This window comes from Stegostoma tigrinum, chromosome 16 (genome assembly GCF_030684315.1).
Source record: "Stegostoma tigrinum isolate sSteTig4 chromosome 16, sSteTig4.hap1, whole genome shotgun sequence".
In the NCBI taxonomy this organism is placed as follows: Eukaryota; Metazoa; Chordata; class Chondrichthyes; order Orectolobiformes; family Stegostomatidae; genus Stegostoma; species Stegostoma tigrinum.
Genome location: NC_081369.1, coordinates 49,037,180 through 49,164,431, shown reverse-complemented (window position 1 = coordinate 49,164,431; position 127,252 = coordinate 49,037,180). Strand labels below are relative to the sequence as shown.

Genomic DNA, 127,252 nt, shown 5'->3' with positions numbered 1-127,252 from the left:
TTCTAGTTATGTGCCTTTTTTTTCTAACTTGATTTTCATCCAACAATGCAACTGGACAGCTGGGAGTTCTTTTGCATCGCACAATATTGATTTGTGAGTATTTTCAGGTTTAACGCACTGTAAGTTGTTGTTCAGTTTCATTAATAGTGTGATCTTTACATTTCGCCAGAGCGAATTTTTAAAGGAATTTTCAATGGCCCAACCTGTTTTGTTCCCCTAATGCAGGGGTTAACAATACCTTCATCAGTCGGCATGAAGAGACCAGGAGGGAAGATTTTTTTTGCACAGTGACCGATTTACATTATCTTATTGCTAATTCACAGCCCACTTTATCCCAAAGTGATATTTGAAGTGTGTATCATATTTTACAACAGCAAACGGATGGCCAACTTGAAGTTTTACTGTTTTCCTTTCCTTAAGATGCGAAGCTGTTTCTTTTTCAGACTTTCACATCTACATTTTTAATTCCATATCTATTTATCCATCATTAAAAATACCATTTTATAAATCTTCTGGTCTTTCTCCATTTAATCATTGATACTGAGATGAATAAAACGGAAAGTATTGATGTTTTATAGAAACAAGTTAAAACTGAAATAATCATCTGTTTCGTGATATGTTGGCTAAAATAGTTTTGCGTGGGTAAAGTTACATTTGGATCAAATATTGTCCAATCGGACAGACCATTTCGGTGGTTGGGTTGTTGCGAGTCCTTCAATAGTTTTGTTGAACTATCTGTGCAAATATCTATTGGGGTGCCCTCTAGCGATAACTCACACTTCAAACTGGAACTTTGAAAATAAGTCAGAGATTTTCTGGCTGTTGACTGACGTCGTTAGTGCAAACTCAGGCTCCGGGAATAAGTTTCGTGTGAAATAGTTGATCTGCTCTCCCTCTTACAGAACAATTTCCATGAAGCTCAGGAGGAATAGATTCTGAGACAGTGGAACAAAAATTGTTTTAACTGGGTTCAAACGGATTTTAACTGTGCAGTGTGTTTGTATTGTAGTGCAAGTGAACACAAAAATTAGAAGTGCTACTCATTAGAATTAGAATTAGTTTTATTATCACGTATTCAAATGAGTACAGTAAAAAGTGTACAAGACACCACTTGTGGCGTCATCTTAGGTACAAAGGTCCCGAGGTAAAGCTTTCATGATTACAGTTCTTGGAAAAACAGAGAATTAAAAAAAAACTAGCATTGCAGATTTGGGAAAAAATTGTGAAATGGGGGAAAACTGTTCAGAACAACAGACTTCCAATCTAGTCCATGTTGACACCTAGCCTCCAGTCCACATTGGGTCCTGACTCCCGGCCACGACTAGCTTCATCTCAGGATACGCAAGTTCGGGAGATTACTTGCCAAACCTAGAGACTACCATGCACTGCCCAGAGACCACCACACTGGGCCACTGGGAGACCGTCACATTATTACACTGAGCTATGGGGAGCAAACAGGTGAGTTTGGTGAATTGTATACTTATTTTAAAGATGGCACAGATATGACAGGTCCAAAAAAGAATCATATCAGACTCAAGATAATAAAGTGTGAAGCTGGATGAACACAGCAGGCGAAGCAGCATCTCAAGTGCTCCTGAGATGATGCTTGGCCTGCTGCGTTCATCCAGTTTCACACTTCATTATCTTGGATTCTCCAGCATCTGCAGTTCACATTATATCAGACTCAAAATGTTAATTCTGTTTCTCTCCCCACATATGTTGCCAAACCTGCAGAGCTTCTGAAGTACTTTCTGTGTTTTTATTACAGGTCCACTTTTGTGTTGCAAGGCTCTATGAATCTCCGAGTAATTTTTCTGTTGTGCATATTATCTCAGTCCACTGCCCTAAGTGGTGTTACTTGTTTTGACTTTAACAAGATTTTACCCTCTGTTTATGTCTAATTATTACAGATTAAAATTTGTAACATCAAACTAGTATTGCACGTGAATTACGGGCAGGTGTAGGCCGTTTAGCCCTTCAAGCCTGTTTGCCCATTCTACAAGATCATTGTTGATCTTAATCTGGCCTCAAATCCACTTTTCTACCCCTGATGCAGAGAAAACAGGGGCAGGAGTTGGCCATTTGGCCCTTCAAGTCTGTTCCACTAGACAGTATGATCATAGCTGACTATTTAACTCAATACCCTGTTCCTTCTTTCACATCCTTTTGATCTCTTTAGCCCTAAGAACTATATCGAACTGCTTCTTGAAAATGTTCTGTGTTTTGACCTCAACTGCATTGTGTGTAGCTCAGAAGTCCACAGGCTCATCACACTCTGTGTGAAGACATTTCTCCAAATTTTAGTCATGAATGATCCACTATTTATAAATATGCTTATATAAGTACTAACAGTGAATAATTAGACAGGGAGTCTTAAAAGTCTTGAAACCTATTATAAAATTTGAGATATTTGACATTTTTAGACAAGGACTGTATTTGAAAAATTACACATATTAAGGTTCAGTGAAAAAATAGTATGACTATCCTCTATACGAGCAGTACCCCAGTTGCATAGTATCATATTCCTCTTTTTCCTTTCATCAATCATCTATCTAGGCTTTTCTCAATAGTAACATGGTCACTGTGTCATTCTCTAACATCAGTAATTCAATCAGCAGTGTCACAATTTTTTGCATAAACATTTTCCAATTACTTGTCCTATGTTTCTTGTATTAGGTTTAAGCCTATATATTAGACATTTCAATGATTGGAAAGCTTTTTTTTGTCTACTGTGTCTCATCCTTTCATATGTTTAAATATCTCTGACAGGCATAATTTTGCAAGAGTGATTCTTTGACTTATTTGCAAAGCCTAAATACATGCCAGTGATTAATTCAAAATACTTAACTATGCAACCAGTGTCCTGCACTGGGCATCAGCTTTGATGCATATCAGCTACAGACCTGACTGCTTGAGACTATGACTGTAAGATCTTACTGGCCCCACAAGGACGAGATCAAAATTAAGGCTCAAACTGTTGAACTATATATAACTTCCACACAATTCACTGTGCATGGACAATTGTAACTATTACAACGACATGCCAGCTGCAGCATAAATGTAAGCAGTTTTAACTATTGCAGAAATAAATAAAGTTCCATCAAACTCTTTAGTTCAGTCTTCAAACAGGTTATAACTTATATCTTCAAGCATATCTTCTATATCCTATTCCTGCACATTCATATCCAGCTATTTCTTTGTGAAGCACTTTTAAATGTTCTACTTTATTAAACATGCATTTTAGTAATGAGGACGGTCGCCATCACGTGGAGCTATTGGTGTTCAGCTGGGGTGGACAAAGTCAAAAGGGACGTGACAGGAGGTTATAGTCTAACAGGTTTATTTAAAATCACAGCCTTTTGGAGCACTGTTCCTTCATCAGGTGAAGGGACAAAGGAGCAGCGCTCCAAAAGCATGTGATTTTAAATAAACCTATTGGATTATAACCTCTTGTCATGTGACTTCTGACTAGGCAATGAAGAAGCAGTAAGATGTTGATATGAAACACCAAAGTGAGAGAAGGTATAAATACGATTATTTTGTATTTTGTTCTGTTCAAGACCTTGGTTCAGTGTTGACCTTGCCTACTAATTTACAAAATTCTAAGTTAAAAGTTGTAAACCCGTTGTGCTGAGGAAGGGTCACTCAGCCCAAAACGTTAACTCTGATTTCTCTCCACTGTTGCTGCCAAACCTGCTGAACTTTTCCAGCAATTTCTGTTTTGTATCCAAAAACACATGACACAGGACATATATTTGTACCTCATTCCTGTCCCACATGGTCCTCCATTATCTGGACATTTTCAGACTGCATGTCTGGCATCCAGCACAGAATGATCAGAAATTTCCTTCAATTAAATACTGCTGATAAAAGCTACTGGGCTGGATATTATATGCCCCATTGAGTATATTTTCAGCAGAAGAGCACAAAATATAGGCCACTGGCTGGCCCATAGCTTTGGGGTTTTTTCTGAGAAAAATTAGTCAAAAGAAGCATGAGTGAGTGGAGTCTTCCTCAGCACAACGGGTTTACAACTTTTAACTTAGAATTTTATAAATTAGTAGGCAAGGTCAACACTGAACCAAGGTCTTGAACAGAACAAAATACAAAATAATCGTATTTATACCTTCTCACTTTGGTGTTTCATATCAATATCTTACTGCTTCTTCATTGCCAAATCAGAAGTCACATGACAAGAGGTTATAATCCAATAGGTTTATTTAAAATCACATGCTTTTGGAGCGCTGCTCCTTTGTCCCTGAGTTCATCCCCAAAACAGAGGGTAGATGGGCTTGAAAATCAATATCGAACAAGTGCACATCAATAAGTAATCTTGTTAAAAGCTCAACTAACCCCAATATTATGCTGCCCACACAAAAATGCAGTTGGCATGGACAGTGGACATTTTGAAAGGTGCTTAAATGGCAGGAAAGAAATAGGGTACTATCACACCCCACACCCTTGCCCCAGAAGATGGCATCTTTCCTTCCTTCCCATTTGTGTGTTCTGCAACACCACTGAAACGAAATGTGCCTTTAAGAGGGATTGTTCTGTCCTGCTTCTCTTGAACAGGCATGTTATAAATGATATATGGAGGCATCTGCTCCATAACAAGCAGAGTAAATAGCTTTGGGTTTTTTTCTGAGAAAAATTAGTCAAAAGAAGCATGAGTGAGTGGAGTCAGGCTCACAAAGACCCAGGGTTTTAGTTTTCTTTCAGTTGTTGGAAGTTGGGGATTTGGTGTTGAAGCTGCCAGATACAGATCTCTCTGCTGCTGCTGCAAAAAGCTTGAGTTCACTCTCTACTGCTAGATGCATTCTGTTGGATTTCTTCCCCAGGAATGGAGATAGCACATGAGTGAATCTGATTTGCTGAATTTGCCTTTGCCATGGGTATGTTTATGGGATGCTGCTGTAGTGGAACAGTAGTTAAAATGTATGTTAATTTGTTAGGAGATAGAGTTAGTGTTAAGTAGAGTTAGTTTGCCATTTTTTGTATGCATTTCAACCGTGGTTGATGAAGAAAGTGTGTTTTGCTTAAAGCTTAGTAGTTTGATCAATTGAATCATACCTGGAATCCAGTGCTTTACACCTGCCTCTAAATAAGTTAAAAGTTAGGATCTAAGCTATCTCCTTGATGTATTTTGGACCTCCTCCTACGGCCTCAGGAATGCCCTCTATGGAACCCTAGCACTACCACTGGAACTGCTGGCCAAGAGCTGCAGGAGTTGGGACTTATTCCCAAGTGAGGGACAGAAGTCCCACTGTGAGCTCATTTATATTGCTCATCACACCAACGTTAGCTCATCTGCTGCTGAAACCCTCACCCATACCTTTGTTACCTCCAGACTTCACTCTTTCAAAACAATTGTAGCAGCTGCTAGGGTCGACCAGAACTCTGCTGCTCAATTTTCATTCAACCATCATCCAACCTGCAATGGTTTCCAGATAAGCAAGGCTCCATAATAAAATTCTCATCCTTGTTTCCAAATACGTCCATGGCATTCTCCTCCCTATCTCTGCAACCTCCTATAGCTGAACAAATCTTTCAGATACCTGCTGTACTCTAACTCAAGCTTTTTGGACACCCCTGATATTAATCACTTTTGCAGTCATACCTTCAAGTGTTAATGCTCCAAACTTCAGAAAATCCTGCCTAAACCTCTTCATCTCCCCAGACTGACCTATCCCCTCCCTACCTCCCCACCCATACTCTCCCCTCCACCAATCTTCTCCTCTATCCATCTTCAGTCTGTCTCCCCCTCTCTCCCTATTTATTTCAGAATCCTCTCCCCAAACCCCTTTTCTGATGAAGGGCCTTGGCCCGAAAGATCATTTTACGCTGTTTTCAATCTTCAATCTTCCTTCCAAAATACATCACTTTACTCTTCTGTGTTGTGTCTCCTCATAGATCACAGGGAATACCAGGGACAACTAGCCATTTGGATACAGAACTGCCTTGAAGGTAGAAGACAGAGGATGGTGGTGGAGGGTTGCGTTTCAGAATGGAGGCCTGTGACCAGTGGTGTGCCACATGGATCAATGCTTGGACTATTGCTTTTTGTTAGTTACATAAATGATTTGGATATGAACACAGGAGTTATGTTTAATAAGTTTGAAGATGACACCAAAATTGAAGGTGTAGTGAATAGCAAAGAAGATTATCTTGGAGTGTAATGGAATCTTGATCAGGTGGGCCAATGGGTCAAGGAGAGGCAGGTGGAGTTTAATTTAGATAAATGTGAGCTGCTGCATTGGAAAGGCAATTCAGGGCAGGACTTATACACTTATGTATTAAAGGTCCTAGGGAGTGTTGTTGACCTTGAAGTGCAGGATCATAAATCCTTGAAAGTGGAGTTATAAGGAGACAGGATAGTGAAGAAGGTGTTTGCCTTCATTAGTCAGTGCACTGAGAGTAGGAGTTGGGAGGTCATGTTGCGACTGTTCTGGATATTGGTTCAATCATTTTTGGAATATTGAGTTTAATTCTGGTCTTCCTGCTGTAGGAAGGATGTTGTAAAACTTGAAAGGGCTCAGAAAAGATTTACAAGGATGTTGCCACGTTTGGAGGGTTTGAGCTATAGGGAGAGGCTGAATGGGTTGTGGCAATTTTCCTTGGAGTGTTGGAGGCTGAGGGGCGACCTTATATCAATGTATAAAATCATAAGGGGCATGGACAGAGTGAATAGCCAAGGTCTTTTCCCAGGTGTGGGGGAGTCCAAAGCCAGCATTCATAGGTTTAAGATAAGAGGGGAAAGATTTAAAAGGGACACAAGGACCAATATTTTCACGCAGAGTGTAGTGCGTGTATGGAATGAGCTGCGAGAGGAAGTGGTGGAGGTGGTACAATTACAACATTTAAAAGGCGTCCAGATGGGTATATCAATAGGAAGGACTTAGGAGGATCTGTTTCCATGCTGTACAGCTCTGTGCCTAATCCATAAAATTGGATTGTATTTCCTGGAATTAAGAATGCTAAGAGGTGCATTGTAGTAGCAGTATGTATCATCAACAAGATTCAAAGCAGCGATTTATCAAGTCTCCTTCAAGAGTACCTTCCAGTCTACAACCTCGACCAGCTCAAAGGACTAGAGCAGCAGATACTTTGGAACGACAATGAAGTTCCCTCCCAAGTTGCATGCTTTTCTGATTTGGAACAATATTGTTCTTCCTTCACTATAATTCGGGCAAAATCCTAATACTCCCTGTCAGCACTGCGGGTTATGAACTTCAGTGGTTCAGAGAGCTGGCTTACCACCTCATCCCTCAGGGCATTTAAGAATGGGCAATTAATGCAGGCCCAACCAGCAACACCCAAAATCCATGAAAGAACATATTTTTACAAAAACAGTATTGTTGGATTAAGTATGGAATTTGATTTGTTACTGATGACAGAAGTGATGAATAGGTGTCATGAAAAGGCAGATAATTTGGGTTGCGATCAATGAAGCAGATGGGTTTGTTGGACCAAATAATACTTCTCTGTTACCAAAAGTACTTGTTTTTTTGTGAGCTGCTAGGTGCACATGACCTCATTTACTCATTAACTGCTGGTATTTGCCATCTGGAACTAGTCTTTCTTATTTACCAAAGCAGAAACTATTTACACAAAGATATCTTTCCAGTGCAGATGCACATCGCTCTGATTTAGTCCATAAGAGCATATGAAATAGGAACAGGGGAATGACATTTGGCCCCATGAGCCTGCACTGCCATTCAATAGAATTACGGCTGATTGAACATTCAAAATGTTCTGGACTTTCCAGCCCTTTCCCCAAAACTCGTGATCTCCTATTGATCAAGAGCCTATCTTGTCCTTAAAAGTACACAAGGACTCTATTCCCACAAATCTCTGTGGCAAGGAGTTCCAAAGAGTCACAATCCTCGAGGAGAAGCAGTTCTCCCCCATCTCAGTCTGAAATCGGTGCCCCTTAATTCTGAAACTATGCCCTCTGGTCTTAGATTCTCCCGTAAGGAGAAACATCCTTTCAGCATTCAGATGCTTTCTCAGTCGGCAACTGCGGTGATAAAGAACATCAAAATTCTGAGATGCTAGTGATTTGAAATAAAAATTGAAAAATACGAATGCTCACTGCATCAGGCAGAACTGATAAAATGTCCTTGATCTGAAATATTCAGTCTTTCTTTCTGCATAGATGGTGCCAGAACTGTTGAACATTTCCAAGAAATATAGACTACTTGAAGGAGCAATTTTCTGTTGTTATGGTCATTTGGCCAGGCCTGTTAGCAGTATCCAGTCAGGAATCAAAATATCTGTATTCCAGTAACAGAGCAGCTCAAATCATAAGCTGGATTCAGGCATGCAGAATGCAAGCCACCTGCAATGTATCATTTATATTATAACTGAACTCAGTATTCCTAGAAGTCTAACCAGATATATAATTTTATAGCAGTTTGCTAAGGACCAAATATTGCTTTAAATTTGAAAACCATTTCCAAACAGCATTTGAAGTTTCTCATATTGCAACATGGGTGAAGCACAGGCATAAAAAGAACAATTCATATTTTGTAAGGGCTAACACAATTTTCCATAAACATCCCAACACTGGGTGTAACATTACAGAATTGCTGCTACAACAAAATTAAAATAGTAGCACAGACGGTAAGCATAAAAAGAAATATCAGGACTCTCTTAATGGGTCAATTGTATCAGACACCTGTCAGAGCAAAATTGTTAGGTTTTATCCCATGTGGGGAGTTAAAAGCCTTCCCCAGCTCAGACAGAAGCTAAGCACATTCCAAGATAGACCAGAAAATAATTGGCAGATTCTGCTAATTGCTGCCCAGCAACTTCTACGGGAAAGAAATTACATACAGATTGTCCAGCTATACAATAAAACTTTTAAATTTGGGTGGAAACACAAAACAAGGCCTTTATGAGAGAAAGCAAAGTTTTGAAATTATTTATTTAAAAACTATGCTTTATCAGTGTTCAGATTCAAATAGCATTATAGGGAAAAGAAGTTTCAATTTGTCATTGCGGTGAGGGAAATCCTCTTCAGTTTGCTGTGTAGATAACTCTGGACACATATTTGGTCCTTTTCTTTCCACCATAGGGAAGTGATATTGCTCCATTGTTATATTGTTCAGAGGTTATATTTGCAGGTTTCCAACTATTTAAATCTCAGGATTAGTTAATTTCCATAAGCGGCAGAGTCTCTACCATTATATACTCTGAAGGAAACATCTGAAGATCTGCTGGAAATAAAAAAAATCTTGTTTTGTGCAAATACATTAGGCTGCTGCATCACCATGTGTTCCGGTCTGTGGGGTTTAATGGTAACCCATGGAAAGCAAACTATTATATCAAATCCACAGGCAACTGAATCTGTTGTTATCTGAAACAAATATTTTTAAAAGCTTTTTAAAAGCCTTTTCTGCCTTATCTCACTCTAGTTATAAAGATTCTGATCTATTACAGATCACACCCTCTACTAAAAGAGCCAAATCTATATGATTTTGCCTTCACACATTGAAACTTATATTTTTATCTGTTCCTCTCTGCCACAGTGCTGCTGTTTTGTAGAGTGACTAATGACCATATTCACCTAATCAGAGGTTTCCTGGCTTTTGACTTCCCTTTCACTATTTTTTGCCATGCTTCAGGGCTAGACAAAAGAAATAACATTTCCTTACTGTGAGATGTCAAAGTCTGAGAGAATGTATAGAATACCTCTGCCAACAGTGGAAGAACAATTCTGCAGTAGCTTGGAATTTGTGCTGTTTGTTCTTCATGTAATCACACAGCACAGGAAGCCATTTGGTCTGTGTTACCTGTAAATAATGTCAGCAGAGTCTGACCAGACCAAAGGAGGTATCTCTTATAGGAGAAAGATGACTGGTGGTGGTTTAACCTGAGGGTCACCATACCCCAGGCAAGAAGAGAGATTGAGAAGGAAGGTCCATCTTTCTCAAGAACCCTCACTTGATGAACCTACACTGGTGATGTCACTGTGCATTGAAAATTGGCTGTCCAGCAAACGGAGAAAATGTGATGCCCACTCCTACCTCTGAAACAGCTATCAGTCAGTACCACTCTCAGACTCTTTCTCCATAGTCCAGCAAAACTTTCATCTTGACTATACATCCAATTCCCTTTTGAAGGGGATAACTGATTATTTTCACATCATCAATTCAGACAACAAAGCCCATTTCATAACTTAATAAGAAAGAAGCACTTCCCTTGGCATCTTCTAGTTATGACTTCAATTTTATGTTCTCTGCTTGCACAGACTCATGCACCTCCCTAACTTCTCCGTTCAAACCCCACAATATCAAATCTTCATTTCTATTTTTGTTCTAAGGTGAACAATCCCAGCTTCTTCAATTTCTCCACACAACTAAAATTTCTTCATCCTGGCCACCTTTCAGTAAATAACCTCTGTATGTTGTCCAAAAACTTAACGTTTTTTCTAAAGTGTAGCACTAAAAGCCAGAGATAATACTACAGTTGAGGTCTAACCAATTATTAATAAAGATTCAGTCTAACCTCCTTGCTTTTGTGGAAGGTTTACAACAAGTGCCTCACAAGAAACCATTGTTATCAAAATAGCAGGAGCCAGGGCAGGTATCCTAATTGGCAGGATGTAATTAAAGGTGACCCACGGGGAATTGTATTGGGGCCTCATTGATTCAGTGTACTTGTTAGCAATTTAGATGACAGAATAGAGAGCTATGTGCCCAAGTTTACTGGTGACACAATGCAGAAAGGCAGGCAATATTGTAAACAGTGTCAGCAGAAGTTAAAATAAAGTTCAGGCTACACTTAAAGTGGCAAAATGCTAGAAGGCATGGATGTCCAAAGATGCACAACAGTCATGGACATAGATTAAAATATCACAGTCAAATACAAGGGAAAAATTAAAAAAAAGTAAATGGATGCTGAGATAACAAGTTGTAGAGCTGGATGAACACAGCTGGCCAAGCAGCTTCTTAGGAGAAGGAAAGCTGACATTTCGTGTCTGGACCCTTCTTCAGAAATGGGGGAGGGGAAGTGGATTCTGAAATAAATAGGGAGAGATGGGGAAGTGGGTAGAAGATGGATAGAGGAGAAGGTAGTTGGAGAGGAGACAGACAGGTTAAAGAGGTGGGGTTGGAGCCAGTAAAGGTGAGTGTAGGTGGGGAGGTAGGGAGGAGATAGGTCAGTCCAGGGAGGACAGACAGGTCAAGGGGGCGGGATGAGGTCAGTAGGTAGGAGATTCGGGTGGGGCCTGAGATGGGAGGAGAGTACAGGTGGGAGGAAGGACAGGTTAGGGAGGTGGGGACAAGCTTTTTGGAACGAGGGCATTCTCGACTACTGAGGGGGTCAAGTTGTGGTCTTGCAAAATGAGGACATCTGAGATGTACGGAGTGGAATGCCTCATCCTGGGAGCAGATGTGGCGGAGGTGAAGTAATCGGGAATAGGGGATAGCATTTTTGCAGGAAGGTGGTTGGGAGGATGCTGGTCTCATTATCTAGAGGGTTAGAATACAAGGAGTTAATAATCATGTAACAGTAATACAAAGCACTGATTAGACCAAAGGATATAGAAGCAGAATTAGGCCTTTAGCCCTTCAGCATGCTCCACCATTCAATCATGGCTGATGTATTTCTCAAACCCATTCTCCTGCCTTCTCCCTACAACCCTTGATCCCCTTACCCGTCAAGAATCTATTGCTGTCTTACATACACTCAATTGGGTGGCCTCCACAGCCCTCTGTGGCAATGAATTACACAGGTTCACCACCATTTATCTGAAAAAAATGCCTCCTCATCAGTCCTCCAACGGTTTGTCCCTTCACTCTGAGGTTGTGCCCTTGAGTCCTAGTCTCTCCTACTAGTGGAAACATCTTCTCCATGTCCACTGTATCCAGGTGTCTCCGTATTTTGTAGGCTTCAATCTCCCCTCAATCTTCTAAATTTTATTGAGTACAGACCCTGAGTCCTCAACCACTCCTCACATGACAAGCCCTTCATCACTGGAGTTGTTCTCATAAACCTCCTGTGGATCCCCTCCAACCTAAAACAGTTCACAATAATCCGAATATGTTCTGACCTGAGCCTTATCCACCCCCAGCAGTACATTTCTCCTCTTGTATTCTAGCCCTCTTGAAATGAATGCTAACATTGCATTAAAAACCAAAAGCACTGTGGATGCTATAAATCGGGAGCAAAAACAAAGTTTCTGGAAAAACTCAGCAGGTCTGGCAGCTTCTGGAGAGGAGAAAACAGAGTTAACGTTTCGGGTCCGGTGACCCCTCCTCAGCATTGCCTTCCTAACTGCTCACTGAACCTTCGTGTTAACCTTAGGAAATTCGCAACTGCTTTGTGCCTCAGATTTCCAAATTTTTCCCTATTTAGAAAATAGTGTTTGCCTCTATTCTTCCTACCAAAGTGTATAATTTGACACTTCCCCTTTGTATCCTATCTACCATTTCTTTGCCCACTATCCTAGGCTGTCCAAGTCCGTCTGCAGCCTCACTGCTTCCTCAACACTACCTGACCCCCACCAATCTTTGTGTCATCTGCAAACATCGCAACAATTTTCTCAGTTCCTTTGTCCAGATTGTTAATGTATAACATGAATAGTTGTGGTCCCAACACTGACCCTGGAAAACCCCACTAGTCACCGGCTGCCATTCTCTAAAAGACCCCTTAATCGCTACTCTCTGCGTTCTGCCAGTCAGCCAATCATCTGTCTATGCCAGTAGTTTTCCCCTAACACCGTGCACTTTTATTTAGCAGACTCCTGCGCAGCGCCATGTCAAAGGCCTTCTGGAAATCCAATTGGATCATGCCTACTAGCTCTCCTTTGCCTAATTTCTTGTTAGCTCCTTAAAGAATTCTGACAGATTTGTTAGACATGACCTCCCTTTGATAATGTCATACTGACTCAATCCTATTTTACCATGCACTTCAAGTATACTTATCCTTGCAAGCAATCTTATCTATAATAATGGACACTAAAATCTTACCAACAACTGTGGCCTGGCTAATTGTTTCCTGTCTTTTACATGCCTCCTTTCTTAAACAGGGGTGTACAACCTATCTTCCAGGTCTTCTGAGATCCTCCTTGACTCTAGTGATTCCTGGAAGATGACCACCAATGACTGTCCACATTCCTTACCCAGCTCCTTCAGAACTATGAGGTGTAGCCCATCTGGGTTTGGGTGAATTATCCACCTTCAGAACTTTCAGCTTCCCAGTACCTTCTCTTAATGGTGACCATTACACTCATCTCTGCCTCCTGAATCTCTTGAAATTCTGGTATGCTGCGTGTCTTCCATCTGATTCAGTCTTCTTCCTCTCAAACAGGGTGAATTCTATCATATTATGGTCCTGAGGGGTTCCCTCACCTTCAGCTCCCTCACCAAGTCTGCCTCATTACACATTGAGAAACCCAGAATTATCTGTTCCCTGGTGGGTTCGACCACAAGCTGCTCCAAAACAAACTATGTCATGGTCATTCCATGGTTTCCTTTTTCTGTGATCAGTTACCAACCTAATTTTCCCAGTCCACTTACACATTATTGTCCCCCATGATTATTGTAATAGTATTTTTCTTATATCCCTTTTCTATCTCCTGATTTATTTTCTATTTCGTATCCTGACTACTGCTCAGAGTTCTGTACATAGCTCCCATCAGGGTCTTTATTCCTTTGCAGTTCCTCAACTCTGCCCGCACAGATTATATGCCTTCTGACTCTATTTCACTTCTTGCAATTAACTGAATTTCATTTCTTACCAACAGTGCAACCCCACCTCCTCTGCCTATCTGCCTAGGCCTTTTACAGGACATGTATCCTTGGATATTTCACTCCCAGCTTTGATCGCCTTGAAGCCACAGCTCTGTGATACTCAACACATCGTGTCCACCAATTTCAATCTGTGCTACAAGCTCATTTTCTTTACTTCATGTACTGCTGCATTTAAGGACAACACTCTCAGTCATGCTTTGACTGCCCCCCCCCCCCTCAAATAGTTATCCCCTTATCTGCTGTGCCTGAAATTAGATTCCTTTCCTTTCTATACTCTCTCTCTTATTATTAGTTCTGGGAACCTTAACCTCCGCTTAGCCCTCCATGCCCACTCCAAATCCACCCCTTCTGACTTTTTCCACAATTTTCCAAGCAACTGAACCCACACACTCACTATTTAATTTAAAGCCCTATCCACATGCAATTCACAAAGACCCTGGTCCCTGCATCACTCAGGTGGAGTGCGTCCCATTGAAACAGGACCCTCCTTCCCCATCTGGAGTACTGTGACCAGTTCCAAGGTTGCGCAGCTCAGGAAAAATACACTGAACTTGGAAGGAGTTTGGTGGCACGGTGGCTCAGTGCTTAGCACTGCAGCCTCACAGTGCCAGGGACTCAGGCTCAATTCCAGCCTCAGGTGACTGTCTGTGTGGAGTTTGCACATTCTCCCTGTGTCTGCGTGGGTTTCCTCCAGGTGCTCCGGTTTCTTCCCACAGTCCAAAGATGTGCAGGCTAGGTGGATCAGCCATGCTAAATTGCCCGCAGTGTTCAAGGGTGTGTGAGTTATAGGGGGATGGGTCTGGGTGGGATGCTTCAAGAGGCGGTGTGGACTTGTTGGGCCGAAGGGCCTGTTTCCACACTGTAGGGAATCTAATCCAATATATTTACTGGAATGACAACAGACAGGCAATATATAGCAGAAGCTGGAAATCTGAAAGGAGAAAGAGAAAACACTGGAAATACTGAGCAGCGCACGCAGCATGTGTGGAGAACAGCAGATGTAAATAGCAGATTTTTCCCAGGTAGTAGCTGACATAGGCAATTGTGAGACATTTGAGAATATACAGTGAGAATGGAAAGGTGACGTAGCCAAACACTGAAGCAAAACATCTGATTTTTTGCAAAGGGTTTCTACATCTAGTTGAGAATTTACTAGTGAGTGGAGAGGACCTATTTGCATGCATTTGGAATTTATTATTACTTAATCTCTCCTTGGTTATATGCAGTTTGCTACTTTCATTCACAGCGGAGAGAAACTAGAGGCACCAATTCTCAAAATGACATTCAAAATGGTTAGAGATAACAAGGTGTAGAGCTGGATGAACACAGCAGGCCAAGCAGCATCAGAGGAGCAGGAAAGCTGACGTTTTGGGTCTAGACCCTTTTTCAGGGGTTTAGTCCCGAAACATCAGCTTTTGTGCTCCTGAGATGCTGCTTGGCCTGCTGTGTTCATCCAGCTCCACACCTTGTTATCTCAGATTCTCCAGTATCTGCAGCTCATACTACTTCATTTGAAGTTTTTACTTGCCTCTTTTTATTCATTCACAGAATGTGGGTCTCACTGGCATGGACAGCATTTATCACACATTCCTATTTGCCCTGGAGATGGCGGCAGTGAGCTGCCTTCTTGAAGTGCAGTATTTTGGTTAATGTAGGTAGATCCACAATGCCTTTAGGGAGGGAGTTCCAAGAATTTGACACAGTGACACCGAAGGAGCAGTATTATATTTCTGAGTGTAGATAAATAGTGGCTCAGAGGCGATTTTGTAGGTGTTGCTCTTTCCATGTATCTGCTGCCATCATCCAATATGGTGGTGCTCTTGAACTTAGAAGGTGCTGTTTAAGGAGGCACAGTGAATTTCTGCAGTGCAGCTTGTAAATAGTACTTACTGCTGCTGCTGAGCATTGGTGGTGGGGGAGCAGATGTTGCTGATGTGGTGCCAGCCAAGCAAGCTGCAAGCATTCCATCACAGTCCTCACGTGAGACTCGCAGATGGTGGACAAGCTTTGGAAGTTAGGAGTTATGCACTTAGAATTCCTCGTCTCTGAATTGCTCTTGTAGCCATTGCATTTATGTGGCTAGTGCGGCTCAGTTTCCGGTCAATGGTCACTTTCAGGATGCTGATAGTCAGCAGTACCATTGAATGCCAAAGGGTGATAGTTATATTGTCTATTATTGGAGATGTTCCAACCAGACATGCTGAGTTGTCTTCCATTTGCATTCCGGTGTGGACTTCGCAGTCAACGTGGGCATGAAGGGTATTGTGGATAAGCAGGATGAAGAACATCCAACCAGAGGATGCTGACTCATCTTTTGTTTGCATTCTGGGAATGGACAAAATCCTGTCTAAGGTTATCACCAACTGGGTCAAGGTGGCTCTGAGATCAGTGATTCACCCTGACCAAACCTGTCCTAAACTGGTCAAACAATCTCCAAGAGCCTTGAGCTCCTCAGGGATACGTTCGCCTACGTGCAAGACATGGGGATCAATGCCTGCCTCATCAGCCTGGACCAGGAGAAGGCCTTTGACAGGATAGTGCATATGTTCACGTGGGACATGCTTTCCAAAATGGACTTTTGGGAGGGAATGGGCAAATAGATTTGACTGCTCTACGCCAACATCATGAGCGCAATCTCAATCAATGAGTTCAGATCAGAAAGCTTCCCGATCAGATCCAGGGTCAGGCAGGGCTGCCCACTCTCTCTTGCCTTGTTTGTGTGTTGTATAAAGCCCTTTGCTCAGTCCAACAGGAAGGATAGGAGCCTAAGGGGGGTGATTATTCCAGGCAGCAGAAGCCTGCCGGCCAAAGCCTCCCTGTACATGGATGGCGTCACCATTTTCTGCTCAGATCCACTATCAGTGCACAGACTCTTGACCATCAGCAACCAGGTCAGCCTCAGGAGCCAAGGTAATTCAAGGCAAGAGCGAGGCCATGTTCTTTGGCAACGGGGCCAACCAACTCCCCATTCCCTTCGCCATCAGAACAGATGACCTGAAGGTGCTGGAAATATGGTTTGGAGGGACCGGGGCATGCACAAATTCTTGGGAAGGAGCGTATTGCCAAAGTTAAGCAGAAACGTGTCTTTTGGGAGCACTGCTCCTTCTGCATTGTGGGTAAAACCAGGTCATCAGGTGTGGGGACACTCTCTGTTGTGTTATGGAGGACAGGTTTGGCGTATGCCCCAAAACTGTGCTGTTTCAGCCACCCAAGCCATCCTCCATTTCATCTGGAAGCCTAATGTAGACTGGGTCTGCAGGGACTCTGTGTACGAAACTCTGGATAAGGAGGGGAAGAACGTACTCGATGTTGCCCTCACCCTGATAGTCACCTCTGTGTGTGGCTACATCAAGCTGTGTGTAGACCCTCAGTAGGCAAACGCCAGTCTCACTATGTACTGAGGCTCTACCTGTCTTCAGTGTTGCTAAGGGTGGGACTGACCTTGTTGCCACTGAACAGTCCAAGTAATTGAATCATTCCATATCACCTGTCCATCCTAAAGAAATTTGAAAACAAAAACACTTTGACCATGAGACCATCAGGAAGTGGTCAGCACGTAGCGTCCTCGAGACCCTAACGGAAAGGGAGAGGGTGGTTCCTGTCGCATGGTTCCGTGAGCAGACTGTCACAGTCATTGGCAGAATGCCTCATGACCAGAACTTTCCAACAAGACATCACTTGGCTGATGGTCACCCTATGCTGCCCTTGAAGCGACTGCAGGGTGTTAAGCCTGTCACACATCTCCTCCTGGAACGTGCCTTTGCAAAGGAAATCTGAAGGAAGATGCAGTGGTTTGTGTCGAGGTTTGTGCCAAGCAGCTCCGTACTCTGTGCCCTACGGTCCGGGTTGCACACCAAGACAAACATCAGTTGCACCTGAAGGATGCTCTTTGATCTGCCTGAAACTTGTTAGTCTTCCAGAGCAGGGAGTTGACCCCAACTGAGTGTTGCAGACTGGCACATTCCAAGGTCCAGGACTATGTGCTGAGGGATGCATTGAAGCTTGGGGCAGCTGCTGACAAGGCACAGTGGGGAAAGACCACCATCTGAAGTCTTCCTGCTGAAGGTAAATGGTATTCCATGCAGTTATGGGGCCCTGGTAGTTTATCAAATATTTGTAAACAACGGTACAATCTTGTTTGCTTAATATGCAACTCAGCAGAACCAAAGTGCTTTTGAGTCAATGCACATATACAAAGAGATTTTTTTTAAATCAATAAAGTATATTTTTGAAATAAAATGAAAAAAGAATAAGCTCTGGGAATGTACTTCACAGTCAGTGTGGGCATGAAGGGTATCGTGTAAGAACCTGATGTTAAGAACTTATTGGCCCCAAACATTACATCACTGTGTGTTTCCATCCCTTCTTCCTCCACTAACCAAAAGAAAAGGGTAAGGTAGGTTCAGAGGAGACAGAACATTGTGAGGGGATAATCAGGAGTGTGGTTCCAGCAAGTAAAGGAGTCTGAACCTAAACAGTTTCTGGAAACTGTTATCAGTGAGTAACAAGTAAGTTTTGAGAAATTGTTATGGGAGCAGAGAACATCAGGAGCTTCAATTTAGTATTAAAAGGATTTAACGTTGGAAGGATTAACTAACTTAAAGGGGGAAGACCTGGCAGGAGAGCTCCAAATTGTAGTCTGCTCCTCTTGCTTGATGTGGGAAGCCCGACACTTTTCCAATGCCCCAGACCTGCATGTACGCAATAACTGTCTCCGGCTACAGTTCCTGGAAGCTGGAGTTTCAGAGTTGGGCACACTGTGGAGCATTTGTGAGGCAGAGAGTGTCATGGAAAGCACGTACAGAAAGGTGGTCACACCGCAGATTCAGACTCCACAGGCAGGAAGGGAATGGGTGCCCGCCAGGCAGAGCAGGAGGGTGAAGCAGGCAGGAATCTCCTGTGGCTATTCCTCTGCAAAACAGGTTTTGGATGCTGTTGAAGGGAATGGCCTTTTGGGGATAACAGCAGCAGCCAAATTCATGGAACTATAGTTGGCTCTGATGCAGAGGGAGGGAGAGATAGGCACAGAAATGCTATAGTTATGGGGATTCAATTGTAAGGGGAATAGATTAGCGTTTCTGTGGTCGCAAACAAGAGGTTAGAATGGCATGTTGTTCCCCCCTTACCCAGCCCAAGGATCCTGGATGTCTCTGAGCGGCTGCAGGACATTCTGGAGGGGGAGGGCAGCCAGTAGCCGTGGTACATGTTGGTAATAATGATCTAGGTTAAAAAAAGAAGGGGGATGAGGTTCTAAAAGCAGAATATAGAGAACTAGAAAGAAAGTTGAAATGTAGGACCTCAAAAGGTAGTTATCTCAGGATTACCACAAGTGCCATGAGCTAGGCAGAGTAGAAACAGCAGGATTACATAGGATGAACACATGGCTGAAGATGTGGTGTGAGGGAGTGGGTTTCAGATTCGTGGGGCATTGGGACCAGTACAATCTGGACTGGTTACATCTGGGCAGGACAGGGACTGATGTCCTTTGGGGGACACTTGGTAGAGCGTTGGGGAGAGTTTAGTGTGGCAGTGGGATGGGAACCAGAGGAGAAGAGTAGTAGATGCAGAAATTGTGGGAGAGGAGTAGAAACCAAAGCAAACATTGCTAAGAACAAGAACAGGCAGGGAAATGCTGATGAAAAGAACAGGGGAGGTGGTCTGAAATGCATATGTTTCAATGCAAGAGTTATAGTAGGCAAGGCAGATAAACTTAGAGCTTTGGTTAGTACTTAGAACTATGACATTATTGTGACTATAGAGACTTAGCTGAAAGAGTGACAAGACTGACAACTGGATGACCCAGGTTTTAAGTGTTCCATGTGTGACAGAAAGGGAGGTAAAAGGGTTGGGGGAGATGCATTACTGGTAAGGGAGTATCTCACAGCTGTACTGAAGGAAGACATATCAGAGGGTTTGTGCAGTGCAGCAATACGGGTCGAGCTCAGGTAAAGGAAAAGTGAAGTCATAATGTATTATGCAGTCCTCCCAACAGGCAACAGGAGATAGAGGAGAGAATATGGAGAGAGATTTTGGAAAGATGTAAAATCAGCAGGGTTGCTCTGGTGGGTGATTTTAGCTTCCATTCTCTTGACTTGGACTCACTACATGTTGTAGGCTTGGATGGGGCAGAATTTGTAAGGACCATTCAGGAAGAATTATTCACACAATATGTAAACAATCCAACCAGGGGAAGGGGTTATATTGTACCTGGTTTTGGGAAATGAATCTGGCCAGGTGAGTGAAGTTTCAGTGAGGGAGCATTTTGGGAGTAGTGATCATAATTCTATGAGTTTTAAGATCCTCATGGATAGGGATAATAGCTGTCCTTGTACGAAGGCATTAAATTGGACGAAGGCAAGTTACAACAATATTAGGCATGAACTGGATAATTTTTATTGGAGAGAAGTGTTTGAGGGTAAATCTACATTGGGCATGTGGGAGTATTTCAAACAGCAGTTGCTAAGAGTTTAGGAGCTGCACATTCCTGCAAGATTGAAGTTCAGGTATGGCAAATTACACAAACCTTGGATGACCAGAAATATTATGACCATGGTCAGAAAGTAAAAGGAAGTATACATAAGGTCTAGGAGGATGCGATGAATCCCTTGAAATATATAAGGAAAGTAGGAAAGGCCTTAAATAAGGAATTTGAAGGGGAAAGGGGGTCACCAAACGTCATTAGCAAACAGAATTAAAGAGAATCCCAAGGCTTTCTACATGTATGTAAAAAACAAGATGGTAGTCAGGGAAAGAGTTGGTCTACTCAAGGACAAAGGAGGGAAACTAAAAGCCAAAAGAAGTAGGTGAGGTCCTTACCAAATACTTTGTGTCAGTATTCACCAAAGAGAAGGAATTGGTGGAAGATGATCTCAGGGAAGGGAGTATTGAGCTTCTAAGCCAAGTTGCTACTAAAATGGAAGAGATGTTGTCTGGCTTAAGTATTAAGGTAGACAAGTCCTAGGGTCCTGATGGGATCTATCCCAGAATATTGAGGGAGGCAAGAGAACAAATTGCTGGAGCTTTGACAGACATCTAAGTCTCAGAAGACTGGAGAATAGCCAGTGTTGTCCCATTGTTTAAGAAGGGTAACAGGGATAATCCTGGAAATTACAGACCCATGAGTCTTATGTTGGTGGAAGGGATATTATTGGAAAAGATTCTCAGAGACAAGATCTATTCGCATTTAGAAGCAGATGGACTTACTAGCAATAGATAGCATGGTTTTGTGTGGGGAGGTTATGCCTCGCATACTTGATTGAGTTTTTGGAGGAGGTGACGAAGATGACTGATGAGGGAAAAGTGGTTAAAGTTGTCTACATGGACTTCAGTAAAGCCTTTGACAAGACCCCTCATGGCAGACTAGCACAAAAAGGTGAAGTCACATGGTCTCGGGATGAGTTGGCCAGATGGCTGCAGAACTGGCTTAGACATAGGAGACAGATGGTAGCAGTGAAAGGATGTTTTTCAGAATGGAGGATTGTGACTAGTGGTGATCCACAGGGATCAGTGCTGGGGCCTCTGTTGTTTGTTGTCTGCATAAATGATTTGGAGGAAAACATCACTGTTCTAATTACTAACTTTGCAGACAATACAAAGATTGGTGCAGTTGCAGATAATGAGGAGGATTGTCAGAGGATACAGATATCGATTATAGAATTATAGAATAATACAGCATGGAAACCGGCCCTTTAGCCCAAACTGGTCCATGCTGACCACGGTACCCACTCAACTAGGTCCAATTGCCCATAATTGGTCTGTATCCCTCTAAACCCTTCCCATCCATGTACCGATCCAAATGATTATTAAGTGTTGTTATTGTGCCTGCCTCAACCACACTCTCTGGCAGCCCATTGCGTATATGCACCACTCTCTGTGTGAAAAAGTTGCCGCACCAGTCCTCCTTAAATCTTTCCCCACTCACTTTAAACCTATGTCCCCTAGTTTTCAATTCCCCATCCCTGGGAAAAAGACTATATGTATTCTTCCTATCTGTACACCTCATGATTTCATACACCCCAATAAGGTCACCCCTCATTCTCCTACATTCCAAAGAATAAACTCTTGCCTGGCCAACTGTCCCTATAACTCAGGCCTATTAGTCCTGACAAAAGCCTCATAAAACTTCTTTGCACACTTTCCAGTTTACATAATATTCCAAATGCGGCCTCACCAACGAAATACAACTGTAACAAAGTCTCCCAACTCCTGTACTCAGTGCCTCGATTGATGAAGGCCAGCATGCTAAATGCCTTTCACCGCCCTGTTTACCTGTGACACCACTTTCAACGAACTACGTACATATACTTCTATTTCCTCTGTTCCACAGCACTCCTCAGATCCTTACCATTCACTGTATAAGTCCTACCTTGGTTTGACTTTCCAAAGTGCAGCACCTCACACATCTGTATTGAATTGCTTTTGCCAATCCTCAGCCACTTCCCCATCTGATCAAGTTGATAACCTTCTTTGCTATTAACAATACCACCTAATTTTGTACCATCCACAAACTTACCAATCATGCTTCGTACATTCATATCCAGATCATTTGTGTAAATAATAAATAAAAAAAGGTCCCATCTCCTGTGGGCAGGAAAATGACAATGGAGTTTAATCTGGGCAAATGCAAGGTGATGCATTTGGAAGGTCAAGTGCAGGTGGAAATTATGTAGTGAATTACAGAACCCTTAGGGTGTATTGGTATGCAGGTCCGTAGATCACCGAAGGTAGCAGCACAGGTAAATAAGGTAGAAAAAGAGGCTTATGGTATGCTTGCCCTCATTGCAAGGTGTCCTAGACCCAATCACCTTCAGCTACTTCATCAAAGACCCTCAACTGATGATAAGGTTAGAAGAAGGGATGTTTAATGGTGACTGCAAATGTTCAGCACCATTCATGACAGCTCAGATACTGAAGCAGTCCATGTGTAAATGCAACAAGACTGGGCAATATCCAGGCTTGGCTGACAAGTGGTAATGTACAGTTGTTACCAGATATTGAAGTCTAACCCCTATGCAAAATTCAGATACCATTAACCTAGAAGCTAATGACAACAGAACTTTATACTCTCACCCAGTCACATTGTGATTTAACTTTCCAACTTGGACAGCTATTGAAGATTATGTTAAGAAAGTTAATTTGCAAAAAAAGTCATGATTTTAAAAAGTTTGTCCTGCAGCTCCACTTATTTGATGAAAACATGGCTAGGGGTGTGCCAAGTTTCAGAGCACAAGTCTTCATATCTACTGCTGGAATGTTGCCAGGGCTTTGCCATATCTGGTGCCTCTAACCACTTCTTGATATCGTGTGAGTGAACTGAATTGGGTCTACTGTACGATAATAAAATGTGAGGCTGGATGAACACAGCAGGCCAAGCAGCATCTCAGGAGCACAAAAGCTGACGTTTCGGGCCTAGACCCTTCATCAGATGAAGGGTCTAGGCCCGAAACGTCAGCTTTTGTGCTCCTGAGATGCTGCTTGGCCTGCTGTGTTCATCCAGCCTCACATTTTATTATCTTGGAATCTCCAGCATCTGCAGTTCCCATTATCTCTGGGTCTACTGTACAGTGCTTGGGCTAAGCAGATGACCCATTCTGGTTGAAGACAGTTATGAGTACTTCAGTTGGGAGAGGCAATGACTTGATGGTAATATTGCTGGACTTTATCCAGAGACCCAGATAAATGTCCTAGGGACCAGAGTTCGAATCCCACTACAGCAGATGGTGGAACTTGAATTCAAATAAAATAAAAACTGGAATTAAGAATCTAATGATGACCACGCATCCACTGCCGATTATCAGAAAAAAAAACAAAAAACTTTTTCCCCCCCCCACTAACTCCATTTCGGGAAGAAAAAACTGCCATCCTGACCTGCTGTGGTCTACATGCGACTCCAGACCCACAGCAATGTGGTTGACTCTTAGCTGCCTTCTGGGCAATTAGGGATGGGCGATAAACGCTGCCTAGCCAGCGACACCCTCATGCCATGAATAAAGAGAGAAAGGGTCTTATCTTTTACACTAATGGACTGGGCTTCCTCATCACAAAGTCACAATTCATAATTGGTACTAAACTAATACTTTGGTGGAAAAAATCAGTCCAGTGTTGCAGGATAATGACCTATCATCAGGACATTGACCTTAACAGGCAAATGAGAAACTTTTCAGATGATACAATGCTGGAAATAATTATTAAACAAAAAGCGCATAATCCTTTCAAAGAATACATCGAGGACTACACAATGAGAGCTATTTTCCATGGAATTTGTAAGGTTGTGATTTGATTGAATTTTCCAAATACTAAAGGGTCACAGAGTAGAGACAATTGATGTCTGCTGTTTGGGAGTCACATGAAAAATTGGAGTCGGGTCTTAAAGAGTGAATGAGGTATATTAGAAGTTTAAAATTCTGCTTTAAAATGAAGCTTGATGCTGTTTTAACTCCCAAGTTTAAATTTGAGTTAGAATTTTATTTACTGCAAGAGTTCCAAGTATTGTGACCTCCTTCTGCCTCTATCACAACCCTGGCAATTAACAAGTAAAGTAAGCAATTTTCCTAAAGGCAACTCCACCCAGGGAGAAAAGAAGAAAAAATGCATTACTGTGTAGTGTCCCGCAGTCTGAAAAAGAACTGTTCACTATTTTGCTTCCTGCATCTCAGCCAATTCCATATTCCTGCAGCCACAGCCTTTCTAAGCCCATGGGTTTTCTTATAAGGTGTGAAAGTGCAAGATCAACAATACAACTCTTTATATTTCAACAGCAAATTAAAGCCAAGGGATACTTGACACAGGGATGATCTACCCAAGACTCCAGACATGGCTTACCAAACATATTGATATTTCTTAATAAGCAAACTACCTAAAACTGGCATTGCCTCAATTTAACTCAATTCCTTACTTGTTGATTCAATTCTATGAACTGCAGTTCAACTTTGCAGTCTATGAAATAAACAACCAACAAGATAGATGTAGATATGAAGATTACAGATGACCCAGGAACTCACTCAATACAGGTTTGCCTAGTCAATAGCTTCAACCTTCTCACCTTATCTTGAGACAGGGGGAAGGTGTTTGAAGAGACTGAAGTCACTTTATACAGGGCTGATAAAATGCTGCATTCATTTGATTGATAGGTGCAATCAAGATGACAACAAATTACATACAGATTGCACACACTTTCTTCAGGGAGGGTTATGAGGTTTTAGTAATAATAGAAAAGAGAAGGTATCCAAAATGCCACCGCAGTGATCAGAGTCCTAGCAGTGGTGTAAGTTACCTGAGGATGACAGGGAACGCATTGAACAATCCACAAGAGAAACTGTTAACATCACAGAATCAAACAGCACAGAAAGTCTGGTCAGTCCATGCCAAATGTAATCCCAAACTAAACTAGTCCCACCTGCCTGTGCCTGGCCCATATCCCTCCAAACCTTTACTACTCATGTATCCATGCAAATGGCTTTTAAAAGTTGTAATTGTACCCACATCCTCCACTTCTTGAAGAAGGTCATTCCACACCTAAACCACCCTGCGTACAAAACAAAATTGCCATGTCCATGTTAAATCTCTCTTTCTCACCTTAAAAACGTGCCAAGTCTCAAAATTGGGGAAAAGACAATAACCTTCAATTCTCTCCTCCCACTCATTATTTTATAAACTTTATCAGGTCAGCTCACAACCCCCTACAAGCCAATTGAGAGTCCAAGCCTTTCTTTATGACTCAGATCTTCCATGCCAGGCATCAGCCAGGTAAATCTCTTCTGAACCCTCTCCAGCTTGACAATATCCTTCCTATAACTGAGTGACCAGAACTGGACACTGTATTCCAGAACATAACGAACACCTCAAGAAAACAAATCCCAAAAACTTGGAGGTCAATTGGCTGGGGTTTGAATCTATTTCTCAGCTTCTGTGACAGAACTGTATTTCTTTGAGTTGTGATCCTGTTGCAGAAGTATGTTACCTGGGTTTTCTGGAATGGGATCAGCGTACAGCCTTTTACTTTGATTTCGCCCAGGAACAAAAATTGTTGAGTGCAGCAGAGAAATCTGCAACACCAAGAAACTTGAAAAAAAGTTTTTGATTTGATTGATGAGTCCTGGCTGAAAACAGTACCTTGTCACCATGAAGCTTTATGTAGAAACTGGATAATGAGAAACATGTCTAAAGGCGTATCACTGCAGTGGAAAGAAACAGCTCTAGCAGAATTACTGAGATGTGACAAGACATCGATCAAAATCAATTGAGGAGTAACTTAAAAGGGGAAAGGAGATGAAGTGGCAAATGGATTTATGGCAGAAACTTCACGTTTTAACAAAGATCTGTAGCTTGGGTAGCGATTGGTTCATTGAGCTGACTGGTTTTCATGCAAACATTTCATTTTCCTTTTAACTGACCTCCTGTGCCTCTGTTGAAGCACTGTTGTTCCATCCCGTTCTGAACTTATGATCCGGTGTGTTACGGTGGGTAGAACTGGTCGTGCAGTTCTGCTGCGTGTTGGTGTTTATGTATCCTGGTGGCAAGTTTCCTCCCCATCTGCCTATGTAGTGTTTCTCACAGTTGCTGCATGGTATTTTTATATCACATTTGTCCTGCTCATTGTGGGTATGGGGTCATTTGCCTTTGAGTGTAACTGGCGAAACAGCAAAACTGTCTGACCAATTCTCCTTCGTTTCAATACATTCCAAAATAGAAGGGCATCAATTTGACTGGGACAAAAGTTACAGAGCAAGGACAAGCAAGACAAAGACAAGCATGAGAATTCCTGGAAGCCTGGTTTTCAACCATTGATGCAATTAACAAACGTGTTGAAATAGACCCCATCTACATACCATTATGGTACAAAACCAGAAATAAGACGGCCCACCGTGATATAACAAGGTGTAGAGTTGGATGAACACAGCAGGCCAAGCAGCATCAGAGGAGCTGGATCATATAAATTCAGAGTGGGACAGAACTTCAACGGAGGCTACACAGCACTAACAACGTCATCTCGGAGGGAGATGAAATGTTTGTACAAAACCCAGTCACAGTTCAGTGAACCAACAAGTCCTATGGTGGGAATTTTAAACACTTGAAAATGACTGTGGGCTAAAAATGAAAAAAACTGAGATGCAGTTAACGTAATTAAGATTCACTGTACACCATTAAAAATTCAATTTTGAATAGACCAGCCTCAATTTCTTCTGGTGTCTACCTAAGGGACAAGTACTTCAACTTCATGCGAAGATTAATGCAATCCCTCGTTGGGATACAAACGCAGCAAAATCTCTGGAGCAGCAGTGTAATTTAAGACAATTAACAGACTCACGTGGTTGACTGTGCATATGTGGGGACCAGAAGTTGGCAAGAGATTTACACCTTCGCATTGTTCTAAACTCAACTGCATAATAAGTTATTCAGTGTATTTCTGGTGAACCCTACTTGCATCACTGAAATGAATAGTTTCAGTTCTGGTATTGCTGAAAACAGAAACATTTTGATGAAGTTTTCCATCTTGCACATCAGGACAGAATTGCAAAAATTAAAAGATCCTAACGGAAATAACAGTTTACACTGTATGAGAAGAGGGTGCCGACTGGAAGGTAAGTGGACTCTGACTGGTACAGGCTTTTCCACAGACATGCATCAGGGAAGAGTTAACTGCCACATATCTGTTTAAATTTAAACCAGACAACTTGACTGACTCAACATTGCCATGGGGAATACACCAGGGAGCGATTGTTCCGCTTTTGTTAAAGTTGAAAAGGCACATGTTCCTTGTTGCAAAGACAAGGTCCTATGTGTGAATACAGGGAGCTTCCAGTACACGTGAATCACATTGTGAACGCAAATGAATCGTAAAACAGGTAGTTATTGTATTTTATAGTTTAGTCCTGAAGTTTCATCTGGCTATACAAGTAAAACTCAAAAATGAGAATTGATATTACTACTTCATCTCCTGGCAAACACTGAAAAAAAAAATCGGATGAAGGCACTAGACATAATGACAAAATTAAGACTCTTGGAAAAAACACGTTCACTATTTTAATTCAGTTCACATTTGTTGCTTGCTTGAGGTCTGGTTTCCTGGGCTGTACAGCCAAATTAAACATTGTCGAAGAACTGAAGGACAATTCTGTCAGTTTTATGAATGAAGTTCATATAGTGCCACCAAATAATTATGCACCATGAGCAAATTGGCAGCTGCTCTTCAGACTGCGTGTTTAATTTCACCTCAATCTGCCAAACTAAAGCAAACAAAAGCATAAAACAAACAATTCTCCCCCCAAGTGAACCATCTGTTGCATGCCACTGGGCTGCTAAAATTACTTAAATAAACCACTGCTGTGGTGTAATTGGTTTTGTGGTACTGAACTGGTTCTAATTGGCGATTTGAAGCTTTATCATCAGTCTCCCCAAATGGGAAAGTTTCATAAATTCCTTGCTTGTGTCAATAGGTAGAGTTGATCTGGTAACATAATGCATCACTTTGAGCAGGGTGAGAAAACCCGTTCTAACTAATAATGGTACTAATCTGCAATTTTTAGGCGGTATTTAGCACTTTTCACAGGTCAAAAATCTGAAAACGAGAATGCTATCAAGTTAACTGGAGAAAAATTCACACTTTAAACTTATTTAGGTACAACTTTTAACATTAATCAATCTGCAGGTTTGATATTAAACACACACTTTAACCAAGAAATGGTTAAAAAAGTTATAACTGAATTTATTGTAACATATGCAGGATTAAAACTTCAAATAGCAAGCAACAGATACTGTGCAAACTTGGAACCATTTTTGCCATCATTCTGATAAATAAAGCATATTACATAAAATGAAGATTCAAATAGGATATGGGGCAAACGTCTTGGTTAAACAGATTACACTTGCAATATTTCATAGTAATAGACTTTTATTCAAGGTAGTTTCATCTGCAAGACAACAAATTAACTCAAGATCAAGTTCACAGAATCTAAAAGCAAATCATTTGGTTACCACGTATGTATAGTTCTTTAAAAAGCTCCGAAAATATCTCACATTAAAATGTCAGCCATGTTTGGTCATTTAAGAAAGGATCTGAAGATAGGGGAACTCTTTATGAGGGAATGCACAAGTGAAGAATTAAAAAGGCTGGGAAAATAAGTTTTTGAATACATGAACTAAACAGATCATCAAGCAAAAATTGCAGATAGCTGTCTATCAATCCCTGGCAACCAAACATGGAAAAAGTTTTTAAAAACAGAGATTAAGTCCCCAGCACCAGCTACCCTCCATCCCAACAGAAACTGGTATCCTCACAACAATTACTAAAAACATTTGCCGCAGCCTAATGGGTTGAGAGACATTTCTTACGGCAGTAATAAGAATTCAGTTCATTAAAATACAGGTGCACTTTAATTCAAACTGTTAGCTGACAGAAGTATGGCAATAATGAGGACTTCTTTTGATGAGATCATTGCTAGCTTATTGGACAGGTGATAACATTTAATTGACCCAAACGAGCAATTAATTCCACCGGCATGGGAATAAGTTGGTGAGAACACTATAATTGTTGTGTGGCAATCAACAGTGGAATGAGTTGTCAGTTAACTGCAAGTTTGTAAGAATGTTATAATTAGCAAAAAAAAAGCATTTAATTACAGTGAAATTTCACAGGCAAGTATTTTGCTACAACCCAATTAAGGTGGTAGAAACAAAATTAAAAGGTGGCTTTTGTCTACATGTTTTTGATAGGGTAACTCTCAATTCTAGAACTGCAGAGGGTTTTAAATTTTGCCATTTTCTGGTACCAATACTGGGAAAGCTGAAACAGACTGTTCTCAAATCAAAATTCTTTGCACCATTGTGATCTTGCATCCAATTCACACCCAGTTATTTAAAGAGCTTGAAATGAATTTATTAACTGATGGGTGATAAACTCAATTTTCTATAAATATCACTAAATTGTGTACAGCTCCATTTCAACAATGAGAGAAGAGCAAAACCACAAAGTAAACAAAGCCAGACTGAACCATTAATGGAATTATATCAATCATCTTTTCTTTTTATATCAAGTTTCAACTGTGTACACAGAAGCATAATTGCAATCAGAAGTCTTAGTAACTGCATTAAAAGTTACAATCACCCATCTAAGCAGTCTCAATATTTCAACCTCAAATGTAGAATTGCATGTTATTTTGTAACGTGCAGTTTTAAGCATTTTCATTAAGCTTTTTGTTTAAAAACTGTCAGCATCCTACTGCTACTCAACACCCAGTAATATCACACGCGAGTTTTTCTCATCAAAACACCAAAGCATTCAGTACAATGGAACACTTATCCCTCCCCCAAAAACATGGGCTCAAGTGTTACCTATTATCAAAAGCAAAAACATTAGCAACTGATTTGTATGAAGTTAAAATGTTATGAAAGATGTCACAGACATATATCTACAAGATTTGCTGCTGGTGCACATCCCCAGGTTTTTCCCCTTTGAACTTAAATCTGAAGTTACTGAGAGTGGATTTGAAAAGTTGCAATGAGGGAGGGAAGGGTTTATCTGACAGTTGGTGCTCTGAAGGGTGAGATGCTAGAGCAACAGTGCACTGACAGTTCACAGCAGATCAACTCGGCGATAGTACAGGAGGTAGGCTGTACGTTCAGCAGAGGGCTTCACAACTTGGTACTGATTTATCACTTTCACTATCTGGTCATCAATGCGCAGCCAGCCGTTAAGACCAATGTGGAAGACATCTGTAGTGTAATGTCCACCAGTTGCACTGTTTCCATGGTGATAGACAACTGGAAAGAGAAAGAAAAACACAGTGGGGCATTGAAAATAAACAGGACACTTTTAAAGCTGACATTTATAGTCAACAATAGTCAAAATTCTGAAGACTTTTATAGTCAGTTTTATGAATACAAATGCGATACACAATTTAAAATTTAAAGCATTACTATATTTGGATTTTTAAAAATTTTCTTCAGTCGCAAAAAGATCACAAAGACAAGAAAAGTTGTTCAGCACATTTATCTGGTGCTTCCATTGGGAAACCTACAGCTCAGATTCTAGATCATAAACTTACAGTTTCATCTTTTGGAACACTAATTAATGGCTTGACTGTTGGATTTATGAATTTGAGCACTAATTCTGTTATAATAATCTTTAAAAAGTGTAAGTATTCTAAACCATTTTTAAACAAAGTTCAGTAGCTGCAAAACTCGTATGGACTCTGTCCTCACGACAGCAGGTCAGATCAGCTTTTGTCTGTGATCTTACATTGTTTTAGCTTAGACAGCCAGTCATTCAAGCAGAGACAAACCATGTCAAAACTTGTATGAAAAGATACTTTGGGAAATCAACGCAACACGGTATATAAAGAAAGTGCACAATACGTGTTCAGTTTTGTTTACCAGCTTCTCAGATTTTTGAAAGGTGAGCGGCACACATTTCATGCACACACTTAGTTGACTTAAAGAGTCAACTACAAGCAGCTTTATAGTATTGTACCCAATGCTCTTGCAGAACCCTCATCCCAAGCCCAGATGGGCAGCAGTCACTTCAGGTAATTTGCTTAAAAATGCCAAAGCTGTAACTTATATATGTTTTTTTTAAAAAAAAATCCTCCATACACCAGTTAGTTGCACAGTTTGTAAGTCTAAAAGTCGCTGGCTAAAAATATTTTTTGTTCCTTTAAAGCTTTTTGCAATCTGAAAGCATTTCAGAAATCAATTAAATGACTATGTGCTGTACAAGGATTTACCTTAAAGTACTTTTTTCTCCCCCCTTCTCTTGCAGAGGAGTTTGCACTTCAAGGAAACTATAGTTCTAACATTTGTTCGACAGAAACATCCTCATTGGAATAGCATAAAAGTAAAAGAATTATTTGTTGCAAGCAGCACCATCACTGGGTTCTTTAAAGGAAACTGCGTTTTTGTGCACTTTAGTCATACTAATTCATGAAGAGGCTGCAGTAGTAAATTTTAAAGTTGGAATAAATTAACATTGACCAGGTTGGCATTAAACAAAAGAACTATTTTTGTCTATATCTTAGCCAATCTTTAAGATGATTTAAATTGATTCAGTGAGTTACTTTTCACAAACGGAAGTAGTATAAACATGATAACCAATTAAGTGTTAAAATGAATTAAATTACACAATCTACTAAACGGTCTGTCATGTCCAATTTGAAGTAAAAAACAAATCAATACAATCTCATGTCCAATGTTCCCACCCATCCATGTGCAGAATGTGTATAGATTTCAAGGTAATATAGAGATATGCACTACCAAAGGAAGCAAAAATCTATATTTAAGTTATCACACACATATAAGACTGAATGTAACCCAGTAATGAGATGGCAAAATGCTAACAGAATTTAGCAAACCTCAATTTTAAATTTACCTGAGCACCATTTGAACTCATGACCTCTAGTTCTAAATACAACAAAACTATTACACTACAATTCATTTTTATATTGTAGCTGATTTAAAACAAAACGTCAAACTAGCAGCAGTGGCTCAAGACGAGTATGTTTGTTTCAATTTGACAAATTCAAAATTCAAACAACTAAGCAGGCTTTTTTAAAAATTGATAGCATGTAAAAAGCAACTTATTTTTCTTCCGAGTGATTTCTTTACTTGAAACTGCTATGAGTAGTGAGAGGAAGATTGCTTAATCTCTTCACTTCAACAAATATAAATCAGGCGGAGATAACGTGTCTATAAATTTGATGAGATTGGCTATTTTGAACTGGAGAATGAAGGTCAGAGACACAGTTTCCATGCAAGTTAAACGAACATTAAAAAAGGAAAAAGACATCATCCAGGAACTGGGGAGGACAGAACTGTGGGAAGAATGAGCGAGAATAGTTGTTGAGACAGCTTAAGAAAGCAATGGCATTTATTTCACCTAAAATATTTTTATTTAATATTCTGGAGTTTAAGTGTACAAAATTTCACTTTTCAAACTAAACTGTCTCTCAACAAAAGTGAATTTGGGAGAGCTAGTATATAAAAGAATGCAATTTAAAATGTTCCATGAGACAACCTCCCAACCTTTCCGATATTGCGATTACAGAACCAGGAGTTTATAATACAGGAGGCCCGTCAACCCATCATGCCTGTACTGGCTCCCAAAAGAGTGACCCAGCAAGTTTCAATTCTCCAGCCCTTTAAAGAATCAAATTCAAATATATAATCCACCTTTTGAAACCCTCCTATGGAATCCAACTTCATCACTCCCGCAGGCAAAACATTCCAAAACCAGCTGAGTCAAAAAGTTTCTTCTCATCTCATTCCTAGTTCACTTGCTGACAATCTCAAAATTGTGACCCCGAGTTACTGACAAACCAATTAATGGAAACCAAACATCATCTTTACCCTGTAAAAACTGTTCTTAATTTTGAACAGTTCAGTGGGGTCAGCTCTTAGTCTTCTCTGCTCCAACAGAATAAGCCCAATTTCTCAAATCTTTTCTTGTACTTAAAATTCCTGTTGTTCTAGTAAACCTCCTTTGCAGGCTCTCCCATGCTTGAATACCTTTCCTTAAAGAAGGAACTGAACACAATACTCCAAATGTGGACTGACTAATGATTTGTAGAGGTACAGCATGACTTCCTTGCTTTTATACTGTAGGCCTCTACTTATAAACCCATAAGCCTTCTTCACAACTGTTTCAACTTGCCTGGCTACATTCAGAAAAGTATAGGTGAACCCCAAGGTTCCTCTGCACCTGTACTTCCCTCAAAGTTGTACATTCAGCCTGTATTGATTCTTTCTTCGAAAGTGTACCCTCATTTCTCTGCATTGAAATTCATCTGCCAGGTGACTGCCCATTTGGCCAATTTGTCAATGCCTCCCTGAAATCACCTAGCATCATCCTCACAAGCTTAATATCAGGTTAAGGAATACAAAACATGCCCAAACACCTTTGAAAAGCTGTGTTTTTAAAGTGCCAAATGTCTTCAGGGGTCAATCTTCATTTAAAAGTTCTACAGAACCAGCTGCAGTAGGATGGCTACACGAGTGGCATTAAACAGTCCCAAAATCATCTTTCAATGTACCAACAAACTCAGTGCCTCCTCCTGAACGTCCTGCTCAGTAAGCACTCAGAAGTGGAGGGAGGCCTAGAGACGTAGAGACCAACAGGCCAAGCCAGAGGGAGATGTGGGGAGAGAGAGGGAGGAGGTGGAGAAAGAGATTTATTGAAAATGCCACAGGATAGATGAGTCCCAAAATGCTGTTAGATTTCAGGAACTAAAGAGGGGTTTTTGGCTCTTAATTCCACCTGATTAAGGCAGGCATGGCTTTCACCCATTAATCTCCTGTCATGGGCACCTAGTAATTCTTTGCTTGTATGCTGCAGCGTCAACAGAAGTATATTGCCCATCATGAAAAACACAACTACTGGCATTAAAAGTCCAACACTTGAGGAAGCAAAATTGCTCTCATCTGTGCATTTGTTTGTGGCTGACCTCAACTAACAGCTCAGGTTTGCTAAGATATACAGCTTCAAGTGATGCACTGCCTGTCTACCTATATGTTCTCTTTTAAATTCATTTTAAACAGTTACACTCTTCAGAGAATTTAATGACAGCCAACGTGCTGGTCTTATCCACATACAAACCAGTGTGCAGAGCAGAAATATGTTGTATTGCCAGATATAAAATTAGACATGTTCAAGCTTATGTTCTAAATGTCCCACTGAGGTTGAATTCATTTTGTAATCAAGATTAAATATAGCATCAAGTAACTTGAAAACCTGCCAATCTCCCATACCAATACTAGATTGAAATAAGTTTTCCACTAAGTGGTGGCTAGACAGAGAACATGGAAAGAAAGAATCATGTCAGATATATGTGAAAGAAGAAAGGACAGTTTGGTGAAATGACAATGCAGCCCAACCAATTTTTTAAACTTGCAGTAGCAGCATAGTAACATGTTTCATTGGCTGGCATGACAGCATTTTACTTTCATGAACACCAAGGGCCGAAAATGTTATCCAGCAGTGGAAATCTCCACAAAGACCCATACAGACCACTGACTAATGCCAGAAGTCCACAAGCCTAGATACAAAGGTATGGCAATTCATAGCAACCAGGGACTGGTTGTGGAGCTAGGGTAGTGTAATAAACATCGAAGTAGTAAATAAAATTATGGGAGGCATGGATAAGGTGGATAGTTGGAGTCTGTTTCCCCAGGGTGAAAACATCAAATACTAGGAGACATAGATTTAAGGTTGGGTTGGGGGGTGGGGGATTTCAAAGTAAATGTGCAAGGAAAACATTTTTTTCTACTTATGTAGAGGGCTGTAGGTACTTGGATTGTGCTACCAAGAGTGCTGGTAGAGGCAAAGAGGCACTTACACACTAACAGGCACAGAGTAGAGGGATACAGACCAGGCGCAGGCAAATGGCATTAGTTTAGAATGGCACTGTGCTCAGCACAAAGTATGCCAAAAGGCTTGTTCCTATGCTGCGCTGATCTACATTCTATACCACAGTACTGTTTGTGTGTGGCTGGAGGGCTTACAGGACCTTTTATCCTTTGATAAAATTCCAAAAGAACACTCTGCCAGTCCCCAAAATAACAATCTTTTTAATATTAACAATATTTTAATGGCAAGACATACTAACAAATTTGTACTAAAATCTATATCATACCATTAGTGAAAGGTAATGCATATGGAAGTTGTATTGCTGCCAAATGCAAATTTGTTAAACAGGTTCAGTCTAGTTTGCAAGTTTCATGTAACCATATGAATAATCCCTTAGAAAATGTGAGAATCATAATGAACTGTAAATTATGTCTCCAACGCCAAATGTACCGCTAAAACTGTACTGAAACAATTTTAAATCACTTCATAAATTCTAAATAATTACTTCAACACTGCAAGGGATAATCCATTTCAAAGATCATGGCCACAGTCATTACAAGAAAGATAATTGCCACAATTGATTCTTGCTCAGAATTAGCTGATCTCAGCCACTGCAGTGGTACTAACATCAGTCTCTCGGAGGAAATTGAAGCAAGATAACCTATTCTAGATCTCTATCCAATGATTCATGCTAAAATGATGCAAGTATACATGATGGACAGTGTAGAACCAGAATATTATTCCATGCTACACACTGTTTGAACTGATGCATAAAGAACGCTGACATTGAAACACGGACAGTTGCATCTTGGATACCATCCCAGCAGGCTCAGCCAATTGCAGGACAAAGCATTATAGAAGTTAACAAAACTAAGAACACACGAAGAATCTCTTTAAGCACTAGAGATGTAATATTGTTACAGTTTAAAATAGTTTCAGAGACAGGAGGAACTGCAGATGCTAAAGAATCTGAGATAACAAGGTGTAGAGCTGGATGAACACAGCAGGCCAAGCAGCAGTGGAGCAGGAAGGCAGACGTTTCAGGCCTAGACCCTTCTTCAGGAAATCTAGGCCCATAATGTCAGCGTTCCTGCTCCTCTGATGCTGCTTGGCCTGCTGTGTTCATCCAGCTCTACACCTCGTTATCTCAGATTCTCCAGCCTCTAAAGTTCCAATCTCTGAAACTATTTTAAACTGTAACAATGTTACATTTCTGGTGTTTCAAGAGATTCTTCACGTGTTCTTAGTTTTGTTAACTTCTATAATGCTTTGTCCTGCAACTGGCTGAACCTGCGGGGATGGTTTCCAAGATGCAACTGTCCGTGTTTCAGTGTCAGCGTTCTTTATGCATCAGTTCAGAGTGTGTAGCATGGAATAATATTCTGGTTCTACACTGTCCATCACGTATACCTGCATCATTTTAGTATGAATCATTGGATAGAGATCTAGAATAGGTTATCTTGCTTCATTTTCCTCTGAGAGACCAATGCTAGCAGTCAAGGCCTGAAACATCAGCCTTCCTGCTCCTCTGATGCTGTTTGGCCTGCTGTGTTCATCCAGCTCTATACCTTGTTATTACAGTTTAAAATACTTTACTTTTAATTTATTTTGCAGTATGACAGTTTTAAGTGTGGTCCAATCTAAAAGCTGTTAAAATGTACTTTTTAAAATCTGGGCAGGTAAGTTAGCCAGAAAGGAAGTTAAACTTTGAGCATGCTTCAGCTTCCTTCTTGAATTGTGCATGACGGGGTCAAGTATTAAGACCATAAGACATAGGAGTGGAAGTAAGGCCATTCGGCCCATCAAGTCCACTCCACCATTTAAACCATGGCTGATGGGCATTTCAACTCCACTTCCCTGCACTCTCCCTGTAGCCCTTGATTCCTTCTGAGATCAAGAATTTGTCAATCTCTGCCTTGAAGGCATCTAACGTCCCAGCCTCCACTGAACTTCGTGGCAAGGAATTCCACGAGCCCACCACTCTCTGGCTGAAGAAATGTCATCTCATTTCCGTTTTAAATTTACCCCCTCTAATTTTAAGGCTGTGCCCACAGGTCCTAGTCTCCCTGCCCAACGGAAACAACGGAAAAGGACGAGAGAAGTGAGAGGAAGAACAGGTTAGGGAGGAGGGGACGAGCTGGGCTGGTTTTGTGATGCAGTGAGGGAGGGGGAGATTTTGAAGCTTGTGAAGTCCACATTGATACCATTGGGCTGCAGGGATCCCAAGCGGAATATGAATTGCTGTTCCTGCAACCTTCGGGTGGCATCATTGTGGCACTGCAGGAGGCCCAGGAAGGACATGTCGTTTGAGGAATAGGAGGGGGAGTTAAAATGGTTCGCGACCGGGAGGTGCAGTTGTTTATTGCGAATGGCGCAGAGGTGTTCTGCAAAGCGGCGCCCAGGCCTCCACTTGGTTTCCCCAATGTAGACAGAGCCACACCGGGTACAGTGGATACAGTATACTACATTGGCAGATGTGCAGGTGAACATCTGCTAATATGGAAGTCATCTTGGGGCCTGGGATGGGGGTGAGGGAGGTGGTGTGGGGGCAAGTGTAGCACTTCCTGTGGTTGCAGGAAAAGGTGCCGGGTGAGGTGGGGTTGGAGGGGAGTGTGGAGCGGACAAGGGAGAGAGTGGTTTCTCCGGAAGGCAGACAAGGGTGGGGACGGAAAGATGTCTTGGGTGGTGGGGTCGGATTGTGGATGACGGAAGTGTCGGAGGATGATGCGTTCTATATCTCCCCCTCCCCCACTGCAGCCCAGCTCATCCCCTCCTCCCTAACATGTTCTTCCTCTCACCTATCTCCTCCTCCCACCTCAAGCCGCACCTCCATTTCCCACCTACCAACCTCATCCCGCCTCCTTGACCTGTCTGTCCTCCCCGGACTGACCATCCCCTCCCCACCTATACTCTCCTCTCCACCTTCTTTGGTCCGCCTCCCCCTATTTATTTCAGAAACCTCTCCCATCCCCCTCTCTGAAGAAGGGTCTCGACCCAAAACGTCAGCTTTTGTGCTCCTGAGATGCTGCTTGGCCTGCTGTGTTCATCCAGCTTCACACTTTGTTATCTTGGATTCTCCAGCATCTGCAGTTCCCATTATCTCTGATTCCAACCTAGAGTATAGCTTTCATTCTGCTGTTCAGTTTTGTCTTCCTATGTGCAATCTTAAATAGGACTGGTATAGTGGTACAGAAGTTGGCATTGTTGCCTTAGCGCTAGAGCCCCAGGTTCAATTCCAGCTTCAGTGACTGTGTGGAGTTTGCAGTTTTCACTCTATCTGCACAGTGCTCCAGTTTTGTCCCACAGTGCAAGTCAGGTGGATTGGCCATGCTAAACTGCCCCAGTGTCTCGAGTTGTGCTAACAAAGTGGATCAACCACGGGAAACATGGGATTATGGGGATAGGGTGGGAGCAGGTGGGATGATCTTCGGAGGGTTGGTTCAGACTCAATGGGCCGAGCAGCGTTTATCTGCACTAATGGGGTTCTATGATTCTCTCTGATGGCTCCCCCTGTAGCAGCGTGCAGTGGAATTCTAGGAATAGGAAACATTGCAGCTACATATCTTTCAGTTACTACATTGTTGATATATATTAGCCAGAACTATATTCTTGAAAGAATAGAATGGCTCCACTTTAAACAGTCAATTTTTTAAAAAGTGTAAAGTCAGGTGTTATTTCTTCAAATGGAGACAAGTCCCAGAATGTCAATATTTGCACTTGGCCCACTCACACAAAAATGTTTGAAATTCCATTATTGCATGAAGCCAAATGGAAGGGGTGAAAGAAAATTTGTTTAAATTCATCACAAGTTCTGAATTGCTATTTGTCTAAAAAATGTGCTAAATCCTATACAGGCATCTGTCCTCTGACAATTAAATTATTCAACATTCCTGAAGGTAATAAAACATTGCACAATTTAAGATCCCAGCATTCAGACTTTTGTTCTCTTTAATGTTAAATCCCATCTGTATTTCATCTCGTCACAAGCAAACATGTCTTCTCCTGACTGCAGATGGAGTAAAGATCACAGTTGCTTATTTAGTCTCAAGTGAAACTCAATTATCCAGTTTATCAAAACCCCAACCACTATAATGCCCATGCTTTACAGATTCACAATGTAATTTGATGTTCATTCACTACCATATGCTGAAAACATGGGAACATCAAGAATATATTTCATCATAATGCAAGCATCTTCAAGGTATTCTCCAATGTAATATCTGTTGCTGTGAAACTGTCCAAATTATTTCTAATATGGGAAATTGTCAAGTACCCATATGAAATAAATTGCTAAGGCTATTCAGTCACAGTGGTCACCTAAAAATGTACAAAGTGGATAATAAATCAAGTAGTTTAAAGGCAACAGAAATGCAGAAAAGGAACAACAAAGCAAAATGGTGGCCCAGGTTACTTTACGATGGTCAAATCATCTGAATATTTTTCTCTTCCTGTAGTGGAAAAATTCTCTTTTGAATGGAGAAAAACCATATTTCTCAGTTTACAAAGTTGAGCAATAAATGTAATACTTATTTTAAAAAAGGCAGACTGAGATATAGTTTTACACTAAGTTGACAAGAGGAAAATAGAAATATTAAGATAATGCTCATTAAGATAATAAATAGAAAGCGGGACATAACACCAGCACTTCGTCGGAGGCTCACTGATGATGTTACCTAGAATGGTGACAAAACATCTGAAAACTAACCTTCCAGCTCAGCGAGCAAACTCACATCCATAACACTCAACATGGGAACATCACTCATTCACATCAACTAACAGGGTGTGGCTATCTCAGAATTGGTGAAAAAAGTTTTGCACAATTCAAATCACAAATATTTGAGATAATCTTCAAAAATTGCAAAGGTACTTGGTTGGAGAATCAGAAACACAAGTTCAACAAGCAGACTGCAATTAAGGAGAAACTTGCTCCTCATACTATAGTTACTTGATGTCTGTTACACTTTGTACCAGTACCAAAAAGTTGAATATTCAATTCTTTGTCAAAGATATCAATCACATTCAGGAGAAACTAAATAAGATACAGCCATGAAACAGGAAAACTTTGGAATTTTTTTTGATCCAAAAAAAGTTGGAAAACGAGAAACAACCAGTTTTGAATATCCAATTTAACAATTCATTCGGTAGGACGAACAAGTGCAGGACTTACACAGTTAATGGTAGGGCTCTAATGTTGATGAACAGAGAAACCCGGGGGTTCTCATACATAATTCATTGAAGGTGGCAGCACAAATAGATTGGGTCGTAAAGAAGGCATTTGGTACATTTGCCTCCATTGCTCAGACTACAGGGTCTGGAGTTGGGACATCATGATGCGGTTGTACAGGAGGTTGGTGAGACCCCAGTTTTCTGGTCGCCCGGGTACACAAAGATTATTACTAAATTACAGAGGGTGCAGAAAAAAATTCATAAGAATGTTACCAAGACTTGGATTATAGGTCTTGAGTTATAAGGAGAGGCTGGATAGGCTGGGGTGCCCCCCCACTAGAACATAGGAGGCTGAGGGGGTCACCTGAAAGGTTTTTAAAATCATGGGGAGCTTAACTAAATCCAAGTAAATTTCAGAGGATGGCGAGATCGTAGGTTCAGTTTCAAAAGCAGAAGCAAATGATCCCCAAGATGCCATAATGTATCAAGAGACCCTTGGGTAGAATTAGCAAGTAAAAGGGAACTCTCAAAACAAATACACAAATGCAGCTGATTTTAAATCTTCTGTCAAGCAAACTCAAAGCTAAGAAGTACTTTAAATTCAGCACCACACAAAAAAGTTCCAGGAAGAATCCTAAACACAGACTTCTGATGTAAGCTATTATTTAGCTTCTTTAACACCAAGCTCATCCACAGACATCGGTATCTAGTCGGCCAAGAGTTAAATTGAGTACTAAGCATCAAATATTCCTGGATCTAATCCAGATCTCTATATAACTGTTCTTTTACATTTGCATTATAGAATGACATTTTAATAAACTAAACTTTATAGCTCATTGAATGCTAACCTTACATTCCAGGTTTATAACTGATGTTGAAGATCTGAGTCACAGAATCATACAGTATGGAAACAGACACTTCAGTCCAACCAGTCCATGCCAAACATAATCCCAAACTAAACTAGTCCCACTTGCCTGCTCCTAACCCATATCCCTCCACACCTTTCCTATACATGTACTTAATCCAACTGTCTTTTAAACACTGTAGTTGGACTCGCATCCACCATATTCTCAAAGTTCATTTCACATGCAAACCACTCAAAATAAAAATGTTTTTAAATCTCTCTCCTCTCACCTTACAAATATTCCCCCTTGTCTTTAAATCCTCATTCTAGGGAAAAGATAATTACCGTCTATAGCTCTCATTTTATAAATTTCCATGTGTTAACCACCTACACGCCAATGAAAAAGTCCCTGCCTATCCAGCCTTTCTTTATAACTCAAAACTTCGACACCCAGTAACTTCTTGGTAAATCTCTTCCAAACCCTCTCCAGCTTGATAATATCCTTCCAATAACAGGGAAACCAGAACTGGGCATAATATTCCAGAAGAGGCCTCACAAAGGCTTCCCAACTCCCATATTCAAAGGACTGAGCAATGAAGACAAGCATGTCAAACGCCATTTAAACCATCCCATCTATGCGCAACAGGAACTTCAATGAGTTAAAACCCTGCACCCCTCAGTCCCTCTGTTCTACATCATTACCCAAAGATCCTACCACTAATTGTACAAGACCTACCCTTTGTTGTATCAAAATGCAAACCTCGCAAAACTCCGTCTGCCATTTTTCAGCCAATGACCCTTTGGTCAAGATCCCTCTGTAATCTTAAAAACCTTCTTCACGACCTACAATGCCACCAATTTTGGTGTCAGCTGCAAAAATTACTAATCACGCATTTCACATTCTCATCCAAGTTATTTATATAAATGACAATCAAAAGTGGACCCAAAACCAATCCCTGTGGAGCACTGCTGGTCACAGGCTTCTAGTCCGAAAAGCAACCCTCCACCATTATTCTGTCTCTTGCCATTAAGCCAATTACATATCCAATTGGCAAGCTCACCCTGAACCCCATGTGACCTAACTTTACTAATTAATTAGTCTACCAAGCAGAACCTTGCCAAAGGCTTCACTAAAATCTAAAAACACATTTACTCCTCTGCCATCAACCTTTTTGTAACTTCCCCAAAAACTCAATCAAGTTTGACAGACACTAACTTCCTCACACAGAACCATGCTGACTATCCCTAAATCAAGGTTCGCCTCTCTACACGTCCATGAACCCGATCATTTATAATCACCTCCAACAAGTTATCCACAACCGCAGTCAGACGCAGAGGTCTATAGTTCCCCTGTTTCTCCTTACAACCTTCCTGAAGCAAAAAAGATACATTGGCCATTCTTCAGTCATCAGGCACCTCAACTGCAGTTATAGATGATGCAAAAATTTCCGTACGAGATCTTGTAATTTCCTCCCTTCCTTCCCACAACATTCTGGGATACGTTAGATTAGGTCCCGGAGGCTTATCCCCCTTTATATTCTCAAAGACCTCCTGAATTTTCAATTCTGTAACTGCTTTTCTATGGACTGCTTTTAAAACATCAAAGTTTATTTCTCTGCATTGTCTAGGCATCATTTCTTTCTCCACAGCAAAAACTAAACGCTAAATGTAGGGGTTGAACCCCAGCTCCTGGGGTTCAAAAGAAAGACAACGTCCGTGATCTTTAAAAGGCCCTACTCTCTCGCTCTTAATGTATTTGCAGAATCTCCTTGGATTATCCTTAACCTTATCTGCCAATACTATTTTGTATTCCTTCTTTGCCTTCCTGATTTCTCTCTCAAAACAATATAAAAAGAGAGTCTATGAGCATTCTTAAGAGATTCAATTGAACTAAATTGTCTATATCTAAAATAAGATTCTCTTTTATTCTTGACTAGAACCTCAATATCTTTATTCATCCACTGCTCTTTAATCTCACCAGCCTTACCCTACACTCTAACAGGAACAAAATGCCTCTGAACCGTCATCACACTGTTGAACGCTTCCCACTTGTCAGATGTCCTTTTACCTGCGAACTGTCTATTATAATCAACTTTTGAAAGTTGCCTTACTCCAATTAAAACCTTTACCTTTCATGGAAGGCTTATGCTTTTGCATAGACATTCTGAAACTAATGAAATTATGGTCGTTAGACCTACAGGGTTCCCTCACGCTCGCCTCAGTCACCTGCCCTGCCTTATTACCCAAAAGGAGGTCTAGTTTTGTTCCCTCTCCAGTCGGAGAATCCACTTATTGATAAAGTAAGTTATCTTGAACACACCTGTCAAATTCTTCACCATCCAAACCTTTTAACGCTTTGGTAGCCCCAGACAATGTTTGGAGAATACACCTTATGGTGCTTACATATATCAGACCTGAATGTTGCTCACAAATTTGAATTTTTTCAAACAGTGTCATCTTTTGTCACAAAGAAAGTAGCCTCAACCAGATGTATCCCCAGGGGAGGTAAAATTTCACATTTAGGATTTTGCATATTGCATTCTTGTACTTGCCAAATTGCAAATTAAACAAAAATGCACCCTAGATGGAAGCAAGAAGCCACTGAAATGTACGTGCTATTTTGAAAAGCTCCAAGTCACCATGCCCCTGATTTAAACATTAAGACTTCCCACCAGTGCATAGGAATTTGGCAAAATGAGACAACATCATTTAATTCATCAGTGTTACAAGTGTTACAACAATTTTATTCCCAAAGTTTACTATTTTAATTCTGTTTGCATTGTTACAAATATAAATGACACATTTTTAATATCTTACATACCTGCAAAGAGTCGATAGGTTCGCTGGACTTTGAAAATCTTACCCTTCACACCAGGAGAAAGGAGATCTAAAAGAAAAGGAATAGTTTAATAAAGCTTCTTAGACTGGCCAGTTTATCACAGCCAAGCCTTAACAATGTACAAGAAAAACTTGGGAAAGGTCAGCGCTAAGACGATAGTAGTGCTGTGGTCGTGGAGGCAGGTGCGGCACACATGGTTGAGGAGTGATTCAGCCGAACATGAATCAAAAATCCTGTGAATGTGCAATATTCACATATGAAAGCTGGACACCCTGCATTAAAAGGTACTGTGAATTCAAAATATCCACTTCATATTATCTGATCAAGGGAGCATAAAAATCATAGAATTGTAGAATTATACAGGACAGAAAAGGCTGTCAGCCCACTACTCTAAAACTAGACTTGTTCCACCTTCTAGCACAGCCCATAGCCTTTAATGCTGTGGTATTTTAAGCGCTCACCCAAGTATGTTTTTTTGAAAGATTGTGGCGTTTTCCATCTCAACTGTCCTCCCAGGTAGTGCATTTCAGATTCCCACCATCCTCTGGGTGAATACATTTTCTGGAAATCCCCTCAAAATGCCCTGCTGTTCACCTTAAAATTGGACCCTTTTGTTATTGACTTCAACTGGAGGCACCAGCTGTTTTCTATCCAACGTCTCCATGGTTCTCAATCAGGTCCACACTCAGTCTTCTTCACACTGAACTAAAAATCCTGAGCTTATCCCGCCTCTCTTTGTAGCTAAACTGCTTCATTCCAGGCAACATCCTGGTGAATCTCTTTGCACCCTCTCCAGTGCAATCACATCTTTCCAACAGGCCAGAACTGCACATGATGACACAACAGGTAAGTGTACCCCTTCTTAACTACTCTATTATACCTGTCCCCTCGCCTTCAGGGACTTGTGGACAACCAACCCAAGATCCCTCTGAGCTTCCTGGTGTCCCGAGTTTCATGGAGTACTCCCTTGTCGTGCGATTTCATCCAAAGTGCATCATCTCATACTCAAATTCCATCTGCCACTAATTGGGCCATCTAAGCAACCCAACTATATCCTCCTGCCCAAAATCACTGCCATCGTGGTCAAACACCTGGCCAATTTTTACATCATCCACAAAATTTATTTCCATCCACATTTTCTCACCCGTGTCATTTATAGAAATCACAAACATTAAAGTGCTGATCCATGTGGTACACCACTACACACCAGTATCGAGTCACACCAGAGTCTTCAACCACCAGCCTGTCTCCTGACACTAAAGCCAACTTTGGACCTAACGTGCCAAGTTACTCTGGGTCCAATATGCTTTTGCTTTGATTTTTAAAATCAGTCCCCCATGTGGGACCTTGTCAAAGGTATTGCTGAAATCTTTAGAAACTACCCTCATCTGCACACCTAGACACCACCTTGAAAAATTCAGTCAAATTTGTTCAGTATGACCTTCCTGCGATACAGCCATGCTGACTATCCCTATTCAAACCTAGTCTCTCCAAAACAGGATTAATTGTCTGCTTTAGAATATTTCCTAATAGTTTCCCTTTCACTGATAAGGTGCGCACCAGTCTGTAATTTCCTGGTTTCTCTCTACCACTCCAGTTGCTCTCCAGTCCTCTGCCCAGCAGAGAATTTAAAACTTTCAGTCAGAGCCCCTGTAACCACCTCCTGCATCTCCCACAACACCCTGGGTAGAAACGTCATCTGGAAAAATGCAGAATAAAGATCTGTCTTTCTTCAATGAAATCCATTTTAGCAATTTACAGTAGACCAATGCCAACATAATTTTCCACAAAGGTAACAACACAGAAATCAGAAAGATCGAAAATTCCTGAATCTTGAGCACATTCTGTACATTATGTCTTGGAAAAGGCAAGAAACAGGGCCATAAATATTCCTTAGTGAGGACTTAAAGGATGGATTATAAAGCAACGTACAAAGAAAGCACTGTATAAAGCTTACTTTTGCTCATATTCAAACTGAACCAAGGACTCTTCTCGAAGAACCCAGGGCCATATCCGAATGAACACTTTGTCAAAAGGAAGCAAAGGATGCTCTCAGAATCCATGCACTACCTAGGGCAGCATTCCCTTTTCAAGGGCCTCTCACACATGCACACAGAATTGGTTACAGGTAAGGAATACTGTCCTATGTTTTAAATGGCCAGTCATGACTCCAGCGCAGATGGAAGTTGCACATGGTGACTATGCACAGTCACCATCATAATGCTTCCAAAAAAATTGCTCAGGAAATTACATTTTCTGCTGGGCAATTCCTTGATGCCTGGGGCCCTCAAAAAGTCACAGATTTCAGAGATTGAAGTCTAAAGTGGATTACTGAAGAAAAGCTGGACACTTAAATACATAGCTATGCAAAATTGATTGCGAAGTTTCCTGCAATAGGACAATGATTATACTTCAAATTGCTTGCAATGCCCCAAGATCATGGAAGACACAATAAGATGCAAATCCGTGTCTATTTCCACTATTTTTAAAATGTGGACAACTATAAAGGTATAACTTAACTGACTGCCAGTCCCACCTAATAGGTGCATTTTTATGCTGTAAAATATTCTCAGTGACATTAAGGTTAATTCTCAATTTAGACACTGATATGATTGGCACTTTAAAAAACTTCAATGTCATGTGGACACCATTTATTGTGCATCCCTCGTCACCCTCGAGATAGTATAGATGAGGTGCCTCTTAAACTGAAATCCATTTGCTGCAGGTAGACCCAGAATGCCATTAGGGAGTCCCAAGATCATGACCCAGTGACACTGAAGGAACAGGCATACATTTCCAAGTCAGGATAAGTGGCTTGGAGGGAAACTTGCTAGTGGTGGTGATCCCATGTACCTGTGTCCTCCTCGATGGTTGTGGGCATGGATTTGGAAGGTGCTTTTTTAAGCAGCCTTGGCAAATTTTTACAATGTATCCTGTAAATGGCACACATTACTGCTACAAAACAGTGATAAATAGAGAATGCTTGTGGATATTGTTCCAATGAACTGAGGTGCTTTGTCCAGGATGGTGTCGGGCTTCTCGATGGAGCTGCACTCAAGAGGTAAAGTAGGGTGTGACAGGGTTAAGGCTAGCCATCATGCTCCTGACTTGCACCTTATTGATGAAGGACAGACTTTGGGGAGTCAGGTGGTGTTGTGCTCAAGGCTCAAAGATTTCTAACCTTTGACCAGCTCTTTCAGCCAGAGTACTTATATGGCTAGTCCAATCCTGTTTGACTCAACGACAACCTTTGATGTTGTTAGTGAGGGATTCAGTGATGGTAATGCCATCTAAGGTCAAGAGTGATTGTTAAATTCTCTCTTGATCATTACCTGGTATTTGTGTGATGTGAATTTTACATGTTACTTGTCAACTCAAAACATGGATATTGTCCAGATCTTGCTGCATTTGGACAGGCACGGCAACAGTATGAGCTATCACAAATGGGGGTAAACATAGTGGAGTAAATCACTGAACATCCCCAGTTCTATCCTTGTCATAGAACAGATATGCTCGATGAAGGAATTTAGGGTGTCCTGGGCCCAGGCATCCTGAGTAACTCAATTCCAGGACATTTCTGCTGGAATGGAGTTCCTCAACAACCACACCAATTTCTTGTGTGTCAGGTTTGACTTCAGCCAGCACAGAGTATTTTCCCTGATCCCCAAGATCCCAGTTTTGCTAGGATCCCTTGATGACCTACTTGGTCAAATTTGATCATTATGTCATGGTTAGTTACCAGCACCGGTGGAACTCAGTTCTTGTGTGTTTGTTTTAACTAAGGTTGGGTGGATCTGACAGAAACCAACCTGAAAGTCAGTAAGTAGGTTATTGTTAAGCATGTGTTGTTTGCGTCATTGACAGTACTATCAAACAATCACATTGGTCTATTCTTCTGCTTTCCCTCCCATAACCATCAGTGGGGTGTCCAAACAGCGGAGATGGTCATCATGTCTGACATTGAATAACTTTTAAAGAGGAGCTGAAGGAAGGAATAAGAGTTAGTTAAAAGACAGAAATACATTCGGGTGGGCAATGGGTGGTAGACTGTATATCCTTTTCCAGTGCTGACTTCTCAACTCTTATTTTGGGTTATTTCATGCTGTGTTCAAAGAAAAGCCATCTAAGTTTACCAAGTGTACAATGACTAAACTTTGCCAGCAATAACTGTCAAATAGGAATGAAGCATTTCACAAGAAAAAAAAATCAGACAGGGATAACCTCAAGTCAAAATCACTTATCACTGCCTCACAGTAATTCTTGCAAAACCTTTGATCTGTTTCCCACAAAACTGTAACATTACAAATTCAAAAACAGCGAAACAGCAGGTGCAGGATCCTGAGTTCTATGATAAATGACTATGATAAATGGAGTCCATTTCAGTGCACAGGGGTTCAAAAAAAAAAGCACAATATCCAGTGCAGCCAATCAATTCACCGTTAGTATAATGCAACACTTACCCTTGCTTATTTCAAGGTCAATGGGGTAATCAATATTCTTGATCAATTTCTGGCATCCTCCAGTCTTTTCATAAATGAAACGTTTAAGATGCAAGACAAGAACAGGTGGCAATTCTTCTAAGGTAACACGACGACAAATCTCAACCTGAAACAGCAAGGGGAAATTAGTTTAGAGTCTTGAATTCAGTAACATTCCAATGCTACATGAGCAAAATGGCCAGTGAGACTGTGAAAATTAATCCAGAAAACACTAAATACATCAGTTTTTATTTGGAAATGAGATCAATTTATTTTACACATGGCAGGATTTATTTAATAATTAGATATTTTAGCCACCTGTAAAAATAAAGCATCTCCAAAATGTTCCAACGAACTTTTATTTAATGAATTTAATACATTAAGGCAGTGGGATAGAAGAGTCTTCAGCCACAAATTGCATACAATTCCATTTTATCTTCCCTGATTTACTCAGAGCTCTTCCAGTAAAACCTGAACAACAGGAAAGGAGATGGAACCCTTCTGCCAAAGGGAGATAAATAAGAATCTGAAAGTAGACTGGCACCCAATGGACCAGAACAGCATTTAACTTAAGACATCTGCACTGCTGGCTTGAAACTTGACTTTATAAACTAAGGGTTGTAATCATTTCTCCACTCTTGAACAAAGTCACAGAGATGATGTTCGGGATCACAAGCTTCATTGCCTCATCGGCAACCCTGACAACTCAAGCAACTGCCTCATCCATTGCTTTTCCATTAATATCAAGGTACGGACAGTGAACCCAACACGCTAGTTAACCTCCAAAGATTTTTAGCAATGATGCCCAGGGGGCCCGTGATGCTTGTGCATCAACTCAAAGGCAGATAAGTGTAACTCAGTGACTGAGTGCTTGCAGTAAAACAAGAATGCTTCGAATGGGATTCATTGACACTTCTGTATTTAAAGCACTGGAATTGATAAGATAAATCTGCAGCAAAATCCCAATTATGGGTGTAATTTAAAACGGCCAAAATTGTGGCTGTATATACTTCATGAGCATTTTAAAAATGAGCAGTACCAGCATAGGCTACAGAGAAGGTATATATATTTCACATTATGTTTAGAAAAACCTAAGTTAACTGTTATAAGTTGATGTGAAAAATAAAATGCTTGTATACAATACTGGTAATTCAAAGGGTATACAAGTAGAATTCAAAGCATTCAGTTTAAATTTAAGTAGATTTGATTTTGTTCCCATTTATATTTTAAATCCATTATAGTTAGAAGCGTGTACCTCCTGCTTGGTCTTAGTGGTGTATCCCTGGACAGACTCCCTGGCCACCAAGCTTTCCAGAGCATCCTGCACTGTGCGAATCTTTTCAGACTGTATATCAAGCTGCAGTGAGAAGAACAGCTGAAGGGTAGCAGATTCCTTGGAACTTTGCTGGTAAACCACAGATCTGAAAGCAAGGTAAGAAGTGAACAGGTTTTCAACGTTTACACGACACAAAGTTTGAGAAAATCCAGGACAAAGCAGCCTGCTTGATTGGCACTATATCTACAAGCATCCACTCCCTCCACCACCTATGCTCAGTACACACTGCTGTTACTTCTACAAGATTCTCCGCAGAAATTCACAAAAAAGCCTTAGACAGTACCTTCCAAACTTTCAACCATTCCCATCTAGAAAAATGAGAACAGCAGAAACATCAAAACACCACCATCTGCAAACTCCCTTCCAAGTCGACTTGGAAATAAATTGCCGTGTCTTTCCTGTGACTCAGTCAAAATCACGGAACTGTCTTCCTAAGAGTATTCTGGGTCTGCCTACAGGGGATGGACTGTGGTAGCTCAAAAATAAACAGTTCAGTACCATCTTCAAGGCGAACCAGAAATGGGCAACAAGTGCTGGACTGCCAGCAATGCCCATGCCACATGAGTGAATAAACAAAACAGATTTTAGGATGCTGTCTGGCCAAGTGCTCACAGTTCATTGCCCATATTCCTGGCCTTGCTTTTATGAACAGATTATCCAACTCTTAAAATAATCCAGCGATTCCCTGGGAAAAATTGTTTTAAAAATAATTCTAAACAAAGAAAAACAAATTTTAAAAGGAAAATTCTTTCATCTAATTATTTGAAAAACCTGCGTAGAAGTTGAATCTGGTGGAAGAGATAGCCCAACAAAAATAATGATCATTTTCAAAGTAAACTGAAATTGAAGAAAGGCTCAGCAGATCCGGCAGCATGAATTCAGAGGAAGATCCAGATCCAGAAATGCTAACTCTGATTTCACCCCCCCGAGATTTTTTTTTTTTATTTTTAATTCATTCATGGAATGAGGGTATTGCTGGCGAGGCAGCATTTATTGCCCATCCCTAATTACCCAGAGGGTACTGAAGAGTCAACCACATTGCTGTGGGTCTGAAGTCACATGTATGCCAGACCAGGTAAGGATGGCAGTTTCCTTCCCTAATGGACATTAGTGAACCAGTTGGGTTTTTCCCCAATCGACAATGGATTCATAGTCATCACTAGATTCTTAATTCCAGATAGTTATCGAATTCAAAATCTGCTGTGGCGGGATTCAAAACCAGGTCCCCAGAATGTTATCTGGGTCTCTGGATTAACAAGTCCAGTGATAATACCACTGGGCCATTGCCTCCCCAGATGCTGTCAGACCTGTTTCTGTGTCTGGATTTCCAGCATCCGCAGTTCTTTTGGTTTTTATCATTCTGAAAGGTTCTTCCATCACATTGATTCTTGGTGAAGCAAAATCTAGCTACTCAGCTTTTCTGTTTATTTATTGGAGCATTGTAATGACATGGCTCATTTTTTAAGACTAGTTCTGCAACCACATTGCTGACTAATGTATTGCCTTCCTCTTTAGTTTGGCAAGCGCCTAAACAAAAAAAAAATAAACTTTTGACTTTACACACTAGTCCTTCTATTCATGGACTCACATTGCCACCCTAAATGAGCTAAGCTCCCATCCATGCTAAATGGTGACAGCAGCAGTACACTGTCCATTCACAAGAAAAATATTATTAATCCTTTGGTTGTACAGAACTTGAACATTGCTGAATAGACTCAACTTGTTGAAGCTTTTCAAATTGCACACATCAGGACAATTCAGAAGTACGTTATTTTAAAGGGAGACCAAAACTTATACTGCATGAGAGAAGAATGCTTATTTTTGAATAAGTAGTCATTGATAGAGCTGATGTCACGGAGAAAATGCAGAGTTAACACCAAAAGCATTTCTGCCACTGAAGAACATTTGTTGGGTAATCCAGAGAGTGTAAAGAAAAATGCTGACAATCAATTTAGACTGCTCACATAGGATCACTATTGTGTGCCCATATACAGAAGGTTGCATTAATACGTCTAACCTGAAGACAAAGAACATGTACGTGCACTTCAATTGTTGCATTTCGATAAAGTAGCTGACAACCATTTGCTGATTCATTTCCCAAGACAATGCCTTAAACCAATCAATAGTAAATCTGCCTGTTTTTAAATTTAAAAAACCTTGATAGTTCATTGCTCCATCATCATTATTTGGTGATTAACTATTAACACCACTACTAAGAGTCCACTTGCCAACTAATAAGCACTCTCTTCTCAGAGTAAAAATGTTGGTTTCCTCTTTAAGTGGCATTCTTATGAATCACCTTGATGAGCAAGACTTCGTTTTCTCAGAAACAATCTTATTGTTTCATGCAAATAAACCAAATCAAACATCAGAAAAAAGTTACAGGATTCGAGTCAGAACTCCACAGCACAGAAACATATCGTGCAGGCCAGCTAATCGTGCTTGCCAGATATCCTAAACTAATCTAATCCCATCTGCCAGCATTTGGCCCGTGTCTCTCTCAACCCTTCCTATTCATGTACCATCCAGGTGCTTTTAAAATGTTGTAATTGTATCAGCCTCCATCAACTCAGTCCATACACACACCACCCTCTACCTGAAAAGTGGCCCCTTAGGGCCCTTTTAAATCTTTCTCCTCTCACACTAAACTTGTGCCCTCCAGCTTTGGACTCCCCTACCCTGGAGAAAAAAATCTTGGCCATTCACCCTATCCTTGACCTTCACGATTTATAAACTTCTGTATGGTCACCCTTCTGCCTCTGACATTCGAAAGGAAATAGCCACAGCCTATTCAGCCTCTCCACATAGCTTAAACTCACTAAACCTGGCAACATTCTTGTAAATCTTTTCTGCACACTTTCAAGTTTAGAATCTTTGTTCCAGCAGGGAGACCAGAACTGAATGCTGCATTCCAAAAGTGGCCTGACCAATGTCCTATACAGCCACAAAGTAACATCCCAATTCTATATTCAATGCAATGACCAATAAAGGCAAGCATACCACTAGCCTTCTTCACTATTGTTTACCTGTAACTTCACCTTCTCGGAACTATGAACCTACACCCCAAGGTCTTTTTTTTTAAACCATTAAGCGTACAAGCCCTGCCCTGATCCACCTTTCCAAAACGCAACACCTCTCACTTACCTTACAACAAATTGGTAGGTGGCCAATTTGCCCCTCTAGCTTTTGATATGATCTCAACCCAGCTTATTGCCTATCTGCAATAAGCTTTGACACTCTCATTACTCAAGAGTCTACCTACTTTTGTCTTCAAAAATATTCAATAACCTCACTTCCACTGCAGAGTTCCAAGTATCCGCAATTCTCCAAGAAAATAATTCTCTTTCTTAAATAGGAAACCCTTAGTTTTAAATAGTGCATGGGCAAGTCACAAGAACATGAAATTTGCATTAATTCCAGGGAAAGTATAAAACAATGATTGTAGAATAACTCATTAAAAGCTCACAGAATATACACTACCTGATGTGCCCACCAAAGACATCAGTGATAGGGGTTCGAATGAAGTCAGATTGCCGAGTAACAGAGGTTTTATTTCGGGGTCCTACTTGCTCCCATTCATCCTCGCTGCCTTCACTTTGCTCCTCCAAGTCTTCTTCAAGTCCTTGTTGCAATTCAGGTCCGTTTGAAACAACATTTCCTGTTATGAACATTTTTAAAAAAAACAATAAACCTCACAGCTGTTTACAGACTACATTTAGTATGTCCCAGCACTTGTGGGAATAGGACTTTTGAAAAAATAAATTCTGTAGTTAGGCATGAATATAAGTCATACTTGGGTCCAAATTCTCACTACAAAAGCAAGCATCTCCATCTTGATCTGTAGATTTTGAGGTGACAACTGCCTGGATTGGATTGGTTCTGCGTGGTGGAAAGGATATACCTCTACAATTGTCAACAATGCTGAGAAATGCCACTGTTGTAACTATGTTAGAATTCCTTGGCAAAAAACACAAAGTTCTAGAGCAAAGGTCTTTAGTGCAATAGCCAGCACGTTGTCAGGACACACAGCCTTTGATGTATCTAGTACTGTTCATCATTTCCTGGCCGGCACAGAGCAAACTGGATTGACGAAGGGACTGCCTTTTCGAATGGTGAGACTTCAGGAAGTGTCCAAGATGAATCATCAATTTGGAACTCCTGACTAAAGACAGATTCCAGCAAATGTACAAATGTAGGGTGGCAATATTCATGAGCCCTTTTGCCAAGTTGATTGTTTAACTGTCTGCCACCATTCACAACTGGATGTGATGTGACTGCAGAGCTCTGACCTGTTAGCTGGGAAATCCCTTAATTTGTCTGTAGTATACTAATTCTAGCATAACTGATGCACGGTTTAGTTTCAACAGGTTCCACTTCATTTTTAAGTATACCTGATGGTGCTTCTCCTGGCACAGTCACATCTGCTCATCAATGAAGCAGGGCTGATCTCATGGCTTGTGAGGAACAAGCTAGTCCCAAGCTTACAATAACAGTGTATGGTTCTGCTGCTGACAATGGTTTTAGAGGATTATGACCTTCCAGCTTTGAACTGCTAGACCAGCGAACTGGGAGGGCCACATGGAGAGAAACATATCATCAGCATGCAAATATAACCTTGAAGAGTATGGTAGCTAGGCGCTGCTGCCAGTACTATCATGGACTATACCTGCAACTGGCTGATGATGGAGGACGATTTTTCCTCCATTGTCTCACCATGTACTGCAAGGCTAATTTGGTCACACTCAACAAATCAGGCCGAGCCACTCTTAAGAGACGGATATCCTCCCCTCTTCAGCATACATTGTGCGCTCTTGTTATTCTCAGTCCTTTCTCTATATTATGCTCAACGTGGAGCAATACTGATCAGAGGTACTGAAGCTGGAAATTAGTTGACAGCAAATCAGTAGAAAGTTATCTTGTGCATCTTTTATCTGATTTCAAGACTTCATAGGCTCCAGAGCCAACGTTGAGGTTCCCAGGCCAGACTCTCCCTTTTGCAAACCACAACACTGCTCCATCTCCAACAGGTCTGTCTCACTAATGGAACAGAGCATACTGAGGGAGGAGGAATCTGGTATGGTGGATAACAGACTTGGTTCTGTCAGAATGATTATATCAGATTGATGTCTTACTATTCTGTGGGACAAGTTCTCCAAATTTTTCAGAATTATTGAACACAATATTCATGAGGATGCCTTTGCAGGGTGGACTGGGCTTTGTATGTCTCGGTGTGTCCACTGTTGAAGTTAATGTTGGATGCTCCACTTGGTTTTAATCCTGATTCATGCAGCAGTTAGATATGACTCTGACTTGTTCGGTATTTCAGAGCTGAGGGTCTGAAACCACACATAGGTAACAACAGATAAAGATCACTTCCTTTCCTAAAGCTAAGGTAATGGATTTTTACTACAAACCGAGCTCTAAGCCCAAAACGTCAAGCTTTCCTGCTCCTATGATACTGCTTGACCTGCTGCATTCATCCAGCTCTGCACCTCGTTATCTCTTGGCTTTTTTACTGACATTTTTTATTCTATTAAAAGGGTTTTACAAATCTTTGAATGATTCTTGATTAAAAGTGGAATAGAAAACTATTTGCAACTGCCAAGAAATTATACACGCCCGCTAATTCAAGTTGGGTTATGAAAAGACTATGCAGGAGTTTTTTTTATTTTACGAATTCAGTGCTAGGTATGAACAGTTATTCAACAAAAAGTGCAAACTATAGTTAAAAGTAGTTTTTTTGTTCCCTCTGGGTTCTGCATGAGTAGGGGAATAAATTCCAGAATAATACTAATTCATTACAAGAAGATATTTCTCCACATCTCAGCAGACAACTTTTATTACGATTAAATTGCTCCCTATTAACTTTAGAGCAAAATGTCCTGTACTTTATAAGCAGAAACCAAGCAGAAGTCCTTGCACCAAGGACTCAATCTTTAAAAATGAACAGCTACGTTCCTCAAAGATAGTGGGAACTGCAGATGCTGGAGAATCCAAGATAATAAAATGTGAGGCTGGAAGAACACAGCAGGCCAAGCAGCATCTCAGGAGCACAAAAGCTGACGTTTCGGGCCTAGACCCTTCATCAGAGAGGGGGATGGGGTGAGGGTTCTGGAATAAATAGGGAGAGAGGGGGAGGCGGACCGAAGATGGAGAGTAAAGAAGATAGGTGGAGAGAGTATGGGTGGGGAGGTAGGGAGGGGATATGTCAGTCCAGGGAAGACGGACAGGTCAAGGAGGTCGGATGAGGTTAGTAGGTAGATGGGGGTGTGGCTTCGGGTGGGAGAAAGGGATGGGTGAGAGGAAGAACAGGTTAGGGAGGCAGAGGCAGGTTGGACTGGTTTTGGGATGCAGTGGGTGGAGGGGAAGAGCTGGGCTGGTTTTGGGATGCGGTGGGGGAAGGGGAGATTTTGAAACTGGTGAAGTCCACATTGATACCATTAGGCTGCAGGGTTCCCAGGCCGAATATGAGCTGCTGTTCCTGCAACCTTCGGGTGGCATCATTGTGGCACTGCAGGAGACCTATGATGGACATGTCATCTAAAGAATGGGAGGGGGAGTGGAAATGGTTTGCGACTGGGAGGTGCAATTGTTTGTTGCGAACTGAGCGAAGGTGTTCTGCAAAGCGGTCCCCAAGCCTCCCAGTCGCAAACCATTTCCACTCTCCCTCCCATTCTTTAGATGACATGTCCATCATGGGCCTCCTGCAGTGCCACAATGATGCCACCCGAAGGTTGCAGGAACAGCAACTCATAATCCGCCTGGGAACCCTGCAGCCTAATGGTATCAATGTGGACTTCACCAGTTTCAAAATCTCCCCTTCCCCCACTGCATCCCACAACCAGCCCAGTTCATCCCCTCCCCTCACTGCACCACACAACCAGCCCAGCTCTACCCCTCCACCCACTGCATCCCAAAACCAGTCCAACCTGTCTCTGCCTCCCTAACCTGTTTTTCCTCTCACCCATCCCTTCCTCCCACCCCAAGCCCTCTCCCCATCCCCCTCTCTGATGAAGGGTCTAGGCCCGAAATGTCAGCTTTTGTGCTCCTGAGATGCTGCTTGGCCTGCTGTGTTCATCCAGCCTCACATTTTATTAGCTACATTCCTCAAATCTGGTCCAGTGAGATGGCCTGGAATGGGAGTTAGGTTGGTTGATCTAGGAAGAGTATCAAGAAAGCTACTAGTTCTGAAGGCAGGTCAGGGGAAAGGCCAGTTTGTGGATTCCAGCATGTGTCCAAAACCTAAAACGTAAAACTTCTCTTCTGCCCTCATCCCTCATTTCCCCCATCCATGCCGATTAAAGACCTACACCTACTCCCATGCCTCAAACACACGCCAGGCCAACCTTCGTTCAATTACCCCAAGTGGCCCCACGTGCCCCCGGCATGGGTGGAGGTGCCAGCGTTGGACTGGGGTGTACACAATAGGAAGTGACACAACACTAGGTTATAGTCCAACAGGTTTATTTGAAATCACAAGCTTTCCAAGTGCTGCTTGTCTGTCAGGTGAAGTGGAGAGAAGCACACTAGCACAGAATTTATAGGCAGAGAGTTAACTGCATGATAATTAAGGGTGCCAAAAGATAGCACACATGGTGTGACTGGAGTGTTGACAGGCTGATTGACAGCTTTGCAGGTGATCAAAAGTGTCCAATAGTGTGAGTAAAATATCAACAGCTGAACAGCAAGTGAAGGGAACGATATATGATCCAATTAATTAAGGCAGACACAATAACGGCAAAAATTCCAAATAAGATGGCACTATAGTCAAACTAATTTGTCAGACAGGAGTGTTCCCTCCCAGTCAGTGAACACTTCAGCAGTCAAGGGAATTCAGCCTCCGAACTTCAGATCAGCATCCTCCAAGGCGATCTTCACGATAAACGACGACACAGAATTGCCAAGCAGGAACCTATAGTCAAGTTCCATACGCATCAACAGTGATCTAGGGCTCATGTCGCTCTACGTGTAACCTCACTGTACTGTTTTGTGTTTGTATAAACTTCCTTACTGTTCTGTTTTGATACCATCACCTTGATTACTTGTTATTGTCTCTACCTTAATTTGTACAACTTTGCAATTCTTGTTTCTTTGGTTCGACCCTCCTCATGCGAATCTTATAACTATCATGGATGTGAGTTTGCTCGCTGAGCTGGAAGATTAGTTTTCAGACGTTTCATCACCATTCTAGGTAACATCATCAGTGAGCCTCCGACGAAGCGCTGGTGTTATGTCCCGCTTTCTATTTATCTGGTTCTATTTATCTAACATCACCAACCCAAGGAAACCTAACCAGATAAATAGAAAGCGGGACCAGCGCTTTGGCGGAGGCTCACTGATGATGTTACCTAGAATGGTGACGAAACGTCTGAAAACTAATCTTCCAGCTCAGCGAGCAAACTCACATCCAGAACCTCAACCTGAACTACAAATCTTCTCAAAACTCGTTATACCTATCATATTATTACAGCCATTTGGTTTGTCTGAAGAAACAATTTAGTTTTGATTTTTTGTAATTATGTCTCAGATCTGTTAACACTTCACTCACACAGTCTTGACACTTTTGATCACTTGCAAAGCCTTGTTATTCAGCCTGTCAACAATCCACTCACACCATGGTGTACTATCTTTTGGCACTCTTAATTACCTATAATTATCTTGCAGTTATCTCTCTGCCTATAAATTTTGTGCACATGTGCTTTCCTCCACTTCAGCTGACAAAGGAGTAGCACTCCAAAAGCTTGTGATTTCAATTACACCTGTTGGATTATAACCTGGTGTCATGTGACTTCTGATTATGCCCCAGGCAAATACATACCCATCTCCAATCAATCCCTTATATTTTCAAATATCCCCATAACCCTCTAAAGCCCCTATGGTAACTCAGTGCCAAGTCATATCTTCTTTCCTCTCCAAGTGAATGCTCTCAGTATACGTAATGGGCATACCTCAGGAGACATACTGACAGAAGTAAAATAAAACTTGTCTACTAACACTGACATTTACTGGAAAAAAAAACAGCTGACTAATACAAACATTTCAATACACTGAAATTCCTTCAACTTAGTACTTGCGAAAACACTTTACCCAAGTGATGAACTCCTTAAATACTTAAACATTAATATAAACAGTTGGAGCCAAACTGCTCACCTGGTAGGCACCCCGCTGTGATGACAGTTTAGGAAATGAGTCTTATTAATTTGCTTATAGTAGTGACAAACTTGGCTGTCCCACTCAACTTCATCCCTGTCAAAGCGATGGACGTTGCCATCACCAGTGCTATCAAGCAGTCCTTGCTCAGCAATAACCTATTCACTGATGGTCATTTAGGGTCTGCCACAGCCACTCAGCTCCTGATCTCATTACAGCTTTGGTTCTTCTGTTTGTATTTGAACAATCTCCAGAAGTGATGTGACAGCGAGTGCCAATGATTGACATCAAGACAGTATTTGATCTAGTATGGCAACAAGGAGCCAAATAAACTGGTGTCAATGTCATTAAGGAATAGCATTACCTGCTGCTTGGAGTCATAGTTAACACTAAGATGGTCATGATTGTTGGAGGTCAGCCACCTCTGCACAAGAATTCCTCAGGATGACGCAACCATCTTCAGCTGTTTCAATGACTTCCTATCCATTATCATGTCAGAAGTTGGGATGTTTGCTGGTGATTGCATAGTGCTCTGCAGCATGTGCAATTTCTCAGATAATGAACCCCTCCTTGTCTGCATTCAGCACAATTTGGGCTTTGACTGATAAATGGCACATAGCATTCACACCATACTTGACTGGACAGTTGTCCAAATTCTGGGGCTAGAAGAGCCACCGAGAGTTTTGGCATTATGGAACGAGTAGTTCACACTTAGGACTCTCCAAAGCCTTTCCAAAACTTACAAGCCACAATGGTATGCTAGAATCATCTTCACTTCCCTGAATTAGTGCAGTTTCAACAAGAAGCCTGATACCATCTAGGTCAATCCAGCTCACTTGACCAGACACTCAAACATTCACTCCCTCCATTTCTGACACACCGTAACTGCAACTAAGCTCCTCATAGAGAAGGCACTAAGGGAAAGCAAATAACAGGTGGTTTTGGAGTATAGGGAGGAGAAGTCTCCAAATATCACTGTTCTAAGGAAGAGTCACCGGATCTGAAACATTAACTGATGTTTATTCACAGATGCCCACAGACCTGCTGAGTTTTTCCAGCAACTTCTGTTTTTGTTCCCGATTTACAGTCCTTTTAGCTTTTATTAAAGGTTAAGTTAGATTGATTTCACTGTCAGACAAAATGCATGGCTATGTGGGAAGACAAAAAAGAAGAGGCTACTGTCATATCAGTCACAACCTTATCAAATTGCACGAGTTGAGGGGCCAAATTGCCCTATTTTTGCTCCTAACACGTATGGACATATATACTGCGGGCAATTATAGAATGATGATGCCACCTTTATCAGCACCGCCAATAATGATGTGGATGAGGAAGATCTAAATTATGTTGCACACCCAAGCTACTGGGATGAAGTATTTAGTGATTCAAATAACGATTAGTGTGAGTTTGAAGATTTGAGAGTTAAGTGTCATAATTAATTTGTATGATATCAGCATGTGCATTGATAATATTTCTAATGTTAGAGAATTAATATCTAAACTGTTTAGTGTTATTGTTTGTTACTAAATAATATTGCAACAGTCTTTTTTGGGCCCAAATCAAGCAGGCAGGCTAATTACGTAAAAATATTACACTGGCCCGATGGCATTTAATTTAAAAGACTGGCTTTGGATGTACAACTTTCACAAGATACACAATCACGTTTTAAGAAACTACAAAATTCTGGGAAGAGGGGATATAAAGATCTCTTACTTTCATCCTGAGGAGTAATCAGTTTTTTCAGTGCCAACATTTCTTCATGAAGACCATTTAAAATGAAACCCAGATATTCCTCTGCATCCTCTTGACGACCCTAAACAAGGAAAAGTAAGATCTATTAGTTAGAACATATTTTCTAAAAGCAGGCCAAAACAGTGACCAAAAGTTTCAGCAGGAAAAAAGTAACATTTTATTATCACAATGTAAATAGAACTTTTCAGAATACATCAAGGTTTTTAATCCAATCAATTAGTCATTATTTCAGAAATGTACATGTTAAGTATAACTGTAGCAGCCAAGTTGCACAACAAGGTCCACAAACAGTAAAGAGATGAATGAAGAATTCATTTAAGTGCTGCTCATGAGTAAGGAATGAAGTATGACCCTGAGATAACATACTGCTCCACGCCAGGTTTGTAATCCAAAGATCTTCAGCATTCACATGGCTCATCGGAACACAGATATACAGCTTTAACTTGATGTTTCAACATTTTTCCTACAGCAAATGTTCATTACTACAACGGAGTCAACTCAGTTTTAGCCCTCCAGTCCTGGAGGAATGCTTAAATCTAAAATGTTCCAATTCAGAGACATGTACCAACTGAGGAAATACATTGATTTCAAGTGAGACTTTGACAACAGAATATAGCACAAGTAGAAATGAAAGCTTAACTGGGTTTTCAGGAAATCTCAGACAGTTATGGAGACATCACAGCCATTGAGCCCCATGCTGGCACTCTGTAGTGAACCTGTCAGTTCCAAACATAACCATTTTGTCAAGGAAAAAATTTATAAAACATTTATTTCAGAGTAAGCTTGCTAAAATTAGCAGTCTCCCTTGAATATATAAATAGTTTCCTTCAAATGGGAAAAGACATGGCAGCAGAGTACCAGACAATGCAAGCTGTAGTTAATGCAGCCATTTATGAACCCGATTTCTGGAGTACAATCTGATCAAAACAAAAGCAATAGTTACAGAGCCTACACAAGGGATGAGGTTACAACTACAGCACATTTGTTAAGAGAAAGTCGTTTGTTTAAGAAGAAAGAATCTTCAGTTGTAGAAAACATTACCACCAAGTCAGAAGAAGGATTTTTTTTCCCCCCAGAGACATCTTAAATGTGCCATTGTTGATGGAATGGTCAGACTTATGTGAAACCCAACAGTGAATTTTTTACTACATTTATTGAACAAAATAGATATTACAAATTGAAACCTGAAAGTAAAACATGCCTGCAATCTCACTTTTGAGACAGAGTTATGGTTTCTATTCCTTACCCGAGACTTGGGCAAATAATCCAAGCTTTGTGGTTAAGATATCTTTCAGGTGAGACAGAGTAAATGGAGGCTTTGTCTGTGTCCATAGGTGGAATAAAAAGATCTTGTGACATGACAGTTAACTTAAAAATAAGGACAAGGCATACCTTTGACAGCTATTTAAAACAGCAATGTTAAAACAAACATTGGTTCTGTAGAAAATAAGCCTATAGAAATGATGATGGAAAATAAGGGGTAGTAGACGAATTGTTATTTTACATCGGTCTTCACTACATGAGGATACAGGTAACCATTCCAGAAGTAGTCGGCAATCAGGAATTCAAACTGTGGGAGGAATTTGAGATAATTATCAGGGAAGTAGCACTTAGCAAATTATTGGAACAGGTCCAGCTCATAATGATTTTCATCCTAGAGTGTTAAAGTAGCTAGTAAGAGAACTGATGCATTAGTTCAATTTTTCAAAATTCCCTAGATACAGGGAAAGTTCCATTAGATTGGAAAGGAGTGAGTTCAAAGGGGATGGGGCAACAGAAAGCAGAATGTAAGATGCCTGTTAGTTTAGCATCTATCATGGGTAAATGTTAACAGATAATTAAAAACATCATGAGAGGGCACTTAGGTAAATTGACGGACAGAGTAACTGGCTTTGCGAAAAGAAAATCAAGTTTAACCCATTTATTCAATTTTTTTTGAAGCAGTAACATGGGTTGGGGAACAAGACCATGTACAGCACTTCACTTTTCAGAAGGCTTACGAGGAGGTACCACAAAAGGTTATTGTGGAAAATAAAATCTCACGTGTAAGAAATAAGACATTGGGCAGAAGAGCAGACTGGCTTACTGCGTACTGTATTGATCACCTTATTTAAAAGGAAGATGTAAATGTGTATTGGAGGCAGTTCAGAAAAGGTTTACTAGACCATTGCACCAATGGATGCGTCTTGGAGCTCCCCCTCTATTCTAGTCACCACTTGCTCTCACAGGTCTCCCACCAATCCCCGCCTACCATCACTTAGGGGTTATTATGAAAATTTTCAACACTCAAAATGGGATCATCACGGCTTAGAAGCAATTATGTAGATACTAAAATCCATTTCAACATAGGAATGAATCTCATGGAAAAAGTATTCTCCGATGGCTTTCATTCCTTACTTGCACCAGAATTGTTAACTAAAGATAAAAAAATTTTGGTAACTGGCAACTGGCACAGTGCAACTAACTTCTGAAATTGTATCTTGTCTTGCATCAGAAATCTGTAAGCCTGAACTACCAATAAATTAGATAAAATGCAAGGTGCGTTCGGAAAAACTAGGCTGTTGAATTCAAGAGAGATAACACAACGGTAAATTTATCCTGCCAAGCTTTCTTTAAGTTTATAGGAATATAACTAAAGATTGTTATTGAGTGCTGTCTACCATTCGCTTAAGGAGGTCCACAGTGGAGGAAATCTTATTTCAGATTTTCACTTGCAGGGCTTACGTTACAAGCACTGACATTAAACTGGAAAGAAGTTGAGTCGGTTTAATTTAAATTAGCCCGTAATCTACAATGAGCACTTGTAACTGATTTGCCAGACGGTTCAACATCCAATCTCAAGTTTAACCCACGTGCACAAGATATTACCTTCATTGACACCTTCACTTGCGTAAATCAGCTCCATAATTGACAACAAATGACTAACGGTAACGTAGTTCAATGAAAAGCACCCATTAAAAGTATTTTGCACAAAAGCACAAACACACTTGTAATTTTAAATTACGAGTCTGTGAACAGAGAAACAGATACGACAAGACAGAATCCTTGCATTGCATGAAACCACAGTCATCATTTACATTTGATAGCACAATGATGTATAACGCTGGAACTCCAAAAAGTGCAGTGAAGTTATTACAAGATATTGATGGCTCCCAGTAGAGAATTGGGGAATGGGGAGAAGTTTAGGACAAATCCCAAATCGATGAGTCACTTGGTGATTTTCCAAGAAGCTGAGACAGCCTCCTTCACCTAACAGCTGACTACGCACCAGCAGTTCACAGTAGTGACATGGAGCAGGTCTCTCGAATTTCTCAAATCAGGAAAAAGGGATTTCAATATATAGAGACTTGGGGTAGGAATATTAAATAGTCGGTTGCAGACAGAGTGAAAAACAACTCATGATTATTAAAAAATACCTTTCATCACCACAGGAAGAGCATGGCTTGGTGACAACTCTCCTCTGAGAGGAAGGGCATGGCCTCTCTTCAGCACCTCCCACTTTGTTAAAAGAGAGATTGGAACAAATCAGGTGTAGGGGGAGGAGAGAGGGGAGAGGACAAGTCATGGGCATAAACTCGCATCCCAACCATGGCACCATGCACTCTACCGCCAATAAATTTTTCCTTTTAAGATCCACTTTGACATACAGAATTTTACTGTCACAAATTGTAAAGTCAACTTGGATTGTTAAAGAGCACTTGGGTTTTACATAACTTCTGTTTGCAGTTTCACTGCAGCATTGCATATTCAAACTGCAGTAGCACAGCAGTAGAGGTACTAAAAGGACTTAAGTGCCAAATTCTGAAACTCGAAAACATCATTTGGGATTAAGAAAAAAAATTAACATTTACTTAAGGGTAAACAATACCCTAAACTTACTTTTTCAGATAAGCTTGACTTGATAACCGTCAGCACTCTATAAATGTAGGTTGGTTCGAAAGGAATTCCAGTGCGAATATCTTTAACAATTTTATCACCAGTACCTTGCATAATTATAAAAGGTTATCAGAAGAGATTGTATTCAAATCCAGACATAAAACATTCGCACAGCCACGTTAACTACATTTAACAATGAAAAATCTACACTGTTCATTTAGGTACATTATAACCATAAATGTAAAACTAAAGTCTAGTTATGCATTCTAGAATCAAATTTGTCATTTTCGTGACATTTTACATGTATTAGCATAAAGCCACTTTTAGCACACCATTACACTGGTTAATGTGTTACCGAACTTACATACCTAGTTTTGGCTTGGAAGGTACTGGCATTGTACTGAACTCATTCATCAGACGAACACTATTTAATTAATAAAACAGAACCACGTTCAGTTTAGAGAACATTTTTAGCAATTTCTTGACTATATTTATTCTTTAAGATAAAAATAAATCTCTTTTTAGAAAGCAATCAAATCAAATATACCACATTATGATCACGTATAAATTTTATACCTGACCTACTTTCATTTAAACCAAAGACTGAACTTGCTGACATTAAGGAGCATGGGCGGTCGTGGACATTTTTCAAATATGATAATAAAATTAATTACAAATTAATGAGATTTTGATGATACTATTACATTAAAATTGCAAACAATGTCTCAAAAGGTAAAGTAGAAATTTTAACGTGTAAAATCTGTTTAATATTGGGTACACAGTTGGCAACGCTGATGTCACCAAACAGCTCCCAAATTTTATATTGAACTGTGCAGACCTGACCATATTATCTTCAGCATTTACCAAGAATATGGGAAATACATATATAAACATATGTAATACGTACAAACTATCAAGCATTGGTGTCGAACTGCGAGGTCTCTGCGTCTCACTATATATGGGAATAGACTTCATCAGGTGATACATGGGTGGGCAAGCAACCAAAGCTTGCAGTGTCTGTCATATTAGTTAAGGGCAGAATTGTTCCAGTTGTTCTATTTGCTTACAGTCTGCAATCCACAATACTTGAAATTTCATGTCAAGATATTGAAAGTGGAAGGGCATTAATAAATTTTCATCACGTGTAATGTGTAACTGCATTATAACATACATTTAGAGTTTCAGGTGGATATTGAAAACCACACAAAACAAGGGCCTGTGACTAGCTCCTGCTTATTCAAATACTGCACCATCTGTGCACACTTTTATTTTCCATTACATACAGTGATGTCCTATCAAGTGATTTGAGATAACACATGCTGCATAAAATGCTCAAAGGGCCCTCCAACAATGTTAACTTAACACACGGAGGAAGAGAAAAAGAAAAAAAGGTTAAACGGATGCATTTTGCTTCCCATACCAATTTCTTAGAAATATTGCAATGTCATAAACACCAAGCTTCTCAATCTTGATTCAAACTGAACCAAACGTTGGGGCTAGCACAGAAAAGTGAAATAAATTTGACTTGAATGGGACAAGTAAACAACCCTTCCATTTCAAGGCAACTTCACAACTGTTCTAGCACTGGAGTCAGCCATTCCATAAGACCATAAGACACAGAAGCAGAAATTAGCATTCAGCCCATCAAATCTGTTCTGCTATTCAATCACAGCTGATAAATTTCTCAATGCTATTCTCCCGCTTTCTCCCCATAACCCTTGGTAATAAAGAACCTATTTATCTCCATCTTAAATATACTCAATGACACAGTCTCCACAGCCTTCTGTGGCAGTGAATTCCACAGATTCACCACTCTCTGGCTAAAGAAGTTTCTCCTCGTTTCTGTTCTAAAAAGTATTCCCCTTGCTAAGGCTGTGCCCTCGGTCCTAGTCTCTCCTACCAATAAACAAGTTTCAATTAGATCCCCACTCATCCATCTAAAGTGCATCAATTTTAGGCCCAATCCTCAAACATTCATTGTATTAAGCTTTTCATTTCTGGGACCATTCTCATGAATGTCCTCTGAACCCACTCCAGGGCCATTACACCTTTTGAGACATGGGGCCAGAAGTGTGCACAATACTCCAAATGTGGCCTCACCAGAGCCTTCTAGAGCCTCAGAAGTACATCCACACTTTTATATTCTAGTCCTTTCAAAATAAATGCTAAAATTGCACGTGCCTTCCTAACAACCGACTCAACCTGCAAGTTTACCTTGAGAGAATCCTGGATTAGAACTCCCAAGTCTCTTTGCACTTCACACTTCTGAATTTTCTCCCTATTTAGAAAATAGTTCATGCTTTTATTCTTCTGACCAAAGTGCATGACCTCACACTTTCCCAAGTTATACTCCATCTGCCACCACTTCGTCCACTCTCCTGACCTGTCCAAATCCTTCTGCAGTCTCCCCACCTCCTCAATGCTACCTGTCCTTCCACCTATCTTTGTACCATCTGCGAATTTAGCCAGAATGCCCTCAGATGCTTCATCTGGGTGTATAAAGATTAAAAGTTGTGGTCCCCCCACTAACCCTTGTGGAACATCACTTGTCCCCGACTGCCATTTTGAGAAAGACCCTTCTCACCCCACTCTCTGCTTTCTGCCGACAGCCAGCCTTCTATCCGTGCTAGCATTCAGCCAGGATGAGCATACCAACTAAGAACAAAATGTTTCTTAAGATTCAGGAAAAATAAATTTGGAAAAAATCTCAGTTTTGCTAATTTATACATTACCCAAAATTTGCCCAATGGTTATAAGTGTTACATTTCACGCCTTCTTTCCAAAATACTGTGCACTCATTAATACAACTGAAATGCATTCAAGACCATCGTCTGTTGATTAAAAACTAATAGATGCTGATTGTTTTGCAAAACCAGGAGCTCCAGTCAGACATCTCAGTCTTTAGTGAGATTGAACAACAGCAATAATGTACATGACTGCATTCTCTGGAAGCATCCCCCAAATAAGCATCAATTAAAACTACTTCTCATGCTTCAATTTAATTTTAATTTGACTTTATATTCAATCTACCTCTTAAGAAACATCAAGTTTTCCATTTTACTTGCATGTATTCACAACGGCTTACTGCAAAAATCTGAAGTGAATATCTTGAAGTGTTCAAATTGAAATTTATTTATGGGTGACCGTTAACTAAATCCCAAGTCTCTGAAGTGCCACACAATGTGTTTCCACTTAAAATTAAATAGAATAAATGCAAACCACAGTAGAATCTTTGTAATCTAGCATCTTTGAGGAATAGGCGATGGCACGTAATCAAAAAGGTCAGATGATAGAGAATTACAGTGACCAAAGGAAAAATGCTTCTCAAGGTGTGTGGTGGACAGGGGAAGTAGCTGAGCAATCAAAGGCCACTGCACAGCAGCACATCACAATTAAACACCACTTTGGAAGAACACTTACATCACGATCATCAGATCTGCTTTTAAACAAAAAAAATCCAACTGTCAGTTTCACTGATGGTTGCTCTGAGCAACTGACCCCACAATACAATAATCAAAACTGACTCAAACCAATGATATTTGTCTAAAGCCCAAGAACAACTCTTGCAAATTTACAATGTACACATCATTAGTGGCTGCTTTTAAAGAAAGCATTAACTTGCAAAGTGAGTGGTTTTTTTAAAAAAGGAAAATTCAGCAGTCAAATCCTGGTTACTAGAGAATTCCAGTTGGCAGTCTGCTGTTATATTCAAGTTTACTGTGCTTCAGCAATTGGACATAGCTGGGCAATAAAAATTACACAACCTGTTGATAATATATTTTTAAAAAAATCTTTGGGAGGTAACTGGAGAAATGTTTGATGGAAGATTTCCCATAGGCACAATCTTAATGGAGTCACTTGCAAATTATGAAATTTTGATTCGACTGGTTTCGAGATATTTCTAGTACTGCTTTCTTCTAACTGGAACACATTAGCAGTAAGAAACATTAATCAAAAATTTACTTAACTACCCATCAGAATATTTTAGAACTTTAAAATTTATTTCACCAAGTTCTTCACAAAAATGGTTATAAAATACATTTCTGGATATTACAACACAGCAACTTCTTTCTCTCCCAATTCAAAACTACAGCCTTCATTTCTAGCGTTTCCACTGTACAAACAGCTTGTTCGGTTCTTAGATACCATGTTGTATTCAGATTTTAAGGATACAGCATTGATGTAGCACCAATTGCTTTTGTTGATCAGACCTCGAGGTTGCAAAGATACTGGTTTATGAACCAATTTCACACTTTCCAGCAGTTCTGTGGATATGGGAGAGAAACAAAATGTCACGCTGCAAGATTAATAAAAGGATTTTAAATTTTTTTATTGAAATCACTTTCAATCTGGTTCTTGTAATATTGTGTTCTGACCTCAATGGCCTTATAACTTGAAGTTACATCTTGTCCAGCAGGTAAATAATATAGCATGTTCATCAAGATTATGGCCGCATACCATCTTTTAATAATGTTCCCACAATGTGCAAAAATATTTTCCCCTAAGCATTGGGTCATTATCTGACTCAGGCAGTTAGCAAGTATGAAAAGGTACTGCAAAAAACACGTTAGCCGAGCAATGCAAATTAGGAATTGACTCAGCGATCAGAAGACAAATCTGCATCTCAATACCCTGCGGCAAAGCGCATTACTACTCCATGTACTGGGGCCTTGAACTGTCCTTTTTGAAGAAATGCTGGAGAAGCAATTACTGAATGGCTATTACAGAACAAACATCTTTGCAAGCAGCGTATGTATTGTGCAATTACACTATGTCTATTTTGATAAATATTTATACATTCAGTTTGATTCAAAAATATGCTAATTATTTGGAAACAGAACACATCTGACAAAATCAACAACTTCAATTTGGTTAATATAAAGTAACAGAAGGAACACTGAAGATGATGATTCATAGATAAACTGAAGTTCATTTCAAACTCGTTTATTAGCAAGTTAGTTGACAAAACAAAACATGGAAGATATTTTGATAACAGAATGGATGGAGCAGCACAAGACTTGTTAGAAATCCTTGCTGGGAATGAACAACTGTTAAACTTAGCAAGAGGTTAACACACAGGAAAGGTTTGCAAAGACAAGACAAGGATGCCATTAGTTAATCCTATCAACACATAACCCAAGTTCATAACTGCTGGAAGAATGAGGAACAGTCTGCAATATTTGGAATGAGTCCATCACATATTGCCTGGGAGACAGCACTAGACACATTAGATAGAAATCATAGAAGAAACAAAATCCAGTATGGCTTGATTGTAAATAAAAGCCATGGATGAATGAGAAGTAACAGGATGAAATAAACTAGCTGGTAGAAGTAGGGAAAGAATGTCAACCAAAATCACCACTAGCATTAGAAGGCGAGCAGGGACCAATTATGGTTTTTTAGCACCATCCTGTGGCTATACTAAGGTGGAGCAACTGAATCTCTCAGATGTGTTGACCATGTCAGATACTTCAAAATGGCTATACACATCTGCCTTCCATATATCTACAGATAAACTAAATTTAAAAATTCATAGGAGTTTTTAACTAGTTTCTGCACAATCAAAGCTACTGCTTTTCAGCTATTACTGGATAATGTCAGTAGAGGTACATCAGAATTAAAGAACAAAGACCAGTACAAAACAAGAAAAAGCCCATCGCTGCCCTCCAACATGATGCATTTCTATATTTTTTCTTTTATCCCCCTATTTGCCAAACCCATAAACTGTGATTTTGTTTCCTTTTCGCCCTTTAAACTAAAAACCTTCTGCGTCAATGCGCAAGCTAAATATTTTATGGACCAATTTAAGCAAATCAATTGAAGAACTAAACGAGTATCCACAGCAATAAGCTGGTAATGGAGCTAATGCATATAAGCCACATGATAGCAGCTCAAAATGTGTCATTAACATGAAACACACAAGTAAAGCTGCACTCCTTATTGTTTTTAAACTAATACTAATTTGAAGGGAACAGCTGTAGTCACTCACATGACCTACTCAGAATTCTCAATATATCTTTATCTTAACAGTGGTGGTAAATGCGCACGGATCACAAAGATTTAACAAGTTCTGTCGTGAACCATACAGGGTTAGAAAGGCTCAACCTACAGCTTCAATATAATAAAGTGTGAAGCTGGATGAACACAGCAGGCCAAGCAGCATCTCAGGAGCACAAAAGTTGACGTTTCGGGCCTAGAGCCTTCATCAGAGGCAGGGATGGGGTGAGGGTTCTGGAATAAATAGGGAGAGAGGGGGAGGCGGACCGAAGATGGAGAGAAAACAAGATAACGAGTTTTGCAAAGATTTGTAGCTCAGGTTGAGGTTCTGGATGTGAGTTTGCTCGCTGAGCTGGAAGGTTCGTTTTTCAGACGTTTCGTCACCATTCTAGGTAACATCATCAGTGAGCCTCCGACGAAGCGCTAGTGTTATGTCCCTAACCAGATAAATAGAAAGCGGGACATAACACCAGCACTTCGTCGGAGGCTCACTGATGATGTTACCTAGAATGGTTACGAAACGTTCGAAAAACGAACCTGCCAGCTCAGCGAGCAAACTCACATCCAGAAAAGATGATAGGTGGAGAGGAGAGTATAGGTGGGGAGGTAGGGAGGGGATAGGTCAGTCCAGGGAAGATGGACAGGTCAAGGAAGTGGGATGAGATCAGTAGGTAGGAAATGGAGGTGCTGCTTGAGATGGGAGGATGGGATGGGTGAGAGGAAGAACAGGTTAGGGAGGCAGAAACAGGCTGGGCTGGTTTTGGGATGCAGTGGGGGGAGGGGATGAGCTGGGCTGGTTGTGTGATGCTGTGGGGAGAGGGGGCGAACTGGGCTGGTTGTGGGATGCGGTGGGAGAAGGGGAGATTTTGAAGCTGGTGAAGTCTACATTGATACCATTGGGCTGCAGGGTTCCCAAGCGGAATATGAGTTGCTGTTCTTGCAACCTTCGGATGGCATCCTTGTGGCACTGCAGGAGGCCCATGATGGACATGTCATCTAAAGAATGGGAGGAGGAGTTGAAATGGTTTGCGACTGGGAGGTGCAGTTGTTTATGGCAAACCGCGCGGAGGTGTTCCGCAAAGTGGTCCCCAAGCCTCCGTGTGGTTTCCCCAGTGTAGAGGAAGCCACACCGAGTACAATGGATACAGTATACCACATTGGCAGATGTGCAGGTGAACCTCTGCTTAATATGGAAAGTCATCCTGGGGCCTGGGGTAGGGTGAGGGAGGTGGTGTGGGGGCAAGTGGAGCACTTCCTGCGGTTGCAGGGGAGGGTGCCGGGTGTGGTGGGGTTAGAGGGCAGTGTGGAGCGAACAAGGGAGTCACGGAGAGAGTGGTCTCTCCGGAAAGCAGACAAGGGTGGGGATGGAAAAATGTCTTGGGTGGTGGGGTTGGATTGTAGATGGCGGAAATGTCGGAGGATGATGCGTTGTATCCGGAGGTTGGTGGGGTGGTGTGTGAGAACGAGGGGGATCCTCTTTGGGCGGTTGTGGCGGGGGCGGGGTGTAAGGGTTGTGTTGCGGGAAATGCGGTCAAGGGCGTTCTCGACCAGAACCAGCCCAGCCTATCTCTGCCTCCCTAACCTGTTCTTCCTCTCACCCATCCCTTCCTCCCACCCCAAGCCGCACCTCCGTTTCCTACGTACTAACCTCATCCCAACTCCTTGACCTGTCCATCTTCCCTGGACTGACCTAACCCCTCCCTACCTCCCCACCCATACTCTCCTCTCCAACTATCTTCTTTTCTCTCCATCTTCAGTCCGCCTCCCCCTCTCTTCCTATTTATTCCAGAACCCTCACACCATCCCCCTCTCTGATGAACGGTCTAGGCCTGAAACGTCAGCTTTTTTGCTCCTGAGATGCTGCTTGGCCTGCTGTGTTCATCCAGCTTCACACTTTATTATCTTGAATTCTCCAGCATCTGCAGTTCCGATTATCACCTACAGCTTCAATCTCTGCTTTGTGGACCAGACACCAGTTAGACTTGTTACTTGTGGAAGACAACAGAATATCCTGCTCCCCTAGAAATATGACCAAGCAAAAAACACTTGTTGGGTCAGAGAAAAATCTCGAAAAGAAACTGAGTGTTTCCAAATGATTTTGACTCACATCTGTGTGGGCCCTTCCCATGACCACCTCCTAAGTTGCAATCAAGACAAACATCTTATTTCAGGAAATCAAGAGATCAGCTACTGCCCAGTGGTAACAGCCTTTCCCATAGCCTTTCATTATCCTGCTAACACCATTTTGCCAAAAGATGACAAAGTTGAATCTTCTCAACGAGCATTTTGATTTCCAAGACTACAACGGACTTGAGAAAGGGTCCCCAATGCGCACACATGAAAAAAGGGTATTAGTTGTGCTATCCTTGGCGCAGAGATGCAGAAAGCACTTACGAGTTTACCCATCTGTTTGGAGACCTGATTGGTAAGAATATTGCTATGGAAATACAGCATGTGCCAGGCTTCATAACATTGCTAACCTCCCCACCACACACACGCACACACATACACGTGTGTATTTTTACAGCTTTCAGCACGTGCAAACGCAACAATCGGCAGGCCCAAATGATAATCTCAAATTGATATCTGGTATAATACTCCAGATTATTTAATAAATATAGCTCAATACTAGAATCACAACAAACACTGAACATGGTTTCAGACGCTCGTAAGCACGGACTGGCTGAGCACAACTGGCAGGGTTTCTGACGGGAACAGGTAGTGGGACATGTTTGATATGTCTGCATGACCCAGGCACTTAAAATTCATTTGTGTGGTCAGCAAAATTTCATAAAATGGCAGCATCCTGCTAGTGGAGAACACCATGGTCTCCCAATGACTGTCATCACAAATCCAACACATTATGCCTTACTGGGGTAGTGTGAAATGTCTGTAAAATTCCCCAATCTACCAGTCTTTTAGAACCCAGTTGAAAGAAAGCATAGACCAGGTTTCCCGTATTAACAAGAATCATTTGAGGTTGTTGACTTGCTTGCTGAGCTAGCTTGTTTTTGTTCAGACGTTTTGTCACCATGCTAGGTGACATCATCAGTGGAGTCTCCGATGAGGCGATGTTACTCTATTCCGCTTGGAATTTATACTGTCTATCCGTTATGGTGAGTACTGTCATTTCCGGTTTTGATCTGTATAGATTTGTATATGGGGATCCAATTCTGTATGTTTGCTGATTGCATTGCGGGTGGAGACCCATGCCTCTAGGAATTCCTGTGCGTGTCTATGTTTGGCTTAGGCTACCATGGTTACTTTGTCCCAGTTAAGCTGATGACCTTCATTGTGTGAATGTACAGATATTAAGACAAGATCATTATGCTGTTTGGTTGCTAGTTAACATTCATGTATTCTGATGTAAAGTTAAATGCCATCAGACAGACAGGAAGGCAACTAGCCATCAGAATACACAAATATCAACAAGCAGAAAAAAAGCACAACGAACTCGCCTTAATAACTGTACATTCAGACAATGAAGGCCATCAGTTTAACTGGGACAAAGTAACCATAGTAACCTAAGCCAAACACAGACACGCACAGGAACTCCTAGAGGCATGGGTCTCCACCTGGCATGCAAACATATAGAATTGGATCCCATATATAAATCCAAACAGATCAAAACCAGAAATGACAGTACTCACCATAACTGACTGGACAATATAAATTCCAAGCGGACTAAAATACCGTCACTTCATCAGAGGGTCCACTAATGATGTCACCTAACATGGTGAAGAAACGTCTGAACGAAACAAACCAGCTTGATGAGCAAGTCAACAATCCAAGCTACAGATCTTTGCCAAAACTTTGAAGAATGCTTTTATGACAAATCAATTCTAACTACAGATAAACAATTATGAACCACTGACATAAAGCTAGCCCACAAACTCTTCCATAGAGGCACACAGATGCAGACACAAAAAGGGTGTTATGGGCAGTAGAAAAGACTACAAAGGCAGATCACTTTCCTGTCCACAAGGTTTGCTGTGACAAGGCTACATCTGATCAGAAGGCTGTTCCTCAAACCTCCTTCTCCAGGTATTTTTATTTGCTACAGGAGGTATATGTTAGCTGGTTCATATGCATAATTAAGGAGCTGATATTTAGGTCAACTTACAACTGATGAGGTTAAATAAAATGGCTCGCTCCAGGCTTGAGTTGCCTTTTACCATAAAAGAAAAACAGGTCCTCCCTTTCTGGACATGCAGTAGTTTCTGTCCCGAAAATTTACAACCTCAAGCTGCTCAGCTGCCTTGGTACCAATCTCACGTTTTCGTAGCAGGAGCTCATTGTCATGTGAAATGGTAGCCAGCTACATGCTGCTGGTCAAATGTCCATTTGTACGCAGTTCCGTTGCTACAACCTGTCTGAAACTTGGCTTTCCCCACTGCTTCAACCAACAACCATGTAAACAGCACTTACAAGCAGGCGGAAGTATAACAACCCCTTGCTTTTAAACCAGTCCTTTACTCAGTTCAGTTCATAATCAAATACAGAAAAACAAAAGTAAAACACAAGCAAAACATCCTGTCAACCATCACAAAGAGCAGTATGCTGAACTTGCTCAGCCAGCTGCAAGTCACGCACAACTAGTCCATCCTTGCAAATCTCAGAACACCAGTTCAACATTAGGTGCAATTTTGCATAACTCTTAAATAATCTAGACTGTGCCAAAACCTACATCAAAAACCAATTTATCAGTCAGCCTTGTAGTGTTATGCACTTATGTGCCAGAAACCCCCATATATATTAATACAGGACTCTGCTTTACTCAGGTTAAAAGAATTTGCACATATATTGTGTACCTTTCATACAGCAGAAAACAGCTGAGACTGCCAATCTCTTGCATTGGCATGGTAACACCATGGCCAGAGTATACCTGTCTGGTCTTAGAACTAAGATTGACAGTCAACTATTCCTGCTGTACCCCTCAGAGCAAATGTGGCCCAATCAGCAAGGTTGTTAATCCACTATATAAACTGATGGTCTGGCATCCCAGTTCTGATGAGTGCAAGATAAAAAATTGAGCTTATGCCTCCTTTTACCAATATTTAGCTTCTATGCTACTAAGCAATTCATTATAGCCCTGGATGCAGGCAACTAAACGTGCCAATTTGTGACCTATGGCTCATTCCTGACATTTCACCTTCACAGGGGATAGACACTTGCTGGTTTCCAAATGCACTAATACATAACAATGAATAACATCCAAACAAACAGGTGCAGTTTCATTTCATCCGGCTTATCACATACACGACCACTGCTACATAACACATACAAACTATTCTGCATGGCACATCTAGCCAAATGTCTTCAAGCCCAAGAATATTCTGATACATACTGACCAACTCAGAGTACGAAACAGAACTGTTGTTAGTAGATACTGCTGAGTGAAGGACCTCTTTCTTTCCTGCCCTGCCCTCCCAAAAAGAATATAACAGTATCTCAAACTTAATGGAACCTTCAGCTGAATTCAAACAGTGCAACATTATAAACTGAGGCACAGGCTTAACCAAGTGCAATCACTGGTGAGGAAGTGACTTGCTTTTAGTGACTTTCATCACAGTGGGTTCAAATTAATGAAGTATTAATGATCTTCTTGATTTTGTGCTGATAAATTAAATACCTTTTCATGTATCATTCATTTATGTGCAGCGACATATTCTTGATAATACATACAACCTATTCAAACTTCAGGTATGACATCCAGTGTCTGATTTCCTGTCAAGTTGCCAACAGATGCACAAGCACTGCTTTTCCACATTCAGACTGTTGTCTTATACATTATGGCAACTGGTTGCACAGCAATACATCCAGGTAAGGATGCACTTTCTGAAGTTAAATAGCTCAACAGACTTGTCTCAAGCTTTGTCTAAACTAGAATTTTAGCTTTAAGAGATCCTCATTTTCTTTGAGGTATTAATTGTTGAAAACATTTAAAAACAAATACTTAATTTGAAACTAGCCAAAGTATACCACAAAAGTAGAACTTATCATTTCAAGTTCCTTTGTAACACGTTCTAAAAATTACCAGCTATCTGTTGGGCTGCAGAATCCTCAGACATTGGAACAGGCACGTCCATTCTTATTTCCGGTTGCTTTTCAGGTAATTGAACAGAAGCACTGGCTGGTATGACCTTTGCCTCAACATAGGCCACAGGTCCTGCTGAAGACGGCTTTGAATTGTGGAAGAGACTAGCCCAGGATTTGGCTGGCAAGGGAGCAGAAGCAGTAGAAGGAGCTAAAACTGTCTGCTCTGGCTCAACTGCAAATACATCCTCTGGTTTCTCCTGCTCGCATTCTATGCTATCAGTCTGCAATTCTTCCCCATCGGTACTAGGATGTGCTACGGCATTATCACCAGAAGATTCCAGTATTTGTCCACTGTCATTTTTAACATCCACATTAATGTCTGCGCCTACATAAGATTGTGCAATAGCTGTCCTTACTGGGCTATTCCTACCAGTCTCAGAAAGATCAGGCTGTTCAGTGGAATTAACCTCATTAGTAGGCTCATTGTTTGCCTCCAGCTTAAATCCAGGCTGCTCAGCAGTCCTGGCCTCATCTAATGCACTAGAGACTGTATCATTACAGAAGGCTCCACTAATGAAGTCCGCATCATTTTCAGGGCTGTCACAAGTCCTCTGATTCGCTTTTGAAGAAATAGCTCCATGAGATTCAGGAATCTCTTTTGGACCAAGTAATTCAACCTCTTCTGGGCTTATTGCATTGAGCCCTGAGTTTAACACATGTCCATTAACAAGGCCCAAAGTTTCAGAGGGACCACCTGCATCACTTGCACCTTCCTGATAGCGATAATAACCGGGTGGTCTTTTCTTCTTGTTTCTTCTTTCCCTTGGGCCTTGCCCTCGGTAGACAAGATCATCATTTCCCTGGCAATTGCCACTGTCCAGAGAAATATTACCCTCTCCAAACTGGCAGTCAATGGAGCTATAGGCAGCTTCTTCTGTCAAGTTATTGAGGGATTTCTGTACAGGTTGATAACCCAATATAAATTCCGGTGCCTGTGGATTTAGCGTACTGGAAACTTTGTAAATATTGCCCTGCAATCCAGGTGGTTCCGACTCATTTTCTTCAGTGTCTGAATCGTTTCCATCTCCTACATAAACAAAAAAAAATCAGCTGCAAATATATGTACATACCCTCTAAGTTGCTATATAAAATATTAAACTATTCTTCATCTTGCTCCAAAAATAAGACACTGAAATGCAAAATAACAAAGTGTGAAGGTGAATGAACATAGCAGGCCAAGCTGCATCTTAGGAGCACAAAAGCTGACGTTTCGGGCCTAGACCCTTCATCAGAGACGTCTCTGATTAAGGGTCTAGGCCCGAAACGTCAGCTTTTGTGCTCCTAAGGTGCAGCTTGGCCTGCTGTGTTCATCCAGCTTCACACTTTGTTACCTTGGATGCTCCAGCATCTGCAGTTTCCATTATCTCTCTCACCGAAATGCAAAGCTTATTTTAAGTGAAAATAATTGTGCTATTAAGTTATGAACAAGTGAAATATTAACTATGCAATGGTTTAAACAGCTTATATTCGAGATTTCAGCTGAAATCACTCTTCAGAATTCTAGGGGAGTCAACACTTGTATTAACCATGTAGCATCAAAAGTAATTTATATATTCATTCCAAAATTATTCCGTAAGCATTTCTTGCAAAAGAAAAGAAAATCAATGTGCACATAAAATTCAAACTTCCAGAAGCTCCAAATTTAGGAGCTGACTCAAGCGATTAGTTTTTTTATGTACGCACTCCCAGCACTAGGCATTATTTGGAATTAGTCTGGATTAAGAAAAAGCAAATATCCATTATCACGCCTACAACACAAAAGCATTAAAAGGTAAACATATTTTATGCATGATCTTCATACTATTCAAAATTCTTCCAGATTATCAAGTTCAAAGGAATCCTGGCAAATACTTACAAACAAACCAAACACTTACCTACTGATTGACTGACATGCAAGACTTTTTCATTAAATGGGGGAAGCTGTGCCAAACAGAAAACAGGAGTTTGGTATTACACCTTGCACAGGATTATACAAAAACTCAAAACATAATCCTTTGCCACATATTTTTGTTGAAAGCGATACAATTTAGTGACAAATTAAACAATTCAGTGCAGAAAATTTCAATTCAAATACACATGACACTTTCAATCTACAATACCAAAATTACTTGTATCTTTATAGCATTATAAATGCAAAATATTACATAAGAAAACATCCACAAACTTTACCAGAGCTGCAGATGCTAGAAATCTGCAACAAAACAAAGAGCTAGAAAAACTCAGCAGCATCAATAGAAAGAAAGCAGAGCCGACATTTTGGGTCCAGAGAGAGACAGAATATGGATGTGGACATTTTTGAGGGCCCCTTGTGGAAGGTGGGATCAGAAATAGAAACAAACTTCAGTGTCTTTAAATTGATCCTTCTTTTAGTAATAATCACCAACATTCTGAACACTGAATATACTGCCATCAGTGCTGGAAAAAAAAAAGCTATTTCAGGAGGAGCATATCCTTGGACTCATTACCTTTGTTGGCTGTAGGGGAAAGGGGGAAAACAAAAAGCTCCCCAATTTTAAGTACATGATGATTAAAAATATTCAAGTTGCCTTCAAAATCAAAAACTGATTTGAGTTAGAGGTGACTTGGGAGCCACTTAAAGGATATAAATAGGCACATCTCATTCTACAATGACCCATATTAATATTTTGTGCATTAAAGATTTTCAACTTGTACTTTCCAATTGTAAATTGAGATATATACTGAAAACACATGGGACACTGTTCTTGAACTGAACATTAAAACAGTATTTTACTTTTAATGCCACAGAAATGTAGATCACAACAATAGCGCAGTTGAAATGTGACAATCACTGTATATGAACAAAATCATGGAATCATTAAACACTGCTTTTCCAGGCCTTTCTTCTAAAACTTAAGCTTACATATGATATACATTTTTGTTTTGATTCACGATATACATTTTCATATCTTCATATTACTCAGAATGAAGGTGCTATTCCAAATGTCTTGTTTCAACCAAAAACAACTTAAGTCGTTGGAAGTGACAATTAATTTTCAAAGGGCACAATTCTGTTCATCTTAAATATCTATTCACAGCAGTTAACAGCCTTCAATGATCTCTAGTTCCATTACTTGGTCAAAAGTCTGTTAACCCTTAGCAAGCAGCCAACAGAGTCACCTGGAAATTGTTATTTGATAAACAAAAATAAAAAAATCCAACTTTTACCACCCCCCGCCCCACCCCCACAAAGAGTACACTCACCTCAACAGAGCTGCGTGATGTGACAAAGAACTGATTGAATTCATCAGGGCTGAACTCCCCAAAGATGTACTGAAGAAAAACAGAAAAAGGACATTTATTAACCTAGATCTGACGGTGAGCATGCAATACTTCCTAAAATCTAGGAGACTTATTAAATGACCAACTTGTTGTAGCGACAGGATAAACTACAATACTAGGACACGCTGTTCATTTATATTCTTGTCAGTATTCTTTAAGGCACATGCCATATAATCAACAGTTGAGGACTGTGCAAAGCCACAGGTTTTTCCACGATTACTAAATGTTGCTAGGAAGAAAATCTTTTTGAAAAATTAATTCAGATGAACATAGGATATAGTAACTTATCAAACTGAATAATTAAAGGTCAAAACAAAAAGTACGTGATAAAAACATTAGCAAATACCAGAATTGTAATTAAGCATTTATATGCCTTTACTTCTGAATCCAAGAGTCCATGAACAAGCTACATTTAGACAGCATCTTCAACATAATATAACACTTAATATTTGCTGCTGAACTGCACAAAATATTGCGACATGACTAAAAACCTATTCAAAGTCAACCGAAAAAAATAAGCTGTGCATCTGTTCTAGATCAATCACCAGCCCCTCAAGCTGAATGTTTCTATTCATGGAGCAAGGGCAGCCAACATCTTCAGAAAGATGAATTGCAAAACTCACAAAAACAGATGTCACCAGCAGCATCTACATTCGATAATTAAAAATTGCCCAGGTATGTCTGTCCACAAGAGGCAGGACAAATCCAATCCAGTCAACTATCACCTCAAGTCTGTACTCAAAGTGAGGGCAGGTGCCATTAACAAAGCCAGCAAATAGCACTTACTGAATAATAAATGTGCTCACGTGATGCTGGTTCCTCCATGTATAGTCAGCTCCTGGTCTCGTTACAGCCTTAGCCAAGACAGGAACAATATAGTTTAACTCCAGAAGGGATGTGAGGGTGATACCCTTAACATTAAGGCAATATTCAAGGGGTCCTAGCACACAGAAGTAAACAGAAATCAGGAGAAAACTCTCCACTGGTTTGAGTCAGATCTGACACGAAGAAAGTAAGTTGCGGCTGAAGGCCAATCAACTTGACCAAAGGATAATCACTGCAGCTCTTCACGATGGGGGACATAGCCATAACCATCTTCAGGTGTTTTAACAGTGACTTTCTCGCCATCATAAAGGTCAGAGATGGCAATTTCACTGATGAATACACCGTGTTCAGTGCCATCACCAACTCTTCAAATTCGGATTTATGCCATGCAAATGTTAGGCAACACTCACCGCCAAGAAGAAAATTCAACCATCCCCACCTCGGCAAATTGATATTGCCATTGCTGAAGCACTCATTAACATAGTCCTGTCGTCACCACTGGCCAGAAATTAAACATGACTGCCATATAAACACTACGGCTACAAAAACAGGTTAAAACCTGGAAATTCTGCAAGTAAATTGCCTCCTGGTTTCTCAAAGCCTGCCCACCATTAACTAGACAAATCAGCGATGCAGTAGCATACTTGACACTTCTTGGAGGTGCATTCATCCAGGTAACAAAAGCTCAAAATCATCTAGGACGAAGGAGCATGAAGACCACACCATTTTTCACCTTCAACATTCACGCCCTCCATCACCAACAGCAGCAGTGGCTATTATTTACAGGATACAATGCAGCACCTCTAGTCTCTTTTGGCAAAATTGTCTAAACCTGCAACCCAAATACACCTAAAGCAAAAAAGACAGCAGATGCATTGGAACGCTGCCATACACCAGTTCTACCTCAAGCGACACACCACCCTGGCTTGGAATAAAAGTGCTGATCCTTTATAGTTACTGGAATAAAATCCTGACATTCCTTCCCTCACAGCACTGTTGGTGTACCAACAACCTAAAGATTGCTGTGGTTCAAGAAGGAAGTTCACCACCAATTTTGTAAGGGCATTATATACCAGCCTGTCTACGTGACACACGCATCCCATGAACATGCAAAAAATTCATACTCAATTAGAGGATCATAGGCCCAGGCAAACTAAACCATTCATGACACTCTGCAATGCAGTCCTTTATTTCCTTAATCCCAGTGTGCTCCATCCCCATAAAGCTGGAAATGCACTCTTTCTTTTGTCTTTATTTGGAAGTACTGTTATTCTATATTTCAGTTCTGTTTTATATAAATCACCCAAATGACTAGATATAAAGAAATCAGAACTGTGGATGCTGGAAATTAGAAACAAAACAAATTGCTGGGAAAACTCAACAGGTCCGGCGGCATCTGTAGAGCGAAAGCAGAATAAATATTTCATTACCATCTTCAGTGACTCTTCATCAGAACTGTCTGCAGCTGGGAGAGATCGGTATATATAAAGATGGGTTAAGTGCAGATCAGCAGTATTTAATAGTGGTGATGATGCCAAGAACAAGAGAAAGAGAGAATGATGGTTGGACTGACAAATGAATGGGTAAATGTCAGTCTGGGGGAAACTACTACCTGGGATCATTTGCAGCTGACAATGTCACCAACTGACCCAACATGAACTGTAGCTCATTCTCAATACCATATATTCCCAGTCATGAGCAAGTGGAAGGGACATAGGGTCAGCAGCAACCATGACCCCTGAGGGTTTCATCACGACCTACAAAATTTGTCCAGAATGTAGTGGGAATTGATTAAGCAATTACAGAATCAAAGCGGTTAATTTCATCAGTATCCCTTCTTTGGCACACTGACTGAATTACTAAACACCAATCTTTAGCATAGATATACTCAAATCTGATTTATGGGAAGAATATCTAAAATGGAGACAATTGGAACAAAAGTCACATAGGCAAGACATACGCTAGGGACATTTTAGATGTATTGTAGCTTCTGGATTAACAAAAACGCTGAAAGCAATGAATTGCTTTCTCCATGGCCCATTTCAGCCAGAGTCAACTTGCCAACCAATGGGCACAATCTTCTCCTGTTGTTACAAATTTCTACAAATGCTGGAATTTGGCCCAGTTTGTCCTGATGATTCAGCAACATGTCCCTCTTTTCAACAATGTCCAATTTGGTTATTTCTTCACATGCACCTTTTGGTCTCATTTGTTATGTAGGATCCAAATATTTTCCACACTAGAGGTGTTCTCCTTGCATCAACCACCAAGATGTCCAACCTATACATTATCAATCCATAACATTATAACCTTGTGTGGGAGGGCAACAAAAATTCCAAGTTGACTCAATTAATTAACACACCAGTGAACAACTACAACTGAAAACAAACTGTTATATTCAAGCAAAATCCCAAAGGAAATTAATGTACGTATTTGTCTTCAGTGCAATAGACATATACACTGCGGCACGGTGGCTCAGTGGTTAGCACTGCAGCCTCACAGCGCCAGGGGCCCAGGTTCGATTCCAGCCTTGGGTAACTGTCTGTGCGGAGTTTGCACATTCTCCCTGTGCCTGCGTGGGTTTCCTCCGGGTGCTCTGGTTTCCTCCCACAGTTCAAAGATGTGCAGGCTATGTGGATTGGCCATGCTAAATTGCCCGTAGTGTTCAGGGGTGTTGGGGGATGGGTCTGGGTGGGATGCTCCAAGGGGCAGTGTGGACTTTTTGAGCTGAAGGGCCTGTATCCACACTGTAGGAAATCTAATCATATTTAAGAATTTATCCTGCACAATGTGGCTACTAGCTTGCTTCTAAATTTAGCTTTCAAAACACCCTCACTTCAAGTTTCAACAAACTAAAAAGGTACTTTTATTTGCGTCTTCCTATTTTTGGAACAAAGAACAAAAGAAAAAGAAAAAACAAAAGAACAAAGAAAGAGAAAGAATAAAGAAAAAGAAAAAAGAAGAAAAAGAAAAAAGAACAAAGGACAAAGAAAGAAAAAAGAACAAAAGAAAAAACAAAAGAACAAAGAAAAAGAAAAAGAAAAAAGAAGAAAAAGGAAGAAGAAGAAAAAGGAAGAAAAAGAACAAAGAAAAAGAAAAGAACAAAGAAAATCACAGCACAGGAACAGGCCCTTAGGCCCTCCAAGCCTGAGCCGATCGAGATCCTCTGTCTCAGCCTAAGCCTGTCATCTATTTTTTTAAGGGCCTGTATCCCTTGGCTCCCTGCCCATCTACGTACGTGTCCAGATACATCTTAAAAGACACTATCATGTCTGCATCTACCACTTCCGCTGGCAACGCGTGCCAGGCACCCACCACCCTCTGCATAAAGAACTTTCCCCACATATTTCCCACAAACTTGCCTCCTCTCGCTTTGAACTCGTGACCCCTAGAAATTGAGTCCCCCACTCTGGGGGAAAAAGCTTCTTGCTATCCACCTTGTCTATACCCCTCATGATTTTGTAGACCTCAATCAGGTTCCCCCCTCAATCTCTGTCTTTCTAGTGAAAATAATCCTAATCTACTCAACCTCTCTTCATAACTAGCACCCTCCATACCAGGAAAGGAAAAATAAATACTTCTCTCAAACTGGCAAAGAATTATATTCCTAAAATACTGCACTTTTATTCCAGTATCACAATCCTCATAATGTCCGAGTAATCAGTTGACAGTGCGAGTGAGAATGTTTAAACTAAAACAAACAATTTAATAGAAACTTGGCGTAATAACTTTACCATACAAAAACAAGGTGGAACTGGTTCTGGAACATAGGTTTCTTTTAAACCTATCTCTGCCACAAACAGTTCATTAGATAACAAGGTGTAGAACTGGATGAACACAGCAGGCCAAGCAGCATCAGAGGAGCAGGAAAGCTGACATTTTGGGCCTAGACCCTTCTTCAGAAAAAAAGAAGGGTCTAGGCCCGAAATGTCAGCCTTCCTGCTCCTCTGATGCTGCTTGGTCTGCTGTGTTCATCCAGCTCTACACCTTGTTATCTCAGATTCTCCAGCATCTGCAGTTATTACTATCTCTGCAACAAACAGCTCCTTGTCCATTGAATCAGATTTCCCTACCTGGCCACTCTCACCTGAACTAACTAGTTTTTAATTTTGATGTCCTATCTGATGCTGAAGAGAGATTCTAACGGTACAATGTCTCCAATACAAGACCACCTAGCTCCACCTTTGTAACGTGAGCTTACCCCTTCCAAGGCACCCAAGTGCAAAACTCATAAAACATGACAAGCTGGAGGCATAGGTGAGTAGAACATTTTGCGAAAAGATAATTTTATATAGAGTGCCTTGGAAGGAGGAAGGAAGGAAGGAAGGATTGAATTTAAGGATGAAATTTCACAACTCAAATCTCAACAGCTGAAGACATAGTTGCTAATTTTAGGGTGCATGTTTTATGTGCAGAAAGGAATAAATTGGAGGAATGATGTTTTCTAGGGAGGAGTGTGGGATTGAAGATGCTAAGTAATAGGGATAAACAAGGCCACAGAAGGATGTGAAAATAAGGATGGGGCTGAAGTTTGAGGTGCTGAATTCGTGAGCACAGGATAAATTAGTCATCATGCTGGTTAAGATTGCCAGAACTGGAGGGTTTGAGTGATAGGGAGAGGTTTGACAGGCTGGTGCATTTTCCCCTGGACTATCCAAGGCTGAGTATTGACTTTATAGATTTACAAAGTTGAGGGGCATGGATAGGTTGAATAGTCAAGTCCTTTTCCTGCAATGGGGGAATCCAGAACTAGACGGCATAGGTTTAAAAAGAGTGGGCGAGAAATTCCAACAGGACCTGAGGGGCACCTTTTCGTGGAAAGGTTGGTGCATATATGGAACTGCCACACCAAAGGATCTGTTTTAGTGCTGTATGAATATCTAACTCTAAAAAGATTTGGATAGGTTCGGAGAGTGGGAGAAGAAGAAGTGGCAGACGGAGTACAATGTGGCAAAGTGTAAGGTCATGCACTTTGGTTAGAAGCATGGACGATTTTCCAAATTAGAAGAAAATTCAGAATCTGAAATGCAGAGAGTCTTGGGAGCTCTAATCCAGGATTCTCTCAAGATAAATTTGCAGGATGAGCCAGCAGTTAGGAAGGCACATGCAACTTTGGCATTTGTTTTTAAATTCAAGTCCTCTCAAAATAAAGACATACTTCTGAGACTCTATAATGCTCTGGTCAGGCCAGATTTGGAGTATTGTACTATACTCAATGCAATTTAGAAGGATGAGCGGGGATCTAATTGAAACTTACAGAAGACTAAGTGGCCTGGACAGAGCAGATGTTGGAAAGGTGTTTTCATTGGTAGAGGGGACTGGAACCCAAGGGCACAGCCTTAGAGTAAAGAAAAGATCTTTCAGAATAGAAATAAGGAGAAGTTTCGTTAGCCGGAGAGTGGTGAATTTATGGAATTCACTGCCACAGAAGGCTCTGGAGGCCAGGTCATTGCATATATTTAAGACAGAGACAGATTGTCAAGGGGATCAAGGGTTACAGAGAGAAAGCAGGAGAACAGGGTTGAGAAACTTATCAGCCGCGACTGAATGGTGGAGCAGACTCAATGGGCTGAATGGCCTAACTTCTGCTCCTGGGTCTTTTGGTCTTTATTGAACAGAATCAGATGAGCTTGTTGGCTGGCTTTCCATCTTGAAGGCGGTAACATTTGAGGCATATAATCTGGAAGTAAAACACATCAAGATTTCAACAGCAATTTAACTAGTGCCACGATCAAGATCGATTAATTCACTGCAAAATCAGGAATGGAACTCAAAACTTTCAGATCTAGGCTGTAGACGAAGTCTTAGATGCAACATCATGGCCTCAGTACACTTACTACATTTACCTCCAACTGTTAAACATATAGCAAGCAGCACCTAGCTAGCACACGTTCGCTGTCATGCTTGTGGATATACACAGAAAGTAATCAGTTGATTGTGAAGTACGTTAGAACATGCCAAGACGACAAGAAGTTGCAACATAAATGCAGTCATGAGATAATAGGAACTGCAGATGCTGGAGAATCCCAGATAACAAAAAATGTGAAGCTGGATGAACACAGCAGGTCAAGCAGCATTTTAGGAGCATAAAAGCTTTTGTGCTCCTAAGATGCTGCTTGGCCTGCTGTGTTCATCCAGCTTCACACTTTGCATTTATGTTGTAAGATAACAATCTATTTTCGCACAGAAAGATATTTCATTGTCAAATACACTGGCCCATCAGGTCTTCAACCACACTCCAAAGAATATCCTGCCCTATCCCTGTAATGCCACATTAACCATGGCTTACACACCTAGCTTGTACATCCCTGGCCAATCCATGTAACCTGCTCATTTTGGACTACAAGGAAACCTGAGCAACCAAAAATCGTTCCAGAAACAGGGAGAATGTGCAAGCTCCACAGTCACCCAACGATAGAATGAAACTGGGTCCCTGTTGCAAGTCTGCAGCTCTAATTTTCAATTTTCCCTTAAAAACTCAAGCTGCTCTACCAGCTTCAGAAAAGTTCCTCAATTAAAGTACCAGCCTAAGATGCTGTGCAGTTTAACAAACATCAACTTAACAAAACACACAGTTTATGTTCAAACGTTTAGAGAGAGATTTTAAGCATTTAAGAGATTTTATTATATCTCACTGAACGTATGCCATATCACCCATAATGGTGATTTCTTCTCTCCCCCTGCGCCCCCCACCCCTCAAGAAGCACCATGGTCTCTTTGGCATCCAGTCAGCTCTAAGTTATCACACTTTTGGTTGGAAACCTGTAGTTAAGGCAACTCTCTGACAAATTCAGTAATTTGATAACTAAAGCAGTCTGTCCACAGGGCACTGTTTATTAGCAATCCTAATGTAACTTTGCTTTGCATTCCTTTAGATTCAAATGACAAGGTATAAAATGAGAACCTGATACTCGGGTAGTCCACAGTCCCAAAAAATTTTATCCAAGGTTAATCTTGGAGGTGACATTTTAAATTTGCTTTAAAGTATTAGCACGACACAGATTTACGTGAAGCTGACCACAATGCCAACCATTGTATTAAAAGATAAAAGACTTTAAATCAGGTAGATCAGTAAGATTGAAATTTGTTTCAGGTAAGACTATAAGACGGGTTCTAAAAAGCTCAGCTTTTTGACTTGAAATCCAGACAGCCTACCAGTTCTGTCTTGATTAAATATAATCAGCACAAGCCATGTATTCGAAGAAAATTCCCCAGGCATAATTGGTGTAACTAAGTTTTGGCTTCACATTTCTGCATGCAAACTCTCTGGGCCTCACTGAGTACAACAAGCCCCAAGCAGAAGAAAGCACATACTCTTATTGGCGTTTTTAAGTGGTAGCATGGTTTTTAAACATTTTACACTGATTCTCCAGTAGATTCATTGCTGTTATGTAGATCTCACACCATTTATAATCATATCAAATAACAAGTTTTAGTCTCCTCATATGCCAATGCTTGGAAATTCTGACATCTTTTGATACTGAAGTGCGAGATTCATATATGTAGCCGTAGTACAATTATATAGTCCCTTCAGACGTGATAGTGGGCTTCTAAGTCAGTCAAAAAAAAGACGTTAAAACAAAATTAAACTGGAACAATTTGTGTTACTAGTTTGCTATGTTGTCTGCATGTGAGGAAGGCAATATACACCAGCTTACATGATCGAACAAATTGTCCCTGCCAACTTAACAGACAACCACACGAGGTGGGAAAACTCAAATCTGTGTGGTTTGCACTAGGATATGAAAAGCATTTTAAATACTCATTTAATAATTTTCATACACATGAAACAAAGTTATAATTTGTTTAATTACTTATAAGTGTACATTTACTTTATCCTTAAGCTTTTTTCTTCGGTTAACAGCTCAGTTATTACACAATACATATGTTCCTGTTGCGACTGCACAAAATTGCAAGTATACTTACAAGGTTGAGTGTATTTTTAGGAAACCAATGATTTCAAACAGTTCATACAAGCAAAGACTATGGAATATTCTGAAGTAGCATCTGTGGTCTTGTGATTATTATAAGGCTACAAGGTTGGTTAGATTTCAGTTTTTTCAAAATGTAAATATCTAAATAACTCTTGGACTTAGTGGTTCGGCTGGGCAATTAAAACCACTTATCTATGCGACACAAGTTAAAATCCAACTCTGGGAGACAGGAATAAAGAATTTCTTCTTAGAATTTTAGCTGATATCATCATTCAGGTAATAGTGGGTGGCTGGTACAGAAGATACATTCAGATTTACATAATCTAAACTAATACTGCCCGAAGTGGGAGAGCGAGATCTCACATAAGATTGATAGCTCCAAGGCAGCAATATGCACAAGGGAACTAGCCCCTCTTCTCATAGGTTTTCTGTCCATCCCTACTTCACCACCTCCTGCTTTTCCATACACACCTGTACTGTCTAAAGGTTCATGATCATTTTTATGCCTGAAATGAGATCACAGGGAGAAAACATTTGGGAAGCACCAAAATTGTAAAATCCCTAAAGTGCAGAAGAGACCATTAAGCTTATCAAGCATGCACCATCCTCCAAACAGCACTCAACAGCCCCATGACTCATCCACCTAGCCTGGATCCTATGGAGCAATTTAGCATGGCCAAGCCACCCAACCCACACATCTTTGGACTACGGGAGGGAACCCTCAGACATGAGGAGTGTGCACAATTTGCGCACAATCACCCAAGGTCAGAATCGAACCTGGGTCTCTGGCACTGGGAGGGAGTAATGCTAACTGCTGTGGTGGCCTTAAAAATAAAAAACCAAACAATTGAGTCCTTCACTTAATGAAATTATAATCTATAGAAGGTTTGAGGCTCTCAAAAATAAAAATGCAACACAAAACGGGCTTTGATAACGTTAACAGAAACAAACTGAGGCATGGATATATATTTACATCACACAAAGTTCTGATGTGATTGTTATATTTAACCTTCAACAATTTGCACATTAGTCTTATTTCTATTTTTAATATCCACTTCAGACATGGTGACCCAGGCAAGGCCACATTAAACTTCCCTACTTGTCTTGGAAAGGAGAGTAACTTCATCTTAATGCTTGATTTTACAACTTATCCGTTTGCCGTGTCTTTCAAATAAGGTACTATAAGCCAAGTGCAGAATACGAAATGAGTGCAAGCATGGCATATGATAATTCCACAATATTCCAACTGATCTACCTAGCATCAGACACAAGATAACCAGTTTTATTGAATTAAATTTCACATTTTGCCACCATTGCCTGGCAGCAAGGTACGAGCTAAGGGTTGCAGAGAATTCATTTACAACAACCGCAGTGCTATGGTGAGAAGAACACTACAGTGTGGTATTATGTATGAATCATGTGACAGATTTCAATGCTATCAATACAAACGCAGAATCAAGCTAACGGACCAACTATCCCACCGAGAAAGGCTATTTGCTTTCAGAATTCAATGCAAATAAACTCATGTGCCAGATTCTTCAGCACATTATGTAAATGTATAGTCCAGTTCACAGGATACTAATAGGTAGCATGACTACACAGGTAGACATATATACACAGACACCACACTCCTCATGACGCTTACATGTCACAGGACAGGCTGCTTTATCATACAGGTATCCACAAATGTTGGCATTACAGAAATTATGGCAAGTGTTGTAGGTGCATACTATCCTTAACTTCTTTTAAACTATTAAACTGCTCATGGCACTGCTACAAGTCACTTTGGAGGAAAGTAATACATTGGTAATGGAAAGAATTAGAAACCTTCAACTGCACTCGAATAACACCACTTGGTCAGAACCTAAAAGTTGAGTGAGATACTTAAAATTACAAAATTGAACAGGAAAGTTTGACAGAAGTTGATAACGATGTCCCGAAGCACAACATGAAGCAAGATCTTGCAACAGAGTGTGTAGTTGTTCACAAATTACTGTATATAAACTTGTAAGCAATATTGAATTATCTGGTATTAATAGGACAGTGGTATTCTGAATACAAAATTGGCTAGGGGACGATATGGACTAGCAATAAACAATCATTTTCCAGACTACAGGAATGCATACAGTGGTGCTTGCTACAGTTCGGTTTTAGGGCCGCTGCTCAACTGAAACAAAAGCAATGTTCTGGAATTAAATGGACTGCATTTCAAAGTGGTTCAATGATGGAATGAAACAGTATATGAGGAGGTTAGAAACAGATTTCAGGAAAACAGACTGGTGAATTAGATGGATGTACATCAAACAGAATTTAGCAGAGAAGTGTGAAATAATACAATTCATTAGGAAGAATGAACACAATCAATATATTACATTAACCAACTTAAGGTTGCAAAAAGGGTGAGACACAGGGACAGGTGTATAAGTGAAAATAAGTTCATAAAGTGTTAAAAATGCATGAGCTCGCTGGTATTATCAATTGAGGAAGAGCACACAGGTAAGGCTGTACTAAACATTCATAATAATTCATTACGGATGATACTTCAGAAAGAATGTCATCTCAAAGTGTGAAAACAAGATTTACTAAAATGATTAAATATTTTGTGTGGAGGGTGCGAGGAAAGGGGAAACTTTAAAAATCTTCAGTTACATGAAAAGACAATTTGTCGTCAGAGGAGGCTAAGGGGCAATCTGATACAGGTTTTTAAAATCATTTAACAGTTTTTAATTACAAATAAAGGATAAGTATTCCATTGGCAGAAGAGTGACTAAACAGGGCACTGAGATTTACAATTACATGATATATCAGGTTATTTGTGAGTCAGACAGGGTGGTAGAAATTGAAATTTTCAAAGGGAATTGGTTAAATACTTTTAGAATTCTACCAAGAAGCTCGCTCAGACAATTAGGTCAAGTAGCTACTTCTGTCTGATTCTACAGCCAGAGTTAACAAGCAGTGCTGAAATGACAGCTGCCATCGCTATCCTTGAAGCAGTGACTCCCTTGTGTGGAGTCACTGTCATTCTGGGGCCAACTCTAAGAGGTTGCAAGTTTAGCAACTGTGATGTCAAACTAATCAGCCAGTCATATTGAAGAATGTTATATGTGATTGGTACATACAGAATGAGTACGTTGATGTATGCAGAGTCAGCAAGAAGTTAAGGCAGATTTAAAACACTCAAAACCAATACTTATCATGTAGAAATTTGACCTTTCACAAACAAGCTTGGTTTTTTCAAGGATGAAAGGAGGTATCCAGAAGTAATGATGACTTGGTCATCTGTTAAAAACTCAAGCATATTTCACTGAATGATTTTTAAAAATAACAATATTACTGCACAGAAAAGAAACTTTATATCTGTTCAACTGGCTTCTAAAAATTGCAATCTGCCAGAATAGAAGAGCAGGGAATCAGTGACAAAAACTGCTGGATAATCACACTAACTGTGCATTTGGATACCAGAATTGTCGTCAGCTTCACGTTTATACATATGCTTCCTATATACATTTGCGCCAGAAGTTTTAAATTGGAGGGACTGTCATTTCATCTGTACCAAATACTATAATCTAGGGTAGATCTGTAATGTCAATTTATCTGCTGATTGTTAAAATAGTAAGAAACCAAAAACAGTGGCAACAATCTAGAAAGCATGTGTCATAAAAATAGTTTTTCGTTAAAAAAGCCATACATATTCAAAATTAGACCTTACAATTAATTTCAGTTTTGAACAATGTAGCCTGCAAGTACAACTGTTTGCTGCAACAGCAATAATTTTCAATAATGATCTAAGACAAATCTATGTAAGACAAACGTAAGCAGAAATTTCTCATGGCACTTTAGGTGCTGCATAAATGCAATATTTAGGTGTTGTACAGGTGATTTTGAAAGTCCCCCTTCTATGGATTGTCAATTTTCATTGGGCACTGCAGTTTCTGCATGAAAACAAAACTGGATGAAGTAAATTCATTTAAAATTGAAAATAACTTTTAATAAATAATATTTGGAAAAAAGTATTTTTAAAATTGCAAAAAATCATTGATACCATATTAGAGATGAAACTCCAAACAGACACGTCCAATCTTCAACTATTAATTTTGCATGCGTAAGTTCAATCATAACTAACAACTGAAATTAATAAGTAGTGGGAATGATTAGTGAGATCTTCAGGCTAATAATTATCAGCTCTCTCATTTCAGCCCGTCCCCTTACAGCTAAAAATCCAGACTGGTTAGAATTTATTTATTTGTGTTGAACTATTTGTAAGTGCTTTAAATTCAAACAAGAGCCAAAATAGAGTCCTTTTCAACCAATGGATTTGTTCATAAAGCAGACATTATAAATTAATCTATCAAGACCAATTCAAAACCGTGCAGTTCCTGGCAGAATGAGCTGTCATACTGATCGAACTATCCATGGCAGCTATTTAAGGTGGTGGTCCATACTGTTTGATGCAATAATGTCTTTGCCTGCAGATATTCTTCCTTGACTTGGGCACGCTCTTGTGAAGCCATAGGCTCGACAACACCCCATTCTCATGTTTGGGTTTACCAGCACCCTCCTTTCTTCACCTACAGATGGGTGAAGTCAGCTGTGTCAGATTGTGGCTTTTTATCCCCCCACCCCTCCTGTGTGTTGGTCTCATTGGCTTTTGGTCACCCCTTTACACCATGTGGCCGAACGCACAAAGATATTAGCCCAGAGCAAAATCTTGGTGTATACAGAGAATTGGAATGACCAAATGGCACAGCAAAAGATCAAACAGTATGCATATTCGCACTGATGAATTTCAGTTCTAAATTTTCTCCAAAAATTCAGCATGACTTTTTTAGAATTACAGAAATTTATTGTACAGAGGGAGGTTATTTGATCCAATATGTATCAGCTCCCGACAACTACCCAGCTCACCCGACTAAATTTTTTTGAAATGTTCTGTACGAATAACTAAAACTTAAAATTTAACAGCCAGAAAGCAGTCCAAAGTGCAAGCAGCTAAAAAGTTCAAATACCAAAAAGCTTCATAAAGCAAGCAACTTTTAAAAGTACAGTTGAAAGCAAAACACCAAAATCTATGTTTGCAACATTTAATATGTTCAGTAAATTGTTTCTGCACTCATGATTTTGGTAATTCAGCTGACAATTCTGAATTTAAGGGCTTTTTAAAATTTAAGTTAAATTTGTAGACTCATTGTTCTAATAATGACATACAAAGAAAGAAAATGCTCGTCAGATTTTATGTTAAACATTACAACATAATTGGCAGCTTATCCACACGTGTGATTTATTTGAATAAACCAAGATGAACTGTTCAAATCCCACTCAACGCCGTTACAAAACTTTCTAGATGTTAAAGTGTGCCACAAGTTTGATCAGGCATACAGGTTGAACTATATAATTAGTGAGACTAAAATCTAAGGTGTGATGTGTATACTGTAGCATAGGCAGAAACCAAGGGATTTCGTTCAGAACACGTGCAAAACAGGGGCACCCCCACCCCCAAAATAAAATGGTCAGAATCCACTTCCACCATTCCCGACTGATAAAAGTACATGTTCACAAGTGGATCTTGAAGCATTTTTCCACCCAATTTGCTGTGATAAAACTCAAGGATATACCCTGCCGTCCAAGAGAATCCCTTCCAGGTTAACTGCAGGGGACACAGAGTCCAAGGTGGAATGAATCATCATGCGCCCCTCCCCCACCGCTCATCTCTTTTAATGTTTTCTTGCTGAACCGAACAATTTGGAATGCAGCCGAACTATGGAAGATGGCCTGTAACAGGGCCGCGGCGCATTTCAGATCCAGGCAAAGCGAAACGTGAGGCACCAGGGCGGGCGTGTCTCATTAACGAGATATATCCTTCGGGTAGTCGACAACCTGATAGCATCGTGTGGGGCCCTGGGCTAAAACTCTGCGACCGCAAGTAGTCAGGCTGAGGAAAATACCCTGGGGCCTAAACCTCATGGATTCTCTTGCCTTCTCCGCCTCCCCCCACCCTCCCCCCGCGCTACCACCGCCTCATCCTCGACAGGGAACGAAATCTCTCATCTTAAATCCCCCTCAACCGCAAGGTCGCTTCATTCTCCGCCCAGTCCCCGATGCTCGTCCGCCGCTGCCCTGCCATCCCCGACTTTCCTCACCTTTATATTGTTGCTAGCCATTTTGCTGCTTTTGAATGAGATAACTCATGCTTCCCCGTTTGCCGCCATGTTGTCTGCTCCGCCAGAGGCCGTGCGCCTGCGCGCCCGTGTCCCTGGCACCTCCCCGAGACACCCGCCCCCAACCGTTGCCCTCCCATTGGTCCAACACCTCTGCGCTCTCCTATTGGTCTGACTGTTCAGCTTTCCCCCATTCGTCCCTATGACCCGCGTCTCCTTCTCCATTGGTCCGTCGGCAGCAACGATATTCTTCCATTGGTCTGCCACCTTCACGCTCTCCTATTGGTCTACTAGCTTCGTATTCGCCGTCCTGTTGGTCCGCTCGCGGATGCCGCCGTCCAGCCAATGGCTTACCAGTCAGGCGAATAGTGGCCTCCTGATTGGACAAATCGCGCGCGGCCGGCGAACCCCTTGCTCAACGATTGGCTATAACCAACCCCACTTGATCTTTTCTCCGTGCCTATTGGTCAGCTTGCAACAAGGGTGGAGGAAATGCCGCCTAATAGTTTTCTGTTTAAAAGAGCAATTCAATTTTCAAGTGGTGTCTAGTTTTATTTTGGATTTTGCTTCTGATCTTCGTTGAGGTGTGCAATAATTCGATTTTAGTTCAGGACGGATTGTTTTCAGGTCATTTTGAAACTCATGAGTTTTCAGGTGTCGGCCAGGGTTCCAATTTAGTGAAAGTGACAAACCAATTTGTGCTCATCAACCTCAAAACTAACAGCGAGATAATAACTCGCGAATATATATTTTGTGATGTTGTTTCAGGAATGAATATTTATGCTGAAACATAAGAAGGGCTGTTGGGACACAGTAGTAGCATTCGTACCTGTGGTCCAAATCAGAAGTCTTTAGTTCACCTGAGGGGTTTTGCTCTGAAAGTTAGTGATTTCAAATAAACTTGGACTGTAACCTGGTGTCATGTGACTTCTGGCCTTGTCCACCCCAGTCCAACACTAGCACCTTCATATCATACCTCTGGTCCAGTAGCCCTGAGTTCAAATCCTCCTGCACCACATGTGTGTAATAACATCCCTGAACTGGGTCATTAGAATATATATCGCCACTGAAACGTGCAAGAAACAGCAGGTCTGACGGCGTCTGTAGAGACAGGGTTACTGCTTCAAATCTGAACTGACTCTTCTTCAGAATCTTTTATTCTAAGATACTTCAGTTTGAAATACTGCTTCCGGGACCTTTACATACAACCATGCAAGCAGACGTTTTCTGAAGAACAGTCAAGGCCTGAAACATCAGCCTTCCTGCTCCGCTGATGCTGTTTGGCCTGCTGTGTTCATCCAGCTCTACACCATGTTATCTGAGAGCCTTAATTTGATGTCTTTTCAGAAAAACTGCACCTCCACAACATTACCACTTGATAGCACGAATCTGTCATGCTATCAAAATAACCAATAATTTGGACAAATGTGAGTAATGAAGGAATCTCGGACAGAATTGTTCACTGAATGTGTTCAATAAATTTGCTGTATTCTTTGAAGAGATGACAGACAGAGTTAATGAGTGACATGCTAAAAGTCTTTGATAAAATGCTGCACAATAGACTTGTGGACAAGGTCATAGCCCATTGAATAAATGGATACTAAAACACAGGTACAAAATTGGCTGACTGACACGAAACCAAGAGTAGTAATTGATAGAGAAAACAAGGTGTAGAGCTAGATGAACACAGCAGGCCAAGCAGCATCAGAAGAGCAGGCAATAAATGCTGGCCAGACAGTGATGCCCACGTCCCACAAATTAATCCAAAAAAAAAACTACTCTTAGGCTTCCTTTCTCCAAGAAAAACTGACGGGGCATCTCCAATCTGCTTCGGAACTTAAAGTTGCTGAAACCAACCTTATGAATTATTTTTCTGCACAATCTCAAATGCCTTTGTTTTTGGCCGACGTGTAGAATCCAGAACTGGACAGTTAAGGCCAAATCAGTGCTTTACATTTGTGTATAAAAATTAATATCAAATCAGGTATTAAATGGCAAAGCATGCTTGAGGGGCCTATGGCTTGTTCAAATAATTGAATGTACTCCTTGCTCTCACACTCTATGACCATGCTAATAAAGTCTATGATACTTCATAGATATATTAATCATTCTTTAGTACTATCCTGCCACCTTCAATCATATCAACTACACATGCACCCTTTTAGGATGGTACCTTTTTATATCATATCATCTCCATTTTTTTCCTGTCAAACTGAGACACTTTGTGCTTCTTTTCATTGAGCTTCATGTGCCACCTGTCTGCCCAATCCACTATTTATTTCCTTTTGAAGTTCTACTCCATCTTCTTCATAGTTTACAATATTTCCAAGTTTTGTGTAATTTGTTTTGGAATTGTGCTCTGCAAAATCTATCTACCTCTGCACAGTGGGGTCTAGATCAATAATTTATTTCAGCATGGATCCCGACCCTGACGCAGGAGACCTTTTTCTACAAATCTTTCCCCAACCTAAAATAACCTATCAACTACTACAGAGATAGTTGCTCTTAAAAAGGTGGTGGTGAGCTGCCATCCAACCACTGTGGGTTGACATAATGTCATTAGGGAGGGAATTCCATCAAAAGTTAAGGAACAGCGATATATTTCCAGGTCAGAGTGGTGAGTGGTTTAGTGAGGAAATTAAAGGTGGTGGTTCTGATATATCTGCTGCTCTTGTCCTTCTAGATGGAAATGGTCATGGGTTTAGAACGTGTGTACCTGACGCTATGTGGTGAGTTTCTGTAAATAGTACACACTTCTGCTATTGAGTGTCAATGGTAGAGGAACTGTAAGCTTGCGGATATAGTGCTAATTAAGCAGGCTGCCTTGTCCTGGATGATGTCAAGCTCCTTGTGTATTGTTGGGGCTGCAATCATCCAGGCAAGTGGGGCATTTACCATCATACTCCTGACTTGTGCCTTTAGATAGTGACAGGGTTTGGGGGAATGAGGAGGTGTGTACATTGTCACAGTATTCCAAGCCTCTGACCTGTTCTTGTAGCCACTGTATTCACATGGTGAGTCCAGTTGAGTTTCTGGTCAATGATAACCCCCAGGATGTGACATGGGGAATTCAGTAACGGTAACACACTGAATGTCAAAGGAGGTGAACAGATTGTCTCTTATTGGTGAAGCCCATAGACTGGCATTTTTGTGGCACGAATGTTACTTGCCACTTGTCAGCTCAAACCTGGATATTGTCAAGATCTTGTTGCATGTGAACATGGACTGCTTCAGTATCTGAGGAGTCTGAAATGGTGCTGAACTGTGCAATCATCAGCAAAAATCCCCACTTCTGACATTATGATAGAGACAAGGTCATTGATGAAGCAGCTGAAGATGGTTGGGCCTAGGACACTACCCTGAGGAACTCTTGCAGAGATGTCCTGGTACTGAGATGACTGACCTCAACGACCATGACTATCTTACTATGTGTCAGGTATAACTCTAACAAGTGGAGAGTTTGGCCTAAATTCCCAGTGATTCCAGTTTTGCTAGGGGTCCTTGATGCCACACTTGATCAAATACAACCTTGATGTCAAGGGCTTTAAAACTCTCCTCATCTCTGGAATTCAGTGCTTCTTTCCATGTTTGAACCAAAGCTGTAACAAGGTCAGGAGCTGAGTGGCCCTGGCCAAACCCAAACTGGAAAGATTATAGCTGAGCAGGTGCTACTTGCTAGCACTGTTGATGACACCATCCATCACTTTACTGATGATTGAGAGGAGACTGATGGCGCAGTAACTGGTAGGGTTGGATTTGTCCTGCTTTTTATGCACAGGATGCACTTGGGCAATTTTCCACATTGTCGGGTAGATACCTGTGTTGTAACTGTATTGCAACAACTTGGCTAGGGGAGCGGCAAGCTCTAGAGCACAAGTCTTCAGTACTATTGCTGGAATGTTTTCAGGGCTTGTAAACCTTTACAGTATCCAGTGTCTCCAACCATTTCTTGACTATCAGGTGGAGTCAATCGAATTGGCTAAAGCCTGACGTCTGAAATGCTGGGGACCACTGGAGGAGGCTGACAGAGATCATCCACTCGGCACTTCTGGCTTAAGATTGCTGTGAAAGCTTCAGCCTTATGTTTTGCACTGATGTGCTGTGCTCTTCCACCAATGAGGATGGGGATACTTGTGGAGTCAACTCCTCTAGTGAGTTATTTAATTCTCTACCGCTATTCACAGTTGTAGGATTACAGAGCTTAGATATAATCCATTAGCTGTGGAATCACTTAGCGCTGTCTATCATTTGATGCTTATGCTGTTTGGCATGCAAGTAGTCCTGTCTGTTGGCTTCCCCAGGTTTACATTTCATCTTTAGGTACGCCTGGTTCTGCTCCTGGTATACCGTCCTTGACTCTCTGTTGACTCAGGGTTGATCCCCTGGCTTGATGGTAATGGTTGAATGGGACATATGCCATGCCATGAGGTTACAAATTTTGATGCGGTACAGTTCTGCCGCTGTTGATGGCCCACAGTGCCTCATGGATGCCCAGTCTTGAGTTGCTCTACATCTGTGCAAAATCTGTCCCATTTAGCACAGTGATAGTGCCACACAACACAATGGTAGTTATTCTCAAAGTGAAAGTAGGATTTTGTATCCACAATGACAGCATTGAATATACTTAGCCTCAATTGCCCTCTGCGAAAAAGAATTCTAGACATCCACTACCCATCGATAGAAGTTCTGTCTTTGTTTCCTAACTGGGGAACTCCTTACTCTGACATTATGTCCTCTGGTCCTAGATGCTTTCCCAAAGATAGGTCATGAATGCACCAAGGTTAATCTCTCAAATATTGCTGCTAGTAACCTGGAAAGAAAGACTGCAGGGTTCACAACTCTCATTTGTGGTTTGAGCCAGGATACCCTCTATTTATGGCTGGCTTTCACTTTCTTGGAGCTACTCACATAACAGCAGCTGACCATAAAAGACAGGGAAAATGCTCAGCCAAACTAGGTCCAAACTTTATAACGATCAATTTAATAACATTTTCACACTTTAGGCCAAACTCATGCCAATAGCTGTTATGTTATGTGATCACAGTTACTGCATGATTAAACCTTACTTACAATCCAATCAGATTCCAATCTGACAGGGAATGCAAAATAAGAGTAATATGTAGGTTGTTAAGCAGTTGACATTTCCAGAGGATTTGAAAAGTATTAACAAAAGGCAAATACATATTACTAGGCCTGAATCCTATTTTTTGGGAAGTGCTTGTTTTAACTTGTCACCACTTTCAGACTAAACATACACTGCACTTCTTTTCTTAAAGCAGCCAATTGTGAACCTTTCCATCTCCTTTGACAATCCTCACCTCCAACTTCCCCTTCCTCTTTAAAGTCCACAAATGTATCATCACCATTAAACTACATATTTATTTTTTCTTGACAGTCTGCAACGTCGTTCCTCATTTTTTCCCCCATTCTTATCGCAATGTAAAAGCCATCTAAGAATGAAACCTGAGGGAACTAACACTCCCCGATTCTACGGCCTCCCAAGGGCATACAAACCGGAAGTACCCCTCAGACTAATAGTCTTCCTGCCAGGCATGCCGTCACATAGACTAGCCAAAGAGTTACAAAGGAGACTAAAGCACCTTGTCAGCAAGTCACCCCAAGCAATCCACTCCGCCCAAGAGTCCCCCAATTCCATCAAGGACATCAGAATAGACAACAATGAGACCATGGTATCTTTTGACGTTACTGCCCTATTCACATCAATAGACATACTAAGAGAAACACTAGCAACACCACGAAGACAAGAACAACACCTGAGTGACACCATCTCCACAGACAACTTGCTGGAACTACCGCACCTATGCCTCACTACCCACTTTACCTTTAATGGCCAAATATATAACCAGATCAACGGGACACCCATGGGATCACCTATTTCCAGACTAACAGCTGAAGCAGTGATGCAGAAACTTGAAAGCATGGCTCTTCTGCTAATCCTACCATAACTATGGATATGATATATGCGACACCTTCGTCATTATTGAACAGACCGAACTAGAGAAGACACGGGAACTAATAAACAACTCCCTCACTGGGATCAGATTCACGAAGGAAGAGGAAAAAACAAACAGCTCCCATTCCTGGATGTCATGGTGGAACGCAGAATTCCTAACAAAAATATACAGGAAAGCCACACACTATGACCAAGTACTGCATTTCAATAGCAACCACCCTAACACACACAAAGTTGCGTGAGAACACTTTCTAAATGGCAACAACACACTGCGGCAACACAGAACTATGCCAAGATGATGAGTACCTCTTCCAAGTATTCAAAGACAACGGATACCCGAAAAACTGGGTCAGAAGATGCCTATTACATGAACACCAGGAAGGTACTTCACGCCCCAACACACTCATCACACTACCTTACATTAAGAACACATCTGAACCAACCACAAGACTTATACAACCACTGGGCATCAGAGTAGCAGACAAACCCACATCAACCCTCCGCCAACTGCTAACCCAAACCATTGACCTACCATGGACAGGGCCAATATAATATACAAGATTCCCTGCAAAGACTGCGATAAACATTACATTGGACAGACAGGAAGGAAATTAGGTACAAAAGTACACGAACATCAACTGGCAACAAAAAGACATGACCAATATTCACTCATCTCCATCCACGTGGATAAGGAAAACCACCAGTTTGATTGGGACAACACCAGGACCCTGGGACAGGTGAAGCAGAGACAAATACGGGAATTCCTAGAAGTCTGGTTCTCCACTAGGAAAGCCATCAACAAAGATATAGAGCTAGACCCTATATATACACCACTGCAAAAGAAAACTAGAAGTGAGGTAACCCAGCTCAACAGACACCAGAGTTTAAATAGGCAGGAAAACACAGCAGCGCATCATCAGAGGCTGTACTGATGATGTTACCCAGCAGGATAATGAAAGATCTACAGAACAACAACGAACCAGCTCGGCAAGCCAACCAACCACAAAACCAGATTACATGATTATAATGTGCCCGATACTCTCTTTACTCTCCTTGGGCATTAATAGAATTAACCAATTGTTCCACACTCTGTCTAAAAATCCAGTCTTGCAGCAATGTCCTTTTCCATATTTCTTTCCACCTGCCCGCAACACGGTCAATCCATCTTCTTCATGCCTTTTCCTGTCATGTGCTCATGTTTTTTTTTGCGTTCTTGTTTATATCCAGTAAGCCCTAGGACATCCTTAGACCATTCATTTTACTAATCCACTTACCAACTTCGTTTGTGGCTGAGGGATCAGTTTCTATTTGAATGCCAACAACACCCAACTCTTTATTGTTGCTTCTCCTTCTATTTTTGCAGACCATACAAATAACTGTTGTATAGGTGTTGAGGGCCACTGGACCTCAAAAATAAACTATGCTTTCTGACCACAGATGCTGCCAGTCCTGCTGATTACTTCCAGAAATTTCTGTTTTTGTCTCTGATTTGCAGTTGTTTGGATTTTTCAGTGTTACAAATGGCCAATATAACAATTTTGATTGTACTGTGTCTGGTTGTAAGATGGCTGCCCCCAGTGCTTGATTCAGAATGGAGCTCTCAAAGGGCCTATTCCTGCATTGTGCTGTTGTATGTTCTATGGAGCAGGATATTTTTTACTGTCTTCATAGTATACATCAAGTCAAGAAACATATCAATCTAATTTCCAGAATAATGTTCTGTGAAGCATCTTATAGGATATTTAATTACATTCAAGATGCTGTGCAGAAACAAGTTTTTGTTGCTGTTAGAAAACTCATGAAGCAAATTCAGCTGGAAAAGACAGAAATTTATTGTCCTCAATATTTGCAATTTCAAAATTTATCACTAATTTGCACAGGAAGTGTTAACACATCAAAAAAATTGAACAAATGCTAACTCTATGCATTGAGTGCAAAAGACAGAAGCTGTTCAAGATTTCTATTCCAATAACCTGGAACAGCTTAAAACATGACATAGAATTGTATTTTTATCCAAAAAAAAGTGTGGCTCTCTAAGGTCAAGTGAAAACTAATTTTTGAGTCTAGAATTCTTTCAGAGCAATGCTTGTCTTGAATGATGTTTGCATGCTCGACCCTATCCACCCATTTCCAAGAAATATCTAACATAAATTTGTTAGTTGGCAAAAACACAAATTTTATTAAAGGAGCTAAATGTCAATTTTTGATCTGACAGGCTGAGAATTGTCTATTTGTATTTATTTATTTAGCTGCAGGATTTATTTAGCAAAGGTATTTCTTTCCCAGACACAAAAAAGTCAGAGAGTGTGGAGATCAATCATTAACTGACGTCATTCAATTTGGATCTTTCCTCCAATCTTGTTAGACCACCCCCTCCGTCGTTTTCACAAATCTACATAATCCATTTCTCCCTTCCTGAAGGTCTGCCAGCCCTTGTCCCTTTCACAGTGCTGTCCATGCTCATGATAAATCACTAACTTGAAAAATCTTGAATGTTATGATGTTTTACAATGGAAATAAGAATAGGCCATTCATCCAATCAAGGCTACTCCACAATTTAATATAATCAAAAGAACATAAGAACTAGGAGCAGGAATAGGCTGTTCGGCCCTTCGAGCACGCTTCACCATTCAATAAGATCATGGTTGATCTTTTTTGGACTCAGATCCACTTACCCACACTCTCACCGTATCCCCTAATTCTTTCATTGTTCAAAACAAATCTACCTTAGCTTTAAAAGCACTTACTGAAGTAGCGTCAACTACATTCTAGGCAAGCAATTCCATAGATTAACAACCCTCTGAATGAAGAAGTTCCTTATCAATTCAGTCCTAAATCTGCTCCCTCTAACCTTGAGACTGTGCCCTCTTGCCCTAGCTTCACCTGCCAGTGAGAACATCCTCTCTACTTCTATCTTATCTATTCCCTTCATAATTTTATCTGTTTCTATAAGATCCCTCCTAGATCTTCTGAATTCCAATGAATATAATCCCAATCTACTCAGTCTCTCCTCATAAGCCAACCCCCTCAACTCTAGAATCAACCTAGTGAACTTCCTCTGCTCCCCTCCAGTGCTAGTACATCCTTTCTCAAGTAAGGAGACCAAATCTGCACACAGTACTCCAGGTGTGGCCTCACCAGCACCTTGTATAGCTACAACATAACCTCTCTGCTTTTAAACTCAGTACTTTTAGCAATGAAGGACAAAATTCCATTTGCCTTCCTAATTACTTGTAATACCTGCAGACCAACCTTCTGTGATTCATGGACAAGGACACCCAGGTCCCTCTGCATAGCAGCATGCTGCAACTTTTTACATTTCAAATAATAATCCCTTTTACTATTACTCCTACCAAAATGTATGACTTCACATTTATTTACATTGCATTCCATCTGCCAGACCTTTGCCCACTCACTCAATGTATCTATGTTCCTCTGCAAAGTTTCACAGTCCTCTGCACACTTTGCTCTGCCACTCATCTTAGTGTCATCTGCAAACTTTGACACTCTACATGTCGTCCCCAACTCCAAACAATCTTTATAAATTGTAAATAATTGTGGTCCCAACACTCATCTCTGAGGCAATCATGTCTGATCAAATACTTTAAAGACTTTTACCCACATTGTACGCATAATCCTTTATACCATTGGAAATCAGAAATCTATTAATATCTACGTTAAACTACGCAAAGACTGAGTTTCGATAGCCCTATGGGAATGAGGATTCAAAAGACTCAACCATCTGAATAAACAGAAACTCCTCATCTCTACCCTAAATGGCATCTTTCTTATTTTTAAATTGAGTCTCCTGTTTCTAAACTCCCCAACCAGGGGTCATCATACTTGCGTCAACTCTGTCTATCCCTGCAAGTATTTTGTCAGTTTCAATGAGATCTCCTCATTTTTTGTAGCTCTGGAGATTTGAATCTTGTGCACATCCATTCTGAACAATGACTCCTTTAAATATGATAATGTAAAGGTCAACAAGAATTTCCTTCATAGGGCAGTCTGAGCATCTGAGAACTAGCCTGGTGAACTTCATGCACTTTTGCACAACAATAGTATCTTTCCTGATGTCATAAAAGTATTAAAGCAAGAAATAGATTTGGAGACAGAACATCAATAATATGTTGAATTATGTTTGTCAGGAATGGTCAGTGAGATCCAGATATTAGAATATTCTGCTATTAATCCAATTCCAAAGGATAATTATTCATAAATGCAAAAAATGTTGAGATCATCACACTTCACATAACAGGAAACATGTGTCAAGTGTATTAATGTCAAATGAGTACCTCCTTTAATGTAGAAGAGTAATCAGTCAAAAATTGACACAATGTCCAAGGAGGAGATGACTAAGATTAGGCTAAAGTTAGATTTTAAGGAGTGGTTAAAGGGAAAAGCATGCAGTGGACAGGCAGGGAGATTTAAGGATGGAGTTCCAAAACTTCGTGGCTCAATCTCATTTTAATTACTTTATCATTTGTGCTGAGCCTTCACCTGGCAATGAATTCCCTCAATCTCTCTGCTTCTCTTCCTCAGTTTCCTCTTTTAAGGCACAAGTTAAAACTTACCTTTCTGCGAAAATTTTGGTCATGTAGCAGATATGTCCTGGCGAGATTTGAGAAGATTTGTAGCTCAGGTTGAGGTTCTGGATGAGAGTTTGCTCGCTGAGCTGGAAGGTTAGTTTTCAGACGTTTCGTCACCATTCTAGGTAACATCATCAGTGAGCCTCCGGCAAAGCGCTGGTGTTATGTCCCGCTTTCTATTTATCTGGTTAGGTTTCCTTGGGTTGGTGATGTCATTTCCTGTGTTGGTGATGTCATTTCCTGTTCTTTTTCTCAGGGGATGGTAGATTGGCTCCAAATCAATGTGTTTGTTGATGGAGTTCCGGTTGGAATGCCATGCTTCTAGGAATTCTCGTGCATGTCTCTGTTTGGCTTGTCCTAGGATGGATGTGTTGTCCCAATCAAAGTGGTGTCCTTCCTTATCTGTATGTAAGGATACGAGTGATAGTGGGTCATGTCGTTTTGTGGCTAGTTGATGTTCATGTATCCTGGTGGCTAGCTTTCTGCCGGTTTGTCCAATGTAGTGTTTGTCACAGTTCTTGCAAGGTATTTTGTAGATGACGTTCGTTTTATTTGTTGTCTGTATAGGGTCTTTTAAGTTCATTAGCTGCTGTTTTAGTGTGTTGGTGGGTTTGTGGGCTACCCTGATGCCAAGAGGTCCAAGTAGTCTGGCAGTCATTTCGGAAATGTCTTTGATGTAGGGGAGAGTGGTTATGGTTTCTGAGCCCGTTTTGTCTGTTTGTTTGGGTTTATTGCTGAGGAATCGGCGGACTGTGTTCATAGGGTACCCATTCTTTTTGAATAAGCGTATTCAAAAAGAATGGGTACCCTATGAACACAGTCCACCAGTTTTTTTGACAAGTGCAAAGGGGCTACAATTGATCCAAGGCGGATTCCCAACATAGATGAAAAACTGTATCAGTGATAATGGGAACTGCAGATGCTGGAGAATCCAAGATAACAAACAAGATAACATCCCCCTCTCTGATGAAGGGTCTCGGCCTGAAACATCAGCTTTTGTGCTCCTGAGATGCTGCTTGGCCTGCTGTGTTCATCCAGCTCCACACTTTGTTATCTATTATAAATGAAAAGCTGTTGCAATAAAGCGAAACAATGGAAGATGTCAGGAGCATGGAACCCAAGTTTGAGATCTCTGATAAGGCATGTTATTTTTACAGTTTAAAAATGAGGAATTAGAAGGCTAACAATTAAAAAGAGAAGGAAGAATATAGCAATACATGGGTCAAGACTAAAATAGAAAATTAGCTTAGTAATTTTCCAATCATCAGTGTGATGCAACTCTGGTTTGGGTCTTAGCACACTTTCATTTCCAACCGACAATCCCTAGTTTGAATTTGGCAGAAAAGGTGCAATACAGTGTCAGGAATACATAATATTGTCCAATGGGGACTCTTTAAAATATGCAGATCATTTTGATCATCAGATGCCTCACTGGATATAAAAAAATTAACTCACTGCGAAGAGAAAAAAAATCAAAAGACAACTCACATAACAGGTAAACACAGCTACTGATATAAGGCATAAGACATCAGGGTCAAACGGCAGAAAATATCAACCTGGATTTTAGAAAATCTTCCATTAGCCACAAGCTCCAAGAAGCACAAGATGCTTTAGAAGCAATATCCTCTCCATTACTTTTCAAAATGTGGAGGTGCCAGCGTCAGACTGGGTTGGACAAGATGAAAAATTACACAACATCAATTTATAGTCCAACAGGTTTATTTGAAAATTCTAGCATTTGGAGCATTGCTCCTTCCTCAGGAGTAATGAGAGAACAGATATCAAGACACAGAATTTATAAGTAAAAGATGAAAGGAACATACAACTGATGCAAAAGTATTGAATAAACCTAAAATGGCTGACTGATTTCCTCCCATTAAATCTTTGATCAGTTAGAAAGGAGATGCAACTTTTGATTGATTAAAATACAAATCCCGGAAATTCTTTCAAGCCACTGCCCTAAGATAGCTAAAGTTTTTATCAGCACATACAAAAGGTGGCTTCTCACATCAGACAATGTGTTTTAGGTGAGATCTTGTTTAGTATCTGTTTGTGTTTAGACCTGGAGTCATACCGTATTTTTAAAGCAGGAATTCATTCAGTCAATGCGGCATTTTGTGTGCTTACAAATTGTTGTGTGTGTGTGTGTGTGTGTGTGTGGGCGCGCGGGGAGGTGGTGTGTGTGCATGTGTATGCATGAGAGAGACAATGTGTGAGTGTGAGGGAGTATGTGTGTGAGAGACTGAGTGCGAGTGTGTGCGAGTGTGTGTGTGTGTGTGTGTGTGTGTGTGTGTGTGTGTGTGTGTGTGTGTGTGTGCATGTTTCTGAGAGTGTATAGTGTGGTGGGCTCACCTGCAGTGCGACATGAACCAAAGATCACAGTTGAGGCCATCCTCATGGGCACCGAACTTGGCTGTTGGCCTCTGCTCTGCGACTCTGCGTTGTTCTATGTCCCAACAACTGCCTTGGAGGACGCTTACCCGAAGATCCGAGGCCAAATGTCCTTGACCACTGAAGAGCTCCCTCACTGTGGACGAACATCCCTGTTCTGGCGACTGTTGTGTGGTGTCCATTCATCCATTGTTGTAGGGTCTACATAGTCTCACCAATGTACCATGCCTTGGGGCAGCGTTGCCTGCAGCATAAGAGATAGACAACGTCAGCCAAGTCACAAGTATCTGCCGTATACGTGATGGGTGGTGTTCCCACGTGTGAAGGTAGTGCCCATGTTGATGATCTGACATGTCTCGCAGAGGTTGCCGTGGCAAGGTTGTGTGGTGTTGTGGTCGATGTTGTCCTGAAGGCTGGGTAGTTTGCTTCGAACAATGGTCTGTTTAAGGTTTACTGGTTGTTTGAAAGTGAGAAGTGGAGGAGTGGGGAATATCTTAGTGAGGTGCTCATTGTCATTGATAACGTGTTGAAGGCTGCGAAGACCTGGGAGTAGTTTCTTCAATCTGGGGAAGTACTGGACGATGAAGGGTACTCTGTTGGTCATTCCCGTGCCTGTCTTCTGAGAAGGTCTCTACAGTTTTTCGCTGTGGCCTATCAGAACTGGCGATGGATGAGTTGAGCATCGTATCCTTTTCTTATGAAGGCATCCTTCAACACTACAGGTGTCCGTATGTTCGTCCTCATTTGAGCTGATCCTGTGTATGTGTAGGGCTTGTCCGTAGGGGATTTCCTGTTTAATATGTTTCGGGTGGAAGCTAGAGAAGTGCAGCATCACGAGGTTATCCGTAGGCTTGCGGTAGAGTGAGGTATTGAGCTGTTCGTCCTTGATGGAGATGCGTTATGTCCAAGAATTAGACTGATTCTGAAGAGCGGCCCATGGTAAGTCTGAAGGTGGAGTGAAACTTGTTAGAGATGAGACGTAGCAGGCAAACAAATTCCCCAAATAGTGGCCATAAAGTAGGAAGAAGTAAACAAGAAAAAATATCAGTGCTGTTAGTAATGGCAATAGCCATATGTGACTTTAATCTACATATAAACAAGAAAATAAGATTGGCAGTAATTAGCTGGAGTTTGCAGATGTGTTTTGAGATAGCTTAGAGTACTGGCAAAGACCTGTAGGTCAGGTTGTGGATGAGGTTGTTGACTTGCTCGCCAAGCTGGCTCATTTTTGGTTTTGAAATAGCATTTTAGAGCAGCACTTTCTGGAGCTGACCAGAGAGCAAGTTATATTAGATTTAAAATTCTGTAATGTTAAATTTAGGATTCATTAATGACCTCAGAGAAAGGCAGTTAAGATAGCAGTGAACATAATCTATTTTAATTTTTCATCCAGTTTCAAAAAAAAAGAGCATTGAATCTAAGGCTATTATTTTAAACACATATAAGGGTAGCTGGGTATGAAAATGAGCTAACTGAAACAAGTTGGCATATTTAGCTAGGGGACAGGTCATTAGTGACACAGTGGCAAACATTTAGAGAATAAGTATATTCCCACTGTAAAGAAATATTCTAAAGAGTCCCACCATCCTTATTAACTGAAGACATTAGGGGAAGCATCAAACTCAAGGAAAATGCATGCAATTGTATAAACGTGAGTGACACATAAGATGATTAAAAATAGAAAGAATGGTGGAAAAATGCTAAAGTGTTAAATGGAGAAGTCAGAGAAAATCTCTTTTGGGCAGTATTATCAGAATATTTCTAATACTTCTGAAATTGCAATAAAAGGACCATGATTCTTTATATTTTACTTTGACTCACCTGCTTTGCAAATATGGATTTCAAACCTTGCGTACATAGGTTCCTCCCATGTGATGCTGTACTATGAAATTAATTCAAACATTTCTTTATCAATTTGTAAGCTTTTATCTTGTCAAGTGTTTTATACTGCTGTTATCTCTCTCTTACTCTTCTAATCTGAAAAAGGGATCTTTTTTAAACATTTATCAGGAAAGGTGTTAAGTAGTTGGCCGTTTTGAGTAATGTACTATCCTGGTTGCTAATTACATTAGTGTGACATGAATTCTTCCCATTCTTATCGGTTGGATGGTTCCAGTAATAATTCTATAATTAACATTTTACTTTTATGTCCAGGTGTGATGTTGTCATCTCTGTCTCTGGGCCTCCGTTATTGTGCTTAAAATAATCTTGATACTTTTTTTGTTGTTGTCTGTGCTGAGCACTAATTTATTTAAAGTTGATAGCATTTGTGTGTTATTTCCTTATCCCCTTTTAGGTAAATTCTTTTTCTATCAGCCTTGATTGAATCTTTCCTGCATGTGTCTTTACCTTAAATTAGTTTCACCATCTATGTACACTCTATCTCATTAGATATACTTATTTTTCAATCAAATCCATATTTCTAAACAGATATTGTTAGTTAGTGATAACAAAGTGTGGAGCTGGATGAACACAGCAGGCCAATTTTAGTCTTTGGAATTCCCTCCCACTGTGAATGCTGAAGGCTGGGTCATTGAATGTATTCAAGATCAAGTTCGTCAAAATTATGGAGGACAGGCAAGAAAATAGATAAAGTGGAGCTCATTTGTGATCAAATTAAATACAGAGCAGACTCAATGGGCCAAACTTGATTGATCTTCAATTGTCATTAAAGCTCCATCCTTCAATAAATTTAAGTTAATCCAAAATTCTAATTCATCACCTGCCCTTATATTCAAATCCCTACATTTGTTTCAGTCATCCAATCACCTTCTCACAGCAATATCTCCAAATTGATATTGTCATCTTTCACCTTAGATCCTTTTGTGGTCCTGCCCTCCCTAACTCTGCAACCTCCTTCAATTCCAACTAATTTAATCCTACCATTCATTCAGTCATACAGGCCTTAAAATTCTCAGCTTTTCCACCTGACCTATCTCCTTAAAACTTACCTCTTTAACCAAGCTTTCACTCACCCTATCGAATAACTTTGGCTTCATGTCAATTCTTTCCTGAACACACTTGTTTGGTATGCATTAACCCTCTTCCTCTTTTTCCTTTGTGATGTTTCTCTTTAAACTGGTTGTTCATCCATTGTTTTATCCAATTTCTGCTAAAATAATAAATGATCAACTGAGTGCTAACAGCAATTTCTATTTTGTTGCATATTTTCAGCAAATGCAATTTTCATGTAAAAAAAAGTCCTTTATGACGTGAGAAATTAAGGGAAACTGAAAAAAAAAGACACACCCAACCTGCCCGAGGCAGCAAGCAACTCTCAAGTCTGGTCAACGAAGGCCCTATGTACGTTTAATAAAACCTCTCTGCATTTCAATTTTATTCCTTTGGAGGTGAATCACAGTCCTTTTCTAATTAGCGAATTGTAATGATTTTTGTATCTGTAAGGCTAGCTTCCAATTTTTGTTTTTGTATTGCATTTAGACTCCGAAGGAAGAAATTTCTAGATCCTAAGGGTGCACCGTTGCAAGTGGACGGATGGCTGCGAAAACAAGATAGTTTGACAATAGAAGACAATAGAATCAGGCGTTGGAGGAAAAAGGACAGGATAGTGGACTTGAGGAGTGTCGGATCAGCCATGATCCTATTGAATGGCAGGGCAGACTTAGGGAATGAATGGACTACCATTTCTTATAGTCTTAATAAACAAGATACCAATGGGCTAAGCAGAATACTATCTTAATACTGAAATATAAAGCATTTATCATCATATTAAAGTCTCAAAATTATCTATATTTCTAATACAATTGTTGCAAGATAAGCAGCAGAGTAAACTTTGTGACTCAATTTCTGTTCCTATGCAAAACAAATTCTAACTTCATGGTATATAACCACTGTAAAGAGGCGGCATTGAGAAACTGGTTGTCTCTTTATTTGCTGCAATTATCACACTGTATTGCAAAATATAAGAATGCCTTTTTCAAATTAAAAATAACATTTCAAGTGAAAAGAAACCAAGCAATCTGAAGTTAATGTGCCAAAAACATGGCAAAGTATATCACAGAAGCTGCAATAAAAATGCAAAGTCAGATATGTTACTTTATATCATTTCCAAAATTAATAATTGCAGCCTTTTATGCCTACTGGCATAAATTGCAACAGAAAATGTGGGGAATATTATTATGGGATTCCTGCCACAGTGCTACATGTTGAAAAAGAAAAATACCATTTCTGAAGAAGGTTCTAGGCACGAAACGTCAGCTTTCCTGCTCCTCTGATGCTGCTTGGCCTGCTGTGTTCATCCAGCTCTACACCTTGTTATCTCAGATTCTCCAGCATCTGCAGTTCCTACTATCAGTGATACTATTTTTTAATGTCAGAGTGAGTTTCATGCAGGTGAAATAGAAAATACGCAAAATTGCAGGAAAGACAATAGATGAGAAGGAAACTATTAACAAACTGAGATTTAGCCTGGCTAGGAATGTCATCACCTCCCAGATTCTGCACAACCTAACATTATCAAGAGAAACAATAAAAAATTATGGGAGAAGGGACGGGTGTTGATTTTAATCATTCCTAGCAGCTCAATTCATAGGTTGGCTCCGCCCAATTCCTTTTATATTCAAAGTCCTCCACATAGTTTCCTTTCAAAAGGACAAAAAGTGCTGAAGTACCCACCCGGTTTGGCAGCATCCATGGTGAAAAAAATTGCCTTTCCTAGAAGTGCCAGACGGTCAAATAGTCGGGCGGGATGGCACTGGAGACAATTGTCTGATTTGTGATCAAGTTCTGGCACATTTGACCTTCATGACGTGCCACCAATTAAGGCCTTTAAGTGGTCAATTAACCCACCACCAGGTTGATTAGCTGCTTTCTCAGCAGGCAAGAGACACGGCCTCATTCTAGACTGGGGAAACTTGTCAACTTGGCTGCCAGGTTTGATGGGGGGAGGTGAATGAGACTAGACGACCTCTATTTGTCACAATCCAGGGGCAACTGAAGGCACAGATAGTGAGCAGAGATAGGGAGCAGGTAGGGCACTGAAAGTCACCTCGTCCTGGTTGCTGACCCTCTTGCCCTGGGAACCCCACATCACTAACCCTCCAAAAGAATTTACATCATTTTGTTGGTTCCAGTCCCCATGGTTGCTCCAGGCTTTGGGTGTATCACTGCAGGCAGCCAGGAAGAGTAGGATGTCTCGTTTGCAGGGCCAGAAGTGTGAAGTAATCAAGATTAAGCATATATGGCTGTATTTCAGCCCCCTAAATGCAATATGAAAGGATAAAGAATAAAGACAACCATCAAAAGAAAAAAGCCCCTCACAACGTTTGGAATAAGATGAATGCAGAAATTATGAGCCAACATTGTCATCCTCAATATCAAGGCCAGAAGGCTATAGGGTATGGAGACAAAAGATGAGAAGCGGTTTCGAGTTTGTATTGAGCATCATTGGCATACTATAGCAGACCATGGGCAGAAAGATTAGAGAAAGAACAAAGTGGACTCCATTGTATTCACCTTACAAGCCTTTGTACTCAACGTGTATCATTTTAACCAGCTCACGTGCATTGTCATCAATCTACACATCTCGTCTTGTTCTCCCCTTGCAGCACAGTGAAGGGACTGTTTCCTCCATAACACCCCAGACCTCTCCTCAGCCATGCCTCCCCTCCATAAGACACCTTTTTGCACAGTTGCAGGAGAGGCAATATCTGTCGTTTCACTGCCTCCTCTCTCACGATCCAAGGCCCCAAACAGACGCTTTAGGTCACTGATAATGGTCACCTGTATATGAAGGATACCAAATAAAGACCAGAAAATGATTTGTGAAATATCTCATTTAATTTAAGTATTTGCCTTGTTATTTTAAATTTTCCATTTTGCTCTCACTTTAACCTTTCTACGCCTGGACACCGCTGTGTTCCAATTAAGCTCACCAAAAACTCAAGAAACAGAATCCTTTGTTTGGCATTCCATACCCTTCTGATATCAATTGAGTACTGTTTCCTCCATCCTTTCTTTTTGGGTTGGCTTGTTTGTTATTAAATGTAAATGGCTAATGCGCAACTATTCACACAACTGTTTCTTTATTCAGAGACAGTAGGAACTACCAATGCTGGAGAATCTGAGATAACAATGCGAAGCCAAGTGAACACAAAGGGCCAAGCAGCAGCAGAGGAGCAGGAAACCTTGACGTTTCGGGTTGGGACCCGTCCATTCCTGCTCTTCTTGGTTTTGGTATTATGTAATCTTTCACTAATTAACCGTATCCGTCACCCCATTACAGACCTTAATTTTTGTTCTTCTTGTCCCCTCCCTCTCTTCACAAGCTCAAAAAAAAACTTATGGTTCAATCTTTCTTCAGTTCTGATGAAAAGGTTATTGACATAATACTTTATCTTTACCGCTGATGCTTTCTGACATATTGTAAATTGTGTTTTTATTGTAGCATTCTGAAAAATGTCACTTTTCTTTTCATTTTAAATGTTATGCATTTAATTTAGAAAGAATTATACAGGCATTTATTCAGATATAGTAGGAACTGCAGATGCTGGAGAATCTGAGATAACAAGGTGTAGAGCTGAATGAACACAGCAGGCCAAGCAGCATCAGAGGAGCAGGAAAGCTGACGTTTCAGGCCTAGACCCTTCCTCAGCAATGTGGGAGGGGAAGGAGGGAAAAGCGGATAGGAGATGGATAGAAGAGAAGATAGGTGGAGAGGAGACAGACAGGTCAAAGAGGCAGGGATGGAGCCAGTAGAGGTTGAGGGTAGGTGGGGAGTTAGGGAGGGGAAAGGTCAGTCCAGGGAGGACAGACAGGTCAGGGGGCGGGATGAGGTTAGTAAAGAGGAGATGGGGTGGGGCTTGAGGTGGGACAAAGGACAGGTTAGGGAGGCGGGGAGGAGCTGGACTGGTTTTAGGATGCAGTAGGGTGAGGGGAGGTTTTGAAGCATGTGAAATCCACATTGATGCCATTGGGCTGCAGGGTTCCCAAGAGGAATATGAGGTGCTGTTCCTACAACCTTTGGGTGCATTGTTGTGGCACTGCAGGAGGCCCATGATGGACATGTCGTCCGAGGAATGGGAGGGGGAGTTGAAATGGTTTGCGACTGGGATGTGCATTTGTTTAGTGCGAACCGAGCGTGGGTGTTCCGCAAAGTGGTCCCCAAGTCTCTGCTTGACTTCCCCGACATAGAGGAGGCCACATTAGCAGATGTGCAGGTGAACATTTGCTTGATGTGGAAAGTCTTCTTGGGGCCTGTTGGGTGAGGGAGGTGTAAGGGCAGGTGCAGCACTTCCTGCGGTTGCAGGGAAAAGGGTGTGGTGGGGCTGTTGGGGAGTGTGACGCGAACAAGGGAATCCCAGGAGAGTGGTCCCTCCGGGAAGCAGATAGGGGTGGGGAGAGAAAATGTATTTGGCGGTGGGGTCAGATTGCAGATGGCAGAAGTGACGGAGGATGATGCATTGGATCCGGAGGTTGGTCGGGTGGTATGTGAGGACGTGGGGGATTCTGTTTTGGTTGTTATTGCTGGGAGGGAGTGTGACGGATGAGTTGCGGGTAACGCTGGAGACATGGTCAAGGGCATTCTCGACCGCTGTGGTGGTTGGGGGGGAAGAGTTGCGGTACTTGAAAAACAAGGACATCGGAGATGTTCGAGAGTGGAATGCCTCATCCTTGGAGCAGATGCGATGGAGGTGAAGGCATTGGGAATTGGGGATGGCATTTTTCCAGAAAGATGGGTGGGAGGTGGTGTATTCAAGGTAGCTGTGGGAGTTGCTGGGCTTGAAATGGATATTTCAAGTTTCCAGGTGGGTGCCAGAGATGTGAACAGAGGGGTCCAGGAAGGAGAGAGAGGTATCAGAGATGATCCAGGAGAACTTATGGTTGGGGTGGAAGGTGTTGGTGAAGTGGATGAACTGTTCAAGCTTCTCGTGGGAGCACGAGACAGCGCTGATACAGTCATCAAATGTAACGGAGGAAGAGGTGGAGTTCAGGGCTAGTGTAGGTACAGAAGAGGGATTGTTCCACGTAACCTACAAAGAGACAGGCATAACTTGGGCCTATGCAGGTACCCATGGGCACCCCTTTGTCTGTAGAAAGTGGGAGGAATTGAAAGAGAAGTTGTTGAGGGTGAGGAGGAGTCCTGCTGAGCGGATGAGGGTGTCAGTGAAGGAGGACTGGTCAGGCCTGCGGGACAGGAAGAAGCGGAGGGCCTTTAGGCCATCGACACGGGGAATGCAATGTAATCGGGCCTCCGTGGTAAAGATGAGGTGTTGGAGACCAGGGAATTAGATGTTTTGGAGGAGGTGGAGGGCATTGGTGATGTCACGGACGTAGGTGGGGAGTTTCTGGACCAAGGGTGGGAAAAAATGCTAAACATTTTTCTGTGTTTAGAGCTGAGAAGCAGGTTTGACCATTCTTTCCAGTTTTAATGCAGTCTGTGAAAGGTTAGTGAAAAGCAGATCAGTTGTGAGTGAAACAAATACAGAATTACTGTCTAATCCCTTTTGCTAGGATTTTCAACTAGCTGATGTACTGTGTCATCAACCTGCAAATATGCAACCGCTTCTGGTAAATTCCCAACTTAGCATTTTTAAATTAGCGCAAGCTACTTTCTACATTTCTAGTAACCAACCCAGTACAGAATGAAGTAGACAGGTCATGGATAATTTCCATAAAGTTTGCAACAGCTAATACTGACAAAAGCAAAAACACATTTCTGTTGTACAATTAAGTTTATTGATGGATTTAATTAAGTCACATCCAGATCAACATTTAGATTCTCTATTTTTCAGTTGTTAAAAAAGGGTAATAACAGTACCAAACAAAAGTTAAGATTTGTAGCAGAATTTAACTACATGCTAATAAATCAAAACACAAATTTTAAAACGGTATGAATATGTGGCTCCAGTTTAACATTTACGTATCTTCTTTATAAAGCCAATAACAGGGGAACAGATTTTCATCTTACAGATGATTTTATACCAGCAATGTGGAGCAGCTACCCATTGTGGCAAAAGTCCAATTTTCATCTTCACTGAAACTAATAAAAATCTGGCATTTGCCCCAATGATCAGCTGTTCTGCAATACCAGCTTAACATCCAGGAAGTTAAGGTATAAACCTACCTCAATGATTTGCCACTCAAAGTATTCTGCTTCAGAGCATCAAAATAAATCCGTCAACAACTTGGTATGAATGCTAAAATTTCTCAGCATCTGATATGCATAAGGTCAGAAATCACAAAATGTCTTCCACAAAACAAATCTGGCAATGTTATGTCAACTCCATGGGTTGGGATGGATGAAGTCATTCAAAAAGCAACAGTTGCCAGAACTCGAACAGAAATTGCTGGAGAAACTTGGATGGTTCAGCAGCATTTGTAGAAAGGAACACAGTTAACAGAGTCCCAGAACCCTTCTTCAGAATTGAGAAAAGTTAATACTGTTTCTCTCGCGTCAAATACTTAGCTTTTCCAGTAATTTATTTTTGTTTCAAAATTTCCAACATCTATAGTTATTTGCTTAATTTCAGTTGCCAGAACTGTTTTACATGTCTAATTTCCAAGATTTGCTAATAGTTGAAGACATTAATGGCTAAAGCAGGGAAATGAATAAATCACTGTTTATCATAACTTAGTAAAATTAGTTAGCTGCAACTTTGTCATACTGTAAGAGTGTTAAATAGGGGTTGTGTGTGTTAAATGTTTTGCTGTGCTAGTAAATCTCTCAATTTTATGTCTACTAAAATACTGCAAGCTCAAAAATCGTACCTACACAAAGTTTGTAGGATTATGGTGTTTAGGTAAGCATAAGTTCTTAGTCACCTGCTGGGTTTTAGTATATAAATATTCAGCTGAATAGATAACACAGAAATGAATAGGTAGCAGATTACAGAGTTTCGGATTTGAAAATACTAATATAAAATGGTAAATTCACAATTTTACGTACCGATACTCAAAACCCATAAAGAGTATTTAATTTCTGAAGCAGTATATTTAGTTCTGTTAACATTACAGCAGAAAGCGGTTACATCTGTAATCACAAAACACTGACATTCATCACGCAACTTAACTTCCAACAGTTGTACATATCAACATTTTGTTTGAAAAGCAAAATGTTTCAAAGATCAAGTTTCCTGAAGTGTATATATTAAAAAGACATCTCAAACCAAAACAATTTAAAACAGAGCATTGACAAACATGCTTGTTTTAGGCAAATAAAACCTCCAATTTACTATCAAAATAAATAGATGCTATTTTGTACAAGGAAACACTGTACATTTTGGTTGGCAGTATTGGATATACGAATACACAGTTGAAAACGGACATTGTAGAGTTGCTACACATCTGTTTATAATGGTTACTACAATTTATGGTACCTTCACTATGTAATAATTGTCTTACTCCTGTTAAAGCAAATAAATGGTATGTGTGCCCTTTTATGTTATTTGATCTGCTGTTTTTTGAAGTATAGCACTGTCATGACATCTGTAGCTTTCTGAAGTAATGTTCCAAGTTCTAACAGCTACTGTATTCTGAAAAGCTGCAGGGATGTTTCCCACCAAGTGTATTCTAAATGGAAATATATTTCCATATTTCATATGAAAATCAGGATGACAATGATTCATATTTAACTGAGAAAGGTCCCTTTGTCCACTCAAGAGATAGCAAGAACTGCCGATGCTGGAGTCAGAGATGACAGTGTGGAGCTGGAGGAACACAGCAGCCCAGGCAACAGAGGAGCAGGAAAGCTAACATATTGGGTCGGGATCCATCTTCAGAAATTGGGGAGGGGGAAGGGAGCTCAGAAATAAGTAAATAGAGAGAAGGATAGGGCTGGGGAAGGTATGTAGGATGGTAATGGGTGAGTGCAGGTAGGTAGTGGTGGGCATTGGCCAATGAGATGGGAGGAGCAGATAGGTGGGAGAGAAGAGGGGCAGGTTGTGTCAGGTCAAGGAGGTGGGGATGAGAGGGAGGGTTGGTCATAGGAGGAGGCCGGGAGTGGGGAGATTTTGAAACTAGCAAAGTCCACATTGAGACCATTGGGTTGTAGGGTCCCAAGGGAGAATAGGAGGTGCTGCTCCTCCTTGGGACGCTACAACCCAATAGTCTCAGTGTGGACTTTGCTAGTTTCAAAGTCTCCCCACCCCCAGCCTCAACCTATGACCAACCCTCCCTCTCATCCCCACCTCCTTGACCGGACACAACCAGTCCATCTTCTCTCCCACCGATCTGCTCCTCCCATCTCACTAACCAATCCCTACCACTGCCTACCTGCACTCACCCATTACCATCCTACATACCTTCCCCAGCCCCACCCCTCCTCTCTCTCTATTTATTTCTGAGCTCCTTTCCGACTTACCCACCCCCCACCCAATTTCTGAAGAAGGGTCCCCACCTGAATAGTCAGCTTATCTGCTCCTCTGATGCTGTCTAGCCTGCTGTTGTGTCCCTCCAGCTCCATAGTGTTATCCCCTTGTCCACATACTTGTTGCCAGCTTCACCTAATTGACTGTCGTTAAGTAGCCAAGACCTGCAGTCAGCAGCAGGAGTGCTTCCAACTGACTGAAAATATTTGTTACCCTTGCAGACCCAGGCAATAGCGATGAACAGGATTCATCCATCAACTCCTAGCAAATAACTGAAATTTCTGAAAACTTAGTTACAAGTTTAGGAAAGAGTAACCTTTTGACTATATAAACCTACAGTCCAGCTTCCCACAAGAAAAAAAATGTTTTGATACATTTCTACCTTTATTTATCCTGCAGCTCTTTTTTCCTTTGTTCTTTGCAAAGTGTACATTCAGCACTTCTTGTAACTTCTCTAAGTTAACTCTCTGCCTGACCTCCACAACACTGTTCTGATGATTGGTCATCAACCTTGAAACATGAACTGTATTTTTTTTTAAAACCCCTCCTCAGGTGCTGTCAGATGCCAGTTTCCAGCATTTTAAAGTTTGAGAGATAATTCATCCTGCCAACCGTTCCATCTGGGACCAATACTGGTGTTTACAACTACACATTTTGTTTTTGCCACATTAAACTTCTGCTGTGGAAAGTGCTTCTTTAAAACAAAATCAAACATGCAAAGCTTTCTACTTGGTACCCTTTATAAAAATATACAAATTAGCAAAGAAATGTGAAGAATTGCACCCAAAGGCGGGCACACAATCTTGTCAGTTTGCATATGCCTACAAAAGAGGCATAAAAGGCAAAGATAAGCAATGCACAGCACTAAAAATCACACATACTGAAGAGCCTTTGCAAATTCAGCCCTCAGTCCTACACATTCAAAAAGCTCTCATACAGTGAATGTGCTACAAGCTCAACGAATCATCAGCTATGCTTTTCAAACGTAATTTAATATAATGAAAAAGCTGCCTTCCATAAAAACTCAAAGTCAGTACACTTCTAATGCCTTATGGTAAAATAAGTAAATATGGTGACATATAGAAGTCTATTTCCATTACTAATAGACCAAATATGTTGCAATTATTCCTTTGAATTGTTTGTGCACACAGGGAGGAATAGAAAGAGCAAGGCCTTTGAAATTTTAAATGTATATTGTTAAAAAGGTACACTGAAAGGACTTGTGCTTTCAAAAACATGCTGAGTTGTACAAGCATATTGTTAAAAGTCTAAAAAATTTTAGAAATCTAAAAGCCTGATAGTTGTGTTATTGCTACATTTCATAATGTTCAGCTGTTTGTTACAAAAACATGGAAACGTATGTGCTTTATATTTTAAAAGATAAAATATGCAATCTTATGTTTAGATTTCAGATTTTTGTGCTTGAACAGTTAGAATTGTCCGATGAGCAGAAAATGCTGACCATTTCTTAACTATTTTACAATTTTGCATGAGAAGAAAATACAATTGATCATTATTCTCAAAATAATAGCTTGGGATTCTGACAGTAAAGGACATTTTAAAAAGTACAACATAATCTGTAGAACATTTATACTTCAGTGATGGAACTTCATCCTACACAGGAATGTTTCTGATTTTAACTATGGCAGGAAAGCATTTGAGTTTCTGCAGCTTCCATTGAAAGACAACGCTGGCGGAGACGTGAGCAGAAAACAAAATATGATTTAAAAAAAGAAAAGTCAAAGCTACTTCATTACTGTTAAAACTTCTCTTAATTGGCGATTGTGTTGACTTCTATTTTGTTTCTGAACTTACTGGTGTATAGTACAGCTGATTGCTACGCTAGAAATAAAACACACGATTGCTAGATATGAGACTAAGATTGTCAGTGTCATATTATATTATGCTTGTAACACCACCCTTTCAACTGATTCAGGCATTTACCTTAACACTGCTTATCTTACACACCCAGTTTGGCCAATGCAACAAAATACCACATATCTTAGCAAACACACAAGTTTAGTCACATAAAGCCTGGTAGGCTTTAGATACATAAAAATTACGCCAGATTACTTGGAAGCCCAAACATGCATGCCGCTGATTCATGCACACACACAAATAACTTAAAAATGGATGTGGCTTTTTAAATGAATTTTGTCCCCAATAGACTTAGGAGTCATGTTATAATGCTTGCTCTGGTTGAATGGAGAAAGCGCTTCTTAATCTAACCCCAACCTCGTAAAGGTGTTATTCTTAATATATTAAAAAAAGCTAGTATTCACATTTCAGGATCCCTTGCACAGTAATTTCAACTTCTACATGTCATTGATAGCAATGTATTACACATTAACACAGCAATATATATAGCAATGACTGTGAATAAACAGAACAGGTGGCTCTTTTCAAACGACACTGCCAAATAGCAGAAACAATGGTAGTTAGGATTGCTTGATGCTTTTTCTACATCACAATGAATTCAAGTCAAACTAATAGACATCCTGAGGTTGCGCCTTTTTGAACTGGTTACGATCTACAACAGTCCTAGTGTTTAACCCTTAGCTTCTTCTCTGGAGACCGAGGTTTAAGCACACAACTACATGCTGACACTCCTGCAATTAATTTTGGGAGGTCTGGGCCACGGTGCCACTTATTCTCAACCCTGTTATATATCTGCACAGCCTTTGAAAACACTGTATTCTCCCAGCTATAGCCACCAAGAATATAAATTTTTCCATTCAGAGCTGCCACTCCTGACTCACTGTTGGCCTGAAGGAGAGGGGCAACTCGGGTCCATTGATTATACTGTGGGCTGTAACATTCCACACTTAAAATATCAAATCTCTCCATAGACTCAATGTGATCATCACTGCCCCCTATAGCATAGATATGATCCTGCAGTGTGCACATGCAATGCCATCCTCGAGCTGTTATCATTGGTCTTTTTTCTTCCCAAACATCAGTTCGATAGTCATAGCAAAGAAGATTCTTTCTGTAGGGTCCAATTTGGTAATCATGACCTCCTGAGATATACACTAATTCTTTATATATTGAACCAGCATGGCCATATGTAAACCTACAAAAAATAAGCAAGGATTTCATTAATGGAAATCGTAACAAATATATACAGCAATAGATTCATACAACATATCTATAACAATAGATTTAAAGGAGGAAAGTGTCTATAATGATAGGGTAAATCACATGGGCTACTTTTCAAAATTAATATACAGCAATTTGTATTCATACAATGTTTATAAATGTAGAACATGATGGGCCACAATACAGGAACATTTAGGTAAAAAAATCCAAACAGTGCCAGAGACGGCGGATTAGGACAAAACTAAATATTTGGCCAAAAAGTTTTAAGAATTTTCTTAAAAGGAGGAGATACTGGTCAACACATAAGCAGCTGATAATAGAGAGATAGCAGACGGCTCGAGAGGCATGGTTACACAGCTCACTGTCAATATAAATATGGAACCTGGCTTAATAGCATCCAAGATAACAAAGTGTGGAGCTGGATGAACACAGCAGGCCAAGCAGCATCAGAGGAGCACAAAAACTGACGTTTTGGGCCTAGACCCTTCATCAGCACTGAAGGGTCTAGGCCCAAAACATCAGCTTTTTTGCTCCTCTGATGCTGTTTGGCCTGCTGTGTTCATCCAGCTCCACACTTTGTTATCTTGGATTCTCCAGCATCTGCAGTTCCCATCATCTCTGATCTTAATAGCATCCAGTTCATAGTAATAGGCTAGTACCAAAACCACTTTTTTTTCCCCCTCTCTCAATGCAGTATAGGACACCCAAACTCAGACATTAGTAGCAATCTTCATTGGAAATTCAGACAACCAGAGACATTTTGTACACTGGTATAATGATTTTGATCATTTTGAAATATGAATGCACTGCTCCCACTAAATCCCTCCATCTCAAACCTTGCCTTGAAATTAATTTTTGACAACCAAGTTCAAATCACCTCCCATTTCTGATGGCTAGGTCATGGTTCCTTTATTCTTAACCTGTATGCTTTTCTTACTTCATAGACAAGGCATCTCAAGGTGTCTTCTGCATTCAATCTATTATGCCACTGTTTACAAAAGGATAGTTTAAAAAATACATCACTGAAAACCAATTCACACATTTAAAGATATGAGTCATTCAGCTCATTTGCATGTGTTTACTACAGACAGAGATCCACAGAATTGTGCAACACTAAGCACATGAAAAAGTTATTTCAATACCTTGGTAGGCCAGCGACGTAGGACCAAGAGTCATTATTGGGGTCATAGATTTCAACAGAGGATAGAGCACCATTTTCATTCCTTCCTCCAACGGCTATCAGAAATTCTGCAAAAGCATCTAAGTAAAAATCCACTCGTCTCTGATTCATGGGAGCAACCTGAAAAGCAAATCTAGAACATCTAAGAAACCACATATGAGAAATGCAGTGGCTTTACCTAACTGTTACACTGCATACTGAAACTTTAAATGCTATTCACTATTTAACAAAGACCTAATTTAAAAGTTTGTGTTCTGAAATACATTTGCGCATATATCACAGAATCGATACAGGTCAGGGGCACATCATTCAGCTCATTGTGTCTGTGTTTTACATGTCAAATAAGCAGTTCACTTCCTGTCATTCTCCAATGTTCCTGTACTGCTATTTGAAAAGGAATATTAGGGCCCTTTAAAGATCGAGGCCAATGTGTGGAAAAACAGGAGATGGGCAAAATCCTAAATGAGTATTGTGTGTTAGTATTTATGGTAGAGAAAGACAGGGAAGCTGGGAGACTTAAGGAAATAAATAGGAATGTCTTGAAAAGAGAGTCCACATTACAAAAGAATGGTGCTGAAGGTCATAAAATACATAAAGGTACTGATGCATGATCAAGTGTATCCTAGGACATTGTGGGAAGCTAACTGCGAGGCAGCCAGTGGAAACGTGTATTATGAACAGCCACGGGTTGGGTGCTGGGAGACTGGAGGGTGGCGAATATTATGACATTATTTAATAAAGGCTGAAGGGAAAAGCCACGGAACTACAGATTGGTGAACCTGACATTAGTGGTGGAGGGGATTCTCAGGGACAGGATCTACATGCATTTGGAAAAGCATGGATCGATTAGGAATAGTCAGCATGGCTTTGTGCATGGGAAATTGTGTCTCACTAATGAGGGTTTTTTGAAGGGTCGGCCGAGAAAACTGATGAAGACAGAGCAGTAGACGTTGTCTACATGGGCTTTAGTAAGGCCTTTGACAAGATTCTGCATGGTAGACTGGTTATTAAGGTTAGAACAAATGGGATCCAGGGACAGCCAGCCAAGTGGATACAAAATCGGTTTGATGGTAGCAGACAGAGGTCGGTGTAAGGTTGTTGATCCGGCCGGAGGCCTGTGACCAGTGGTGTGCCACAAGGATTGGGCCTGGGTCAGCTGTTGCTCATCATTTATATAAAACGATTTAGATGAGAATATCGGGCACATGGTTTGACACCAAAATTGATGATTATATTGGATCGTGAAGAAGGTTATTTAAGAAGTATAACAGAATCTTGGCCAAAGGACCAAGTAATGGCAGATGGAATTCACTTTAGATATTTGTGAGATGTTGCATTTTGGTAAGACATACCAGGCAAGGACTTCAGTTAAATGGTAGGGCCCTAAAGGATGTTGTCAAACAGAGAGATCTAGGATGCAGATGAAGTTTGTTGAAAGTGGCGTCACAGGTAGACAATGTGACGAAGATGGCATTTGGCATACTTACCTTCGTTGGTCAGTGCACTGAGTACAGGAGTTGGGACTCCATGTTGTGGCTGTACAAGATATTGGTGAAGTCAGTTTTAGAATACCGCATACAATCTTGTCACCCTGATATAGGAAAGTGATAATTAAAATGAAAAGGGTGCAGAAAAGATTTACAAACGATCTTACCCAGACTGGAGGGTTTGACCTCTAAGGAAAGGCTGGAACTTTTCTCTCCCCATGCCCACAGTGAAGAAGGTTCTCTCAGAGTACAATAGAACCTTGATCAGATAAGCCGATGAGTAGAGGTGCAGCAGATGAGTTTAATGTAGAGAAATCCAAGGTGCTGTATTTTGGTAAGGCAAATGAGGACAGGAAGTATCCACTTAATTGATAAGGTCCTGGGAGAGTTGCAAACCAGAGACCTTGGGAGTACTGGTTCATTCTCCTTGAAAAGTAAAGTCTCAAGTACGCAGGATAGTGAAAAAGGCATTTGGTATGCTTAACTTTATTGGTCAGTGCCTTGAGTAAAAAAAAAAGAGTTGGGAGGTCATGTTGCAACTCCGCAAGACATTGGTTAGGCCACTTTTGGAATATTGCATTCATTTCTGATTTCCCAGCTTTAAGAAAATGTTCTGAAACTTGAGAGGGGAGAGAAAAAATTTGCAATAATGTTCCCAGGGTTGGAGGGTTATAGGAAGATGCTGAATAGGCTGGGGCTGTTTTCCCTGGAGCATTGGAAACTGAGGGATGACCTGGCAGAAGTTCATAAAATTGTGAGGGACATGGATAGGGTGTCTAGCCAAGGTCTTTTCCCCAGGGGAGAGGAGTTCAAAACTTGTAGGGTATCGGTTTAAGGAGAGAGGGTGAAGATTTAAAAGTGACCAAAGTGGCAACTGTTCAATGGGTGGTGCACGTATGAGGACCAGAAGAAGGGTTGGAGGCTGGTGCAACTAGAACATCTAAAAAGCATCTGGATGGGTATACGAATAGGAAGGATTTACAGTGATATGGGCTAAATGCTGTTAAAGGGAACTAGATTAATTTAGGATATCTGGTCCTTACGGATGAGTTGAACCGAAGGGTCTGTACCATTCTGTCCAGATCATTCACAACTTGAATCTTCTATCAAATCTCCTCTCAGCCTTCTCTTCTCCAAAGGCACACACTCCCAATTTTTCCAATCTATTGTCACAGCTGAAGTTCTTCATCCCTGGAACTATCTTTTCAGCTCTCTTTCTAATGCCTTTAGAATTAACTTTGTAGTACACTGGCCCTTTGTTGTCTGTTAAGTATCACTTCACATTCCAAGTAAATGAATGTGCTCTCTGCATGTCTATCATGAATTGCAGGATTGCTGATAACTAATTAATTTGGATTGGCATGGTGGCTCAGTGGTTAGCACTGCAGCCTCACAGCACCAGGGACTCGGGTTCAATTCCAGCCTTGGGCAACTGTCTGTGTGGAGTTTGCACATTCTGCCTGCGTCTGCGCAAGTTTCCTCCGGGTGCTCCAGTTTCTTCCCACAGTCCAAAGATGTACAGGCTAGGTGGACTGGCCATGCTAAATTGCCTGTAGTATTCAGGAGTGTGTGGGTTATATGGGCATGGGTCTGGGTGGGATACATCAAGGGGCGGTGTGGACTTTTTGGACCAAAAGGGCCTGTTTCCACACTGTAGGGAATCTAATCTGAAGCTGAAAGCATCAAGTTACACAAATTAATTCCACACAAATGATCAAAGACTACAATAATTTAAAAAAACCTCACATTTGCACTGTCTAACTTGCAGAGCTTCACGTTTTCAGTTATCATTCTGAGAAAAAAAAGTTGTCTAAATAATCTAAAAATCTAACAAGAATAGGCAGCTTTCAAAAATCTAAAATCACATCTCTCACTATAAAGAATAGATTATAGAAAAACAGCTTTCATTCTGAAGTTGCCTCCACATATCTGGAGAATTCCAGATATTCACAATCACAGAGCAGAAACTCCTTTACATCTCAGTTTTAAATGAGTCTCCTTATTCTGTAACTATGCCCCAAGTTTAGTTTCCACTAGTTGGTAATCATCTCAATATCTACTCTGTCAAAGCCTCTCTGAATTTTCTATGTTTCAAGAACATCACCCTTAATCTTCTAAACGCTAACAAATAAAGGCCTAGCATACTTAGTTGTTCTTGATAAATCAACCCTTTCATTCCTAGTGAAATGAATAGAATCAGTCGACTGAATCTCTCGAACAGCCTCCAACATCAGTATATTCTTTCATAAATATGGGTTCCAAAACTGTAGTGTACTTCAGGTCTGATCTCACCAACATTCTACAAGACTTTGTGTTTTTAAAATTTCAACCCTTCGCAAAAAAAAAGGGGAAAATCCATTTGC

At 40.7% G+C, this 127,252-nt stretch overlaps 2 protein-coding genes across 5 annotated transcripts in view; both read right to left on the bottom strand.

Moving 5' to 3' along the window:
* Positions 1–28,437: 28,437 nt before the first annotated feature.
* Positions 28,438–94,936, bottom strand: usp10 (ubiquitin specific peptidase 10). The gene is made up of 14 exons (XM_048546577.1): positions 94,825–94,936; positions 79,851–79,919; positions 78,503–78,548; positions 76,567–77,655; positions 68,706–68,797; positions 65,440–65,549; positions 64,901–64,956; positions 64,536–64,639; positions 60,618–60,717; positions 53,235–53,412; positions 49,674–49,839; positions 48,401–48,545; positions 43,923–43,988; positions 28,438–30,515 (listed from the first exon to the last, which is right to left on the bottom strand). The coding sequence occupies exons 1-14, from the start codon at positions 94,843–94,845 to the stop codon at positions 30,328–30,330; spliced, it is 2,430 nt and encodes an 809-aa protein (XP_048402534.1). The 5' UTR covers positions 94,846–94,936; the 3' UTR covers positions 28,438–30,327.
* A 24,216-nt stretch (positions 94,937–119,152) lies between these two features.
* klhl36 (kelch-like family member 36) overlaps positions 119,153–127,252 on the bottom strand; it is a 19,805-nt gene continuing 11,705 nt past the window's right edge. For all 4 annotated transcript variants that reach the window (XM_048546972.2, XM_048546969.2, XM_048546971.2 and 1 more), the window contains 2 exons: positions 123,365–123,522; positions 119,153–122,196 (listed from right to left, as the gene is read on the bottom strand). In XM_048546972.2, coding sequence (XP_048402929.1) covers positions 121,665–122,196; positions 123,365–123,522 — 690 coding nt within the window. In that variant the 3' untranslated portion in view covers positions 119,153–121,664. The remainder of the gene's footprint in view (positions 122,197–123,364; positions 123,523–127,252) is intronic.

Bases quoted from the DNA above. Each gene is read 5' to 3' on its own strand.
- usp10 (XM_048546577.1), bottom strand. From the start codon at position 94,845: ATGGCTAGCAACAATATAAAG. The intron at 78,549-79,850 runs GTGAGTGTACTC...TGTTTGGCACAG, and splicing joins CATCACGCAGCTCTGTTGAG to CTTCCCCCATTTAATGAAAA. The intron at 43,989-48,400 runs GTAAGTGTTGCA...CTTTTCTTTTAG, and splicing joins TGACCTTGAAATAAGCAAGG to ATCTCCTTTCTCCTGGTGTG.